Source organism: Hydractinia symbiolongicarpus, chromosome 12, assembly GCF_029227915.1.
Source record: "Hydractinia symbiolongicarpus strain clone_291-10 chromosome 12, HSymV2.1, whole genome shotgun sequence".
Classification (NCBI taxonomy): Eukaryota; Metazoa; Cnidaria; class Hydrozoa; order Anthoathecata; family Hydractiniidae; genus Hydractinia; species Hydractinia symbiolongicarpus.
Window position 1 is genome coordinate 10,928,246 of NC_079886.1, and position 144,179 is coordinate 11,072,424.

Sequence of the window (144,179 nt, forward strand, 5' to 3'; positions counted from 1 at the left end):
TAATCTATGTTGGATCCCACGAAACTCCAAAAGTTGAAAAAAATAGTCATGCTGACGTCAGCAACAGAGTTTGAATTTAATCAATCAAAATGTACAAATATAACATAGAAAGAGACTAGAGATTAGTTGTGGCGAGCTTTGAAATTAGCTGTCTTGTCTCGATATATCTTGAGCGGGAGGATTGCAGATACAGGATTACGGGATAACCCTTGACAGAATTTACCGATAGAATTATTTTAGTTAAACGTTTATGTGTTGAACATATGTAACTAGCAAATAATTTTGGTCATGTCAATTTTGGTCATGTCAATTTTGAAAAGTTTGATTGTATTTTCACTTGAGAAAACAAGCTATTTCTAGTCCTGGTTTTCCTACAGTCGTTATTTTTGTTTCACTGCATGTGAACTGGAATGTGCGGGATGGGGGGATATGGACCAAATATTAGTCTTTGATACTGCACCATCATGCCCTAAACGACCTAGCTAACTAAAGCGTTTAATTATATCGCGTGCTTGTAAAATTTATCATTTATTTGAGTACGAAGCTAAGGAAGGGCGCATTAACAATAGATCTATTCATTCTCTTTCGTACACTCACACATTCATATTGAATGACACAGCAAGTAAGATATGCTGATCTGCGATGATTGTTTAAGCTTAAAAGCACACCATGACACATCTGTAAAAAGTTCACCTACGCATAACGATATAGAAACTCATGACTGTATGTGTTGTGTTTTGTTTATTCTCGTTAAAATAAAATAAAATGAACAGGTATTTCAAAGTTTCAAAGAAATTGGTTATTTCAAAGTTGTTCTGTTTCAGGACTATCACGGTCTTTATCAGTCCTTGTTTCTTGTCCACCACTAGTCCAAGCCAGGGCGCAACATTCAAGCCAGGGCGCAGCATCCAAGCCAGGGCGCAGGATCTAAGCCAGGGCGCAGCATCCAAGCCAGGGCGCAGCATCCAAGCCAGGGCGCAGCATCCAAGCCAGGGCGCAGTAAACGGCGTTAATATTTTTAACGCGGTTTAAAATATATTGTTCGTAAGAAACAAACGTATTTAGGAAAGGCAGGACCAATTGATTGCTATTTTATGAATTTATAATATTTAAAGAATGGGAACGAAATTGTAACACATAAAAAAATTCTTGGAAGTTAGCACCATACTGTTGTCACCATATTTGGTAAAAAAGTGAATTATTTATAATTACGAGGAGTTGTACAATCATTATGACAAATAAATACAATCATTATACATAAATAAATAACATGTAATTACAAGTGCTCACTTCTCTCTGTGCATTTCAAAGAACGTTTAGACTTTGCCAAATTCGACCATAGTTGACTGTTAAGTATGTCAGAAAAAAATTATACCATTGCTACCGCACCAGCCAGCAAGGCGGATAAAAATCTTTGGGACAAGGTAGAATTTAAGAACATCTGACTAATTTTGTAAGTTGATTTACAAGTTGATGCGTGTAGGACGATTAGCTAAAAGTTCTAAACAATTGTTACAGTGCAAGAATTTCACCATTTTTACTCTTACTATTCGTGACAACAAGATGAACTCTGCCTGCATTTTGCACGCTGATAACAACTGGACTGGGATTGTCGTTGAATGTTGATCTTGACGTTTAGGATGGAGGAATAATTTACTTTAAAATTTGTCAGTCTTTTTTAACAAATGTCAAGTTTAAACAAATATAATCTTAAAAAAACTGACTAAAAATGATTTCTTCTTAAATTCATCACATTACATCACAAAGTAAAAAAATAATTTATTACTTAATTAGCTTCTGGAGAAATTCACGGGGATTCGCCCATCGCTGCTAGCAACTATCAATTTTGGCTCACAGAAAGAAAGAAACACGTACGGCAAGCATTATAATATAGGTTCTATTAAAAAAAATTTTTAACTTGAATGCCTATTCTAACACGTGTTTTAATTGGAAAATATTGCTGATATCACCAACCTCGTTCCTAGAGCATTTTGCCTATTTGCCTATTAATTTGATACCGCCACGCATAAACGGGTCAGGGTCAAAGAATTTATGGGACGAGGATTTGATATCACGTTTCCTTCCAACTTTCAAAATAACATGGCCAGCTTTATACTCTATGACAAATAAACAAGAAACATTAAGATTGTATGTTTATGTAAAAAATTTCGTTACCCTGAAATTGTTTAACTAGCACTATAAAATTAATAAGTTATTTTGAAATAATTAGTAACGCAAAAAATCAGGATACCAACTTTTTCTCTGTTCAAAAATGTTAAACGAGTAAATTACCTCCAACTCTCAAAATTCTTAAGGTATAAAAATATGTTGACCCGAACTCCTATTTATAGAAAGTGGGTTACAATATGAATTTTCATAGATCTTGGGCATGCGCAAGAAAGAAGTTCCTTCGGATAAGAAGCACGCAATAAGGTTTTTTTGTAGGTATTTTTAATAATAATTTTCTCATCAAATTTTCGAAAGACATACAATTAATTTTGGATTACCATTAAGTGTGATATAATTGTACTTTTAACCATATTTGGATTGAATGAAAAGCAATTTCAATTTCCCAAACATGCTGTTTTGAAAACTCATTTTGTTTTCATGACAAGTCATTATTTAACTAATGGAATTAAAACTTTCCATTTGTTTATAAATATCATGCACATAATATTTTTCTTCAATATTGCCAAATATTTGTTGTTTTTTAATTGTTGTTGTTATTTGTTGTTGTTTAGTTGTTGCGTTTTTTAGTTGTTGTTGTTTGTTGTTGTTGTTACTTAGAATTATTTACCCAAAATAATCATTCCACTTGCCATTGATAATGCTATCATAAAATGGTCTAACAAGTTCACAAAACCCCCAATCTATTTACGAAAATCGCCTAAGCACAACACCCCAATAGATGTTAATTTTCGGAGGATTAATGAAGCGCCTTGAAGTCGTTTTTAAAAACTTGCTCAAGAGATAAGAATCGCCCACTAGGGCGTATTTTTTACCGCCCTTTGCATCATATCGCTGTCATGATCTTCTAGTGCCCTTTTTTTCCTCACTTCTTCTTATTGGATATTATTTAAGAGTATTTCGTCTAACAAATAAGAACACGTGCCAACAATTTTTGCACATACGGCCCTAATGACAATGTGTTGTGGATGGAGCTAACCGCAAGCAATGCTAATGTTGTTTTTTTGTATCGCGACCACACAGCTATGTTTCCTACTTCACGGCATGGAAATACCTAAAACCGAAAAAAATGCAATAAAATTTATTTATGTATATAAAAAAAAATTATTAAGTGCATGTCACATTATAAATGACGCCTGAGATGGCTTCGGTTTGTTTTCAAGTTTAGCATATCCTATTGGAAACAAAGCATTCGAAAGAATAGCTCATGTCTTTAAAATGTTCAACGATTTCCTGTGGATGGATATGTTGTTGAAAAATAGCAAAACCTTACACAAAGAAACTTACTATGTATGACGCGCTTAGCATCTTGCTATTTAATCCGTGAATGAAACGTACACAAATCAAGAGGAATTTTAATCACCTCCCGCTAATTACATTTGATGGCATTTGATAGAAAATATGGCGCCTCCAAGTCTTGTAGCTTATATAATCAGCAGTAAACAAGCCGAGATAAAAGAATGCAATTAAATTGCTTTATCTATACCTATTTATATTTAAAGCTATATGTCATCACTTAATGAATATTCATTAGTTTATTTATTTATTTATTTGTTATTATTTACTGATTTATCTTTGAATCATGTTTATAAATACTTACTTTTCATGCGGATGGAGAAATGCCAAATAAGATAGAGGACAGCTTATTTAATTTGACAGCGCCAACGATCTGTTAAATTTACGCAGGTAGCAATGGACGGCGTTGTTTTCGATAATTACTTGTGAATTCAGTTCCTCATTCGAACTAAATTATAAGGAATTAAAAATCTTAAAAAAAGACCTCTTAAAAAGAAAAAAGAGAAAATCGATCGTCCATAATTCATGGACATAAAAAGGAGGACCCTTAAGAATACTGCTTCTGATTTTTATCAGGTTGGCCACTGTACTAAAAATAAAAATATAATATGACACATGGTCATTCATACTGTAATATGTAGCGTACGTGCTTCGTGGAATAGATAATACCATGAAGGATATTGTTCGACTATCAATTTTAGATTTAGATGTTAAGATAACAAAATAACTTTTCTATTGCATCAAATACAAATTATTTACAAACTTTCTGTTTTTTGCTCAATTATATCCATCCCTACTAAAATAATGTATTTTAACTCATCATGAAAGATTTTTCTCAACAAAAGACTGGACACGAAGTTCTAGTAAGGGAGTGTTTTAAATAAGTCAAGTTAGGTTTAAGCTAATGTCTGTTGGGACTTTTAAAGCAACAATAAAAAGACTTTGCTCTTGAAATATATTTTGCTTCCCTGTGATACCAACTTAACAAATAGTTTTATACATTTGAAGTTGTTGTTAAATGTCTTCTAAATGGCGGGTAGGAATCGATTTGACTTTTGAAAGAATAACTTAACTAGCAGCAACATTGTGACGTATCATGCACACTTGTGAAAGAAAGAAGGTGACAGTCACCATCCATGATTATCATAAATTTGTGTTGAAAATATTACTCATGCTACAACATTCGACAAAACAAAAAAATGGGTTGTTGTTTTGATGGTTTAAAATTATTGTTAACATGGGGAATAAAAAAAACTTGTTAAGGAGCAACTTTTCTGAATACAGTAAGTATTCGTGTTGTTATGTTCCCTACGCAAAAAGTTCTGACGTCATTGCCATAACAAAAATTATTAGGAGATTGAAGTTTATCATAGCTCATATGTGGATTCATCTCCTACTAAGAATCATTCATCCCGATCAAAACTTCGATCATATCAGACGAGCATGATCGATGTATAACCACATTGACAGCTACTTTGTACATTGCAGCATGTTAGCAATCTAAAAAAGTCGCTTCAATGTGATAAACAAAAGTTTATATTTGTTGTTTTTTTGTTATATTCATTCTTGTTCCTTTTATTTTTACAAAAGAAAGCTAAAAAACTCTGAGGAGGAGGAGTTGTCATACCCTACTTATAGTAGTTAGCCGTTTCACAATCTTAGGTATACGTAATCTTGAATACCCTCATCCACAGGGGTACAATCATTGTGAAACTTTAAAGTTTAAAAAAGCACCGATACAGATCAAAATAATTGGTTAGTGTTAAGCAACAGTGATCTGTTATAATTATATTTTTACTGAGATAATCCCATCCGTTAGCCTTAATTGTGTAATGGTGTGTAAAACTCATTATCGGTGTATAAGCTAACTTAATGAGAGGAATTAGCAAGCTTTTGTGCGCGTTGTAGAGTTGGATGAAACGGAAAATTTTGCGGTGTGTCACGGATAGTTTAGTAATTTCTAATTACAGATTTCAAATCTCATCGAAACGTACTTAGTACCAACGGCTTTCGATAATTGTGGTGCCAATTATTTTTGAGCGGAAGCAAAAAACTCTTTTTACACAGATGATTTAATATCCTTTCAGTTTTAAGGTGAAAAGTTTTTAATCAATCCTTGTTTTTAGGCCACAATTTTTTTAGGCCAAAAAATTTCTTGCTCTGTCACACTCATCTGTCAAAAATAATGGAAAACAAATGATGGAGCATATAGCTATGTTTTTGTGTACCAAGAGTCCGCGCTTCACAGATAAATATTCGTGTCGCTTGTACGATGGTAGTACAAAAAAGGTTTTGGATAGAACCAAACCCTGTATCTAACATAATAATATTAGATTCAAAAAAGTTAAAAAAGTAACAAAAGTAAGCTAAAAATAAATCCTAGTTCCAAAAATAACCCAATCATGGTTCAATCAAAATAATGCAAACGTAGTCCTGAAAATACTTCCAACAATGTTACATTGACATTCAGTTTTTAAAATATCTTAACAATGTTATATATCAAGGAAATGAAACCTCGTCCTGACAATACCCCAACGATGGTCCAATCATTTGAAATAAAATTATTTCCCCAAAACATTCACTCCCCTTATTTATTTAATTTTTCTTGTTAAGTTCAAAGTTCATCTTATGTGTTTGTTGGACCATAATTGACCGGAAACTGTAAAAAGATTAATTATAGCAAACAACGGTAGCCTGTAGTACCGATGCAATTATAATCATACACACAAAGTCGATTACTTTTATTTTTCTATTTATAGTTGATTCTTGGCGTCTTGTTTTTACAGCTTTGTGTGTTCTTTGAGGCGCGTATTTTATAGTCCAGAATGCGGAGACAAAATTTTCTTATTTTATGACAAGCGGAGAGTGAAATTGTGAAGAGATTGCGGTTTTTCGTGCAGTTATCTCACTATAAAAAAAATATTTACATCCTTGGACATTACTAAAAGAAAAATTATCCATTTCCCTGATATGTTATAAAAATATCATATGCCTGACCAAAACCCCAGTTCTGTATTTAAATTTACTAAAATGATTATAACAGGAGATTTGCATAATAAGATGATGAGTTTAATTTTTAAGCCAAGAACACAGAAAACCAAGTGACAGAAATGTATGTGAAAGCTGGTCTGGGTTTTATAAGAGCTGTGGTAGTAAATCTTGTCACCTAGCAACGAGTGCCAAGTCAGTAATTAAGGATTACCGCTAATTCATAATGTGTTGTCAGTGTTTAGTACGATAAAAAGGAAATGTGGTTTCACCTTGGTAGACAAAGTGGCGCTGATTAAAGCAGATTAGAGACAGCATCAATATTAATCAGATGAACTCGCTAACCAAACGATGTTTAACACCAGTGATTAAAAACGCATCTCTTTGAACCGTTATCATGCGAAAACGATAACTTCTTTCTTTCACGTGCCTCCATTCAGTTATATATTGTTCCCCATTTGCAAACTTGGCATGAACAGGACGCATGATGGTCAGAGATGCGTTTTTATTACCTGTGCATCAATAGCATAGAAACTAATTAGATATTTTAAGGAATATATGAAACACGTTATTCGTATGGCAGTATCTAACGGTGGGCGTGTAAACACACCTTCTGCTGTTACTATAGTTACAATTGATTATTTTGATCATTTGAAGACTGAATTTGTGAAGGGTTTAATTTTTTGTGGGGCAATGTTTGGATATCATTAGATAATCCCCTGGTAAATAAACAAAAAATAAATAAATAAACAAAAAAAGCAGGGCAAGGAAATGATAACATCTGATTTTAATCATCAAAACATATCTGCTTAGAAAGATGGTAAGAAAAAAGAACTGATTTTATCAACACAAAATCTCCACCTTCCTAAAAGATAAACAAATAATTAGACATAAGCAATGAATGAAATCCTTTTGACGTAGTTTTTGTTAAAAAAAGGTGTGATCAACATTGTCATTACTCTCCGTTCGAATGACGATGCATATTTGAAATTTTTGTGTCAACATTACCCATGACCGCTAGATATTAATTTCCATTTCTCATATATAGGAATCATTTCAAATCTTTAAGTGTAACCTTTTTTTCTAATTTTGAGAATAATGCCAAAATAATTGCTTTCCTTCGTTAGGCAGCACTGTTTGCGTCCAGTTAACTTCCATGGGAATTAATTTGCTAGCGTTTATGTTATAGACTAATTAAATGAACCTTCTTTTATAAACGTATATGTTAATCATTTATCGTTTATAGAAAGTACATTGTTGTAGCAAAGTGAACGAAGTATTACGTCGAGTTCCAATGAATTTTCTTAATATCACTTTTTTAATTTGTGCAATTCTCGATCAGTTAGCATCTTGCTTCTACTTTACGGCCCTCTCTGTGCGCGGTTCCCGTAAAAAGCGATAAAGCTATATTTCCAATACTTTCTTATATGCGTACTGGCGTTAAAGAAGTTCTTTCGCGTTAGCTACATACCAGATAACAAGAAAAAAGCCCTGCGTACGAAATTGAGTATACACACACCTATTTTTCCTCAAAAAAAGAAAATGGAAACCACCATTCCGCCTTCTCTTCCTCTTCGATCCCACCCTCCCAACCCTTTTTATAATAGAAAGTCTGTCGGAGTAAGTTGTGGTGCAAAACTGTTTCCAAATATCGAAGTCTGGGTACAAGTTTAATATTGGATTGTTTGCGCTAAGTAATTTTGACAGGTAATAAGTTAAAATAATGACCATTGATAAATCTCATTCAGCAATTGGATTATAGAATTAATTAAATAAAGAATTCAACAAAAATATATTATTCTCGTCAATCAAGTTTTTAAAGATACGGTGGACTTATTTTTGACAAGCTGTAAGATTTTGCATGTGCACAAAAAAGTCAATTAAAGTCGCACACAGGTCTGCCAGTTCTGTATTTTCAATATGGTAAAGGTACTCTCCTCCCCATACGTCAAACTTCCTCTTTATTTTTATTTTTTTTAGAATGGGCGTATACTTGTGACTCACACTCTATGACGTGATCCTAAAATTTGTTTGTGTACATCGCGTATAGCTGATAATGTCATTGCTTTTGTAGAGCAACTGAATCACTTGAGAGTATTTAGCTAGACATTTGACACCTGACCTTGTCTAACCCAACTGTACATTAATTACACCACATGAAAGTTTCTATATAATCAAGACAAAAGAGTTCTTCCCTTTTGGTCATACTTTATTCTAAAAAAAATACAACCTGTAGATACGTCTAAAGGAGACAACATAAATTTATTTATTTTTAGCAAAACAAGTGTTATTGTCAGGAACAAAATAAGATTAGGGGGAATTAAATTTGTTCTAAACTTACATTACTTTGAATTTAAAAAAACACACCTTGTTGTGAAATGATAGCTAAATTTGACTTTCATTTTCTTTGGTCAATTTGTTTCAATTTTAAAATTTAAAAAAAAATCAATTAATAAATCAATTAAACGATAAATAAATAAGGCGCCAGTCATAATGCTTACGAAAGTGTTGCACACTAAAAGCACCGTAATGAATAAACAAATCTGTTTTGTAACTTACGCTAAAAGGAACTTGAAGGTTTATATAAGGAATTTCTAACCCAACTTTTCCTATTAACATAGCAAAACACGTAAGAGAATTCTTTCTGCGTATGTAACAAGAATGAACATACATATATACGTGCATATTGTATCTTATTTTCCTTATAGGATGATGAAAAATTAAGATAACGCGCATGACGCATGCATGAAAAGTGGGATGACGATGTACACCTTAAGAAAAAAAGGCTTCATTCATTTTTGTAAACATTCAAATGTGCTTATTTTCTTGTTCTTTTTCCACAGCAAAACTATTGTAAACCCACGCGATATTGCTTAAATTCCGATGATCTCATTCCTAAATACCTCATAGAACTTATATTGTTCGAGACACGCAGTTAAGGTTTAAACAATTTTTGCTCCACATTTAAAATAGCTACAGCAATAACAACAACAACAACAAAAGGCAACAGATAAACTAAACTGTAAAGCGCGCGCAATTTATATGTAAACAAAAATCCATAATGGTAGCTGATAAATAAACTCATACTTACGGATTAGCATAAAAAACTACATGCAACTTTTTAATGAAAGTACATGTATACAGAATCTCAAAACAATTTAAATTTAAGTTAAGTTTTTGTTACCTCTCATACAACTTCAAATAGCAACGAACAAAATTGCAAGAGAATTTATGTTGAAGTAGGTCTTTCTAATTAGAAAAAGATTACACATAATTTGTTTTTTTATATAAAAATACAAGTTGTTGATTTTCGGATTTATAGCGCAAGTAATTAATACCTGGGGCTGTGATAGTTTGTTTGTAAACAGTGATTAAAAGTTGATTGATGCAGACATGAAACATGCTAAGGTGTAGTCTTGGTTCTCTTGCTATAATTATTTAAATTTGATTGATGCAGACATCAACAAACCAACGAATGCAAATGTAACTTTGAGAAGTCAATTTACCATAAGTTATTGATTTCGCCGAATTAAATTTTATATTTGTCAAAATAAATTAAAATTCGTGTAATTTGTTTTTTTGCGTTTAGCTATAAAAAATTTGGTGTTAGATTTTGGGGTGACGGCAAGGTTTTAGGGTCGGGATTGTACCAAAGACGCAAATGTTTTAAGAAATCACAAGGATATACACAACACAAGATTACCACTTTTAAACTACGGAAAAGTTAGGGCCTCTAATTTTTTTTCTAATTCTACAATACCTCACTGCTATGGGACTGGTATCGCCGTTATAAACTTTTTACGAGCAACAAGAGTGTACTGTCAAAAAAATTTAAGCTATTTCCACAATTTTAATGTATTTTTGTTATTAAACTATTTTAATATTTATTATTATAACTAATGTTTATTATTTATCAATGTAACGGACGTGTTGATAGCATATACGAAGTGCTAAAGATAATATGCTCGATAAGGGTCATTTTAAACGAACGACGTACAACCAGCTTTCAAAGCCACATATAAGTATAGAATTTTATCATCCATAAAATCGGATATACCTAATTTATTCCAAATCATTAGTACAGCCCTAAGCTCTTTGGAAAAGCTGTTTTCGCAGACATGGTTAATGTGAATTCAAATTTGTACATCCTGTTTTTAAATATTGAGTTGATTTGATTGACAGCAGCTAACAACAAACAACAACAATAACAACAAAAATAAAAAATACAATTACAAAGAAAAAAACTAGGATTATCAGCTTTTATTTATAGAAATATTATAAAATAAAAATATATTTAATGTGGTAAACGTCACTGTATTTTATTAAAAGAAATTCTTGGTTTTTTTTATTCACTTTCACTTGTGTTTCCAAGAATACGTCCGATTTTCAAAATACTATACTACAAAATACGGAAAAGGGGTCTGCGTACTAATGCGAAGGTTTCCCTTTCATTATCAGTAACCAATTGATAATTGAATTTCAGACAGTCATTTTATGCAACTTTAAATTATGACCCAATTATAAATTTGATATTTTAACATTTAGCAAATTATTTTTAATAACACCACTTTCAATAAATACAGGTACAAATTGCTTAATCTGCCTCTCCTCACATCCGCTATATTAATATATATAATTATTTTTCTCCTCTATCTCTTAATTATTATAATACCTGCTAATCTAACTTTTAAATTATTAGAAATAACATGTCACAGTCCCTCTTCGCTCTTGTGGGTAAACACAGAGTTTCCCTTTATGCTAAAGCTATTTTACTTCTTAGTATACTTTCGTTTAGGGCACAAGAAATTGTTTCTGTTTTCTTAGCTACAAAAAACTTTATTCGACGTGAGGCTGCATTAGGGAAGAGAAGGCAGACGACAATGCTAGTATACCTCATGTAAAATATAGTAGCAAACATTTCGGGTAACTACAATACAGTGCAAATTAGTTTGTGTTTTGTTGGTTACTCCCTCAAGATCCCTATAAATGCAATCCACATTTTAAGACTAGCCCTTCAGAATAAAATTTCATCGTTAAAGACGAAACTATACTAATAAATTGCTAATTACGTATGAAGCAACAATATTTAGTCTCAATCTCCATTGACTACGCACCCCACCCTTTGCTGCTTATTTCTTGTATGAATACAGGATCCGTGAAGAACAGATATGTATATAAATATATATAGCTTTCGAATGGCTATACTGTAAAAATATTCGTTTGAAATACAAAAAATAAATAAATCACTGGAGTTCAGATAAAAAAAATTCTTTGCTATGTTTGCATCTTATATTTATGCAAATCATCTAAGCTCCTTAGCAATAGGTTAAAAGTTTTTGTAAAGATATGCATGTAAGATGTTAACAATAAACAAAATGGTAGCTAGAGCAACAAGTAAAAATATTATTTAATTATTTTTGTCGTATCCTTGGTCATACACGGACGGTATTTCATTATGTCTTTTCTCCAAAAAATCTGGTAACAATTTGGAGCACGGCAACAAAATATTCTTGGAATTTAACCCATACACAAAAATCACAGTACTGGGAATATTACCAGGTGATAATATGACTCTCTCAAGGGGGATGATTTCGGCGTGGTCACAGACGGACAACATTAACACAGCCACGAATTTAAGCGCCATTTACGCCCAAATTAAATTCCAGACATTGTAATTACAATTATAAATATTTTAAATATCTGGAAATTAAATGACAGAAAAACCTATAGTTAATGGGGATGGATATACTTCCGCCACAAAAACCTAAAAAGAGGGAGTGGGGTGGGGTGGGTGGGGTGGTGTTTTTAAAACGATTTTCATTTTAGACATAGTTTTCGCTTTTCATCTTGTAGATACAACTAAAAAATGCACGAATGTAGGAATGCTATTTTTTGCGTAAAGTCACGGATGACGAAAATACTTCCTTTATAAAGACAAACTTTTTTTATAAACAAACCGCTTAGAGGCGGCGCATCGAAATTACTGAATCATCATTTTTTTTTGAAATTATACAGAAAGCAGGTAGAAAAATATCTTTTGATTTATTTTATTTTTTAAAATTAGTTTTCAAAATGTACAAAAGATTAAAAAAAAACCATCAAACATGAGCAATTTTGTGTTACTTGCGTAAGCCTTTCACTAAAGTCTTTGTTTTTTAATCAATACATCTTTACGTGGACGCAAGAATAATTAGTGAAAGTCAATTAACTATAGATTTAAAAAGCCATTGTTATGCAAATTAGGAGAGGTATTTAAAAACTAATCAACAACTCTACGGAGAACATAACTTCAGTTTATACATGATAGAATCACAGAAAGGTCACATTGTTAAATTCATATCATCGGAAAGAGAAATAAATTTGAAAGTTTATTAATATAACTGAAACAATTATTTTGTGCATTGAGAACATTTGTTTACAAATATGGTTGTTAGTACAGCAGCAACTGCGTCAGATGCGATATCAAGCGCTGCGATGACGATAAAAACCGACGCTATTCCGTCGCGTGGGTTTCCATCGCCAGCAATGAAGATACCACGGTTTGGAGGTTTCGAAGGAAAATACACGGATGCGTTTTCGGCTGGTTTGAATTTACCGTTTAACGCTATACCTCAGTTACCGCAGTTACCGTATTTACGACCAGTTTCTCCAACCAAACCAGATGATGAAAGAATTGGTGGATTTAGGTTAAAAAGCGAAGGAGGTAAGAAAAATATATTTTAATCACGTGATTTGTAAAAATTCAATTAAGTAAATAAAAGGATATTTCACGATAGGAAACGATACGATAGGAAACGATACGATAGCAAACGTGTATACCTACGTGTCTACTATAGGCTGGTATTTTTAAAGATAATAGTTGTGTGCTTGCAGACAAATAAACATTTGTTGCATTGTTTCATGAGCAATGCTAACTTAGGGTTTTCCTACAAGAGTAATTATCGAGGAATAATTATTAAGTTCAAACTTGCTGTTAATTGGCTTGTCCCATAAGAAATAAAAAAGTGTTAAAAAAATTCTGTTCAAACGATGCCGAGATTACTATTGTGCCATGTTTTTGATTTACCAAGAGGAATGAAATTTGTAAAATATTTTGTTTTGTTTCTATGATGCAAAAAAAGTAAAACTTGTTTTGTTTAATTTTAGAAGAGTCAACGATGACAAATATTGAAGATGACGATGATGATTTGAAATCCGACGAAAATAACAACAGCAAATCGAAATCTCTCGCAAATAATCGAAAGTCGCGTAAACCTAGAACGATATACAGCAGTTACCAGTTGCGCCTGCTCAATAAACGATTCGAAAGAACGCAATACCTAGCTCTTCCAGAGAGAGCAGAGCTCGCTGGTAAGAATTTTTCTATTTTGTATATATGTCCCTTCACACAAACATTAAGTTTAAAAAAACGTTATGAGTTTCTTTACCGTTAATCTTAAATGTTTTTTTTGTTACTTAGGTGAACTTGGTTTAACTCAAACCCAAGTAAAAATTTGGTTTCAAAACAAGCGTTCCAAGTTTAAGAAAATTGTCAAAGCTCATGGCGGGTCAATTCCAATCACGTCAGCAATCCATTCACCGTACACAACAGGAAACCGAGTCTCATTTCCAACTGCATGGGAAAACTTAAAATCACCGAGTACGATATCTCCAACTACAACAACGTCTAGTGGTTATCCTCCTAGCCACCCTTTAACGTCTTCAATATACGATAACATGTGGTTTCACCCAATGACTTCTAGCGGAGGACCTACTCCGTTTTCTTTTCCAAGTATGGACTTGCTTAGTCAAGCAGCAAATATGCAGGGCTATACGCCGGCTGCACATTCAGTTTTATAATATTTTCTTATTTTTTTTTAATTTACTTGTTAATACGTATTTTTTTTTGGTTGACCATCTATCGAGCATTCGCGTGTATTTCAAGTTTATGTTTTTTTTTACAACAGCAACCTTCTTTAAACTTGTTTCGTGCAGTTACTAACATTGTTCTAGCGTTCACTTCCTTTGTGTTTTTAAAGAAAAAATTTTATTTTATTTTATTTTTTTACACACGATAGCATTCTATAACCGCACACGAACATAAAAAATACTGCTTATTCATCTAAACTTCAAAATATTTGGAAGGAATAGTCGTAAACAATTTTTTTTTTCGTGTGTGCGATATATGACACGTTTTATTTTTAGTAGGATAAAGTTAGGAACAATTTATAAAAAGCACATGAGATGCTATCGAATTTATAATTAAAACAAAAGAGATTTTTTAAGCGCCTGTATATATGACTTGTACAAAATTCTAATTTTTAAGACCTGATGTTTGAGAATATTTGGATACATATAAAGCTGTTTTTTTTATTTGTTCACGTGACTGAATAAACCTAGTTTTCGATCTATTTATTCCAATGCAGGTATAGGGAGTCAACATTCGCCCAAATCATTTTCCCTCCCACGCTTTGAATACACTACATCGTTGTTGCGTGTAAAAGGACTGGGCACGATGTTGCAAAATATACAGATGCCAATTTTAATCTGCAGCGAAAGAAAATCTTTTCAAAGAATTTGAATCAGATTAATGGATATAGAGAATATAAGGATCTTTTTAAGTCTTTTATTAAGAATATATTTATCAATTTCACCCATTTTAAATGCTCTTTATCATGCATTGAGCAAAAAACATGAGAAAGTTATGTCAGCAGTCACTTGTCACAATTGATAATCCCACGCTAAAAACGTGAATGTTATTTTTTTTCAGTACATATATAGCACAAAAATAATAAACAAAACACCATTCCAACTGAATTAATAAGCAAGGCATAAATTTGGGTAAGAGAGGCAAATACGCGTGAAATTGTATTAGCTTCATTATCTTATCATTATTAGGTCGCATAAAACGAAGAAAGAGGCTGCTGTAAAGTGTACGTTACAACATTGCATTTATTTATATCTCACAAAAGGGTGTGTCTGCAAGCCCAGCCCATGTGTGAGTTTTTTTTAATAAGGATGTTCGTGTGTATAAATCTCAGTAAAAACTTTAATCAAATGAGCTAAAAAATCTTTCAATGCTCAGATTCATAATCTTGTAAATCTTATCTGATTAAAAGATGGATTATCTATTCTCCATCTTAAGTCTCTAGTTACCTAGCATCAATTTGTGACGCAAGTACATGTTTGTGACGTTAACTAATTTAGGACTGTTGAGGCAGAACAGGATGGTATCCGGAACGCGAGGACAGGACAAAAGTAGTTTGACTAATCCCACATTTATATAAAAAATATGGCATACGAACCCTCTTAGGCGGGATCCTTTTATCGTCGTAAGCGAACGAGAACCGCTGGATTACTGTCAGGTTAATATTTTGTCACATTAAGATAAAAATAATTTTTAGTGGTAACCAAGAACTTGTTGTTGTTGTGTTGCAAACCGATTTATGTGTTTCAAAATCGGATTCATTTGCGAATTAGTCATCTGGGGTTGTTGTTGTTATTGTTGTTGTATTGACGTTGAAGTTTATTTTTGGCATACCTGTTTCAAATTAATCACTTTTCATGTCTGCATGTCAGATGTAATTGTTATACAATTATAGAACAAGAAGAAGCGTGTAAAACACGGAGATAGAAAGGATAAGATGAAATTTTTTTAATAGGACCATCAAAAACTTAATAAATTTGACAGTTACTAGATAGAATCTAACTCACAATGCCCTTTTCTACGACGAATTTAAAAATAACCTACACCAGCGTGACCATTAATAAAATGAGAACAAAAGTTAGGATATTAAGGAGAATTAAGGAGGCAAATTGACATTTTTAAGGATATTTTGCTGCGAACGAGAGTTATACATAATATACAAAACATTGTGTAGCAACTTCCACTCGTATTTTGAGATAAATCGTTACGCAAAAGGAACTCGGAATCAAATTACCTAAAGTTAAACATTGCGAGAAAATCGTTCTACTTCTCAGCCGCAAAATTATATAACACCTTACCAATTGTGATTCGGAAGGAAAACTCTATCGTTATCTACAAGAAACTCCTGAAGAACTTTTATTCTAAATAAAAATAAACTTGTAAATATTTGAATTAATCTGTGACCTTCCCGTTACATTGATAGTTCAGCCTAATCCATGCATAGCCCAGTCTAATTGTCCATGCTGCTGGGAGTTCAGTATCCATTTTTTTTTTATTCAGTTCAACTTTTTCTTTTTTCTTCTTCTTTTTTCTTAACGCAGGACACAAATTAATAGCAGTATATACTTAAATACTGAATTGTAAATATCCTGGGTAAAAATTAATGAATAATAATAATAATATTAATAATAATAATAATTAAGAATTAAAATTAAGAAAAAAGGAGAAATTAAGGAGAATAGCTAAAATTTCTAAAAGTAAATTTAAGTAGTTTTAAGGAGATTTTATTTTCTAAGGTTATTTAAGGTATTTAAGGAGGAGTGGTCACCCTGTACACAATTAAAAACAAAAGAAAGGTAATTACGCCTCAAAATGCAATACCCTTTTTTATTGATTCTAAGGAAATATATGCAGTGCATGCAATTTTTATCTAATAACAACAGCTGGAACCAACGCTATTTTCTAATTATAATAAAGAGTTTTTGCAAGGTTCTAAGAATTGGACTTTAATTGGATGAAAGGAGGGAAGGTTGGGTGTGCGTCAAATTTAATCCGAAGATGTCAAAAGGAATTTGAGTTTTTAAATGGTCACACGTGTGAAAAAAAAGCATATGAAACAAGAGAACCTCATCTTCAGAAGGAGATTGGCGACATTATAGGGTTTAGGAGCCCTGATACGTTTTTCGAATTACGGGACGGGTCTAAGTAAATTTGATGTGAAAAAATAACTTGCTTATCTCCGTGAGGCAGCAACGTGGTTGTCGCTAGGGGGAGAACTTCTCCGATTCACAATACATGATACATAATTCATCACACATGAATTTATTTTACATGCTCCTAAATATCGAGATAACTTCAAGGTCAGTTATGATTATCGACTTCTGTTCATTACAAACGAAGTACTTATTAACACAACTTATAATTAAGAACGATGCTGTGATACAATCAAGTAGAATGATTGGAGCCAAGGAAAGGAAGTTCATGAACGTTTGAAATTTTTACGAGCACAATCATTTCATACATTTCGTTATCAGAATAGCTTTTTGTGTTCATTATTTACGTTTGCTCGATTGTGTCATGTAGAACATTTTGTCTCGGTTATACAAAAAGTGTTTTTAGGTGCCTTATTTCCAAAGTAAAGCCTCGCTGGCCTGAGAAGATATTGAACAAATTCACCAAATTTTGTGCACGAGAAATATTTTAGAAATTCTATTCGTGACGATTAACAGAAAGATTTTTTCCAACAAAAATTATTTTAACCTTATGGTAAAATCTTTTATGTCAAATGCACAAAAAAACAATATTTCCGTTTATAATTAACTATATACCTTCCGAGAAACTTACTGCTCGAAAAAATTGATGTTCAAATGCAAATTTTTCAGGACCCTACCTCCCTTAAATTTATTGTTTATCAAAAATAATCACATTTATTCTTTTTCTACAGGGGGGTGTATTTGGTCTCTCTTTTCTCTCTTTAACTCGAAAAGTAATTTTCTTTTTCTTGGCTTTCACGTGTAATGGAAAATTTAATAGTGCTAATTTAATTCAAGTAGTATTTAGGTATTTGTGCCAAGATTTATGTACACTATCTTAACAAAAGATTTACAGAATCTAATTACACCAAACCTCCTTAAACATCTTTGATTGCACGAAGCCCAAAAATTAAGAACAATACATTTTTTAACCAATCAGATATTAAAGGATACAAAACAGATTTAGTTAGAGAAGTTTTCCTCTTACAAATCGTAACTTCAATTTTATAAACATTAGTATACGACGCACCATAAATTAATCAACATATTTGGATAAATAATATAAAAATGAATATATACAATCTCTATGATACAAATGTAAAATTCTGAGTAATTTAATCAGAGAAACTTTTGAGTCCTTAAACTTGCAAATTTTTTTGGATAAACTTTCCTGAATCCACAAATTAATTGTGAGATCTGAAATTACAAAGTTTTAGAGATTTCGCGGCTTTTCTGATTCTGATATAGAAGACAAAGTAGTATATATTGTTAATGACAGATAACGGAAAATTAATTTTTAGGATGCATCCGTTTAAACTATCGTCGCTTTATATTTTACAAAAAATATAAATTTGTCGATGTGAAGGCATTTAAAACGCGGAATTCTTAAAAAAATTTTAGTGCATTAACTTTCGTCAATCAACGATTTCTAAAGTTTTACTGAACAAACTCTCGGAAACGGAAATGATCAAATTTTCGCAATAAGAGTGAAAAAGTTTCTGCAATCACAGAAGGCGAAACTAAAATTTTTTTCACAGCATGCACAGCTAATATTTTTACTGATTTACAAGATGGCCATGTTGTAATGTGATAGATCAGAAAGCTTCATGTTTACAAAAATCAGAGGCTGACTTTTCGTAGAATGTTATTTGGTACTATTTCAAAGGTCTCGAAAACGGTGTCGAAAACACTGATTAGTGAGTACAGCACAGTTTAGTTTATCCTGTTCATTATAAAACAAAATATCTTCATATATATATTAACATACAAATAATGCAACATTTTGAAACAATCTTTTTTAGAATTTCTATAATGGCAGAAAAATTAAAGACAAGATTGCAAACTCTCCTTTCCCACACGGTTATCAAAAAAGTCGTCTTGATTGGAATAATTTGTAACTTATGAATCCAATGGAACAATTTTTAACAAAATACCAAATTTGGAAGGTATTTCATCCCATATGATAGAATCATCTTATTTCGCACGTTTTTTATTTCATTGAAAATAAAGATGATAATAAGCGGCAGAAAACAAAAAATGTTAACACAATTCCTTTTGATTTTTACTTTCGCAATTTTTTCTTCTATTTTTCCTTGTTCAAAAAAACAAAAAAACAAAGGTGTGTAGCGATGTCCTGTATATCTGTGTTCACGTGAACACACGCTTTTTTTTAAGAAAGAGACTTTTCTTGTGTTAAAATTCATTCAAGTCTCATACGGCGACAAATGGCGGACCACATTATCCGAGTAATCAAACAGGTAAATTTATTCTTTCCAAGTAAATAGTCAACAAGCAACAGATAAACAACAGTCAAACCATTAAAATACACAAACTTAAGCAAAATCGAGCATCTGCCAAAATGTGTTTCTTATAAAAAAGTATGCACATGCGTTTAAAAAGATAGGAACACTTAACTGTGAAGACCACACAACAAAACAAGAGGTTAAACTAACAACAAAAATGACATCATCAAATAAATGTCTTTCCTGCTATTACCAACCTAGAGATTTCGCGTAGTAAAACCAAAGAAATGTTTTCTTTATTTAGCGCCCGGTGCTCTTTAACTATTTCCGTCGTTATGCTCAGCGCTAATTAGAGGAAAATGCTAGTCGTAAAACCAAATAAAACAACAAAAAACAAATAACCAATCAGTGGCCTTCTTTCGTAACAGTTTCCTTACTTCTTGCGGCATTCTTTACCATGGTAACGACTTCAGTATATCTTGGATCGTTCTTAAATGTTGGCTTGCAAACTTGCGAATGATTAGCGTCTAGAGGAATGTATCGACCATAGCCGACATTGGAAGAACTTTGTGGTACAACCATTGTTTTCATTTTCACCACAGGCAAGATCAACGGAAGTGTTTCGCCAAAGTCTACACATTTAATATTGAACTTTTCCCGAAGACAGTCAAAATCGGAATGCAATTCCTTCAATTTTGCGCTGTGTCCACTTAGCTCGTGTACTTCGACGGATGGAAATAAAATATACCTTGCTTTTTCAGATTTGGTTGCGATTGGTGATCCAAGATGGGGGACAGAGTAAAAAATAATCCCTTCCGTTAAAGATAGAATGTTGTCACATTGATTTTTCGTGAGCCCACTCCCTAATAGCAACAGCTTCTCCACAATAAGCCCACCCATTGAGTGTGCCACCCAAACAATAGGTTTATCACCCACGCCGCACTTTTTTAGATTTCTTTTTATATTTTCTGCTTGCACATCCAAGGAATATTTATCTTTTCCGATTGGACAGGACAGCAGCCAATCAGATATATACGACTCATATTGCACGCAGATAACACGCGCTTTTGGACAATCAACGCATAACCATTCTTTTGGCCAACAATATGTGTATTTCTCCTCTTTGCACGAGTCACTCTGTCGCCACGTATAAAACGTACTACCGTGTATTCCGTGAACAAATATAACATCTACGTCGGGAGTTTGATCGGTTCGACAGTCGGGATTAAGAATGTATATACCGTCAGGAGAAAGCTGGTAACTGTTAAATAATGCATCAAGGTTGTAAAGGATCCGGTTTGCAACTATTTTCAAAAACAACACATTGCTTTTTTTCCACTTCATCAACACAGGTAACAAGTCAACGTCTACTATTGCGGTACGATTATTTTCGTTACAAGCTAAATTGGCGATAATATTACCACAAGCTAGTAAAACATCGTTGTGTTCTTCAAATCGCAAAGTGATCTCCCTGACAATGCGTAATATTCGAAGTGAGAGTAACGGATTAGAAGCTACCAGCTCGTTGTTAGAATATCCTCGAAGGATCTTTAAATAAGTTCGAATGTTCTTTCGAAAGGGACAAGGATGTTCCAGTTTAGATAAATCAAGTGTATCTCTTTCAGTACAAAGGTCCACCATGGCATTGGGGAAGGGGTCATCGGGAAGCTTTTGGAAGACCAACTGTTCATAAAGCCAAGAAGAACAATCCTCATGTTCGTTTGGCACAAATGCTCTGATGTTATTCAAAATATCTTCCACGCTTTTCTTTAGTTCCAAGTCTGTTTCATCCGTGGTGACATATGATATCGCGTCATCGAAGGTACCATCTGGAAACCAATTGGATTGGATATCTTTACTTCGTGCTAAACCAATCAAAGTTGTGTAATCACATTTCTTTATGTAATCCTCCAAGACTGCATTGTCGGGAAATTGAACAGTGGATAAAAGTTTTACACCAAGTTGGTGTAAAAACATGGATTTACTGTTGGCAAGGTAAATCAAAAAAGACGTTATGTCCATTTGGTGGAACACAGGTGACACGGAGAACTGGCGACAGTATTGTATCAAGTACTCTTCGGTAAATTCGTATGCTCTTTTTGATTTCCACTGAAACCATTGCTGCACGTCTGAAATGTTTTTATTAACAACAGTTTCCATATCCGCACCAAGTGTACGTTGGTACTGGTACGTTAGATACGAAGACATGACACCAATGCCCATACTGATCAATTTGCAACTTGTTTTTAATCTTTGCAAAGCCATCTTATATTTGTTGTTACCTAGATGAAAAAGGCAATAGTAGCTAAATAGCATCAATTTTCATCATGGATTTAAATGATAGACACAAGCAAAGTAATTTTTATGTTGATAAAAGATACTCAAAATGAAACAAAAAGCAATAGTTTAGAACAAGCCCATTCAGACAAACAGGCTTATTCAGACAAACAGGTCTATTCAGACAAACAGGCCTATTCAGACAAACAGGCCTATTCAGACAAACAGGCCTATTCAGACAAACAGGCCTATTCAGACAAACAGGCCTATTCAGACAAACAGGCCTATTCAGACAAACAGGCCTATTCAGACAAACAGGCCTATTCAGACAAACAGGCCTATTCAGACAAACAGGCCTATTCAGACAAACAGGCCTATTCAGACAAACAGGCCTATTCAGACAAACAGGCCTATTCAGACAAACAGGCCTATTCAGACAAACAGGCCTATTCAGACAAACAGGCCTATTCAGACAAACAGGCCTATTCAGACAAACAGGCCTATTCAGACAAACCTATTTTTCCATCAAACCAATTTTTTCATGCGAATGCTACTAATACACTAACTAGATAGCGAAAAAAACGATGCTTACAGCCAGTCAAATCCACTTAAATATAAGATTGACAACAAATCTTAAATGGAAAATAAGAAAAAAATGAAGAACTCTGATAAAACACAGGAAAAGTTATGTTTATAACAAAACTCAGAAACATCTTTTAATGTGGTAGCACTTCCACTGAAGTTATTGAATTTTAAAGTAATTCTTTAAAAAACACTTTGTTAAGCATAATTTAAGAACAATGCATACAGCCAGTCAAATCCAAGTACATATTGTAACTTAGCTAACAACAACAACAATAACAACAACAATAACAACAACAGCAACAACAACAACAACAAAAACAACAGCAACAACAATAAATATTTTTGTCATAATTTCATTAACCTATTTTTTTATCCTCAGATTTTTAAAATATAATTACAATATTCAAAATTGAAATCTTTAAAACCACTGAAAAGATTTTTTTAACTTGAATATTATAGACTGATCAATTTTTTATTCATCCTGAAAAAAGCACTATCAAAGGAGAACTGTTGAGAAAATCATCACAAGTGGTTAAATTCATATAACTCCTGATTTTGCCAACACTTTTTACTAAAATATCTATTGCATTGCAGCTATTTTGCAGCAAAACTTCATACTTACTGTAACCTTCGGTTTTCCTAGATATGCAGATTTATAAACAAGCATGTTGAAAATACATGCTGTGATAAACAATATTTATTTTAAAAAAAAGATCTGAAAACATTACCAATATTTTAAATATAATTCTGTTGACTATTTAACCTGGGAATTACTGACATACCAAAGGAATTGCAAATATTGCCAACATTTTGTCAGTATTATATATTTAAAAACTTCTGGAAATCCTGTCGACCTTTTTTAACAACAACAACAACAACAAAAATTGAAGACTAGTCTTTAGGAAGCATAGGTCTCATACTATCACTGCTATCCCAAGCTCTTGTCTTCTCACTTTGAGCATCATTTTGGAAGACATCATTTTTAGCACCTTTGTAAAAGAACATGAAGTACATTAGAACACAAAAACATGCAGTTCCCACTAGAAGAGGTTTGGCTGATTTTTTTGGATTCGGATCATAACCAAATGTTTCATCAACTCTATGTTTTGCTGCTTTTGACGACGTATAAACAACTGCTCCATCTTTCCACTCATTTTTAGATTTACCACCAGCACAGCGTACAGTATTTCGAATTGGTGAAGACTTGATTCGTAAAATATTTAAAGACGGAATTAGTTTTCTCGCTGCAGAAAAACATCTGCAGGTGACTGTTGTCAGTGACATAATATCGTGTTTACATCTAAAATTAAAGCAAGCAGAAAATATGAAGAAAAAGATTTGTTCTGTGCAGTCCGTATCTGCCCACACTGCTCTCCACCTGAGTGTCACAACGACTAAAATTACAGCGCTGAAGTATGTTAACTTAAAAGCATAAAGTTTATAAGCATTTTTAGATTTAACATCTTAACCTATAAAAAAATGAAAACAATTGTAGTAAAGATTAACTTTATATCATTGCTTATAAAAATTTTTATATGCCTTTGTGACTAGTGCAAGTTTAAAAAAAGCTAAAAAAAAACATGTTAATTTCAAGAATAGAAATAGAGGTATTCGTATTTGCTGCCAAAAAATGTCACGTACATATTATAACAACAGCAGCAGAATTTCTTAGTATATAAGTCATGGTCTAAAGAATTTGATAACTTTTGAAAAAATAATACTTTTAAAAAAATCGCCAGAATTTATGTCATGTTAAAAAATACAGAACAGGGTGTGAAGGTTACATAATATTCTGATTATTTAGAAACTGTATAAAAAGATGTCCCGGCTTTCTCTGATTTCAGATTTTTACAGATTGTCATTGTCAGCTTTAAATTCTTATAAAAGGTTAATCTGATGCTAAAAAAAAAGGTCTCTTACCTTAAAGGTATTGCTACATTTTAAAAACTTAGGTACAAAATAAAATAAAATAGTCAAAAAACAAAAAAAAAACATCTATTTCATAAATCATCATTTTTAAACTTCCAAATTTTTACATTCATATCGTCAGAACAAGAAACTAATAAAGAGGAATCTATTGGATTCCACTTCACACAGTTTACATCTTGTATATGAGCTTGATCTAAGCTAACTACCATTTTATAACATTGTTTGTTCTTACTACTTAACTCCAAGTCCTCTTTGAATATCTTAATAGAATCGTCACCACCAGCAGATGCAATAAGACCTGAATGATGACACCAGTCAACATCATACACAGGCCTAGTGTGGTATCCTGACAATGTGCAGACACATTTCCATGTTGGATCATTGCCTGTAGTGATAATCCCATCTGGATTATTTGGGTGATAGCATTGCCATATTTTTAAATTATGGTCATCTGACGCAGAAATGATACGGTCACCTGTTTTATCAAAAGAAATAGACCAAATAGTTGATGTGTGACCAGTTAATGTATCATAACATGTCCAATCATCATCATCCTCTTTGTAAACATTTATAGTGTCATCGTAACTACATGATGCCAACACATCAACATGTGGATGCCATTTTACTTTTTTCACATCTTGAGTATGTTTATTCATAACGCTGGCACATTCAAAATCATCATCATCCACTTCCCACACCCAAACGCTTTTATCACGACTGCAGCTTGCTAAGTACGACCCTGATATACTCCATGCAACAGATTTTACTTCGTTCTCATGACCCTCTAGCGTAGCAATGCATTCAAACTCACCTTCTCGGCGGTCCCAAATAGAAATTGTAGAATCAAAGCTTGCTGCTGCTATAAAATTACCACAAGGAGACCAAGATATTGATCGAACAGTACGATTATGCTGATCTGACAATGTAGACTTACAGACCCACTTTTCTCCTTCCTTGGCCCAAATTTTTATACATCTATCACCACCACAACTTGCAAGTAAGGTACCTTTCGGGTTCCAATCTACACACCAAACACGTTCTAGATGTGCATCTAAAGTTTGTAATAGTTGTAATGACATTTTGCATTTTACGATATTTTTGAAACTGAGAATGAATACTAAAAAAAGAACAATGGTTAAAAATACACAAATCATAATCAGCATTTTTCAATAAGTACTTCAGACTGTGTGTAAGCCCTCACCTAAGTTTCTTTATTGAGAGGGCTTTTAGGCATAACAGGTATGTAATGAAATAGGGTATACCTTGGTAAACGGTCACCTGCCTACTTCTAATTTCACAAGTAAGTAGGTTTATACATAGTTAGATACGAAAGATAAAAATTCAAACTTTGCTTCATTAAAAGTCGTTTTAAGTAAAGAGATTGCATAGAAAAAAATTACACACAACAACTGTAACTGCATGTTAGGTCAGCCTGCAAAATTGCTGTTGTCGTTTTATTTTACATCAGCAACACACTGCCAAGGTTGTTCAGGTAAAAAATTTTGATGTTAATACAACATTATTGATTTGCCCCAAAACACTGTTAACAAGTTCTCAAGTAATTTTTTGTCACAAAAAGTTACATAAGACATAAAAAAATACATAAATAAAAATGTAATATCCTGAAAAATAAATATTACAAAAATAAGAACGAACAAGAAAAACATATAATTGAAATACCTAGCATATTATTTTTCCTTTTGTTTGTGCATAAAGTATGATAGATAGATAGATAGATATTTTATTTATCAATAGCAGTTATATATATACAATTAAAATTAAAAGAAAATAAATATAAAGAAAAAGAAAATAAATATCATAATTAGTCAGGGTAACAAAATTAAAATATATAATGCTATTGAAGGGAGACCATACCTAATAGCATAAAGCTAAGGCAAAGGGTATGGCCACCCTTGGACAATTACAGTAAACGATACGAGACGCACAAAACAACACACACATAAAAGTGGGTCAAATGATAAACAACCAAGCGGGAAACAAATGGCCAAGTCTGACAATTCAGGAAGGATTAGTAAGAGGAAACAAAGTACTTTTTCAGATCACTTCTAAGATTAAAATAATCAAGGGAGACAAATTTTCTAGTCATTAAAGACTGCAATTTATTCCAGGAATTAATGGCATTAAATCTAATTGAGTTTTTACCAAAAGAAATAGTATTAAAGGTAGGGAGATTGATCAAACCAATTTTCTCTGCCCGAGTGCCTTGAGCATGGGTGAAGTCAACCGCAAATGTATTAAGGATAGAAGCAGGCAATTTTTCATGAAATAGTTTATGTAAAAATAGAATATTGTGACATTTGACAATATCAGAGAATTTGAGGAGCTCAAGATTACCATACAGGTGACTGGATGATGCTCTTCGAGATTCAAAAGACATGAGTCTAATAGCAAAATTTTGCAAAACAGTAATACGATTAACATCAAGACTGTTTGGCTGACCCCAAATTTGATTACAATATTGCAAGTGTGAATGAAAAATGGCATAGTAAACTAGAATAAGAACATTTAAAGGCACAAAGTGACGAAGTTTAGCTAAAGCTCCATTGGGCCTCTTGAGCTTGGCAACAGTATCATTGATCTGAGACTTCCAGCTTAAATCAGAATCTAATAGAACACCAAGATATTTAATACAATTACTAGGTATAAGCCTTTTACCATTGATAAAAAGCCTAAAATCGTAATTAAGAGGTTTCCGTGTATGTTTAAAAACAATGTACTCAGTCTTACTAGCATTAAGAGAAATTTTATTGGCATTGAGCCAATGGCAAAGAAGCTTGAGGTCAAAATTCATTTGTTTGGCCAGTTGTTTCAAAGATTTACTGAAGTTTAAGAGATTGGTGTCATCAGCAAAGTGATGCACCAAAGAAAAATTAATTGAACAATGCAGGTCGTTAATATAAATTAAAAATAAAAGAGGTCCTAAAACAGAGCCCTGAGGGACACCATGCCTGATAAGATTACTAGTTGATATATTTCCATTGATGGATACAAACTGTTGACGTCCTGTTAAGTAAGACTTAAATAGTGAGAGTGGGGTACCACGAATTCCATAGTGAAAAAGCTTTTTAAGCAAAATTTCATGATCAACCGTATCAAAAGCCTTTTGAAGATCAATGAACACTCCACATGCATAATTTCCTTTATCAAGAGCATCCATAATTTTTTGAGAGATGTTCAGAAGTGTTTGAGAAGTCGAGTAATTTTTCCTAAAGCCAAATTGATGCTTGTAGAGGGCGTTGTTTGCTTCGAGAAAACCATACACTCGTTTGTATATGATTTTTTCATATATTTTATCAATATTTGAGAGTAAGGATATAGGTCGGTAATTTGTTAATTCTAATTTGGACCCTTTTTTATAAATAGGGATGGTCTTGGCAGTTTTTAGGTTTGTAGGAAAAATACCAGTTGTGAAAGACAAATTAATAAGTTTTGAAAGTGGTATAGATAATTCAGATTTAACAAGAGTTAAAATATGGGCAGGAATACTGAATGGCCCAGAAGATTTACCAGGGTCAAGGGAAGAAATGCAATGCAGAACTTCTAAATCATCAGTTGGTGAAAGAAACATCGAATTAGAAGTAGAATTTTTTAGAAAAGAGGAGAAATGTTTTCGAGTGAACGGGATATTCATTCTGATGTTATCTGCAATTGAAGCAAAGTAATCATTAAAAGAATTAGCAATTGTCACTGGATCAGTTACAACAGAGTTATTAATGTTCATACAGGTGGGAGAAGCAGAAACAGAAGAACGAACAGAAATAATATTTTTAACCCCTTTCCAAATATTGCCAATATTTTTTTGGTTATTGCTAAAATATTTATTGAGGAAATTACTCTTACTCATTCTACATAGAGATACAATTTTGTTGCGGTACTTTTTAAAACTCTCTAGCAAGGAAGACTTTAAAATTGGATCTTTCTCTCTTAAAAAGCATTTATGCAGATGGTCTCTTTTGATTATTGAGGTAAGGATACCATTAGTAATCCAAGGATTGGATTTTTTTTTTCTTTTTTTGTTGCATGTTTTTTTTAGAGGAGCATGATTGACCAATAGACTGTTGATACAATTGTAAAAATTGTTAAACGATAAGTTGGGATCATCTACATTCAATTGTAGGATATCATCCCAATTTTTATTGTGAAGTTCGGTGAGAAAGTCATTGTGATGAAATTTCTTCCAATCATGAACAAATATATCATCAGAGGTGTGCAAAGGATTGATTGCAGACAAGTTTTTTAAGACTAAGAACTGAGGGAAATGGTCAGATATTGAACTTATAATATTACCAGACACAGTGTCCCACTTGGCTGAACTAAAATAAATATTATCAATAATCGTGCTAGAAACTTCAGTAACTCTTGTGGGAAGAATTATATGCGGGAGTAAGTTAAATTGCGAAGTAATATCGATGTAATCGGACACTTCTTTGACTGTTTCAGACTTTAGAAGGTCAATATTAAAGTCTCCAAGGAGGAAGATAGACTTGTTATCTGAAGACGCTTTCTCAAGAAGAGGCAATAAAAAATGATTGTTGAACTCATCAACAGACATCGAGGGATGTCTGTAGATGCATCCAACAATCATGTTTCTATCTTTGGCCCGTATAATTTCAATGAATTTAGATTCAAGCTCCTTGCTTTTATATGCAAGAGTATCCAGGTCGGGACGTTCAATAAATTGCAAGTGATTAGGGATGTACAAAAGAGCACCACCCTTTTCACCTTCAGTAGGTGTGTGCGTGAAGGAATAACCCGATAGATCGCAGTTAATAGGTGGGATTTTAGTCTGGAATTTGGTCTCAGTGATACCAATAACACTGAAGTCATGCCCAAGTTGACCTAACAGAATCTTTAGTTCATCAATATGTTTAGACAGAGAGGCGATATTCATATGAAAAAGGGAGAATTTATCAGAATTAACTTGAAGGGCAGAGAATTCAATTGGATCGTAATATTTGCAGTTGACACCACCCATGGTTTCAGGATGGGGGACCTCGTTGATTTCAATAGAGTTGAGCTGGGAGAGAAACCTTTTCATTTCCATAGAGGAAAGACTCTTGTCATAAACTAAGGGGGGAGTTGTTGAGCCAAAGGGGAGAATTTTGTTGATACATTTACAACAGAACCAAAGTTCATCAGAGTTTTGGAGAGATATATAATCATCAGCATTGAGACCATTGCATTTAATATGAATCCAGAATTTACAAATATCACACTGAATAGCCTTATGATTTGAATTAACAGACTTTCCACAGACACCACACGGAAAATTTATCATTTTTAAGTGAACACACAGAACATAAAAATATCACACAAAAATTATCAACAAGCCTATAGAAACAAGATAATCACGTATGAGAGCAGACGAAAACAAGCAGGAAATGACACAACACACAAAATGACAATGGGATGTGTCAAAAGATGTGTTTAGCGTTTCAAAAGCTAGACAAGATGATAAACTATATGACTACAAAACACAGGCCAGGTCATGAGTTTTTTCTATGATGTGTGGTGCAAAACACACCTAAAATAAGCTATATCAATATCCTGCACCTAAATCTTCTTAGATGCATGATATTAGGCTTTATAATTTCAATTTTTAGCATTTTTAGTATAGCATAGTAATGGTAAATTACTAGTGACTATTGTTTATTTTTGTTGTGTACTATTTTGTTGCTTTTCTAATTTACCATTATTTGATAACGGTACATTAAAGTTCACTGCTCATATAGCTTGTTCTAAAACATACCTCCTTCCCCAAAATAGTCTTGTTTGGTGCACAAAGAAAGAAGTCTTATGTTTAATTTGTTGGCGACTGGACATTAAATAAAATAGGAGATTTGCATGGTGTATCTAATTTGACAAGGTTGATTGTGCAGCCAAACGTTATAGTAGGAGGACTGAAAGGCATAACCTGGCCTGAGACACGATAAATAAATACTTATATGCTAAATAATTTCCGTTTTTGTAACTACTTGTTATTTATCATGGTCTTATACTCAATTCGATCTACAGGTTTCAATTGAAAATACCTTTTACGAACATTTGAATATTCTTCCACTAGAGACTAACTAGAGAAAAACTATACCAACCAACATATCTTTTCTTAGCAGCTTTTAAAATACTGGAAAAAGCTCTTCATAAAGTAAGACAACGTATTATAATACCATTAAAAAAACAAATCAACTGTCAATTCTCTGTGACTGCTAATATCACATCCTCCAATAGCTTCATAGTTGATTTACAGACATTTGTATTTGATAAACAATTAACTCGTACTATATGTCCTGCGTATAAGAAATATACAAATCCCGTTTGACATGTTAATAAATATAAAAGAATAACAAAATTACTCGAATAAATGCGTAAATAAGAGCTTTATAGTTAATTTTTTTATAATCTAAAATAATTTGCTATTTATCATAGTCTTAATCAACTTCATTCGATCAGCAGGTTTGGTTTGAAAATATCTTATTTGAACTGCAGAATATCTTTCTGAAGGAGATGATACATCGCGAAATGTCCACTCCTTCCAATGAAAATTATAACCATCCAATACTTGAATCTTTTCCTTATTACTTAAAAAATCTCTAGGATATACTTTTGGAATATTTGAACAAAGAACATCTTTAAAAATTATAATACCACGAAATGCAAACCAGCCACCATATTCTGGGTGAATACTAACGCCATATATCTTTTTTTCGCCCCATGGTTGATTTAACACATCAGTTTTTTGATAATAATATGCAGCACCTGCTACATGGCCAGCTGTTTGCACCAAAACTTTTGGCCTTCTTGTTGGGTGCAAATCATAGTCATGAATTATATCAATATCATGTTGCAAAGAATCTTTCAAACAGTTCAAGGTGGACGACAAGCATTGATCTAAAGGGTCTTTTACATCATTACAGTCAATATGGTTTAAGTATGGCAAAAATCCCTTCTCAAAGAAAGATGGCAAACTGATAATGCAAAATGCAACAGTGCTTTCAGAGTATGGCAAATGAAATATATTTTTAACTTGTTCGTTATACCATCCAATACAAAAAGGATAAAATTCCAACCCTTTCTTTGCAGCTTTTGCTTTTAATGCTTCTTTGATTTCTTCAACAGTTTTTAGATCAGACATAACCTGAGTAATACAAATATCTTTTTAATGCAAACTGTAAAAAACATGAATTTAAGTTTAAATATGTTAGTGATTTATATGACTATATTTTATAAGATTTGCACAATCAATAAGACTTTTGACTACCTACTTTATCAGAATCTCTCTTTTTTCTAAGTTACTATTTTCTCTATATTTTATCATTCCTAATCCACCAGTTGTGTTTTTGTTTCGCATTTTCAACAACTCGTTTTAGAACATATAGCTAGTATGAAAGCCAGTTCATAACATAGTATGTTTCACAAAACTATTAGAAAGAGAATTATAGAAGAGATCAAGTAGTTGTAGTAAAAGCTAGCACATATAAATTTTAATTACCTATATAAAATTATCTGGTTAAGGTAGTAATAATTAAATAGAACTCAAGAAAAAAATAAATGTCTTTAGAAAACACCCACAAATTTTTCTTAATTTTTCTTGAAATGGAGAAAATTTAAACATGACCATAGCTCCAACAACCTGTATTAGTGTAAAACGCACGTGCAAAGGATGTTACGCGTGCGATACGAGCTCCAAGGTTAATCTTTGTTGCGCATTCATTGTGCGGTAGAAAAGTGGGGGACGTTTGGAATCGTGAACCCCAAACACGATGGTCGAACGTCTACGTATAGCGACTCTCTCAATCTTAACTTCCAATTTTGCATGTCCGAAATAGTATGCACGACTATACTATCATTTTCTTAAATTTATTGTTTATTTTTCAGGTCATCACAAGCAAATAGGCAAAAATATGCTTCGCTTGGGTTTCGTTTTTAAAATTGTTTGAATAAAAATAACAAAAAACTCAATTAAATTCAGACCTGCTATGGTTTTTAATTGTTTTGTCAAATTAAGAAATTATCTACAATTAAATCCATGATAAAATGTCAGTTCCGCCTGTTAGTGCAGTTTTGCAACCTTGCCCCATCTGTTCTCTGTCGGCATTCAACTCCGGGTTAGTTAAGAACCGCAAGTCTGGATTTCTTGTGTAAGACCTGGTTACCAACGGCAAAGGGGCCAGGAAAAAGAGATTTATGTCTACCTAGTTCTTGTAACTCAGTCAGGAGTCGGTGAATTAGCTCGGATGGCCAGGTTGGCTATGAATAGGCTCGCTTGTTGATTAAAAGGACCAGGACTATTCAATAATTCCGACCAAACTGAAAATGTGGTGGACATTTTGTCTGACGAGTCTGCAAAAATTATTTCGAGGGCTGCCATAGCACACTACAAAATGGATTTTAAAGGTTGATATTCAAAACTCAATATTTATTTTTCAGGTGTGCGCTTAATCACATGCCTGAAACGATTAAGGCGTGTGCCAAGGCGTGCGTGTGCACTTGCGATCACACGCCTCTCCTAAAAAGCCTGATAATAACCAAATACATGCCAACAAAACAACTATATTTAGACAGATGATTCAAATCTTCATTTCTCACTGCGAGCATATGTTCTTGAACACGCTGCTTGAATTTTCTTTTTTTTTTCACCTATATATATACTGCAGACACTGCAGCTTAGTGGTTATAACTCTCACACTACAGATGAAATATTCTTTAATCAGCCAGCTTCAGGAAAAAGAATGAGTTTTTATTTTGCCTGCTTGATAAAGTGCAACCTAAATTTGGTGGGCTATGAGAAAATAAGGTGTGGATGAGTGGCTAGTTAAGATGGTACAGTCTATGTAAAGCAATGCTAGAAGTCGGAACAGGATTAACGATTCACTTAGTGATGAATTTAGTGTAAAAGTTAGTGTACATCAAGTACTTAGTCCTTTGTTGTTTGTTTCAGCCAAAAAAGAACTGTCAATGGAGTTATTATTGTATGCAGATGATTTGGTTCTCGTAGCGGAATCAAAGAAAAAATTAATTGAGAAGTTTAAGAACTGGAAGAAAGTACTAGAACAGTAAAGGCCAGGGCAAATCGAGGCAACTTTTTGAGCAACATTACCGTCAATTTTGTTGATGAACATGTTGACTCGATTTGCTATGGTTATCAACATGTTGATGAAAAAAAAACTTCTAAAAAATGTTGATCAACATTTATTAACTTTTTTATAAATGTTGATCAACATGGTTGATGAGTTTTGTACATTGCTACGATTTGCTATAGCCATAAACATTTTTGGCAACATTTTTCAGTATTTTTAAATCAATTAATTGCAAGTTGATCCTGCAACTACCACTGCTAATAAACAAAAAATTAAATGGAAGAATGAATTAGTGGAGAAACTGATTAACCTGTATGAAGTAAAATATGTTTAAATGAGTTTTAATCCATCCTCATCATTCTAATTCACTCATAATTTCTAGTATCCTCAGCGATTAGCTCCTGGACGAGGTTAGTATAGAATCGTTCCTCTTTCCTTCTTTGAATACATTTTCTGGTTGGGCCTCGCTTTTTGATCGTCATTTATTACCAATGCCAGCAATAAACATACTGCAGCTTCCTTCTCTGCCATTTTGAAAAAAGAGAATGGTATATATCAATTAAATAACCAGGAAAAAATAAATAAATAAATAAATAAACAAAAAACAAACAATAAACAAAACAAAACAAAAACTGAAAACAAAACAACACACATTGACACACACAGAACCAACACATTGACACACAAAACACGCACACATGACCCTAGTGTAATGACAAAAGTTTTAAACAATTGGCGCAAAATAAGCAGTTTAAGAAATAAGGAACTATTGTTGGGTATAAGATTGTAAAAAAAATCAGTTGCTTTAATCTTTAAAGAATTAGATGATAAATCGAGGAAGGATAAGTTGAAATGTTGGATAAACTTGTTCCATAATTAAATGGATTGAAAGCGAATTGAATTTAAACCGTAGGATACCATTTGAACAGAAGGAACACTTATAAGACCATTACTATATCCACGAATACCATATAGTTAACAGAAAAATCAAAATCAAAAGTTTTAATGACAGAGAATGGAAGTGTGTTTAAAGTAATTTTTTTAAGAAATAGGACATTATGAAGGTGGACATAATCAGGAAATTTCAAGATTTTAAGGTGGGAGAAAAGTGGATTAGCATGAGAACGAGGATGTGAAAAAGTAATAATACGTAAGGCCTGTTTTTTAAGAGTTAAAATTGTATTAATTAAGGAAGAAATGGCCTGACCCGAAAATCTGGCAACAATATGAAAGATGGGAATGAAAAAGTGCAAAATAAACTTGACAAAGAGTAATTCTGGTGACATAATGGTGCAGTATAGATAAAGTTTAAAGTTTAGAATTAATTAAATTAATATGAGATCGCCAGGAAAGGTCAGAATCGAGTAAAATACCTAAATATTTAATCATGACACTAGAATTATAATACGTTCATAATAATACGTAATTTATTATAATAGGGGCACTTGGAAAGAATGGAGGGGGATAATTGGGTAAGAAAGTGTAGAGACTTTAGTTCCTGGGGCAAAGCTCAGAGGCAGACCGAGAAAGACTTGGCAGGAGGTTATAAGGACAGAATTGATACAGAGGAAGTTGAGTTTAGATCTAACACATCTACATCACATTGGAAGAGGGTCATTAATATATCCTGTCCAAACCATGCTAGGAAAACAGACACTAAGATGAGAATGGTGACTGGGGTTTGATTCCCCTTGACAGTGATTCAAATATGGGTGAGTGAATCTATCTCTCTTAAGTAATGAAAAATTGTGTAAGTCTTCAGCCATAAATAAGTATCAATAATAAAACACTTGGTTAAAAAACAATTTATTTTCACGAATAATCTTTTACTTGATAATGTAAATTATAGATTACGAAAAGCTTCATGAAAATAAATTTTTATTTAACCAAGTGTTATATTAATTATTGATAATGAAAAATTGCAATAGTTTTAGAAGACCGACTTTCCTTGATCTTATTCTGACATACAACATGCTATTAAATTTAAGAAAGCATGGTAACTATAGCTAGCTGCAGTAAACACAAACAGGCACCACAGAAAAGTTTAGAATAAAGTGAATTAATGTGTACTTATAGCAAAGAGATTGTATCCAATTCAGAAGACTGTCACAAAAGTCTGAGATATTTTACTCATTTCAGAAATTTTCATCTCAGAATTTGGAGTGTCTCTAAAAGTCTTTAGAAAAAGAATTGCTCTCTGAAATAAAGATTTCATTTTTGAACCCAATTATAATTGTCTCAAAATGGCACAGAATGGAGTTTTGAGAGACAGAGCAAATGCTTCAGATACACGTAAACAGAAAATTATCCTTCACAAAACAAATTGGAATGAAATTTAATTGACTCCTTCAATTGGTTAAAATTTGCTAGCTATTATCTATATTTCCAAATGTAAAACTTGTTGTTGTTGTTTTCCAGAACTAGTGGCAATAAAATGTACTTTTTGACAATAACCTTCAAGGTGTTAATTGAAAGCACGGGTAATCCTATTGGAATAGTATTTAGGCTAGTGGTTGGGTAGCTGATTTTAATATTCAAGGCATATAATTTTGTAAATATACATTATATATTCAATTTGACTCCAATATGATGGCTCTTAGCTCAGTAAAACATACAAAATTATCGCCAATTAACGTAGCTCCACCATATTTAGCATTCACCTTTGCCAAAATTTGCATTTGCAAAACTGAGCCCGATAGAAATTAACCGCTTGAGGCGGGTTCATACTTCATTCGATGTAGCGACCATTTATTTTTAGTACACTAAATCATTTTCTCTCATTCGCCAGCATTAGTGTCATAGTAGTTGGAATAAGTACAACTACCACGGTGAATTGGAATTTATTAACCAATTATAGATTTTGAAATACAATTTTAAAACAATCTTTATATAGAATTTTAAAATGAAAATAAGGTTGATGAGAAAGAAAAGTTTAACTTTTAGTGTCCCGCATTTAATGTAAACATTGAATATCTTATTAAGTATAATATTGAAAAGTGCTAAATGTGCTGCAAAATAGAGTAAAGTTACTAACTAGGTTATTTATTTCAGGTTTCGTGCACACTACAAAACTTTATATGGAATTCTTGCACAACAACTTTTGGGCACACATAACTTATCCCCAGGGGTTATTGGAATCTAAGCCATTTAACAACGGGTTGCCAGTAGACATGATCAAAGAAATCCAGTAAAACAAAGAAACTTATGTGGAAATTTCTGTAGCTAGCTATTATAGCTAGATGGATTCCTTTGTTTTTTACATTTTCAGTTGTAAGCTCTTTTGGCTTTGGTATCTGTGTAGAGCAGGAAAAAAAGATGGGACCCTAGCTAGGTGAAGCAAAGTTATTTTTAATACATTGTTAGGACTTATGAATTCAAATAAATCAGAAGGCATCAATCTATATAGCTAGCTAGCTACACTCGATAATAGTTTATATACCTTAAACGATGTTTCTATGCAAGAAGAAATCGACAGGAAAACACCTTATAGCATCTTTTTTCTGCCACGCAAATGCACGGAATCCACGGAAACTATATCCGCAAAATCGTTTGTTGTTCTAGCTAGCTATTTCTTGCAAAATTTGCAACAGCTTCAAAATAACCTAGTTACTAGCTAGCTCATAAAGACGTCAAATGCCTGCATATGGCCGTTTGTTTTAAGTATTTCAGCGTATGACTTTCAAGTATGTGCCCATTTCTGCAACGTACCGGGCAACTTTAAATGCTTCGCAAAAATTGTGCCTAAATACGAATGATTTGCATACGGGCAACACAGAAAATAAATTGAGAATTCTAGTTATAAGTTGCAGGAAGAACAGTAAACAACAAGCGGAAAAGGTCTTTTCTAGACCTGGAGGTTTCTTATTACTATAAGATGATCCGTGGTGGCATATCTGTTGCTAAACACAATGCACGTATACTATTAAACACTAACAAAACTGGTAATTACAGTTTTTTTTAATTTTCTGAGGACAGTGTAAAGTCTCACTTAATTTTATATATATAATGTAGCTTATAGGTCTCAGTGTTCCGACACATATTGTCTGGCCGACCCATGTTGTCCGAAGAACGGCAACAACCCATATTTTCTGAATCCAACCCATATTGTCGGGATAACTAAAATACACTTATCGCTTGATTATTTTTCAGAAAATTAATCTTTTGCTAATGCGGATTGTTGACACCCTGGGTAAGACCTTTCAACAAAATTTACAAGGTAACGCAAGTCATGTCCTCATCTAAACCTTTTTGGACAACATGGGCAGGCATAAAACCTTTACCCATATTGTCCTAAACCTTTTTGGACAACATGGGCACGCATATAACCTCTACCCATATTGTCCTAAACTATCTCGGACAACATGGGCAGGCATATAACCTCTCCCCATATTGTCTTAAACTATCTCGGACAACATGGGCAGGCATATACAGTACAGTCCAGATGTAAGCGTACGCGTATGCTCAAGTTTCACACCTTTTTCTCGGAGGCGGTAGTTGTTTGTCTTTTGTTCTTATTAATTATCTTGCGAGTCCTGTAAGTCATTAACTTGCGCGTAATAAACAAAAGATTATCGAAGAAAAAATAGCTTATTATAACTGCGCGTAACTATTGTTAAATAGTGTTAACATAACTATTCCCAATAGCATAATTGCAAATGTTATCAACTCTATCAATGTGACACGAAGAGCCATTGTTTAATATTTTTATTAAACAAAAGTTTGACGTGGAAACTAAATAAACTAGCGAGAAGGCATTGTTGGTTGCGTGGGTTAAATAAAGCTTTTAAGCGATAGAAATTATTATATTTTAACAAAGATTGAAACTTTCATTTTGATAGAAAAGCTTTTTTAGATCGTGTTTTAGAAGTTTAAGAACGAAAAACGGCGATAAAAATGTTTTTTAGATCGCCTTTTCAAATTAGAAATGTTTTTTTAGATTGCATTTTTAAAGTTTAAAGACGAAAAACAGCGATAGAAATGTTTTTTTAGATCGCATTTTAAAAGTTTATAAACGAAAAGCGGCGATAGAAATGTTTTTTAGATCGAATTTTAAAAGTTTATAAACGAAAAGCGGCGATAGAAATGTTTTTTGAGATCGCATTTTAAGTTATAAACGAAAAGTGGCGATAGAAATGTTTTTTTTAAAAGTTTAAGAACGAAGAACGGCGATAGGAAAGCTTCGTTAGATAGTGTTTTAAGTATTTAAAATGTTGTCAACTCTGTCGTTGTTAAAAAAAATAAAAATTCAATGGCTTTTGCGTTTAATTTATTTTCGTGCAGAGTATTGTTTTATAAACAATGTTTCTTGCTATGCTTTTGTTTTTAACACGAAGCAATTATTTTCGCGCAATTTGAAAGGAACTCACTATCCTATTGTGTTTTTTAATGAAAGCAATTATTTTTGCAAGTTGAGCGTACGCGTACGCTTACATCTGGACTGTACTATAACGTCTACCTATATTGTCCTAAGCCTTTTTAAACAACATGGGCAGGCATAAAACCTTTACCCATATTGTCCTAAACCTTTTTGGACAACATGGGCAGGCATATAACCTTTGCCCATATTGTCCTAAACTATCTCAGACAACATGGGCAGGCATATAACCTCTACCTACGTTTTCCTGAACCTTCTTGGATCATATGGGTTGGGGTGTCTGCTGAACTTCGAAACTTTGAAAACCTGCATATCAGACTTGACTTAAAAACATTAAATATCCACATTCTCCAAAAGAAAAGATAACAAATGACAAAGACAGTAAGTATTCTCAGTCTTTTTCAGGAGAGGCGTGCCATCACACCTGCACGCCTTGGCACACACCTAAATCGTTTCACGCATGTGATTAATCGCACGCCTGAAAAATAAATATTGAGTTTTCAAAATCAACCTATAAAATCCATTTTGTAGCGTGCAATGACAGCCCTCAAAATAATTTTTGGAGAGTCGTCAGACAAAACGTCCGATAGATTTCAGTCTTGTGGACACTTTTAGACTTCAGAAATTATTAAATAGTTCTGGTTCTTCTAATCCACAAACAAGCCTATTCATAGCCAACCTGACGATCCTAGCTAATTCACCGACCCCGGACTTAGTTAGAAGAACTACGTAGACATAAACCTCTTTCGCCTGGCCCCTTCGTCGTTGGTAACCAGGTCTTACACAAGAAATCCAGCCATGTGGTTCTTAACTAATGTGGAGGTGAACGCCGACGGAGCACGGATGAAGCAAGTCTGCAAAACTGCACTTACAGGAGGAATAGACATTTTATCATGGATTTAATTGTAGATAATTTCTTCATTTGACAAAATAATTGGACACCATAACAGGTCCATTTTTAATGGATTTTTTCTTTATGCCTGTAAAAACGAAACCCACGGGCAGCATAAATTTTTTTCTGTAAGAATTTTGTTGAAGTGTAGCCGAACTTTCTCAATGAGTTTTGAAGTTTTATTTAAGCCACGTGGATAAAGATTCTTTTTAATTTAAAAACAAAGCATATTTTTGCCTATATTTGCTTGTGATGACCTGAAAAATAAACAATAAATATAAAAATGACAGTATGCATACTATTTCGGACATGTAGAAAAGGAAGTTAAGATTGAGAGAGTGGCTATACCAGTAGACACTCGATCATCTTGTTTGGGGTTCACAATTTAAAACGTCCCCCACTTTTCTGCTGCAAAATAAATGCGCAACAAAAATAACCTTGGAGCCCGTATTGCAGGCGTAACATTCTTTGCACGTGCGTTTTACATCGCACAAGTTACTTGATTTACATGTGCGAATCATCGCACACCTACTCAAATATTCCTGAAAAAGACTGTATTCTTGCCGAATTTTTTTAACAAATACATGAATATAACATAAGTCAAAGAACATTTAATAAATAATTGTTAATGTTATCTCCTTGCGTGAAGTCGATGGTTTTGACTCGTTTTCCGTTAGAATATTTTTTGTCATCATAGTTGCATTCCTAGCAATCTCAGCAGCAACTTTCTCCCGTACAGTTGATCTTTTAGGGTATTCGTTTCAAATGGTGTTTCACTATGTGGATTAGGTTGATCTGCAGAAAAATTGACTGTTTAATCGTTTTCGATAAGTTCTGAAACATCTTCTTCTTCTACCCAGTCTGTTGCAAGATCCAGTTGATCCAAACCGTTTGGTTTTTGTCCAAAAACAACTTCGAACGGTGTCTTTTTAATGCTGCTAACAACCGTAGAGTTCAAAACAACTAAATATAAATATAGGACTAACATTCCATATGTTTACCAGTTTTTCTAGATTTTAGCAAGGATTCATGCAAGATACTGGTTTAAAAATCAATGAAGCAACTAAAGCAGCCAAAGTCAGGATAATTCTATTTAAATTCATTTCCTCACATTGACATAACTGGGTAATACAGTTTGTTTATGTCACAAGCGTGCACTTACACTGTATTTCAGGAAGCCATTTAGACCAGCAGGAAGTCTTTGTATCCATCTCTTTGGCACTTATCATGGTCTGGATTGTTGCGTTTCCCTGCTCAACTAAACCTGAAAAAACAGTATTCCTTACACACAGATAAGAACCCAGTAAAATTTACCACAGCCTTTAGCTGTATTAGAAAATATATGTTTTTTTCTTTTTGGTCATTGAATTGTACTTACGCTTATGCTGAGTTTAAAATATTGCAGAACCATTACTTATGCCTAAACTTTATCTACCAACAATGTAAGAAAAAATAATATGTGTACAATACATAAAACACCTAACACAATAGAAACCTTGGGACTGGGAATGACCAGGAGCACCATGAACGAATGTTGTTTTTCCTGGCCAGGATGCAGCGACATGTTCCATGACACCATTAACAAATTCTCTCCCATTGTCTGAGTGTATGATTTTTGGCAGTCCAAACACACTCAAAAACCTATCTTTAAATCTTTCGGATGTTTCTTCAGCTGTTCTTCTACCCAGGGGGAAGAGCACACAGAATTTCGAAAAATGGTCAACTATGTGACCAATATATTTGTAAATTCCATCAGGTTTTGATTGTATATCAATCAAGTCAATCTGAAATTTAAGCCAATATATAGGGAACAGTAACTATGGTACCAATTTATATCAAAAACTTCTATTTGAGCATTATTTGTAAAAGTAATTAGATACAACTAAGACAGTTTTTCTACAATGTTACCTGAATTCTTTGAAGAAAACCAGTTGAGATAATGGGCTTCAGAGGAGCCTTTTTCAGTTGGACAGATTTTAAGGCACAATGCCTTGTGTAACACTCCACAGCCCCATCTTGGAATGTTGCTGTATGTTCTACTAATCTGAAACATGTTAAGGAAGTATACAGCATCTGATTAGGATTTGACAGGCTATTAATATCAATCAATTACCGTTAATAACTTGTTTTTTTTAAACATATTTACTTTTTTATAATTTAACAACTTTATTAACTGACAATGTTTCATTGTTATCTTACGTTTATGTTTGATTTCCTAATTACACTTTCCCGTAAGGTCAAAAATAGTTATAGGCGTTAATACCTGTTCAAAAGTTTTTCTTGAACCACAATGGATGAGTTCCTTGCTATGGATTCTTTCAATTATGTCAAACATCTTGTTTCCTGTGCATACCCTCTTAAAATTTCCCAGAGTTGCGTTGCACTGAAAAAAGCATTTAGATATATATAAATATTGTGTCAAATCAACGATTATATATATATACATACTTACAAAAACATCTACTGTATATAGCCATTATAAAGAACAGAATTGATTCAGACAGGTTTCACACTTGCATTATCCTGTTAACAGGACATCCTACCAATTAGATGACTGAATCGAAAGTCAAAGTTAATAGACATATATGAAACTAAACTTACATTTTGCTAGTTTAAGTTTCCAGTCTATGAATCTTGATTTTATTATCTAAGAATTATGGTATATATACAGGAATAACAATAAAAAAAGAAAATATAAAAACCATCTCAGTTTACCACAGTAACTGAAACATAATTTAGAGGTCATGCCAAAACTGAACTTGCCAAAGAAACAATCCATGGGTATTAACTAACATGCATCTTTACTCTTCTGCTATTTGTTGTTCATATTTTGGCCTTTAGAGATGACAAATAGCTAAGCATTGTTCACAATGGAAAATGAAAAAAATTCAAACACCATAAAAAGTATAAAAAGTATATATATAATATATACCTAGGTACATGAATGTGTAATAAAATGCAGTATAATTAAACTATAAAGGAGAAAAAAATGACTTACATCAACTGTAGTGCTTGGAACACATAAAATATCCACCAACCCAAGTGTAGGGTAACTCATCAAAACATGCTTGTTTCGTCTGATACGCCTTACAGTACTTTCTGATACATCGCTCTTTTGTTTTTTCAATTATAAAACAATGTTGTGATAGGTCTCTTGGGACATTATTGTGGAGTTCTTTTTGCACGCTTCCACCTCCAACCAGGCCTGGAACTGTTTTTTATGTTCTCCCAGATCATTTTTAGGCAAAAGATTCTCCATTAAAAACTCAAATCTAAATTATCCCTGAAAAGGATAAAAAAAAACAAAGTAAAATAACAAACTTATATAAACAAACTGAGGAAAATATAGCTAGCTAGATATCCTCAATACCCACGATCCACACACAACAACCGCGCTGCACTAAATTGTCGGTTTACCCATATTGTCAGAGGGCTGCCCATATTGTCTTTTTTCCACAGTTCAAAATATCGGACAACATGGGTCGACAGACATCTTAGTCCAACGCCTATGTCCTTTGATCCAGCATTAAATGCTGGCTCAACTATAAGTGTAGGACATTAGGCTCATTTTAAACAAAAGATAGCTTTGTTCTGCCCAATCTTGGAACGTGCCCTGTCTTAAGACTGGCCAGGCCAATCTTCTGACAGTGACAAATGGGTAGCCAGTCTTAAGACTGGACTGCCCAATCTATCGACATACATCTCCAATCTTAAAACAATTGTGGAAAACAAAGAGAACAGTGAAAATTTTAGACTGTACCTCTTAAAAGGAACTTTAAATTTTCTTGGCAAATCAAAAGGTGAAAAAATTATACCATATATAAATGTGTATAAAAAAAATTGAAACTATTCAACCATAATGGCTGACTATCGCTAGCTACCTAGCTAGCTAGCTAAGCTTCTCATTCAAAATGACGTTAACAGCTAACGATTTATCTGATTCTTTATAAATAAACCTTTTTTTAAAAAAAATTGGTTGCTACGAGCTGTATATAAATGCCAAATGTATATTACGTGCTAGCTATAGCTAGCTAGCTGCTACGATTTTAACTTCGCCCAAAAACTGGCCTGGTCAATTTAAGTTTTTTGTTTTTCGTTTTTTGTTTATCATCCCTTCTTTAAAATTTAAAAGGCATCTAAAAATGGGCCTAACGGTTTCCTGCCCAATCTTGTTACGCCTTGCTAAATTAACCGGCCGGCCAGTCTTAAGACTGGGCATTTTTATGTCCAAAGATTGGAAGTGTCCATAGATTGGGCAGAACAGCCTGATGTTTAAAAAAGTGCCAATTTTTTTATCAGCTTGGACAGCAAAGTCAAACTATTAACATGGGACTCATGATTTTGTTTTCACTTTAAATTTGTTGGGATGAGTGGCCCATCTTTAATTAGTTCTGTATTTCATTGAAATACCCATATAACAACAAGCATTACAGTCTAATCGATATTCAAAACTTGGTATGTTTTGAATATATCCACTTCTGGATATAATTCTGATGTTAAACTCAGGCTCCCTCGCAATAAGCGCAGCAACGCAAGCAGCTAACCTGACATCCATCGATCAGGAAATAATGGGCAAAACAGGATAAAACATAATCAGGGAAAAAACAGGAAAATAGTTGGGTGTTCATGGTGGTTTGATATTACAAATCTGTTATACTTAATTTTCTAAAAGCGTATAAGCAAAAAAAGCGTACCTAATACGAATCCTACATTATATATGTTAAAGAAAAAACTCTTGGCTTTCAGAAAAGTATAGATAGTCTGAAACCACGGAACGAATCTTATTTGTCTGAAATACAAGTAAAGCTCGCTGTTAACCAACTTGCAAATTAATTTCTGTTTGATTGAAACAAGCTACAAACACGCGAAAAACTGAAAATAAAGCGTTTGATAATATCCTTTTTGGTGATATATTTGTAACGATTTTTAGCCAGCTTAAGAGATTATATTAGAGGAATTTGTCAGAAAAAAAAAGTTAAATATGCTTTTTTCACGAAATCTAGAATTACAGTACCGTTTAAATGTAACTTTACATGTGCACAATATTTATCACCGTCACAAGAACCTTTGGTAGCGTCAGAACTTTTGTTGTTATTGTTAACCTACTGTTAAATACATGTGAGCTATTTTGCATGTTGAAAACAATAAAGTTCATGTGTTACATGTGAACTTTAATTGGCTCATGTAAACTTTGAGTAATTCATTGTTGTATTTAATTGGTATAGCCATCAAGGGATCAATGGGAAAAAAATATAAAAATTAAACAAAGCTTTATGTTTTTATTGTTTCTACTCATGAACGGCAACATATTATCTTTTGTTTTTACATGTGATTTATTATGATACTTTGATAAAATCTCGTGTTTTGCTTTCATTTTATTGTTTTTACATAAACCTAAATGTTGTATTTTATTTAGGGACTGTCTCCACCATCGTTTTATATTTTATACGAATTGAAAGGATCATTTCTAAGATCCCGTTTTCATGATTTTTAAACCATCTACGGCGATATTTTCGCTTTCTACGGTGCTGTTTCCATCATTTTTAAACGATCTACGGTGATGCAACAAAAATGCAACGCAACAAAAATTAATAAAACTTGGGATTGACGAAAATGGCAAATTGCTTTATCTTTTTGAATCTTCGTCAAGTAAGTTTAATTTGATCAACCGAAACTAGTATTCGAAACTACTATTTTTAACAAAAGTCAAGGCAAAAGAGCTTCAAATTTTGAAAACACTGTTTTATTAAAAAACAATCTCATTAACACTTTTTAACGATAGCATGCATGTTACATGTAAGAACAAAAAGATTTATCAAATTTTATTGTTACGACTGGCGGATGATGATAACAATAGAAAGCAATTAGGTTCATGTGTATTTAATTGTCTTGGTTACTCAGTAAAAACACACTTATTAATCGAGAATATTGTATTATGGCACATTTTTGGTATACATCATATGCATGGAATGCAATTTGTAAGTTTAGGAAATGGATCGGGATACCAGGTAAGAAAATAATTGAGTAAGGCAGGACAGATAATACATGCTGCTAGTAATCATAACAAGGTAATCACACTAAAATGCTTGCCCAAGGCAAAGAGGGTAATTTCCTAAGAGTATGCACGTTTTGGTTGCCCCTCACAAGCTTATATTCTCATGGATCATAATATTGTGAATGATTTCCAAGGCATGACCCAGATCTCTTCATGCATGAATTACATTCATATCCTCTATTCACGAGGCACATTTCACAACTAATTGTACAGGTACCTATCACTTTTTATTTAATGATTAATTATTTAGTTTATTAATTATATACTTATTTAATAATTTATTCTCATGCATGAAGGATATTTGTTTCTCTTTCACTTCAAAAGTCAGTCATTAAGAGTATTGGCTTATATGCGTCAACAACATACATACATACATACATACAAAGGAGCCTGGATACACGTAAAACTTTACAATAGCTATAGAAAGCAAATAATAGTCTATAGCCAAAATAAACACAAAGTCATAATACTTGACATATATAAAATCCATATTACGACACAAATTTTTGGCCAGGAGAAGTGCTTCCTTGCCCATAGAGGCCCACTGCTCAGCTGCGCGCATGTGAGGCTCTGTTTCGAGCACAGGAGTGACAAAACACTGCTTACCAGACTGTGGTGTGGATGAACAGCATGGTTGTTCACTGGGCGTGTCGGTTGCTGGTGCTTTAGTGCCTTTTTGAAGAGGTTGCTTATTTTTAGGTGCCATAGTGTTGCTGTCAGAACCTGTTGAACAAGAGCTTCAAATCTGAGGGGATTTAATCTCCAACAACCTTAGTTCTTTATGGCATGCGAGGCAAAACAGATGCATGTTGACCTGGGGCAACTGGGACAATGCTCTAAGCAGATATAATTCAACAAGGCTACCTATTGACTGAATCAGAAGTGCCTTTTTCTTAACCTTATTTGAGGTACAGTACTAGGCCAGAGCCAGAGTGGTATCTATCATTCTACAGGACAGCTAGATGGTATACTGAAGTCACCGCAATTAACACAAGCTAAATTTTCATTTAGCTCCATATAAACAAAAGATATGCAAAAGTTCTTTATGTAGACATGAGATCGTTACACGACGTTGTGAAACTTGCGCATATGTAAAGTTACATTTAGACGGTACTGTATATCTACATTTGGATATAATTGATATATCCACTTTCGGATATCGATCAGTCTGCACTAACAGTTTGGATTAGGTACCCATCTATGTACACCACTGTTTTTCACTCTCAAACTTGTATATAAAAGTAAGTGTGAATAATGGCCAGCTTACTAAATCCAAAAGAAAAGTTTTTTTCAATAAGAGAGCATTGTACCAAAGAATGGAATAGAAATGTATTAAAACAAAACTGAACTGAGACTAGAATTGAAAAAATGTAAAAATTAGGTATAAGATGACTAAAGCAAAAGTTTTTATTAAAGTGGCGTGAAAAAGAGCTTTGTAACAAAAGAAAGAATTATTTAAACAATGGTTCCATGAGCTTGTGTATTAGACTTAGATATATTTAACCAAATTTTCTGCAAGCATTACTTTTACACTTTTTTTTAATTTGGCACTATTATTAAAACCATGGCAAAATGAATCTTGTATATAATGTTTTACATCTTAAAAACCGTAGATGCCAATTTATCTACATTGTTTTTTGGCGAAATTTGTGTGTTTTTTTGCATGAAATTTTTTACTTTTAATATCATTTGTCTCATAAGGCAACTCCAACTTAATTTTTTGTGGGTTGAATGTCAATCTACAGTTATACTAAACAAGGTGAATCAAAACGTTACTTTAGGACCATCATTTTTAAGGCCACTTGAAGTTGATTCTTTGTTCATGGTTATTTGTTGCGATAAAACTAAAATGCGTGATGCGCTAATTTTGTAATCATAAAAATAGTTACGTAGTTAAACAGAAGTTTAAATTTTTATGTGATTTGTAACAAAAATTAGCTACTTTCGATAAAATAGTTATAATACAAGTGAAAAACAAGACTGTTGTAAGATTGTCGTAACACCCTCCTTTTTTATGATTATTATAATGTGCAACTTTCGAAACAGCACAAGAATAATTCTTGCTGCATAACTTTTAAAAACAAGTTTTTGAGCATGCAAGTATTTTTATCTTTTTACCTTAAGAACTAGTTCCATTTTTTTAGTGAGACAAATTATTATTATTTTTCCTTTAAAACTAAACAATATAAACTGCATGCGTTATGCAAGAATACATAGAAAAGAATGGTTGTCGTAACACCCTCCTTCATTGTTATTTTTTACTATATTTTTGTTGTTATCGACCATACATTCTCAATAAAATTATTTTTATGTCGCCAACCGACTGACCATAAGGTACTATCGACTTTGCCTGTAGAACAACGAATTAAGTTTGAGTCCTTAGTTCGAAAGCTTATTAAAGACTCACAATTTTACGATGCATTCATATAAAGTCTAAAACAGTAGTTACAATATTTCTCATTATAATGATAATAATTTTTTTGATCATATAAAAAATTAACTTGATTGGCCATTTTAAATTATTGCCGATCACTGTGACCTCCAGGTATGTTTATTTTAACCATTAAACTAATTAAAACCAGATTTTTTTAAAAAAAGAATTGGTTGATATGTCATTCACTAAAAATATAAACTCTTTGTCTTTCACAATATACATACACAGATGTATAGGTTAGCTAAGTTGTGTAATTTTGTCTCAAAGTTAGGTTAATTTTTCCTGAAATTTAATTTCTTTAGCAACCTAATCAAAATTTTTAATTTTATAAATTTAAGAAATCTGAGACTTTTTTTATCATATTTTTCCAATCTTAATTTTTCATTTTAATTAATAATAGTGTCAAAAATTAATTTCAAAGCTTATTACTTGCTTACGATGTATGACCTTAACCTAACTTTCACTGTAGGCTGGTAGTGCTATAATTATGGATTTCAACTTTGTGAAATTTATTTTATATTTAAGGATGTGTTCTTATTTTGTGTTGTCTTTCTAAATAATTACCTACTTTGTTAAACAAATATATTTAATTTCAATTTCTTTTTATTTGTAGTTCAACGCTATGCTGCAACCACCCCAGCTGATCAGAAGCCTCAAAAAATTGAGGTTTTTGTTGATGACAAAAGAGTTTTAGTTGATCCTGGTACAACCATTATGCATGCATGTCAAATGGTTGGAGTTGAAATTCCAAGATTTTGCTATCATGATCGTTTGTCCATTGCTGGAAACTGTAGAATGTGCCTGGTGGAGGTTGAAAAATCACCAAAGGTATATGTGTAGAAAGTTTTATTTTTTAATGTCAAATCTGTGTTTCTTTTTTCTTCTTATTTTTCCTTTTTTGGGTATAGCCAGTGGCGGCATGTGCAATGCCAGTTATGAACGGCTGGAGAATTAAAACAGACTCACCAATAACAAGAAAAGCAAGAGAAGGAGTCATGGAATTCATTTTAATAAACCATCCATTAGATTGTCCTATATGTGATCAAGGGGGTGAATGTGATTTGCAAGATCAATCAATGGCCTTCGGAAATGATCGCAGTCGATTTGTTGATGTCAATTTTCAAGGAAAATCGTATGTTACTCTCAGATATTTACTAGCACTGATATTATTTACAATTGTATAAATCTGTATTACCTTTAGAGCATTTGAAGATAAAAATATTGGTCCGTTAGTAAAAACAATTATGACCAGATGTATCCAATGCACACGCTGTGTAAGGTGTGAAAAATGTTAAATCTTTTTCAAAATTTTTCTGGGCTTTTTTCAGAGAATGTCTTTTTTAAAAATGCTGTAGTAGTTAGGTATGAAAACGGAACAGACGGTGATTTTAATAAGTTCGAAAAGATTTTTAAAAGAATAAGGAATTTCACTGAACCCTTATAAAAATCACACTCTTAACTAATATTTCTTTGGGAAGATTTGGCAATGAAGTGGCTGGTGTAGAAGACTTGGGAACAACAGGACGAGGAGGTGATTTGCAAATCGGAACATATGTTGAAAAAATGTTTAAATCAGAATTGTCAGGAAACATTATTGGTAAGAACACATTTCGCAAATTTTTTACTTAAATTTTTTCCTTGTTCAGGTGAACATCAAAATTATAAATGTATAATTTCAGCATGTAAAAAATTCAAAAAACCTTTATATACAAATTGTTAGTAATTCACCTTATTAATAGTTTCGATCACAAATAACTTTATGCGAATATTTCTTAATTTTTAGACTTGTGTCCAGTAGGTGCTCTTACATCTAAACCATATGCATTCACATCAAGACCATGGGAGCTAAGGTACTGGATTTAATACCATATGGTAGTTTCCATAAAGAAACCTTAGAATTGCATGCTTGGATTGCATGTATACTTTACTCGATTCTTGTGATATTACTGTTTTAGAAAGACAGAATCAGTAGACGTTCTTGATGCAGTTGGAAGCAACATTGTTGTTGGTACACGAGGAGGAGAGGTGATGAGAATTTTACCAAGAGTAAATGAGGTATTAGTCTTTCCTATTTATTTGATTATGTGTTATTCTTTATATGTATTTAACGCAACAAAAACGTTTATTGCAGGATATCAATGAGGAATGGATATCGGACAAAACAAGGTTAGAAATAGCTAGGATGAGACTATTAGCTATTATACTTATTCTTAAGTCAAATTTTTTGGTTTCCTACCAATGTTTTGTTATACTGCTTAATTATGATGGATGATGATGATGAAAACGTTTATATGCTTCGCTATAGATTTGCTTATGACGGCCTTAAGAGACAACGTTTAACTAGTCCGTATGTGCGTGGCGAAGATGGAAACTTAAAAGCTTGTGGTTGGGAAGACGCACTAGTTGAAGTAGCTAGTCGCATGCATTCAAATTCGGGTGCTGATATGGCTGTTGTAGCTGGTGATCTGGTAGATGCGGAAACATTGATAGCTGTAAAAGATTTGTTCAATAAGTTTAACTGTGATAACTTGTTCACTGAAGAAGGATTCCCGAACAGTGGCGCAGGGTAGGTTGTTTCTTATTCACTTAAGATCTAGTGATTAACATATAATAGCCACTATGGAATAAATCACAACTAAAAATAAATTTGTAACACTTTTTTGTATTTACGTTTATTTTGTTTCTGCAGAACTGACCTTCGTTCAAATTATCTTTTCAACACAACTATAGCAGGGATTGAGGTATGTCATTTAAAATGTTTTAGCATAAAAAAGTGAAACTTTTCATATGAAATACCGAGTTAATTGTGTGAGAAGGTACGAATCTACTAGCACTTTATTAAAATTTTAATTATTTCAGACTTGTTTAGTTAAGGCAGCCTATATTTGAACTTGCTAGTATCACAAGGGATGACAATTATTTTTATCAACTTCAAAAAACGTATCAAACTGATTTTTTTTTTTTTTTTACCAAAGCGTATAAACGACCACAAAAAAGTAAGTAAATCAAAAAGTGTAGATGTCATAAGGCAGAAGAACGTAATAAAGTAATCGCCATAGAATAAAAAAGACTGAAACGTGAAAATTCTTTTGTCTTTTTAAAAAATATCCCAAAGTTAATTCTAGCGAATAAGTCATTTTTAGTAATTTCGCTCATATTTATTATTGAATATTATGAATAAATCTCGCGAAAGTTGCGAAAATTGACCATTTAAGGTTAAATTAATCCTGAATTCATATTTGGACAAATACCTATAAATGTAATGCATATATATGTACTATATCTTTCTTTTTTTGCATGACGCACAAAAAAGTCGGTCAAACATGACGAGTGCATTTTTACTATTATTACCGTAATAAAGTTTGTAAAAAACAACAATGATAAAAAAATAAGTTGAATTTTTTTTAGGAAAATTACCTTGACAAGATTTTTTTCTGATGAAAAATATCTCTTTACGCCTGTTTCTCACTTCATTTTTGCGTTTGTGTTTTCACAGGATGCAGATGCGTTACTGCTTGTTGGTACATGTCCTCGATACGAAGCACCTTTGGTGAATTCAAGAATAAGAAAAGCGTAAGATGGTATTTCTGTTAACTTAGGATTTCAGTAAATAGATCATATAAAATATCAAAATTTTTCATACTTTCTTTTTGACCTTATTTTCTGCACATATTTTTTCAGGTGGATGCATAATGAACTTAATGTTGCCATGGTTGGCACAAAAACAGATCTCACTTATGATTACGACGTAAGCGTTTTTATTATTTCGGCGAAGAGGTTCGAAAGAAATATAGATTTAGTTGCGGAAATAAGGCTTGTTAGTGAATGATGGTATGTGTTCTTGCGCATAGCAGCACGTTTTAAGACAATAGTTATTACAACTGATTGATAAAAAATAGTGCGTCAGTGCAACGCAATCAAATGCAAATTCGTTCGATGACTGAACATATTGTGGACAGTACCGCGTCTTACGACAAACGCCACTTCAATAAATCGCTATTTTCGCTTAAGGTGTAATGAAACTTATCTTTTAGCATCTTGGTGACAATGTAGGAGTACTTCAAGAGATCGCAGAAGGGAAACACCCGTATAGCAAGGTATTAATACTGAATAATATTTTGTATTCCGTGTGTTTATTGTTGGGATTTCGTAGTATTGCTATTAGTACTTCAAATCGTATACGACAAAACGTACCATGTATTTGCCCCCAAAAGACGCGTACTACGCAGGTTATCATTTAAAAATATGCGTTCTAAAAATGCCTTTAAATAAATTTTTGGGGGCGCCTTTCCAACTACAAAATGTTCTGGCGACAAATACCAGTACAGGGTTCCCATGCCTCCTCATAACCTCTAAAATATCCTCAAATTCAAAGGGTTTCCTCAATTCTCCTCCAATGTCCGCAATTTTTTTTACATTTAGGTTTTCTTTTCAAATCTCCTCAAACATTTTTTGGCATTTAGTTATGTTTTATATACTAGTAGTTAGCCCGTGGAAAATCCACGGGTTCGCCCGTCCTTTTTATACCGCATTGCGTGCTTCTCGCTATTGCGCAGCTAAACTACCATTTTGCGTGACAGACAGACAGACGTATACGGGTATTATATTATAGATGCTATTTTTTATATTATTTATTTTGAATCAACACAACTTGTGGTTGCTGTGGCTTGCAAACATTACTTTCTTTTTTATGTTTGTATTTAAAGCAAAGTTTCTTAGTTATTTTTTGTAAGAAAATATTGAGATGTCAGTCTGTGTTTTCCTTACAAGTGCAATTTATTTGTTTTCCAAATCTACTCAATCACAAATATCTCCTCGAAAGTCCTTAAATCTTTTCAAATTTTGATTCGAAAAAAGAGTGGAACCCCCTGCACTAGGTACCAGCCCTTTATGACGTCGAGTCTATAGTATCAGTGTTCGTATATTCAGGTAATATTTTACTGAGTCCAAAATCTGTCAGTTTAACATCCCAGCTCATAACACCGCTACCAAGTAAAATGTTTTCTACAAAACGTCGACATATTTTGCCTGCCGCCATCTCTTGTTCTGATACAAAAAACAATTGCGAAAGACCAGTTTGATCAGCAAGAAAGTGCAGCATGTTGTATACACACTAAGGTTGCATAATGTTCTAGAACCTACCGCTGTCAGTTTTTTACAAGTTCAGAAGTTTATAACGCTTCTACAGTCAGATTTAGGAAAGTTAAAACAACGTTAGCATTTGCAGTAGTTCTATAAGCTCTGCATTTTTAAACAATCTTTAAACTTTTAAAACGAACACTTCCAATCTATTTTACCAGGTGCTGCAAGATGCCAAGAAACCTGTGATTATCGTTGGTTCCAAACCCCTGAACACAGCGGATGGAAATGCCGTCCACGCGTTGTGTGCAAACATATCAAACAAACTGAAATCTCAAGGAAATGTTGACAGTGAATGGAGAGTGTTGAATATACTACACAAGGTAATCCTCCTAAATTAAAGGATAATTACGCTGCCGTAGTAAGTAAAAAAGTATTTTCAAAAGATTTCATTTGACTAGATTTCGTGCTGCTGAGAAGCTGTTTAGTTTATATTTGAAGCTTTATACATATTTAAAAATTATGCTTTTGTCACGAAACTCTTTGAAACAGGTTAACTTTTTTTTGTTATAATCCATAGTCGATATAAATTTTTTTCGACAGGTAGCAAGTCAAGTTGCAGCTTTAGATATTGGCTACAAACCTGGTGTTGAAAATCTGGGTTCACCAAAGCTGTTGTTTCTTCTCGGTGCTGTATGTTTATTTCCATATATTTGTTACAATCAAGCTAGTGTTCAAAGTAACAATTAGAAAGTCAACCTCGGATTGAGCCATACATCAACTAGGTTTGACATAACGGTCATTAAAGTTACTGATGACATTGGGGGCGTTAAAATATGGCTTCCTACGCAAAAAGTGTGGTTTGCGTTGTCAGAATTGATCGAAGAGTACATTTCTCCTTAAAAAAAGAAAAAATAGCACCCTGATATAAAAATTTAATGTTTAGGACAGCGGAAACATTTCGCGGTCAAATTTACCAAAAGATTGCTTGGTTGTATATCAAGGTATGTCACACGAAATGTTTGTCTTTCGTGATTGGTGTTGCATTGCTACTTGTTTTCAACCTGTTGTTGTTATATAATAGGTCACCATGGAGATAATGGTGCCAATATGGCCGATGTCATCTTTCCTGGTTCAGCATACACAGAAAAAACTGCAACTTATGTTAACATGGAAGGTCGTGCACAGGAAACGAAGTATGTTTTTTAAAGAAATGACGATTTAGCGTGTAATATAGTGTGTGATAACGTTTTCCTTTGGAACACTTATAGAGTTTTTCTTAAGTGGATTCACAAATAGCATTTTGACGACATACCTAACTGTGCGTTTTGATATTTGGCATGAAGTTTTGTTCTGTAACGCTACAAAAACTCACGAACATGTCTTTGTGATAAAGAAAAGTCACCAGCTTTAATAATTTCATAGCATTGACGTATCACGAGCTCGAAGCTAGACAGCTTTCTTTTGAAGTCATCTAATCTTGTATTTCAGGCGTGCTTTGACCCCACCAGGATTATCGCGAGATGATTGGAAAATTATTCGCGCATTATCAGAGGTAAATATTTATACGACACGATAAAGTTACCATCACGCGAGAAAGTACTGTACGTGTCTGTATAGTGCAGAATCGTACTAGAGTTAAACCAAATGAAAATTTAAATACAGTCTTTCCTCGTTAATAAACGCTTACAAAATAAAACGATACGAATAACTGGTTACCCTTTTCTTTATTTTGTTTTCATAGATCGCTGGAAAAACGTTACCGTACGATAGTTTACCCGAAGTGCGACAACGTTTAATGGATGTTTCGCCCAACCTAACAAGATTTGGAAATGTTGAGCCCGCCAATTTCTTCTCACTCGGAGCAGCTTTAAGCGAGGTCAGTCAACATGGATGCTAACTGTACTTCTTTTCCTTCATTTTCCTTTCACGAGCAAGATTTGCAGCAGCATGGGGTGATACTTTGAGTGATGCCTGCATATAAGAGTTTGACTCAAAAAGAAACAGAAAGAACAAACATACACATCCCTAAGAGTGCTCCCTTTGTTTGATTGGTTTTTGCTAAAGTTTTTTTTATTATAGATCTACTGTAATATAGTAATTTTTTTTCTTGTTTAGATTAAACTGTCTGGTGGTGCAAGTACGGTTTTGCAAGCTGATATTTCTACATTGAAGGACTTTTATATGACTAATAGTATTAGTAAAGCATCACAAACGATGGCGAAATGCGTGCATGCTGTGCAAACAATGAAATAACTTTATAATAGCTGTGAAATTATATGATTTAAAAAAACTGCTTGTGGTCACACGTGCCAGGATTTTATACCAAATGTTTTGGGTGAATATCGTCAGAGGTGAATTTAAACATGGTGCTGCGACGTTTCTATAGTGAAGGTTTTACACGAAGTTTTGGAACGTGTTTCATGCTATTATTTTAAAATCATTGTTCAATACAGAACTTCTCTTTCCAAAACATTTCCTTTTCTGTCTATCTACAGGGCACGCTACAATGTTTGATATTTTGATTTTTTACGAAACAATATGTTGTTTGACTGCGGGCTTAACCACGAAAAGCGTGCGTGTGTCGCAGCACGTGACCGCTATGATTTTCGGTTGATTTTTTATGGAAATGCCAGATAACATTGTCTTAGTTCGATGTCTCTACATTTTGTTATTTAAAATGGTACCTTATTTCGATACTTAAATTTCGTTCAATTTAAATAAATTTTTGCGTGTGCGGGTGACAAAAGAGACATTGCTCTGGTGTGATTAATTTCTTTTTGCAGCTCTATTTTCTGTAAATTTTGTGTGGTTTTATTTTGGAAAATTTTGAGATATGAAAAGTGGGTTTAATTTGGCGAAGCTTATGTTTGCGTGGATTTAATTTTGCGGACTGTTGAAAGCCTTAAAGTTGCCCGTTAAATTAAATTTTGTGATTGTGACTTAATTAATTAAACTACCTCTCTAACTACTGCTCATCAGAAATCATGTAAAATGCAATCAGTCTTTAAAAATAAAACTAATTCTTCGCGAAAATTTTGTTTCGAAAGGTTTAGCGGCTTTCTTATTTTGCGACGTTCCATGAAATATACATCATCTGTTGCTCTATTGTGTTAAGGATCCCACTCCTTTTGTATTTTTTATCGTTGACATCATTCTGACAGGGAAAAGCTTCAATCTCTTCCCTTCCTAGTGATGGAGCTTGTTGATGCAGCTTATGTGAACCAACTTCGCCCTTTATCCTTGCTTCATTCTTGCCGCATGAGATTAAAGTTAAAAAAGATAAAACAGCACGTAAAGAGATGAAATCATACGTGACATGTTTAGGGGCAAAACACCGTCGGAAAAGCATCGGTTTTTGAAGAGAAACGGGAAGAAATCAGATGCCTAAATTATTGCTTAGATAATTCTTTTTTCTCCAGAATAAAACTGACGTCTTTTTCCTCTCTTAATTCAAATTTCTAAAAAAAATGAAAATCATTAGCTTAAACTACTTCGGAATTTAGTGGATAAACTTTTTGTAAATTGAAAAATGAGCAAAATTTAACGAGATAAATTTTGCGAATGAACGACTTTAAAATGTTTAGCGAAACTTTAGCGAAAAAATCTCAAAAGTTTCTCCCATTAAAGTACTACATTTCTCGACTCGCACAGTTCTCCCTCTTGATGACTTGTAGTTTTTTTCAGATTCTATATCGCAACACATGTTCCACGTTGTTCACATAAGCCATTCTCATATGACGGTGAAATCAATTTCATATTGTTAGGACGATGTGAAAAGAACTACGCTTTACTGCCGTATTAATAAAAATCAGCCGTTTTTTTCCCTTCGATTTCGTAGGTCGACATCAAGTGTCGTATAGGTTGCCAAGTTACGAGTGTCTTTCTTTCAACGACGTACAATTTTCATCATCGTTCCGTGCGAAAAAAACCATGCCGAAATGATGATGCAATAATTACGCAAAGGACTCGTGTCACCAGAACACGAAACAAAGAATTTATTATTTTGATTATTGTCGTGATAGAATTTTCGATTTATGTAAGTGAATTATGCGATGCAATCATATATAAAGTGTTTGTCCAAAAAGAAAAGATACAACATGCAAGCTTCAGATGTGCATGCAAGAAACACTACAGTTACATAAGATGGCGTTGAACTTGAAAGATTTTGTCATTTACCAATTTCATCTAGTTTTGTTTTCAATCATCTTTATGATAGCAAAAATCTTAAGCTATGTGCCTGGGTTGAAGATATTTCTAGGGGACTGCGTGGCAAAAATGGCGGGAATTGAAAACGGTTCCTACTTTGCGGGAAAGAATCTGTTTTCTTCGCAAATGTTCTTCAATGTACTCTATCAGTTATACTTGGATGGATTTAAACAAGCAAAGTTTGGTCTTGATGCACCAGATGCAGTGCTTTATAATCAAGAAGGAAAGCAAGTTAAATTACTCGATTTCTGTGATACCGGAAGACCATTAGTTATAAATTTTGGTTCGTGTAGCTGACCAAAAATCATGGAAAGTCTGACACAATTTAGTGAATTGACAAAAATTTATTCCAGATGTGCAGACTTTCTTTTTGTTTATGTACAAGAAGCACATCCACAAGGAGGTTGGGAATTGAACGTAAGTATTATTTGGGTTGTGAAATTAAACCAACAGGCTTTTAAAGCATATTTGTTTCTCAACGATAAAGTTGACATGCGATGTGCTGACGATGCTAGTTCATCGTTAGCTCAAACAATATTTTTTCGCTCGTCAATGGCGTTGGTTTTCTGCTGCTTTTGTTGTGTGTCTACCTGGTTTGTAATTGTTTGAGAATAGCACGTGATTTTGCAGAGATCAACTTCCAAATTAAGTCATTATGTTTAAGTTTCGAAATTTGTACAAAAACGCAAACCGTGATTTTTTTTAGCTAAACAAAAACGCACGAATATAAACATGTAAATCTGTTGGATTTTAATTTGTCAATTTTTAAAATACTTTCAAAATTTCAATCTGCAAAACAAACAGTTGCTAAGCACTAATAATCCAGTATATCTTTTATGCCGTTTTGCCACGCCACACAACTTTGTTCCCATTTTTTTTATTTAACACAACAATGTGCGTAAATATTACCTGGCAACCTCGTCCCCAGCAACTGTTGTCTCTTTTCTATAACCGGGACAGCGAAACGAACATGTTCTTATCGCCGTCCGATGTTAGAAAATATACAATATGCCCTGGGGACGAGCTTAATTACCTGACTATTTACCTGAAAGTAATATAGGCACATATGAATAAAAAAGAGCGCATTTATTTAAACTCGTCCCCAGGGCTTGTCAGTACATCATAGGCGTAGCAGAACCCTGGGGACGAGCTGCGTACTGATTCAGATGTTTGTGAATTAGTATACTTTTATTGGGTTTTCGCCAAATTAAATCTGCGCTAAATTTAGCAGTTTTAAATTTGCCAATTCAATTCACGCTAAAACTCCCATTATAGCCGACTGCCAAAAAAAATAATACTGGGTTATTCCTGGCTGCTGTTGTGCTTGGGTCGTATGGATGTGTCCCGTGACGTAGCTATCAAACAAAATTCTATTCTTTCACAGGATAATGTCAGTGTTAATGAACACGCGAACATGAAAGAACGTATACAAGCCACGGATTTTCTTCACAGTCTTAACTGCCACATCATTGTTGACAATATGGAAAACTCAACCAGTCGACTATATGGCGCGTTTCCAGCACGTCTTGTTATTATCGAAGAGAAATTGATTACATATCAAGGCGGGATGGCTCCGTTTGATTATCATCTTCACGAAGTTCAAGATTATTTGCGAAGAAAGTTTGGTGCAGCAGATAGTAATGTGTAACAGGAAAAACTTCTCAAAAAAAAACAAATGAAAACAAACGAAATGGCATAGTACATTCACCACGTACGTTCGTTCTGAGAGGGGTGGTGGGAGGAGGTATCTATTAACGAAAAAACCGAACAAGAGAAGGATGTTTTTTTATTATTATTAAAATTTAAGACCTTACGATACTTTATTAGTTAATTTCGGTGTTTAGCTGTTAGCTTTAGGAGGACTGATTTCCCGTTTCTTTTGGTCATGTATTGGTTAGAAATTTAAACAAGGGGACGAAGTCTCAGGAAGTACGTAAATATGGCAAATATTTAGGCGAAAAAGCCTTTGATAATTTCTCTAATATTTGCAGCCAAACTCGAGTTGTACATAACATTGTATAAAACACGATTGTATGTAAATATTGCGCTCAACGTATATATAAGTGAACATGGACAACCTTACGGTTGGAGGAAAGGGAGGATATAAAATGTTTGATATTTATTTATGAAAACTGAAGTTAAATATTGTAGACTTAAGTTGGATAAGTTTTTTTGAAAAATAAAAACATAAATATCACATCTATTTGTGTTACGTTGGTTTCCAATTTTCCAGTCGTAACAGCGCGTTATGAAGTCAGTTGCGCCTCTGGGTTTTTTTTGTCGTAACAGCGCGTTAAACTAGCTCCAATTTTTGTTTTGACAATGCTCCCGCTTCATAGGTGCTAAAAGTCTTATCGCTGTCTCTTATCTCATCGCTAGTAACAAAAAACTAGAAAATTTTTTCAATTTTAATTATTATACAAATACTGAAGATCTATTTACAAGCCTTTTACCAGCATTGTACCGAGCTGGTATAAATAAAAAAACATGTTCCCAGGATAAGCAAATTGTTTAAATTTATTATAAAGATTTCGCAAGATTTCTCAAATACAATAGCTTCATCGTTTTCTTCCAACGTTTCCCCTCGAATAAAGGTTTTTGTAATTTCAAGAATTCAGGGTGGTTGTAGTTATTAAGATGTTGACTGTTTTGGTGGATCTATTAATTTAAGATTGATTTCAATGTCGTCCATCATTTTGTATGCCGCTTCAGGTATTCGTGTCCCTTAAAAAATGATCATTACGTGTGCAAACTCTTATTTAAATCATCGTGCAAATAATATTTACACCAAAGTAAATCGAAATTCATTTTTAGAAAATTTAAAGACGAGGTTTCCATATGATGCAACAAGACTTTACCGACTGTTTCTCTCTAAATTTCAAGGTAGTAATTCAGAATACAAAGTTTACTGGCGGCATACATACCTGGTCCAAATATACTGGTCACGCCTTTCTCGTACAAGTATTGGTGATCTTGCGGAGGAATTACACCACCGCACACAACCACGATATCTCTAGAAATAATAAAAAAACTCCGCATTAAAAACAGCTTGCGTAAAATGGTGGGGTGAAGCGTTTCACCACTCACTCTCGTCCCAGCTCTTTTAAGCATCGCACTAGCTCTGGAACTAAGGTTTTATGACCAGCAGCTTGCGTACTTGCACCAACTGCGTGTACATCGGAATCAACAGCTTGCTGCGCCACCTCACTTGGTGTCTAAAACAACAAGAAATATATACGAACACGAAATAAACGCAACTAATAGCGCAAGTCCTTGCGCAAACTGGTACCATAGTAGCGATAGCAATTTGATATCTATGTTACAGACACACGAAATACTACATATGAAGCACGGGCGAACCCGTAAATTTTTACAGGTCCTTTACATATTTCACTAAATATCATCAATAATAAAACAACATTCTACAACGATATGAAGACGATGAATTGGTACTTTAGCAAACAGGACGGGAGCGCTTGGTACGGTAACCGAGCATTACACTGAATTTAGGACACTAACCCGTCCTGATTTCACACCGTACGTGAGAAAGGAGTATCTGTCGCAGTCAAGATGGCAAAGAAAACGTGTTTTTACAATTTTCTTTTCCGAAGTTATGAAGTATAAAAGTATTGTAAAAGTAATTTTATACGAAAGTACTATTACATATATTGTTGCTGGAATCCTCCTATGGACTGAACTACAAGATGAGCTGCTTTGTTGAGAGGTTATGTTAGTACAGCCTTATTCTTATAACCCTGGTATTAGAGAAAACTGTAATGCTTAGACCAGAATAGTTTAAACAGTTTCCTTATTGAAGAACCAAAATGTTAGGTGAATCAACTGTCAGTCAGAGAACACTTTAATTTATTGTGACAAAGTTTAAAACAAAAAAAACTCAGCAGAATTAAATTACGGGCATAGAGGTTGATGATGATCTTACATCAACAGAAAAGTTTGTAAAATAGAAGAATTCAAAAAAGATGTTATTGATGCTGAAGGTTAGAAGCTCTAGAAACACTTGCAGAAACCTAAAAAAGAAGAAGGAGAAAAAGTCAAAACTAATAAGAAAATCTCGATCAACTGGTAGTAAAACTCTTGCCTAGCTAAGAGAAAAGGTTGTCAACGATCACGAACTTAAATTTATGCAAGCATAGTAGGAAGAATAAGAAAACTAGAGAATATTTTTCGAACAATTGGAACAACAACAACAAATGTTGCAGATACTTCAGATGCAACAGTAACCGATAATGGCTTTGCTTCAAAAAATGGCAAACGATTAACATTTGATTAGAACTTGTAATTTTTTTATGTTTTTGATATTATGTTATTTTTAGGCATTTGTACTTCCTTGATTTAGCACTCACACTCACACTCTAACAACAGCTCTCTCAAAATCAAGTTAATATGTACACTGATGATAAATAAATCGAGCAAATACGGTATTATTTATATTAACATGATTCTCGTTAAATCCCCTCACATTAAAAAATGCTTAATTACTTAAAGACTAAATTACTTAAAATAATTTTGCAATGAAGGCGTGTCAAACATGATGTACATTTTTCCAATCGGACTTAAACTGACCTGATTTTTTTGTCTATGAATTTAAAATAGTTTACAACATCGCTAAACACCTGTTTACAGCAATGCAAACTTAAGTCATTCCAGTGTTAAATTCTCTTTAAAGCTGTCTAAGCCTCGCTTCCTGAAATGACCTTTGTAAATGAGCACGAAGTGGGTACGCTGGATCCCTATAAATGCAAAAACATTTCCTTGTGGAGAGAGAGAGAATCTTTGCAAGCTAGTATACAATCCCGATTGTATACTGATTGACAATATTGCTCTGTCGTGTTGTTTCCTTCGAAATGTCCATGCAGTTGTGCGATCAATCCATTAGGTGCTACAACTGACTGAAATTTAGGCGAATGTATACGTTTATGCCCATTCCAAAGCACACTTTCACCAGGTCTTGCATATGGTTGTACAGTCCCGTCAATAATCCCAAACAATAAGGTTGTGGATCACGTATAATGTGTATTGCATCAGCGTACTCCTGAACTTTGCAGGAGCTAGCCATTGTTGATCCTTGTCAACAAGTGTATGTCTATGAGTGTTGTACATATTTGAAAGTATAACTGAAGTCACATTGTTGAGTTCACTAAATGACCTTTTAAAAAGTGGAATTACGTCTCTAAAGGTAAATACTTAAAGCTGCAACAGGAACAATTGTTTGTCTGTTTGAACATTTTATTAGTACCGGCAGTTGAAAACGTCAACCAATGTGTAGATATCATTTTTAAGAAAACTTAAGTATTCATTTCATTCAATATCTGACAGATTGTCACGATCAAACCGATTAAATTGCCAATGTGGGAAGTCAGGGTTATTAGAACTGTTTATATCATGAAGCAGAAGTAATTCTACATCATCCATTTGATTTTTTTCATGTGCATCTCGCACATCTCTGAACTTCGACACTTTTAATGTTCACATCTAAATGGCTACCATTTTTATATTCGGCCTCCTTTCGATTCTGAAAAACATAACCATCATCTCAAGCCGACCATGTGATGTAAAATTGCCGTCCCCAGGCCATCCGTCTTCTTTAAAGTTTATTTACGCGCATTATTTACGCGCATTATTTACTCCGGGAGGTTTCACAAGGAAGAAATTAGGGCATAAACTTTCGGCAGTTTTTATTTGCAAATTTCGCAAAAAAAACTTTTGCGAGCGCTTTTTTTTAATTAAATTGTAAAAATCTTTTGTGATTAAGAAAAACCTTAAATATTGGTGCATTTTCAGATTTTTGCGATTTTTTTCATTTTGGATGTTATATTACGTGAACTTTAGCGAGAAAAGTAGAACGTTGAGAAAATTGCTAAAGTAATAAACCTTCCTTAATATCAAGTGCTACTTTACACAAATTCGTGTGACCGTTTTATCGTCCACTTGGGACTTATTTTCGCCTGTATAATCCCTTCTGTTACTCTTTTGGTTTCGTCGAACTGAACTGTGCCAACAAGTTCCAAAACGCAAGATTTTAATTTTATATTTTCCTGTTCACAATATAAGTTATCTACTAAGCAAGAAAAATTCTCTTTCAAATACATTTTCGAAAATTCGATATATGAATATGCTAAAATTTAATTACCATTTGAAACCTTCTTATATAGGAAATTGCAGACTTAAGAAAGGAGAAAATATCAAACAAACCAAAAGTGTTTAAATGTTCCTTTTAACTTTCTCAAACTCAAACGACAAATCTCAAAATAATCAATGCGCGCTAAATACAACTTGTCTGGATTCATAAAAATTACCCCCTAAGTTTTCTAGATATAAAAATAAATTACCTGGAATAATGGACCAACATCCACATCAAAGCCGAGATCAGAAAATCCGGTAGCAATCACTTTCGCGCCACGATCGTGACCGTCCTGACCCATCTTGGCCACCATTATACGAGGTCGACGTCCAACTTGATCTTTGAACGACTGCGCAAACAAAAGTCACTTTTTAAAATCCCAACACAGTGCAATTTTATACAATATGCAAATTAAACAACGTTCAGATGATCCGACTAATCTTGAAGTTGACTAAGCCTTTCAACTTTGTTGGAAAATTCGTTGAATTTCAGTGACAATTTACTTTTTCTTTCGTTTATATAACCACCTGACGAATAAGTTTCTCCAACTTAAATTTCTTTAACTGGTTTATTCGTGTAAACTCTTCTATAAAACAATTTGACAAAGTTAAAAAATACCCGCAAACCTCGACTCTCTTAATGACATTGTCGATTTCTTTGTTCGACCCATATTCTGATTTATAAGCACCACTGACCATTCTACCAGTAGCGACATGACGTTTAAAAGCCTCCTCCATTGCATCTGATATTTCACCGACTGTACAACGAGCACGTGACGCCTATGAAAAAAAACATGGCGGTATTCTCACAAATTTGAAAAAAATGATACACACTATAGCATACCTATGATAAAAATTCGCAGATAACCTTGATTCAAAGCCTACTTTTTAAATGCATTTCAAATTAAGTTTGTCCACGTAATGAAAAACATAAACAAGCAATCAAAATGACTGGTGACCTTGTGGTAGAGCGTTCGCCTACAGTGCGGAAGGTTATTGGTTTAAACCCCAGCCGAATCATGCCAGAGACTATAAAGTAATTCTGCATAGCATGAGAATAGGATTGATATCTTAGGCGGTTGTCTAGTTAAGAGGTTGTTGTGCTTGCACGCCTTTTGTAGCTCAAATGGGATTTTTTAAATGCCAGTACCAGTAGGAACTAAGGATGCTATCCTAGGTAAACAATTTTAAATAATATTAACGTTTTGTACTCACATTTATAGTCAACGCCATCAGGTTTCCTTCACCACTAAACGCACATTCAGTTAAAGCTTTCAGTGCTTCTGTAGCCTGAAGTTAGTATGACGTGATATTATACAAAAACGAGGACACAAGCGCAACAAACAAAACTTACAAACCTTTGTGCTGTCTCTTGTGCTTTTAATTTGATTTATTTTCGCGATCTAATAGAAAGTAAGAAGGCTTACCAATTATACTGCTTCGAAACCTAACACACTATTAACGTCGAGTACAAAAAAATCTAGATTAATTACAAGTATAACTTTCACAGCAAAAATATTTTATCTTTGAAATTTTCATTCGTCATTTGGATATTTTACTGTTTTCTTTTATGTAATCAAACAACGAAAAATTCATTATCGAAGCTAAAAAACATATTTTTGTTTTTTGCATAGCATACGATAAAATAAATTCTGCAATGTTTTTTGATAAATTTTTAATATTTTTGGCTTGATTATCTGCCTCTTTGTGGTCTTATGCGCTTAAATTATAAAGCTACCTCCCATTTTATCTACGATATCGTGCGTCACTTATCATAAATGAAAATAATAAGCAACGAATATTTGCTGCCAAAACCAAAAACTCTTACTTTGCTTTGCAGTATAATTGAAAAAACAACACATTAATTCAACGCTAAAACTTCTCATAATAACGACGAATACTTTGATACACACATGATTTAGTTTTGTGTAGTTAATAGTCGCTAATCCTTCGTTCACATATGGGATACGGGTAGGTATTAGGTATTTAGTATTCATGAACATATCTTGCACAAACATTTTATGCATTTCACAATTTAACATATTTTTTGAACAGAAAAGCAACATTCAAGTAACACAATAATCTAAGCACCCTCAAACACTGAAATCTTTTACAACTTAAGGTACCCCCTCCCCAATTTCAACGACTTTTTTTCTTTCCTGACCGAGAGGGACGTTCATTAATTAGGTTGTAGCGTACCTCGCGGTCATTACTACTTTCTTTTAACTAAATATGCTGGAATATATCAAACCTCGGTCTATACACAATAAAACAATGCAACAATTTATAGTATACACAACAGTGTAACAATTATAGTATACACAACAGTGTAACAATTATAGTATACACAACAGTGTAACAATTTATAGTATACACAACAGTGTAACAATTATAGTATACACAACAGTGTAACAATTTATAGTATACACAACAGTGTAACAATTTATAGTATACACAACAGTGTAACAATTATAGTATACACAACAGTGTAACAATTATAGTATACACAACAGTGTAACAATTATAGTATACACAACAGTGTAACAATTATAGTATACACAACAGTGTAACAATTTATAGTATACACAACAGTGTAACAATTATAGTATACACAACAGTGTAACAATTATAGTGTACACATTAGTGTAACAATTATAGTATACACAACAGTGTAACGATTTATAGTATACACAACAGTGTAACAATTATAGTATACACAACAGTGTAACAATTATAGTATACACAACAGTGTAACAATTATAGTATACACAACAGTGTAACAATTATAGTATACACAACAGTGTAACAATTTATAGTATACACAACAGTGTAACAATTATAGTATACACAACAGTGTAACAATTTATAGTGTACACAACAGTGTAACAATTTATAGTATACACAACAGTGTAACAATTATAGTATACACAACAGTGTAACAATTTATAGTGTACACAACAGTGTAACAATTATAGTGTACACAACAGTGTAACAATTTATAGTGTACACAACAGTGTAACAATTTATAGTATACACAACAGTGTAACAATTTATAGTGTACACAACAGTGTAACAATTATAGTATACACAACAGTGTAACAATTATAGTATACACAACAGTGTAACAATTATAGTATACACAACAGTGTAACAATTATAGTATACACAACAGTGTAACAATTTATAGTATACACAACAGTGTAACAATTTATAGTGTACACAACAGTGTAACAATTATAGTATACACAACAGTGTAACAATTATAGTATACACAACAGTGTAACAATTATAGTGTACACAACAGTGTAACAATTATAGTATACACAACAGTGTAACAATTATAGTATACACAACAGTGTAACAATTATAGTAGAATCAAGGTTTGGATAATGTTTTAAAGTTTGATTGCTTATAGTATACTTATAGTATACACAACAGTGTAACAATTATAGTATACACAACAGTGTAACAATTTATAGTATACACAACAGTGTAACAATTATAGTATACACAACAGTGTAACAATTTATAGTATACACAACAGTGTAACAATTATAGTATACACAACAGTGTAACAATTTATAGTATACACAACAGTGTAACAATTTATAGTATACACAACAGTGTAACAATTATAGTATACACAACAGTGTAACAATTTATAGTGTACACAACAGTGTAACAATTATAGTATACACAACAGTGTAACAATTATAGTATACACAACAGTGTAACAATTATAGTATACACAACAGTGTAACAATTATAGTATACACAACAGTGTAACAATTATAGTATACACAACAGTGTAACAATTATAGTATACACAACAGTGTAACAATTATAGTATACACAACAGTGTAACAATTTATAGTATACACAACAGTGTAACAATTATAGTATACACAACAGTGTAACAATTATAGTATACACAACAGTGTAACAATTATAGTATACACAACAGTGTAACAATTATAGTATACACAACAGTGTAACAAATTAGTAATTACTCAGAACCTACTTGGCTTTCACGAACTTTGCTATTGTCAACAATCAATACATCCACTTCATCTTCTTTCAACAATTTGTATTTATTAACTCCCACAATCGTTTCTATACACACAAGATGAAAGCAAATAGTTTACGCCTTAAAAGAATACATCAACACATTTCGCAAACATTTTTTAAAATTCATGTCTACGACACAGATGGAAATCGTTGGTAAGATAAAATAAAACATAGTAAATATCTCCTCCGTGTATACACTGCACAAAAAAGTCTCTGCATTCGAAACCGGATGAACAAGCAGGGGTGACAAGTACAAAAAATAGTAACATCTACACATAATCTGCTTGCGCAAGGTACACATTATGAGAAGAAATTTTGGCGGGAAGAATTTTTTGCGAATTATTTTCAAACTTTTTCTGTGATTTTCCTGTAATTTTAAACTAGTCTTGCTTTCGAGTAACGCGTCAACAAAACAAGCAATCAAACTTTAAAACATTATCCAAACCTTGATTGGAATCTATTCTTGCTTGTCTTTTAGCAGCACTTTCTTCAATTCTCAATTTCGGCATCCCAGAAGCCACTGCCTTAGCCATACCTCCCATCTCTTCAATCTAACATAACCAAAAAAGAAACAAGCCTTTATTGAATTTCCGCGCCCGAAGGCGTAGGAAATCTTTAAAGCCGTCGTTTTTTTCTTTCCGAGCATTTTTTGAGAAAAATTGACCCTGGGATTTCACGTTAACAACAGTTAACAAAAAAAGTATGCTGAACATAATGGTGACATCATAATTTTGAAAATTGGTCCAAAAATTAAAACTACTTTATTTTTGACAAAATTTGGCACAGTTAATAAATAAGTATGCTGAAAATGATGGTCACATCAAAATGTTGATTTTTTGTCAACTAAATGCCGTTTAAGACCATAAACGTTTCAGTCGCAAGACTTTCAACCATGAATGATGGGCTGTATTTTTTGTTAGCAATTTCTTTTAAAATGTGAGTTTATTATGACACGTTTCTTTTTTTGCGTTTGTTGTAAGATATAATGTCACTTGTGTGCTTTATCTTCAGAGCTTCATGCACCAAACCTCTTCGAATGTTTGGCACGATAACACAATGAATTAGCAGGTTTTCATCAAATATTCAAATATTTTGGTAGCGAGCGGAAATTCTTAGAGCCCCCAGGGCTTCTTGTATGTATTTCAATTATAAAAAAGTGGAATAAAAAAACTTCACAGGCGAAAAAAGTCACACACCTCGTCAATTATTTTTCTGGCAGCATCGTACACTTCATCAGTTAGACTTTCCATCATATAGGAACCGCCCCACGGATCTGCAACCTACGATAACAAGACAAATATATTTGGCAAAAAATCATTAGATTCTCGTACATTATAATTAAAGTTAAAAAAAGTGTAAATTTAATAGTTTAATTACTGTAAAAACATTCACTCAGTAGTGTGACCTGTCAGACTTATTTTAAGGTAAAACTAAAATTTAAATACTCGAAGGAAGTTAATCTAACCATTCAGTATCCAACTATATATCCATCTATACTAGTAAAACGTAATATGCATAATGTAAAATGTATTAAAAACCAGAGTATGTCAAACGTAAACGTTGTTACTGCATACGTTACAAATGAAGCTTTAACATCAAATTGCCGAATTAAGGTTTGCAAATGCGACCACAAGAGGTATTTTTTAAAATAGCGAAATTAAAGATTGCGAAAAAGTAAACAGTTGCCACTCTTTACAGAATCAAATTTTCGATGAGAATTTTTAACTTTTTTTGAGAAGAATTTGAAGAGACTTTTGGAGATTTTTATATTTTTTCGAAGAAATTAAGATTATTTTAGGGGTTTTTAAAAATGATGGCATGATCAAAGAACATTTTATTTATGTACATATGTAGTAAACACTTGGCATAACGAGACAGGCGTAGCAACCCTAAGAAACGTGTTGTGTAGTTTATACTTAATGTTTATATTAAAATTTACATTGAATTTAAATAAAAATGGACCTTAGTTATTCCCGACTCTTCTTGCAAGATGATCTGCGTGTTACGTGCAATGCGTGCACTGAATTCTGATGGTAACGCAAGTGCTTCATCAAAAGAATTCGTGTGTAATGACTGCGTCCCACCAAACACTGCAGCCATGGCTTCGATCGCTGTACGTACCACATTGTTGTATGGATCCTACGAAGAAGGAAAATATTTCTTTTAATTGCTTATAACAAACAATTTTTTTAAGCTGTAATCTTGGGAAGTGTCTTATTGATGTCAATCAATGATATTGATGTCAAAAATTACCAGTTACTTAAAAGCCTAGCAGACACGTGAAAAACATAAAAGTGATAAATTCTTCATGGTCAGACATACTTGCTCAGTTAGGGACCATCCAGATGTCTGCGAGTGGGTGCGAAGTAAAAGTGATTTGGTATTCTTTGGATTAAACTTTTCTTTTATCAAGGTGGCCCAGAGTTTTCGAGCAGCACGAAATTTAGCGATCTCCATATAGAAGTTCATCCCAACACCCCAGAAGAAAGACAAACGTGGTGCAAAGTTGTCAATGTTAAGACCAGACTTTATACCTAGAATTAAAATATACAGGACTCGGTTGTAAAACAGATTTTGAGCCTTTGGGTGAGTGAAATATAAGAGAACTAAAAAACATGAGTTTAATTGAAAAACATTCTTTAGATCTTGGTTTTATTTTCAGGGTTATTGGTAAATGTTGTCCACTCAAAAAAAAAAAAAAAAACTTCGAAAGGATAATACCACGATGGTTAAGTGTATGTTTAAAGATTTTGCTTAATAATTCGTTGATTGAAGTTGTTCTTTTCCTGAAAAGAATTGTCGCTAAATTTAATGGATTGTTTTGTCATATAAAAGGACTAATTTTTATGAAACTAACAAAATTTAATAATAAAAATATTCAACATAATCTTAAAATAACTTTATTTGCTGTTGAACAAATAACCTTATGAACCGTGATTAAAATTAAACAATCATCTGCCGAGTATATCAAATTACATTAGTTTATCCTCGATTTATACAATAAAAAAATTATGGCGCTTGTTCTTGAAAAATATCGTCATATTGTTTACATGATTTTTTCGAATAAGTTTGAATTACACGAGTTTAAATGTAGTATCATTCTCATCGGAGAGAATCTGCAAATGTAAGATGGAAATTTCTAGGTGCGAACTCTTCTTAACCTGAGTACTGAAGCGCTTGCTAAACAAAAAAAAAATTCCTATGTCCTGCGGAGTGTCGGGTATATGACTTTTACTTTACCCTCTATTTAATAAACATTGTAATACCAGTGTTGCAATACTCCAAGCCATCAGCAATCGTGAAAGCTGTTTCTAACACAGCATCGGCACCAGCTTCTTGCATGTGATAACCTGATATAGATATACTGTTGTAGCGAGGCATGTTCTAAACATTTCACAATCACTCACTCATTCATGTGTTTACTTATTTTAAACGTATTACATAGAAACTGACTGGTTTTCATGTTGTACTCTGACATACAAAGCCTGACGACTGCCCATGGCCGATCTATACAAAACAAAAAATACCTGAGCTGTATATGAAAATATATCACCAATAATTTTCATGGACGGTTCTGGAGGATATATGTAGGTATTTCTCACCATAAATTCCTTTAAAATATCATTTTGTATAGTACCCGTTAATTTGTCCTGGCTGACACCCTAAAAATGTATTTAAACACAAGTTAATCTTTTCCAATAATAAGGTGTTTATTTCTTCCTGTAGTGACAGAAATATATACGACATATTGTGTGCATGAAACAGCAGAGAACTAGTTAGAAATCTATTTTTAGTAATTACAATGTTTATTCGTGTTTAATTAATAACTGCATGACGTCATACCTGTTCTTCAGCAGCAACAACATACATTGCAAGCACTGGTAACACAGCACCATTCATCGTCATGGAAACACTCATTTTGTCCAATGGTATACCATCAAATAATGCCTAATGAATTTGAATACACACAATATTGTCGATCTAACGTCTATCTATTGTTAGCTAAACATTGTACTGGTGACCAATTTTAGTGAAATACTGGTTGTCGATACTTTGTGTGTAATACCTTGCTCATGAGAATATCGTTTATATCAGGCGTAGTACTTTCTATTTCATAAAATAAGGTCTATCAAAGTCTACAAAAATTTCATGAGGTTATTATGTAGCTGCAATCCTTTTGTATTTAAAAATTTTGCTAGGTAGCTGAACATGAACAAGTGTAAACACAGCAATGTGTTAGCAAAAGGACAATTTTTTTACTGTTGTTTGAAACCGACATAGAACAATAATTTAAAGGCAGACCAAGCACCCCTTTTGCAAATACACATTCAAGAGTTAAAAAGCATTTAAAACACATTAGTCAATCATTTTCGCTTGAAAGTTAGAAAAAGCAATCATGTCGACGTCAGCAACAATTGAAACTAATTTAGACAGTTAACATAACCAAATAACCTAAGTTCCAAGTGTGCTGTGATAAGTATGGCTTAACAGGTTCAACATTCTTACTAATTAGAATGATCTTAAACAGGCCATAAAATTTTGGTGTTTGAGAAGAGCACCTTAATTTTACCTGACGGTAACAACAGTGAATAAGTTTTTGTTAACCCAATTTCGTCATTATGGTAATGATAGATGAGTTTTAATATTTACAAAGTTCGTTATATGTGCATTTAGTTTTAATTTATGGATTGTAAGGGGAAAAAATTTAAAAAGAAGTAAAAATGACTGTTAAATTACATCCCAAAAATATATTTATAAAATATAAAGACTCTGGGCTAACAAAAAATTGTTCATGCTATTTAAACGTTACGGTAACAACGGGGTAACAGAACAATCGTTACTCCCAAATTTTGTTAATTAAAATTTGAAATTTAAAATCTGCCATTTTTATTCGAATTGCTAATAACATTACAGAATTCACTAGCCAGTGCCAAGGCAGCATCAAATTTCAAGAAGTAACGAGAACAAGTTGTGACAATTTATCAGAAAGAAATAATTAATTCTCTAACAAATACCTTCATATCCTCAACAGAGTCAACTGCCACTCCAGCCATACCCACATCACCATGTACTCTAGGATTATCTGAATCATAGCTAAAAAATTAGGAATGTAATCAGGCCTATTTTCAATAAGTTTTTCTTTTCTTGTAATTAGCCGCTTAGGTAGGTAGTACTTAGATAATAAGGACAGACTTGATGCAGAAGAATTTTAGTTTAAAAGTAACACAGTCTAGATCAGATTGGAGAAAGGTTATTCTGCCCAACCCATGCTAGCACGGAAAATAGACGTTAAGCCGATAATAATGATGGTAAAGGTTCCCCCATCGTATGTATTTCAGTACTTAGATTAACATCCCTGGCATCGCTATTGTGTGCCTTTTCAACACTAGCCCTTAAAATTAGTGTCTGCAATGAGCAATAATTTTGTTAAGGAAAAAACTACTGAAGCTATTTAGGTCATTTTTTGAAGGTTAAGAAATGTTTCAAATTTTCTATGAAAAAATTAACTGTGTTTTTATTATGTTTAAAAAAATAGGATAAAGCTATAAGCAAAACAATAGCAGCATTATAATCACACCTATAATTAAAGTAATGACCCCTTTTGTTATAGTAACAAGGACGCATGAAATAGTGATGTGGGAAATATGTGCGACGAGTGACCCCCTGTAAAATTTTCCATAGACTAACTACTAGTGACAATATATTTTTTTTAACAGAGATTTAAATGATCGATGTTGAACAGAAAATTAATTTAGTCACATAATTCAATACATTTTAGCATTTTTCACAATAATTTTATTGAGCTCATATAAACATAAAGTCAAGGTTAAGTTAGGAGAGTAATCTTTAACAAAATGAGAGTAATTTAGGATGGGCAACAAATATTTCCTGAATTTCATTTTACTAAATAGAACAGTGTTCATTCATTTTATTCAGGAAATTCCCTCGAAATTCTGTGAGAATAAGTGTGAGAATAGCAGCTAAAATGAGTTTTTCTTTACTTTTTAAGCCCAAAAATAAATGGATAATCTTAACAATTTCGTTCTTGACTCACAATTTAAGTTAACTGAATATTTTTTTAGCATTGAGCTTCAAATTCTATAACACCAGTGACAAAAGAAAAGGATTAAAGAAGAAGAAATAGAAGAGAGCAAAACACAATTGGGCTTCACATGAAGTCTAATTAAGAAGTATCAAGTAAGATTTCGACATCAAGGTTAGAAATTATTGCTTATAAGCATAAATCCAAAAAAAAACAGGGTTCTTAGTTCCCTGTCCCTTAAAGCAGAACCACACAAACAGATATGCATTAAGTTAATAGCTTCATCCATATGAAAATACTTACCCACGGTGAGTGGCTAAATCAAATGCTACACTAAGACCTTGTTGTCCAGCAGCTATGTTTTTTCGATAAAACTTGTTGCTCTCTTCCACAGTGCTGAATCCTGCATACTAACAATACAAGTTAGCTTCTTATGTTATTATTCTTTTTAATAACAACAATGGTATGCATAAGATTTTTCTACATACTGCAGAGTGAAATTGTATAGAAAAATATCAACAAACCTGTCTTATGGTCCATGGACGAAATGTATACATAGTTGCATAGGGACCTCGTGTGTATGGGTATTTTCCAGGAATTTCGTCTTCAATATTTGCAGTATCTTGGCTTGTGTATAATGGTTTTATATTGATTCCCTGGACATAGTATGAGCAAAATTTTTAAATTAAGATTTGTTCAGCAACAGTAAATAATAGTTCGTCCACATCGCTAAACACATTTCAAATCCCTATCAAATGGTATAAAAATAATTTGAAAAATTGCAACTTGTAAAAAACACACCCTGGCTTTAAAAAACTATTTCTTTTACAAAACTACTTTGTTCCGAACTCTCATTCAATGTTTTTTTAGAATCGTGATAAAGTATGGAAAAACTATTTTTTTAACTACTTTCTACAGGTCCCTGTTTGGGATGTAGTAACTAGACAATATAATAAAACACTCGTTCCTGCAAAGCTTTTATAGTTTTGTTAAGGAGATTTGAAATGTAATAGATCGTATACGAAAAAATGCTACAAAAAAGCATTTTAAAGGGTTTTTTTTCAAATATCACACCTTTCAACATTCAGAAGGTCGCTCTTTGAAATTTTTCTCACAAAAGGCAAATTATACACAAGAGGATATTTTTTTTTTAAATGGCTAAAAGCAAAAAAAATACGATTTTTTAATCCAAAGAAAGGTATACCGTATCCTTTATTTGCATTGTGATATGTTTATAAAATATGATAAATCAAGATGACAAAAAAAATAAAACAATTAGTTACCTCAGGTGTTTTCCATGTCAGCTTTTCCTCTGGATCAACTCCCTTCAATTCTTTTTTAGCTTTCTCGGCCCATTCTGGATTTAGTGGATATCTATGTATCAATCTACAACTTGATGCGTAAACCTGGATAATTTTAAAATTGATTATTACAGTTGGATATATAAGACAGTGAATTATTCACTATTCAGTAACTTTATGCCAATAATTTTATCTAAAATTAAAGTATATACTTGCAAAAAAATTTTCCATACATTTGGCAATATTTTAACTGTGATTTATGTCGTTTTATATCTACAGCCCCCTGTGTTCTGGCTCCTTGATTTTATTTTTACATAATTACTTTTTTATGTACAATTTTAATATCATTCATTGGCCAAAGCAAGTATAGAATAAGGTGGTTAATGATTCGGGAGTGGTGTACAATATAATGTGAAGATTGTAAAAGTATTATCAGAAAAACATGTAGAACAAGGAAAACACAAATGAAAGAACATTACATATGATTTAATTTGATATTAAAATTTAATTCAGAAATTGGAAAGAAGTACAAATCAGCAGTGAAAATAAGTGAGTACACCAAAATTACATTCTATAAATTATTGAAATCGCAACCTTACGACATCTACCATTAACCCTTATACCCAAATGTAAACTGTACATTTAGTAATACAAACGTCGATTTCAAAAAATAAGAAAGTAAACCTTACTTGAGCTGTTGTTCTTCCAGACAACAGAGCAGCCCTTGCGGATAACATTGGTAATTATTCTAGCCTGTTTCAAATTTTTAAAAAAATAAAAAAAATAAATGTTGAGTGGAAAAATCTGACGGAAATTCAGAGTGGCCTGAACCAATTAAAATGACATGGTTTTCTAACACTCTTCACTAAAATATCAACAGAATGGCACTTTTTGGCTGTTTTACAAAGTCAATACGAAGAGTTAACTTGTGCTTTTTTTGCAGTGGGTGAGTTTCAGAGAGGTACAACACCTCATTTTTCAGCTATTATACTAAGTTGACAAACAGCATCAACTCGCCAATTCACCAGTGTAGGTTAGGTAAATAGCATTTTAGGTGTGTTAGTCGCACTTTCTAAAATGTCTGCTTTACCAAATAATCCAATACTTGTCAGAAGAAACATAGAATTTGCCAACTTGACTTAATATATTTTGTAGAGTATTTTAGTATAAAAATAGCCTAATTACTTTCTGGCGGGACAAATTTCAAAATTTGCTAACTTGTTTGTAGATGCTTGTAGGACATGAACAACACTTTTAAGTTAGACTGATTTAGTCCTAAAATGTTAAGAAAAGATATTTTTGATATCAATCCTCTATTTCTCTTTCGGTAAAACTAGAACGAAATTGTAACAAGAACTATGCCTGCTATGCCCTCTCTGCTCATGCACAAATACTTTTGGGTGTGCAGAATAAAGTTTTAGAAATTCTTTCATTATAACATGTAAACAGGCAAATATTTTATCCAAATTGAAGTAACTATTTAAATCAAGGCAAATAAGAAAAATTTTAATATTTAAATTTTTAATTTCCACATGGATGGCAACATAATGATCAGTTGTTAACCAAGAAATCGGAGGTCTGATTACTTTCCTTTGCATCAAGCTAATTCAACTTGAATAAATCGTAGATAAAAATTCTTTCCAGGTAAAACAATATTTGTATCCCTAAACCATTGAGATCACAATTAATGGCTATTGATGTAAAGTATCTGTTAGACAATTACCTGTTAGACACTTAAATGTATGTTAGAAGCCTGCTTAGAAGGCTGCTAATCAGCTTTGGTCTTACCATAAACGCCGATTAGCTGAATCGGCGTTTATGGTAAGACCAAAGAGCACCAACAAATTTCTGGATGTTTTTTTGATATTTCTGGATTATATTCTGCATAGTGTAAAGAAAAAAATTATAGTGGCTATACTTTTTCAGATTGGCGTCCAATTGAGGCTTTTAACGTACAGAATGCCAGTTAGATGTCAAGAGGGAGTCAACATGAAATTGACCTAATATTAAGCTGCAAAGCTTATGTGAAAACTTTCTAAAACTATGAAATCCACAAAAAGAGACACTGGACAAAAAAAGATGTTGAGGAGCCAAAATAGTCCTTGCAATACTCACTATGCTAATTAAATATATAGAAACATTTTTTAAAGCTAAAAATTTGCAGAGGCAAAGTACAGCATGCAAAACTGAAAAATTTGTTTACAATTGTTTATGTAAGAATGAACAGTTAAATACAGCTGTAAAATCATTCAGCTCCCAACTATTACAATTCCTGATTTCAATAAAATATCCTAGTAAAATTAACTATATATAAAAACTGGAATACCAAAAAACAATACTTTTGGCTAGTTGCAAAAAAAGGTCTCCAATTTTTCCTTACCACTTTCCAGAAAAACATTAGTCATTGGGTGTACATAGAGTATATTTCCTTCATGTAAGAACTGAAATTTTAATAAGAAACATTTAGAAATACTAAAGAAAAAAATAATGACAACCTAAGGCACATGGAAAATTAAGTCATTTTGCAATCTCCATAAAGTATTTTGTCATACATCATTTACAATAAAAGACTTTTATTGTCTAAGACTTAACAAATCATTACTCAAAAGTCTATTAGGATTTTTATTTTCTAGTTTTTCTTTCTTTTTACGTTGGTTTTCTGCTCATGCTTTACATGCTTTGAGTCAAGCATTTATTTATTAATTTCAAACATTTTAACTATTGATAAGATTAGCTGAATTACAAAGGAAAAATAGGAAATGTTTCTCTTTTCACAAACTGATTCTTAAAAACAACTGTTATAAAAATATGAAAAAAACCCACATGTGATGATTTCTACTGCAAGATTTCAAATGTTTACAGTAATCTCTTATTGATCTGATAAAACAATGAAGAAAATATATTTACAATATAATACAAAAAATAGCTAGGCGAAATACAAAAACAATTCTGTTTCTTTGCTTGCTGTAATGCTTCTTAATTGACTATACGAACATTAACAGCAGAATGCTGATATTTTAACATCCCTAAGTCCTTCAGTACCACTTTTCTGCGTTGGGACTGATATTTTGTGGGGTTGATAAAAATAAAATGATAAAAACAATGCATGGAATTTTGCAGTATTTTTCGAACAGGAACATGGATTATGGTGTGAGGTAATTTTCAACTATATTGGACATGTTTGATCTATGCAAACTTCATGATATAATACAACCACCTCCCTTTGGTTGAGGACCGTTCTGTTGTTTTTCAATTTCATCAATAATTGCATGAAAAACTTGGTGCACAAGCTAAAAATGAAAATGGGAAAAGTTAAATATACAAATATACAAATAAATATAAATACATAAAAATGGAAATTAGTCTGTATTAAAATTAAAAAAAATTTGAATCTTTTTTTTTTTTTTTTTTTTTAAGAACCATAAAATGATAAAACAAAGGTTGAACCATTCACTTTAATGGCACTTTAATCACTATTAGTCTGATTGAATGTCAGAAAAAAAGTGTTTTTTTCTGTTGTGAGTAATATTAAAAATATTTATAACCTTATTCTCTTTGGCTGATGATTCCAAAAAACCAGCTTTCCATCGTTTCGCTAAATTACTTCCTTCATCAGAAGATATAACTCTATAAAAAAATAATTTCGAATACAAAATATGCACATCAGTTTGGAGAAAAACTTGCAAGAAAATAATACCTTTCCATATGGAGATCTGTTTTGTTTCCAACAAGAAGAATTGGCAAACTAAAAGCAATAAATTAAAAATATATCAAAGCAATAATAAAAGCCAAGCAACGTATTCTGAGTGGAATCCACTGGTTCAAATAACAAACAATCTCAAGTGATAACCTTGCTCAACAAGAAACTATATTTACTGAAAAATTTTGCATTTCACAGCAGTTAAAATAAATATTTGACCACTAGCAATCATACTGCTGCAGGATATCCAAAAATGACCGGTCAAAAATGACCGTACAAATCTAATTTTTCGGCAGTCAAAAATTCTATGCTATTCCATGCGATTCCTCTAATGATTTCAATCACGAAATTTGATTCTATCAAGATATAAGAAAAATAAATAAAAAAACTGCTAACAGCGAAGCCTTGTATATGTAGTCAAAATCGCAGCATTTTAACTAGCTAACTACACAAAACAAAAGAGGAAAAATCGAAAGAACCGTGTATAAATCAATGGGAAATAAATATGAAGCAAGATATTTAGATTATTATGTATTCCTAATGGTAAATAAATAACATTTTTTTTACGAAGCAAGGAAACATTCGCTGGTCAGTCTGACGACTTGTAACATGATCCTGACGTTCAATCAACAAAATTTGGCCATTATTTTAGCCGCTGTTTCACCTGTTATAAGACAACAATTGTAGGGACACCAGAAAACGTGATCCTTTTCTCTTATAGGAAACCAAAGAAAAACTTTAACTTTTACTCCCCATAATGATATGACTTTACTAGTAGAGTACCGTAAATATTCGTTTGCACTCCCCAGGCGCTTTATTTAAAATTTTGAACTTCAAGGTGGGGCTTATTCCAGAGGGGTGGTAAATCGAGAGGGCTCTTATAAAAAAAGTTTTGAGTTTATGGTAAAGTTTTCTTTTTAGGAAATTATAGTGGTGAAAAATAAAAAACAGAAGATTATATATTATACAGTTTAATATGAGTGGACAAATGGTGTAATTTCTTCTACGTCAATGAAATAATAGCGCACTGCTTAAGCATACAAATTGACAAAACCTTTTGACACAGAATGTCGAAGAGTGTGTGTGATGTGTGACACACCTCCCTATACTCTTTTCTTCATTGAAAAGACTACATTGGATATTACTACCCTTTGTTTTTTAGACTAGGTTTGTGGTAACCTTTTGTGAACAGAGCAAAATTTTCAACAAAGGTGTATAAAGTTAATAAAATAATACCTTGTAGTTCCAGTCAAATCCAAAAGTCTATCTCGGATATCTTTCACAACCTCGAAACTAGTATAGAAGATTAACACATATTACCATGAAAAATACACTTTACAACAAACAAATTAAAGAGCAAAGATGTTTAAAAATTTGCTTTATTTCAAAATTATTTTGTCCTAAAAGCACAAACAAACTTGAAAAAAAGCAAATCAACCATAAACATACACTTTCAAAAACGCACAACATTATTTTTCATAACAAAACAAATCTCTTTTAATTCCTCTTAGCTCTATTTTAAAAGTTATCCACAATCTTGTTCAAAACACAATAAACAAAAAGTCCATTTTGCTAAAGTACTCATTGCTTAAATGTTGTGATAATTATAGTTCAAAAATAAGTATTGCTATACTGTCAGGTGATATGTTAAAGGAAAACAAAGTATCTTGAAAGAAGCATCCTTCCAATTTTTGCTTAATACAATGTAGTGCTGTTATGACTAATATACCTTTTTCTTGACGTGACAGAATAAACAAGCACATAGCCATGATTGTCAACAACGTAAGATTGGGGAATAATAGAATATTCATCCTAAAACAAAAGGTTTATGTGGTTGCAAATAAGCTAAAATTTCAACCATTAGGAAATGTTTACTTCACTGGTTAAGGTGGTGTCCGTTACAGGCAGTAAAGGCATAGTTTGTACCTAATTAACCCATACTAAAGAAATATTTTTAGATGACGTTAATAAAAAAATCAGATGATGGACTTAATCAAAGGTTACAGAAACAAAACTTAATTAGGAGTTTCAGAAAAAAAACTGGAATAGGGTTCACTGAAGACTTAAAGTTTTCTTTAATAGGTTTGTTGTTGCAAACTTTAAAACAGACAACAAGTATCGAAGAAATATTTTCAGTTTTTTTATAAATTTTTCATAAAACAATGTAGTTTTGTAGTTCCAAAAGTTTTTTGAGTTTTATTAAAGGTCATATGTCACTAAAGGTAACAGGTCAACAAGTGAATTTATTTTTTGGCCATATATATTTTTACTTAATGTGATTCTTCTCAATGGAAGTGATGCTTAATTAAAGGACAGCACTATTTTAAACATAATAAATATCATAATTTGTTAGGTTCACACATACATCTATGTTTACATGAAATAAAATTGCTTTAATATTAGAAAATAACATATCAATGCCATTTTTGTGCTTTATTCTGTTAATGAAGATCACAAACACAAATTTATTTTATCTGTTATTTCTATTTAATAATACCCATGGTGTTTGTTGGCCAAAAGTCATGCTAACCGATAAATTGTCTACTTCGCAGTCTCTGAGGCCAACATCTTACTTGAAAATTTATTTTACAAAAATATAAGCTTAGCAAATAAAATTAACGCTGCTTTCACAATAATTTACACAAGATTCTTTTTATTATTAAACAACATACAAACCTATAGAAGTGTGCACACATGCAATGATTTACAGATACCTGTATTGAAATATTTAACATACTTTTATACTTTACAGATTTTAAGCTAGAAATTTCCTGTTTAAATTGCAACCTTCAGAATATTAAAACTTGAGCATGGAGCTTGAGAGACCACAAGAGGAAAATAATTTAAGTCTTGTCTTTGGCATTTACCTTTTAAAACTGAATGAGCTCAAATGTGAAAATATTAGAAATATTAAAAAATTAAATGGATGCAATTGGAAAAATGCTAGAAAAATTGGCTTATAAAAGGCAACTGTAGCAGTCTAACAAACAAAAAACTCTTAAAGCATTACCTGACCAGCTGTGTCAACTAAATCAATTTGATAGTCATGCCCTCTATGTTTTATTTTTGCTTGAAATGCTAAAAAATAACAACAAATAATAGCCTTCTTTAGCCTCAGAAAATTATTTTTTTGAAAAAAAGAACGAAATATGTAAATTTAAAAACTACCTTTAAAAATGAATTTGCAATACGCAAATTACTGCTATTTTGTATATACATCTTTTTAAAAATAACAAAAATCACATTAGAGGTACATTCAAGTTATAAAACATATTGAATGGAATTATCTTTTCTTTAAAAATATAAAACACATTTTTAATAACAAGCTACAATTCTTACTGTTTTCTATGGTGGGATCATATGAATCAACAAACTGTCCTTCCACAAATTGAATTGAAAGGGAAGATTTTCCTAAAAAAATATCATATATACTTTAATTATGGTAGGCAAATTAATGAGTTGAAATACAAAATAAAAAAGAACCAATGGTATATGTATGTCAAAAAGTATAAGCTTTTATTAAATATTTTTAAAGTCAATGAGTCTGACTCATGTCCAACATTTGCACGACCTGTATATCAAATGGTAAAATAGTAAGCCAATATAATTTTGTAGCATAAATACTCTCGTATTGCCTATGCAAACAACCTGTTTCTTTGTTGCTGTTTTGAAGCCATGCATAAACATCCAACAATGCACAATTCACATTAATGATAACTTGTAAGCTTTTAAAAATGGAGGTTTTTGTGCAATATAGTTTATAAGATTTTTTGAGCTATTTTTTAAAAGATGACATTTTAAATTCAGTTATGCTTAATTTGTCTCTGATTTGGAAATGAAAAAAATACTGACAGACAATTTGATAGTTTGTACATATAAAAATGGTATAGGTTAAAAGTAAAAAAAATGCTTACGAACGCTATATTATATACACGTAAGGACTAAAATAGAAAAACACCAGTTTTGACAGAATGACCAGAGAACCAGCAGCGTATAAGCGGTCTATACAAAACTATATGCAGAATGTCCCTCAATTCCCGATCTTCAACTCGTCGTTGGAATCACAATTCTTTGCCAATATTTGTGCTTAAAAATTTCTTTTACTGTGATTTACTGTTTGAAAAATGTGAAAATAAAATCCTAGTGTGATTAAATCTCCCATTTAACCTACGGAAGCTGTGGAAATACAAATTGCTTATTTAGACATCTGCCTCAGATATTAACCCTACTCTCGGTTGAAAGCTGAACAGGAAGGAATATATTCAACAAAAACCTAATCAGAATGTGATTTTATGACTTTTCTCACTGAAAGCAAACGCTATACACCCTTTTATAAGAACTAGTAGTGCTTTTTCATTTGTCAAGTTTTGTTGTTAATATTAAGAAGACAAATTTAGAATTTAGCCGTGTTTATGTGAGAAAAGGGGTGTTTTGCTGCTAATCAAGCTTTATAACTACACGAACAATCGTGGCAATATGAATGCAATTGTAGGTGAGAAAAGAGACAATGGCAAACAAAAAGAATTATGAGTATATAGCTTGAGTGAGAGTTGTAAGAGAATGCATATTTAAAATGTGTATCACAAGGCCCAGTGTAGTTTGGCAGGCCAACTATTTATTTTTTATAGACTATTTTTATTCTGACATTTTTAATAACACAGATATTGATACCGAAAAGATTAGTGTCAGCGTTTTTTGCACTAGTGTCAAAATAATCCCTGCTCTTCGTCACAACGTGTTGTGCATATTTAGTGTGTGGTTGCTTTGCAATGTTTTCAGAGGTTTGGATGATTTCTGTTTGCTCCCCTTCCTCTACGTCTTTTTCTCTAATAGTAATTACTTAGACTGCTCGTTCTGTCACAATACTACTGCTTCGCTGCTGGTTCTCTTGCTGTTCTGTGAAATTTTTGCCTAACTAGAAACAGCCGTAAGTGAGGATCAAAGTCACAACTTGAGTATCAAACACAACCTTTTACACAGAGTCAGGCACAACCAACTGAGCTAACGATTCTTACTGACTGAGCTAACAATCCCTACTGATGGAAATACCAATTCTATAAGGCCTATAAATGTATAGGGATATTCTTATTGTGTTCTGATTATTGGTTTTGCATGCATTTTTCTGCCTGTCAATTTTCAAAAAGTGGTTTGTGTATAGCCAGCTAGCTAAATACCACCACATCAGAAAGAAATTTGTCCATGGGTATTAGGGGCTGTTGCCAGATCATTTTCGGCTTTTTTATCAGAATATGGCTGATTGATACTTGACTCCTATGTCATTGGCCAAAAATATATCAAAAAGTAGCGAAAAAACAGTGAAAAAACATTGTTGAGCTCTGCACTGATTGCATTCCAGTCCTGTGACTAATAAAAGTTGTTTCCAACAATTGAAATTAGTTCTTTCCATCTATTTGTAAGGTAGTTGATCAGTATATACTTTGAAAACCGTAAACGAGTTTTATGTGCTCTACTGTGTGTTATGATATTTGTCTTGTGTTTTATGTTGTGTTACAGATTAGTTCAATTTTAGCTTCTTTGAGCTAATATTAAGCTGGCTATTCACAACAATCAAAGAAGCTATATTTGATCAATAAACATCATGGAGCGCTATATAAAACCGGACGGACTGGGTGTTGATCCTAGTGCTGCGGATGCTGACAGAACTTATAAACATTGGTTTCGTACGTTTGAAAACTTTATACAATCGTTAACTGGTCCTGAGAGCATAGCATTTAATAAGCTGAACCTTTTAATAAATTATATCGATCCAAACATATACGAGTATAAATTAAAATGTATTTTGAAAAATTTTGAAAAGCTTTGTCGCTTTACACCAGCTGTTGCTCCAATTTATGACGATGATTTCTTTATCGGCGCTATTACAGCCTCAACAAACAAACCTTTTCGAGTCATGTCACCAGTTTTGATAAATGATACACATAAAGCAGAAGCATTAATTGACAGTGGATGTGCAGACATCCACAAGTTTTATTAGTGAACGATTGTGCAAAACATTGAATTTAAGAGTAACACCAGACCCTAGCATGGTTGGAATGACTTCAACCGAATTATCCACTAAATCAATAGGTTATTGCCAAGTATCGCTGGCACTTAAAAATCGTAAATATATTTCTGTGAAACTACATGTATATATTGAATGGTCTTGCAGCTGATGTTTTTCTTGGTACTGACTTCCGAGAGCAACATGAAAGTGTAACAATCAAGTATGGAGGAAATAAACCACCTTTGACCTTTGTTGCTGTTACTACGATGAAAACATCTCGTCGCTATCTTTAATTGGGTAGATGGCACACTTTATGAGACTTTGGATGTGGCAGGGAGTTGTCTGGCAGAGTGCCGAACCTACAATTGCGTTTGCGTAGCTCAAAGAGAGCATTAAATACTCAAGGACTCCCCATCAAAGCCATGGCTCCTCCTGGAAATAATAGACAGGGTATATCCTTCAATATATGCGAGGCTAAATATGCACATTTACCTATCTATCTAATGGGTGGAAAATAACTCTGAGTGTTTTTGTCTGTTTTAAAAAGATAAAAATCTTTTGTAGACAGCACCTTACTGGTTTATTTAAAATTTTCTGTGAATGATCATTCACACATCTTGAGTAATTTTACCATAAAAATTCTGAACTGGCATTATCCAAGTTTTAAACAACATGTGCACAAAAGAAATACATGAGAAAACTTGAGACGTGTAAAAACAGGTAAACAAGAAGATTAGCTACCACATACCAACAGAACGAAAGCCCATAATTGCAACTTTTCGTGATTTAGGGGGTGCCATTGCTCTGCAAAATTAAATTATTTTTCTGGGTCTACTTTCATTTCCAAACAAATTTCCTTTTTCAAATCCTTTTTTATCACCTTGTTGTACACACGGTGCGGTGTTGTTTTATTCCACTCAAAGTCGGGCGCCTGTCCAACGTTGCTTTGAAACAGGGAAAAATCGCTTTTAAAATGAATTTATCGACACATTAATATGTCTTACTTGCTCAAGTCATTATACTACTAACAAAAACATGATGTAAACATTCTTCATTTGACAAAAGTACAATCTTACATTTTCTTCCCTGCAATAAAATCTAAGCATGCCTCTTGAAGGGCGAAGTTCATCAGGGCGGAGGGCGTTTAGAATAGGACTACTCAATAAAAAAGCGCACCAGGCACCACGAAGAAGGGCGAAACCAAATCTCAGATAAGATATATAGATAAGATAAGATAATTTTATTAATCAAAAATAGCTGTTCAGTTCAAATAATTAAATAAATTGGTAATATGAAGAGAGAAAAAAAAAACTATTTTTGAAGGGAGACCTTACCTAATAGCAGAAGCAAAGACGAGGATAAGGCCACCCTTGGGCGAGTACAATAGACGGCACAGGACACAAAAGACACGAACATTTATAATCACCAGATAAATGAACCGTGTGAAAACAAAGGGAAAAATTGTTACAAATTAATAAGAGGCAAAAAAAAATACTTCTTTAGATCACTTTTAAGACCAAAGTAATCTATGGAAACAAATTTTTTAGTCATTAATGTCTGTATCTTATTCCAGGATTTAATGGTGTTAAATCTACTAGAATTTTTACCAAAACAAACGGTATTGACAGTAGGAAGATTGATCAATCCAGCCTTTTCTGCACGAGTGCTCTGGGAATGGTTGAAGTCAACCGCAAAAGTATTCTGGATAGTAGCAGTCATTTTATCATGAAAGAGCTTATGCAAAAACAGAATGTTCTGACACTGGACAATATCATAGAATTTGAGGATGTCCAGATTGCCATAGATGATACTAGATGATGCTCTTCGAGATTTAAAAGTCATTAGTGTGATAGCAAAATTTTGTAAAACTGCAATACGATTAACATCAAGACTGTTCGGTTGACCCCAAATTTGATTACAATATTGCCACATTGCAGGTGGGAATGAAAAATGACATAGTAGACTAGGATAAGGACATTTTGAGGCATAAAATGACGAAGTTTAGCTAAAGCTCCATTAGCCCTCTTGAGCTTGGAAACAGTATTATTGATCTGAGTCTTCAAGCTTAAATCAGAATCTAATAGAACACCAAGATATTTAATAGAATCACTAGGCATAAGCCTTTTACCATTGATGAGAAGCCTAAAATCATAATTAAGAGGTTTATGTGCATGTTTAAATATAATGTATTCTGTCTTCTGCTAGCATTAAGAGAAATCTTATTAGCCAACGGCAGAGAACCTTGAGGTCTAAATTCATTTGTTTGGCCAGTTGTTTCAAAGAGTCACTGAAATGCAGGAGGTTTGTATCATCAGCAAAGTGGTGTACCATAGAATAGTTAATTGCACAAATTAAGTCGTTTATATAAAATAAAAATAAAAGTGGTCCTAAAACAGAGCCTGGAGGGACACCATGTCTGGTAAGATTATTTGCTGATCTAGCTCCATTTAAAGATACAAATTGTTGACGTCCTATTAAGTAGGACCTAAATAAAGAGAGAGCATTACCACGAATTCCATAATGATGAAGCTTTGTAAGCAGAATTTCATGATCAACAGTATCAAAAGCCTTCTGGAGACCACTCCACATGCATAATTTCCTTTACCAAGAGCATCCATAATTTTGTGAGAAATATTCATTAGTGTGTGAGAGGTTGAGTAATTTTTTCTGAAACCAAATTGTTGCTTATACAGGACATTGTTAGCTTCAAGAAACCCATACACCCGTTTATATATAAGTTTTTCAAATATCTTATCAATGTTTGTAAGTAAAGATATAGTTCGATAATTTGTTAGTTCTAATTTGTATCCTTTATTATGAATAGGTATAACCCTGGCAGTTTTTAAATTAGAAGGAAAAATGCCTGAAGTAAAAGACAAATTTATAAGTTTAGAGAGTGGAACAGATAATTCAGTTTTAACAGTAGATAAAATTTGGGCAGGAATGCTAAATGGCCCAGAAGATTTACCAAGGTCCAAGGAAGAAATACAATGAAGAACTTCAATATCATCAGTTAGTGAAAGAAACATTGAATTAGGAACAGAACCTTTTAAGAAGGAAGAAAAATGTTTTGATGTGAATGGGATGCCCATTCTTATATTGTCAGCAATTGATGAAAAATAATTATTAAAAGAGCTAGCCATTGTCACTGGATCAGTGACAAGTAAGTTATCAATGTTCATACAGGTTGGAGAAGCAGAAGCAGAAGAACGAAAAGAAATTATATTTTTAACACCTTTCCAAATGTTGGCAATATTTTTTTGGTTATCACTAAAATATTTATTGAAAAAATTACTCTTGCTCAATCTACACAGAGTTACAATTTTATTGCGGTACTTTTTGAAACTCTCTAACAATAGAGACTTAAAAAATGGATCTTTTTCTCTTAAAAAACGTTTATGAAGAAGGTCTCTTTTAGTAATAAAGGTAAGAATACCATTAGTAATCCAAGAATTGGATTTTTTTCTACATTTTTTATTACATGTAGTTTTTAATGGAGCGTATTTATCCAAAAGACTGTTGAAACTGTTGTAAAAATTATCAAACGATACATTGGGATCATCTGTGCTTGGTTGAAGTATAGCATCCCAATCCGTATATTGTAGTTCAGTGCGAAGGGCATCATGACTGAATTTTTTCCAGTCACGAGCATAAATATCATTAGCTACATGAGCCGGATTGACAGCAGACAAATTTTTTAACACCGAGAACTGGGGGAAATGATCAGATATTGAATTAATAATTTTACCAGACAAAGTATCCCACTTGGCAGAGTTAAAATAAATATTACCTATAATTGTGCTGGTAGATTCAGTGACTCTTGTGGGCAAAATTATATGAAGCATTAAATTAAACTGGAAGGTAATATTAATATAATCAGAAACTTCTTCAACCGATTCGGACATTGAAAGATCAATATTAAAATCACCAAGGAGAAAGATTGGCTTATTTTTAGAAGACGCTTTCCCAAGAAGAGCCATTAAAAATTGGTTGTTGAACTCATTAACAGACATTGAGGGGTTTCATCCTACAATCATGTTTTTATCTTTAGCCTCTATAATTTCAATGAATTTAGATTCAAGTTCACTGCTTTTGTATGCAAGTGTATCAAGATCAAGACGTTCAATAAATTGCAAGTGATTAGAAACATACAACAGAGCACCACCTTTTTCACCTTCAGTAGGCGTGTGTGTGAAGGAGTAACCATGTAGGTCACAATAACTAGGAGGAACATTAATCACTTTTTGCCGACTTTTTTTTTACAGAATTGAAAAAGGATCGAAATATTAGGCAAGGATGGAACCCCCCCCCCCCCCCCCCCCCAACGAGTGTCTTCCCAACGAAGCTGTGAACTATTCAAATAATTAGTACCTTACCCCAAGAGATTTTTTTTTTTGGCTTTTTATTAGGGAACGAAAAGGAGCCCTCCCGAGAACGAGATGGAAACTCCCTATAACATTTAAACGTTGCGATTTTCCATGCCAGCCGACGCACATTAGTTGATTATGCGTGTATCAGGAAGGCGAAATTTCTTTACAATGACATTTTCACCTGACTTTGTATAAGATTTTGTGTGATACAGTCAGCATTATCTGATTAAACCTTTAATGCCGTCATTTATACCAATAATTATCTGACAAAACCGGTTTAACATATACTAATATATTAATATATAATAAATGCCTTTCAGGCGTAGTTTATTAAAGATTGAAACCTGTTAGATCTAGCATGGGCGGCTCTGACTTTTTTTTTGTAAATATACTTTGTGACTAGAAAAATTATTAAAAATTCCAAAATAATTTAACCTTTAATAGAAAAAAATATGTGCAGAAAATTTTGCGGATAGAATTTCAAAATGCTCAATTTTGCGGTATTAGTAATCTTAATCATTTGTTTTACTTCGTCTGGTTTTTCGACTTTTTTTACTTTTAATGTTGTTAAACAAGTTGAACTTTGTTTTGTTTTCAGTGTAGTGACATTTACAGCATGTATTCGCGTCTAGTGACGGTACATAAAACCATTTCATGTCTATCCATATATATATATATATATATATACAAAAAAGAAAGTCAAATAACAAAAATAGTAATTCTAGCAGAAAAACAACTTTGCATAATTTTTAGAAATAAAAGTACGAGCAATGAAAATCTTAATGGCTTAGGTACTGCAGATAATCGAAAAAATTAAAGCCAAATAAAGTACGAAGAAATAAAAACAACACTAATTATAAGTGTTATACTTCTTTTCTCTTTGAGCTCCTTCTAGTTTCAAATGACTTTCAAAATTCAGCTTTTGAAATTGGTTTTGCTTATTCTGGTCTTCAAAATATCACATTAACGCCTATAAATCACCCAAAACCTTGCAAAACTCGCAGCAAACAGAAAGACGATATGAAAAACTTTCGCTTTTCATGCATTATGTAACTTCTTGGCCGACATTTCCATCTACAATCCATGACTTATACTTTCAGATCTTCATTCAGACGTGAAAGAAAATGAGAAACGTTTATTTTAACAAGTGGAGAAATTTTATCAATATTCAGCTAGTGTTCCGAAATTTACACTACTACATTATACAGAACATATAATATAAACACTCCTTTCCCAGAACACAAGTAATAATGTAAATCTGGAAACAGGTAATTAAAAAAATAGAAAAAATCTGCTTCAATTACATTTTTATCTTTCTATACTAGATTGATGTTAAAATTAATGTGTACACTTCGCAAATATACAGTTATTAGCTAGGGTTTGGAGGAACCTCTGATAGCTATGAGGATCAAATCATCAATGGTGGTTTTCACATTATAACTTAACCAATTTAAGAACACAAGCAAGCATATGACTCGTAAGAATGACCTCACGTGGAAACCGGCTTGAGGATAACAGATAGAAATAGAGTAAAAACAGAAAAAGTATATCCAACAAGGACGCAAAACACTAAACAAAGTTGATGATCTGGTAACTAGCTTGTACCAATTTTCATCAAGCGAAGCTTCTTCAATAAGTTGTACGTGCCCACTTTACGCCATCGAACACGTCTGAAGAACACAATAATTCCATCAAGAAAATACTTGTAACAAAAACAGAAAACATCAAGTTTACTTCTACAAAAAAGTGAGATGATTTCACTTTCGAGTTGCAAGATAACTTTCACGACTTTAAAAATTTAGGGGGTTGGTAAAACTTTAGAAAATTAGCAAAGTACTCTGAATGCTCTCCCGATGAAGAGAAAGCAGATATATTTATAGTAGCATTTAACGTGAAGATGACATCGACGTATTAAGACGTATACAGAATTAAACATATTCATATATATATATATATAAAATATTGAGAAGGAAAGTCTGGAAGTATAAAACACGTCTACGCTCTAAAAAAAACTGTTTTCTGCTTATAAAAATATCACTAAAAACTAATTTTTTATTTTATTCGATACCAAACGTGCTCGTTTCTTCGATGGCATAAAGTAACTTCTCTAGTAGCGTATCATAGTTCTTGTAAGGTGGAAGATCTAACCGGTTGAAACATGTATGTGCCCTAGACGAAAGAAACAAAACTGAGTCAGCATTACAAGTATCGGACGAGGTGCTCTTACAAAATTTTCATTTTTTTTTGCATATATATATAAAGAAATTTTCACTCCTGATATTTTTTTAAAAAAATGACAAGTTATGAGTGGATGTTTTTGAATGTTCACAGATATAGTGAAACAAGGAGAACGAAAGGCGAAAAAAATGGCATAATAGGACACTGTAATGACATTGTAAATGAATGCTTCAAATAAACTCCCAAGAGTCTATTCAATGAGGCGTTTAAAAGTGGGAGCGTTTAATAATTTTTTTTGTATTCTTGTTGATAGAATACATATGCTTTTCATATCATCACCAATATCGTTATCGTCAATTCTATTAAGAGCTAATGCAGCGTGAACCATGTCTTTTTCCCATATTTCATATGTGGTATTGATGAAGATGGCTGAAACTTAACATTTTCATTAGTTGCGATTATTATCATTAAATTATCATCTGGCGTTTAATCGAGGGGCCGTCTAAAAGAAGGGGGTGTTTAATTGAAGAGTTGCAGTATTTGTGTTTTTGTTAACTTAATGGACAAAATGACAAGTGTGACGAATAATTTGGTCCGACGAAATATTCATTAGAAAACTTTAGTAAGATTTTACAGGTTTTCTGGGATTACTTTGAAGCCTGTCTTGCCATTCCCATTTTAAGATTATAAATAATTTCAATTGTTTTTCTTTTTAGATATATGCTTTCCTTCATTCAGTGCATTCCTAGGAATGCACAAAACTTAATAATAACAAGGCGAATAGGAATTCAAACAAAATTATTTTAATGAAAAAATGCTATTAAAACTTATTTTCGGATTTTTTTGACCCGACCTCTCGATTAATGGTGGAAGCAATTACGAAAATGGACAGGTGAAATGAGGTGCACACAACAATACTCTCCTAATTAAAATAGCCTTCGCTTACTAAAAAAAGGCACAGGTTGAAGCACCAACGCGTACAGGTCATTCTAACTTGTGTAACACACTAATTGTTACGGCTATCGTACTGTATCAAAAATAAACAAAAACACAATGTTTTCCGATATTTACATTTTACCTTTTTTAAAAAAACAGAAGAAAAAAACAGCAAAGTTTGGAGATTCTGATATTTCCTCGTCCTCGCTAGCCGCTTTTATGCTGATATTTTACACAGTTAAAGACAAAAACAAAAACACAAAAAAATATAAAGCAAATCTGTTCTTACCTAGGTAGCATATCAGACGTTCCATAGCAATCAATGGTGAACTTTTTTAATCCAGTGCTACCACGTAGTGCGCCGAAACCTTCATACGGAATACTCGATGTCCCAGTCACAAACTAGAAGAAGAATACGAAAACAACATTAATCACGAGAACGTATCGCATGTGTTATACATACAGATGTAGTCTAAAAATTATTTTTTAACATGATAATGGTCAAATGATTAACGGCCAGCGCGAATTTGTTTCACCATTTTATCCACGACATAGAAAGACTTTTTTTACTGGCACCACAACGACCAGTATGATCATGCAAGTTATATAAGGATTCACAGTGCCTTTATTCTTTAGGCTATTTTTCCTTTTCTAATTTTTTTTTTGGCCAAGACACACGATATTCTTTCGTAAGCTAAGTTTGTTTAGCGAATATCGTCTCGCTTGACCCACATGAGAAAAACTTTCAAACCTCTACCTTCGTTTTATCTTGAACCGATCGAATAAGGGTGAAGTATATTTTTTCTTCTTCACGTTGGTGTATACCCGCCAACTGGTTAGATTTAGGGAGAATATTTCGTAAACGGGCATATAATGTATCAGGGGCAAGGGGGGGGAGTATTTGGTATTTGTATATATATATTGTATATATATACGAAGTAACTAAATATCGTAAAACTTAAAGGTAAAATATTAAAGCGGGAAAATATATTTTAATATTATAAACTTTATCACTATTATTCAAACTATATATTTCATTAACAAAAGTCCGCCTTTTTAACGTTTGATGTACAATGCCTACAAAAAGGCGGTGTTTAATTCAAAAATAAAATTTTAAAAATTGCAGTTAATTAAAACTAAAAAGATATTTAAAAGCGTAATCTATTAAATTAAAAATTAATCTTGAACACCAGATATCAATATAAATTTTTAATAACTGATTTTCCAAATGCAGTTTCTAATTACCACTGTATGTAAACGGGTGACGCCCATAAGAGGGCGTTTGTATTAAAGGGTGGTGTTAAACCACTTAGATTTAACGAAGTAAAAACGGTATTGAAAAAAATTTTAATTTTTAAATACTTTTCATTATTTTGGAAAAACATTTCATGGACGCAGAGTATAATTTAGGGCCAGAAACAAAAAAGTTCACTTTCAACGGCGACATTCCGCTGATTTTCGCTTTTATTCAGTTACGATTTAATTTTGAGCTTTTTAATTTGCGTCAAATACTAAAATGCTAACCACCTTACACAAATAATCTAAATTCACGAAATTCGACTCCATAAAATTTCGCTTGAATAAATTTTAAAAACAGTTAAAATCCGTAGAAGGAATTTAAAAATTAGTTTTGCTACAAAATTCGCGTTGTTGTTAAAAACAACAAGATATTCGACGACAAACAGAGGTAGCAAACTCCGATAGCCATGAATACTTTTGTTTATGGCTATTTCGTGCGTTCTTATCATAGTCGATTCGGCTAACATTTAAATAGGATACCGGTATTATCATAGAGACTAAGCCCGTAAATAAATCCACAGGTTTGGCGTCCTTTATAAATCGCACTTCGTGTGTCGGTAGCACGGCTACAAGATGACGCAGAGACAGACTACGGGTATTAATATAAGAAAATAGTTGTTAGCCAATGGAAAAATCAACAAACGTTCGGCCATCGTAGCTACATATTTAGTTCATTCTTAGCACCGATTTTGGCAGCCATTTTAAAACAAATATGGGTATTAAGACATGATGAACGACAAAGACAAAAATAGGAAAATTTTAATCTATGGGAACATGCTGTATTTGATCAATTAAACAAATGTTTTTAACTTCTTACTCAGCAGAGAATTAAAATAATTATGAGAAAAAATTCTGAAAAGGTGTTTATGTGAAATTCAGTTTGGAAATAAATACAAAAATACAGCATTTCGATTGTAAAAATAGACCAAGCTATGTCATACATTTACTTCGCTTGGATTGCACAACTCTTAACGTTCACGGTTTGGGTCTATAAGAGCTTCTTCATACAAATCTAACTTGTTAATATATGGACTGCATGTTCTATAAGCTTGTCAACAGTTTCTTTGACTTTTTCTAGCACGTCATCGTCCGTCTCTGTGCGAGTATTTTGTTCTTCTTTTATAATGTCTGCGACAGAGTCAGTGTGCTTTCCTCCACATCTCTCACTAACAACATTTGGATGAATGATAATGTCATCCATATTAACCAGATCAACTCTTTCTCCAGTGAGACCGTTTGTTGAGTCTTTGGAAGTCTCGGCTAACCTCTCCAAAGCAGTGTTATTAACAATAATATGCTCGGTAATTTCAACGCCGTCCGTGTTTTTATCCTGCACTCCTTTATCCGCCATGTTGTTGGTATGAACAAATTGCGCATGCGTATTGTTGTTTGAGTTGTTGTTATTACCGTGCAATGGTTGCATTGAATTGATATACGTAGGAACAGTAAAGCTAGCAAACTCTTTAAAGTTTTGAGCATGATTATTTTGTATAATAGTTTCTTTCATTTTCTCGGGCGAAGATACAACGATGTTGGGTATAACTCTACTGCACTTCGACTCAAAGCTCGTCTCCGTGAAACGTCGAGAACGCCCTTTTCCTTTACTAAAATGCTTTGTGATGAAATACAATTTGTTCCGAAGTACTCTTCTAACAGGTCGTTGAAGGAAAATGTAAATAAAAGAATCCGAAAGAAATCCGAAACAGAATAACAAAACCCCGATTCGCCGTACTAATATTGGGTGAGGGGTTCCGGTAAAATGTATGGACACTGATAAAAACGAAGCCGTTGTGTCAAACATCAAATACGACAATACTATCAAAGATGGTAAAATAAACTTTGGCGACTTAAATGAATTGTCCGCAGAACTAGCGATAGAATTTCGTCGAGATAGTTGTCGAAAGTGACGAAACTTCGTGTATAAATATGTGTATGTGAACAGCGCATCGATAAGAAATGAAACATCAGCAGCGAAGAAGAAAAAAAACAGAAATTTCATCACATCTTCAACTGAATACACTCTGTCCATGATGGCTAAGACGCCAGCTGCAAATGACAAACTCATTATCCAGTTGAGAACGATGATATATACGGTCTTCTGTGTTGTCACCAAACGAACGTAAGACAAGTGCAGATACACTTCCAACAATCGATCAATCGATATATGGTGCATAGTAAAAATATACGATAAAGCAATAGCGATTCGAACGAACAACTCGAACCTAAAATACGAGGGATTATTCGGCATTTGCAATATCCCAGCAAGATAAATTTTGATCTGGACGCAAGAGAATATGAACTCTGTTACCAGCATGTTGGTGAGGATGCGTCTTTGGTTTACAATACGCGAACCTTTGCGACTATGATACAACAAGTAGAAACAAAGCAAAATGGCCAAAACACACAAGCCATACAGCGCAATGATGATATACGGAAATGGATCCACCATCTTTGTCTCCTGTAAATTATAAATTTATTCCAACTTCGGGGTGTTACCCACTAGCGAAAACCACCGGCCGACCAGCAGGGTGTCTAGATGACTTCTGATTTTAAATTTGTTTTTTTCTTGTTCATATCTGCTCTGAGATTAAAGGAAGCGACGAGGTCGTTAACATCAAAATCCGCAATTAATATAAGATTGATCCCGCTGAATAATTAATGTATTTTTTAGACTACAAAAGCACAATATAGTGTGGGAAATATAAGGTTGTTGACCCCCTGTTTAATAATTAGAATAGGGTTACTGGAGACGGAATTTCCATACTTCTTCTTCTTCTTCTTCGATGCTACAAAAAAATTTCTTAAGGAAAACCTTCAAAAACGTTTTACCCATGGTAAACGAAGAATCACAAAAATGGTCTCCATCTTTTGTGCCAAGCACAAAACAGAAGCAGTTTAAAAACGATCAATATTTTCGATTACGTTGAAAATTATTTTTTTCGTTTTTTTTTTTTATATTTTATCAATTTTAGACCTCGATATTCTTATTTATGATATTATCCATATATACAAGTGCTAAATAAAAAGGGTCGCACGTCAAACGTTTAGGTTATGTAATTCATTTATTGATAAGTGAGTAAAAAATATTGGTCCTTCAAAACAACATGAAAAAGAAAAATGACGCAAGTGTGCTATTGATACTAGAAGAAAAAACACTCCGAAACAAGTGTTATATCATGATAATTTCATATGCCAAGATATTTGAAAATGAAAATTAAAAGTCAAAACATCTTTAAAAGTACCCAATCATAATTAATCGCGTTTATAACGAAATAAAAAAGAATTTTAAACGAAAATAATTCATTAGGTTTTAGAACAATTTTTCTTGCGCCGGACCAACGAGACCAGGGGAGGGATGGAGTTATGGTATAGCTAAGATAGCTTCGAAAACACTTTTTCCAAACACAGTAAAACGTTAGAATTTGAATAGCGTGTTTGCCATTCTAGAGATCTTAAATTACAAAAACGTTTTTAATGAAGCCTCAACTATGATTGGGGCTCGCCTCTTCGAATTTCAAAACCATTTTGTCGGAGCTGTTGCAATGTGATTGGTTTTCTTAAAACAAAAACAAAGTAGAGAATATTTTTTTTCAAAGTAACGAGGTACACAAGTGAAATTATAAATCCAATGTGCTGGATCCAGGAGAAATAAAAACAAACATAAATTCAAATCAGAGTGAGTAAGATTGTGTTGGACGAGTCCACAAGAACGACGTGCACTGAATCACATCATGGAAATGTATGCAAAGATTACATAACATTATGAAGATGTTTTCGAGTAATGCAAATGAGAATGGCTATAGCATCGAACATTCAAGATATTAATTAGATAACCAAGCTAAAAAAGACAGGAGTACAATGTAAGGTTCACACGATTTTTTTCTAGCTATAAAAAGCAGTCCTTTGTAATCCTTTTATCAAAAAAGGACAGAAGCAGAACAGAAATAGAATTTTTTTAACCGTGTGAGGCCTAGAATGCTCGTAGCTGGTTATAATTATGCGCTTTTCAAATCTGTTGACGAAAAAAAAGTGAAAGAGGGAAGGTAGCGAGTTATTATTAATTTGGGTCAGTTCAGATACATGTTACAAAATCATTTTGAGGTAACAGAAATACTATCGGAAAAAAATTTACTGACACGGTAGTACCAATTAAAAATTACATCGCTTCATATCAAATCAGAAAACGGAAATAATAAACAGGTAATGAGATAGAGTAGGATTGTAATTAACTAACAACCCTGAACGATAACCTTGAACCTGTTGGGAAGGAAAATTTTTATTGGGCGGAAACTTAACTACTGATAAGAAGAGGTTTGATATTTTTTCAAAACATCATTCGCGCTTGAGAAAGGCATGATCTTAGGCGTGAAGAGTTACTACCATGGCGTAATAATGCAAGCTGAAATGCAATCATTTTTCCTTGTCAAGAGGCTTGTGACAGCGATGACAGCAGTGATAAGCAATGACGACATTTATATACGATGACGACAGCGGCATGCGATAACAACATGCGATATGCAATGACAACAGTGATGTAATAACAGCAGCAATGTTCGATAACAAGTGACATTCGTGCTGTCGTAACATATGTGAACACAAAAATTTACCACAATCATGCAACAAACTTCTGTGTTTGCACTCTCGAAGCAGAAAAACAAAAATCATTTGAACCAACAATCACGAAACTTTCGAACAAAGCATTTAAACAGTATTTTCCAGAAATATTCAGGATCGTTGTCAACAACAATTCTATCTAGACGAAATTGTCATCAACTTATCTCACGAAGAATACAAAAGGTGCAAATAATCCTAGTACTAAATCTTGTGTTAAGAATTAAAGGACAGGATACGAAAATTAGGTCATGGATATAAATGTTTACGAAAATGATAAAGAGGATTTATGACAGGTTGGTACGCCATTATAGCTATCTATTTGTTATGTGTGGTAGGGTCACAAAAAACCACACAATAAATCACATTGACTTATCATTTAGATCTTTTACACATTCAGAAAATATCATGTACATTGTCAATGACTTAATTTTAATAGCAAGTCTAGGGGGATTCCACCACGCTGAATTATTTTTTGCGTATTTTCGTGAATTTGATTAGAATTATATTTTATATCAACGGATTGAAAAAAACATGTTCGAACTTTTTTTTACCCACGATGTTTTAGGAGAGGCGAACTGCGCACAGCACGGCTGTTGAATAAAAGTTCATGATGCCAGTGTTGATTTTGAAAACCAGACCTGCTTCGATATAGTCTTATCTATTATTTAAATTTATGTTTTTCATAATAAAAAACGTAGCCAGGAGACCCAGTATAATTTTCCTTACCAACAGGAAATCGGAGTAGTTCAAGTGGAAAAAATTACGCTGGGTCGTAAACGAATTTCCTGCGGTCAGAATACTTACCACGCTTTTTGATTGGTTACTTCTATTGGTCTTAACTCACGTGGTCATTATCAGGAAATCTGTTGTTTTGAGCGCGAATGGTCTTACTCGCCCGAAAAAATATAATAAATTCTTGTACTACTTAAGAGGGTAAGATGTGACCACACAGGTTTTGTGCGCATTGGTCGATTTGAATATAAGGTTTGCTCTGACACATTTGCGTCTGAGTTTTGTTTACATCTTTGTGAGTGTTAGGTTTATAATTAAGTATTCACATTTGCCAAACGAGTGGCTAAATTAAAAAAAACAATGGAATATCTTTCTCCTTATTTTGATGGGCACGGGTCAATACACACAAAAAAAATAAACAAAAAAAATATTGAACATGTAACGAACATATTTTCCTTATTTTTACTACTGAACGTACTAAACAACTTTGTGAGTAAAGATAAAAAAGTAAAGATTCGTAATTAAAGCTAAAGCCACTATATTGCGCGTTCGATTGTCGAATGTTTCCGGTCCGGTTTATCAAATCTGGCGCCATCTTTAACATAAATGTGCGTATTGACCTGCCATCTTTAACATAAATGTCCTAATGCCAAACGTGAGATAATTTCTGAATAATTTCGTTTTTTATAGCAAGTCAAAATCAGGCTGGGATATGCTTATGAAAACAGAAACGACTTTACGTTGCATTGTGAGATGAGATGAAATTTCCCTGTTTTTAGCTTTAAAAGAATAGCGACAAGGCAAGTTCAGACTGTGCAGTGGTGTTAATTAAGCGCCATTTTGTATAAGGAATTAGAAAAGTCTGTCTAATTAAAATACTCATAAGAAAAGACTGGGCAATACGCTTAGCATACACTTAAAACATTTTCCCTATCTAAGCTTATGCTTATATGCGATATGCTTATAAAAAATAAGTATTTTGAAGTTTTAAAAATTTTTTTTTCCTTATAAAATATTGGACATTTTAATACGGATCAGATTTTTCACAAATTTAAATGATGTATTCAGTACACCTCTTTTTACATCATTTTTATTCGCAGGTATTAATAACTACATCTTACAGATAATGTAACATTACATTAATTACGGCATGTATGAAATTATCTAACTTTGGAATCCAAAACGTCATTTAGTCAATAAAATGGAGCACTGATGACGTCATTAAACACATGATAACGTATTGACCTGATTACATTTTTTAACATATATTTTAGGGTCGACTACTTACCTGGCAAATTTAAAGTTCTAAAATAATAGAGGGGGATGCCGCCCTCCCTTCTGTCCAGTGAAAATAGGTAAGGCACTGCTTAAAAGGAACACAGAAGTTCTCTTTATTTCAACTCTTTAAGACCTATTACTACTCGCTTATTTGATCTCTTCGTAAAATCATCAATTGCGCTCGCTTCTCGTACAAGCGCCCGTTTACACCACTAAGATTATTTATGTGCATAAATAATCACGCTCAAGAATTTAACGAATATATAATAAAAACAACACTGATTTTTGTTTGGGCGTAACAGGTGTAATGGCGTAAACATGTGTACGTAAGTTTAATCAGAATTTTTTAAAAAGTGTTAAACATAGGCAACCAAGGCCATCTTTATCATGTTGACGGACAGCTGTTTCAACCGAACCAACAAACATCCCCTCAAAGTAAAGAAGAAAATACAGAATGAACAAATAAATTTGCGAATTAAAAAGTCATTTTAAAAACCTTTAATTGAAGTTGTAAAGAAAATTTTTTCACCTTGAGAAACATATTTTTATGAGAAAATGTTTAAATTGAAACTACACAGCGTTCCATTGAATAAACAAAATAATTTGGGAAAGAAATAGTTGTAAAGGTTTTGTTTAATTTATAATAAGAATAAAAACATAGAAATAAATCAAAAAAGAAAATATAGTGAACCAAACACAGATGAAATACGAAACGTAACTAAACGAAAAAAGAAATTTTTTTTGTAGTTCGCTGGTACCAAATCGTTTTAAAATACAACACACGAACAACAAGAAGACTCAAAGATATTTGTGGTCCGCACCAGGACGGAACTCATACGCATAAATCCTGTCTGAATAGAACTCACAACGCAATGACGTCAAAAAATTATTTGCAACCGTTGACACAGGTCAACATCGCATTATTCGCATTTGATTGGCTTGTTCAAATAATTGGCATGACTTTACTGATTCAAAAATGGAGAACGAAAAGCAATCAAAAGACGATTCTTATCAGTTTGAGTTGCCACCATCTTGGATTCGCTACAGTGGGAATATACGTTCTAGCAGTCCAACTTAACGGTAGCGAAGAATCGACATATCAAGTCATGTTGGTGACATTCTTACGAGGGACATTAGGTATTGTTTATCCGATTCTGATGCATTATATTACACTGGATAGATTACTGGAGGTTTACCTTCATATGAGGTATCCAGTATTATTTACAAAACGTATCATAAACATCATCACAATAACAATATGGCTGACAAGTGTTTCGTTTGGAAGTTGTCACGCCATATTGATGCACTATTACAGTCTATACAGCCAACTACCAAGCTACTTCTTCCCTGCACTTAGCTGCTCAGTGTTAATTACGGTAACAGTTACATACACCTACCTGTACGTAAAATGGAAAGACTTTAAGCAAGTCTCACACCCAAAAATGGCTAAAAACAGATCAGTGCGTACCCACCAATTCTTACTTCCATTTTTAATCGTGCTAACGTTTATAGTTTTCGAGTTCTTAGGAAGTTTTGTAAGTGTTCTTAGAATCACTTTAAAATTGTCAACATTCGAAAAAGCTCGAATGCGGAGTTTGGAATTATCACTCTTCGCCCTTGGCGCGATATCAGATGTGGTTATATACGTTTTGCTTCAACGCACGATTAGAAGATTTTTACGCAAGAAAATTAGGACGATATCAAGCGTATTACTACGCAACGCAATCTCCAAAGAGAAACTTGATTCGTGCAGTTGTTCAACCAATCGTAGCCGTAACACTTCTTTCGTCAGTTTTTCGAAACACCGTAATTACGAGACTAGGAATAGTACCGAAACGATCGCGAAAGCGGAATATAAAAACGGTTTATTTGACACGCGACAACGCATGTCGACTTCATTGTAAAAGAAGAACAAAAAGAAGAAATAAAAACAAAGCTGGAGCTGCGCAAGCTGCAAGTAAGATACAGACCTCGTGTTAAACTTTTGAGGCTTAATGTGTTAGCATCAGTGTTAGTGACAAATGCAGGAAGAGAATATGAATTACCTGAATGAGTCTTAGACGCCGTTCGTTTGAAAACGAGTCGACGGCTTTCCAAAACCATTGTACAACGCCATGTTTATCGTGGTAACCTATACAAAATCAAAAAAAAATCAAAAAAAAAATAGTGTTTCACTTCTTGCTATCATCACAAAAGGTTTAGCTACATACGAAGAAGATATCAGTTGGAATAAAAAAGCCCTGCGGCTTAAAGATTTCCGCTATTAGCAATAATCTGAACTTTGAATAGGACTGAGTAATATAGGGGAAAAAAATCATTGAATATTCTAAAATTTTAGAATTCAAATTTTGATTATTATTGTAACTGTAAATCATAGCTAACTTAACTTACATAAACTTCATTTCTCTATAAGAACAATTTAAAAGAAAAATAATAAACCTGAAAATTGATGAACAATGAAAACAAAATAAAAACAACGGCAAGGCTGAAAATTTATCTATTATATTTTCTCTTTTTCTCTGAAAAACAGCTTGAAAAATATCTTTAAAGGTGGCCGCAAATTATTTTTTACATAATCAGTTACGAAAGGCCACTTTTCTTTTATAACACACTTGTCACGATTTTATAGCTATAATACATTATCTTTCACCAGAAATATTTAGCTCGACAATTCCTCTTTAAATTAAAACCATGAATAATTAATTAGTTCTGCTGAATATAGCTTTAGTCTACGTGCCTGCAAAATTGTTAGAAGGGAATGACGTAATTATTAAAGAGAAACGTTAATAACATCAAAGATGGCGCATTATAAGACGATCTTCATTATGCTTCACTGCACGAGCTTTAACTTTCGATAGCATATAAACTTTAAAATGAAGTATTGTTCATTGGATAATAAAACAATTTGTTGCACTGTTAGGATTCTTATTGGCTTAAAACACATTTTAGCCTTGTTCTCAGAAAAAAATCTGTCAAAACGAGGATTTAGGCTTTAGCCTGGATAAGTTTCGGGCGTCCAGCTTAGCTGCGCTGTCTCTACATATCTCTCTATCTCTCTATCTATCTCCTCAGGCGATTTTAAAGATTCCGCCTTAGCGGAAATCAAAAAGTTTTTCAGCCTGATATTTCTTAAATATAATGAATTTTTTCTAAAGGTGTATACAGCCTGGCTACTATTTTATACCCTTAAAATACTTTTCAGCCAATATTTCTTAATTCACTTATCGACCTTTTACTTTATTTCACGAGTGAGCAGTTACGAGTATCTACAGTGTTCGTCTTGTGTTTTTTTAAAAATAAAAGCGCTTAAAACATTCTTAAGCGCGACTTGTTTTATTTGTTTAACGAAGCTAAATTCATGACAGCAACTGTAGTAACTGGCTACCTACAAGTTGAAATAGAACAGCTCGTACCTGATCGATATTCAGTGTTTTTTCGCCAATCTTTAATATCAATATCAGCAGTTCCAGCTATAACCAGTTCCAATTCGCGATCATCGAAGAGAGAGATCATTTGTAAATCTAGCGCCTGTAAGATAGTGGTTTGTAAATGATAAGATACTTAACAGAGCGTTCAAAACATTACGTTTTGTTGATGTAAATAATCTTATCATTAAATAGACTAATCGTAAGCTCGTGGAAAAATGGACGAAAATGCACCCAAATTTTCAGCTACCATCTTTAGCTGATATTTATTTTAGACAAACAGCGAACATTTAGTTCTTTATTAAATCGATAAACTATTTTTTTAAATCTAAATGCAGATATAACGTCTAGCTAAAGTATTAAAACATGTAAAAGCTTAAACTATCAACACAAAAATAAAGCTTCGTAATTTTCTCTAAAAGTGTCTGGTTGAAGTATTAGAATATATGAATAAAATATATGAAGTCTTATTGTCACAAAGCCATGCTTCTTAACACCGCACGAAAGTACAAAATGTTACATCACGTGCAGATGGACGCACCTCTGAGAAGCCTTTTATCAGTTGCTCCATTTGTTCCCCCATTCCACGTTCGACTTTCCATTTCACGTTGAGGTCCACATATTCACGTTTGTTTCGCTCTGTTACTGGAATGTTTCTACCGTTCGGTTTCAATTCTCGTTCGTTTACCTAGAAAAAGGCTCGTCATTACTATCGACCAAATTTACGGTCAACTAACGGTAGGGCCGACGAATTAGTTTGGAAATGAAGTATATAGTGCTTATTGGCGCCTTTTTATGGTTGAAGTTGCATTAGAATATTATAAGACCACCAGACTGGTTAAAATGATATTCAAATTCTAAAGGTTTACTGTGTTAGAATAGGAAAAAAGTGCGTTCAGGGAAGGCGAACAAATGAAGCAATACCTCGCTATGACCGAAAACTTCTTCGTTCACAGTAAACACAAGGTCGAGAATATCAGTGATGTCGTTTTCCAGCATCCACGTCAAACTTTGGTGGTACTCCTGATCGATTGTTTCAACGTCACTCAAGTCCCATGGCCTACGAAAGCGATCAATTGGCTAAGTAACATCAAATTTACAAAAGCAGTTTCTTAAAAGCAGTGTTTCACATATAAACTTAAAGAAAACTATCTTCACTATATTTTGTGCTTAATTTTAAGCAATGTGTGTCAAGTAGTGTTTATTTTAATTTTTTTATTTTATTTCACAGCAGCAAAAAATATATTTTTTGATGTTAAATTAACTTGAAATAAACGTATTGATTAATTTGTCTTGTGATCTAAGCAAAATTTGCAACTCGTCTCAACCCTCACAAGAAAGTATTTGCTTTTACATAAGATAAAAAATCTGGTTTAGGTTGGCACGTTATCCTTAAAATTTATAGGAAATCACATAAAATCTTTTTTTATGAAATTCAATCTGTTATTATAGTCATACATTCTAAAAAAGTCTTACTCTCTTAACAAAGCTTTGTAAATAGTTCTTGTAAAAAACACATCCAGAAGATGCTGATGAATTAATGCAAGAGCAATGATTCGACCAGCAAACCGAAACCTAAATGAAAACATTTATGAGCGAGCTATAGACAACAAAAATAATCAGCATACACAATTGTGGTTGTATAAAAAATATTCTGCAACAGAAAGAAGTTTCAGCTATACATGCCAGGCGTCTCGCTCTAGGTAAAGTAGTACCATCAATTAGGTGTGTCATCGTCTTTTTGACAAGATAAGTTTCCACAAGATATATAAACAATAATGGGATACATATACAAAATCGTAACTGTTTAAGGTAAAATCAACGGCTTCGGAAGTTGCATGTTGATTAGAATGAAATTCCTACGGATTATTCCAATTTTTTAAATATTTGACTTTTGCTGACTGTAGACTATGGAAAGACAATTCACATTTGAACTTACCAGTTATTGGCGTTGTCAGCATATCTTGACGCAGGACTAACTTGCAACGTGTATGTGTCACTAGCAGAATATTCGAATAAGCCGTAATAAGGGTTAAAAAGTTCTCTTGAAATCATGAAGAAAAATTCGCGAGCTGGACCACCATAGTCGAGGCCTTCCTCGCCTGTAAATTTGATATAAAGTTTTTCTTTGTGCAAAGCCCGAGGGGACTGTTTCATGACTTGCTCAAAAGCATCTTGTAAGACATGTGTACGTCGAATTTTTAATCTAAACGACAAGGTTGATTTCAAAAATTATTACGTTACATTTTAATAGGACAAATTAAGAAAAAACTAATACCTATGTTGACACAAAAAGCCTTTTGAGGTAAACGCTATAAAACCTTTTCCTTAAATAAATGCTGTCGTCCCTCCCTCCGTTCCTCCTCCCTTCTTCCATCCTCTCAACACAATTTTTAAGATTATCTTCTATTTTTAAGAGAAAATTAGTAACTAAATAACGATCAAGCTTTTACAGCGAGAACGTGTTTTCTGTCAGAATTTCTTTACTTATCAATTATTTTTTTGATTTATTCTTGCAAATAAAAAAAAGATTTCATGTAATAACCTAATTTTTCCTGGTCCCTGACCATAACCATTTTGAACCATCTGTTTGTGAAATGTTCGAATTTTAGCTTCAAAATCACGACGATACGGAGCAGGCGTGCGACCAGATGATATAGTTCCTATAAGACAGAAAATCTTTGTAACTAAGCACCTACTGGACAATTCATCAATAACTAACTCTATTTTTTTTAAATTACTTAAATAGAAAGTATGTTTAAAAAACCGTTACCTCGTGAAGACGGTTCTCTGGGTAATGTTTGCGGCAAGGCATTCTTAGGTACGTAACTTTGAATATCTTCTTCGAACATACTAAAAGATAAACATTCAATCATTAACCAAAAGTAAAGGAAGAAATCCAGATCACAGAGGCAGACCTGTAAACTTGACAGAACAAAGTAACCGGAACAAATATACATAGGGGAACTTAACATGAAAAATAATTTAGCTTACTTTAAATTCCAGTCTTTAAATAAAATTTTAAAAATGGGCACAAAGCAAAAGTTTGCTAAAATTAAATTAAGTTTTGTTACCGATAGCGAATAAGAAATACTTGTTGAAGCAATGCAATATGTAAGAAAAAACAAGATAAAATATTTAATAACAATTTTCAACCGGACTCAACAACATTTTTATCAACTCACCTTAAAAGTATGACTAACTCCATATCATTCTGAAGACGTTTTAGACCATTAACACCATCTCGTTGGATGAACGATATTTTTCGTCTATAACAAAAAATAACGAGGATTTAGCTTCTCCAAATATACCGAATATATCACTTCAGTTTGTCTGTTTAGGGTTATTATTGAAAATTTATCATTTTATCATTTCTTTAACATAATTAGTAGGCTACGTTTTCATTCGATAAATGAGAAAACTTCCCACATACTGCAATGAAGACTTGTTTGCATATTCTGCTTCTCGATCTTTTAAGATATCTTTAATACCATCTTGCTTTAAGAAAGCAACAACTTTTTCATCATAGGCTAAGAAAATGAGAAATAACATAGAATGATATCGTTAAGAATAAATTCACTAATGCAAAAAAAGATATTTTTAGTGACATAAAATAAGCAAGATATTTTAGAGGTCATTAAATACTTTTAGGTAAGGCAGCAGGTGCTTCTGCTTCTACACTATGTGAAGGTTGTTCTGAGTAATTTGGTGGCGGTGGAGCAGTTTGTGGAGGGCGTCTTTGTCTTCGTGATGAGGAGGGTTGCTGTTCAGCTGTAGATGACGAAGCATCACCCTGTAAACACGTAGGAAGTGTAAAAAACTAATTAGAAAAAAAAGGAGCTATAAAAGTTATTAAAATGTTGTTCAGAGCGAAAACACAGTGGGTAAAAGTTCCTGGACCATTAGAAACTATTAGGAATTGGGTGGAATAAGAGTTTTGGTACTCACTTTCTTCATTATGGAAATTTAGCAATTGTTTTCCTAGTGCAGCCAGAATTTAAATAATCAAAAGTTAACAAAAAAAGAAAACAGTTGATTTTTGAAGTTCATTGTTACAACAGGTAAAATTGGAAAATAAATAGAATGATAGCAATGTCGAACAAAAGATAAACTTTGCTCTACTTCTTTCAAGCTGTGAGAAAAACACAGAATGAAACAATTCTCGCTCTTTCTTTCAAATATACACCTTTAAAATGAGGATTTATATGATGTTAAAACTAACAATTTTTATTTCAAATTTTAAGTCAGACATACCTCACGATGGCGACGAGATCTTGATGTATCTTCGATAGGCAATCTTGGGTCAATAAACGTTGTTGCTCGACGGGCATGATCAACAAAATACGACTAAAATAAAATAAAGTTATGATATATTATTGTTTACAAGGGTTTTTCTTATTAGTTAGTAGGAGTTCCTGCAAAACCATGTTATAGCTATAGTGAAAAGAATGTTAGTGATACTTTTCAGCATGTAGACATTTGCACTCTTTTTTTGTTTTTTTACCAGTTTATATAAATTTAATATTATGGTAAAACATGTTACTAAGTCAAAGTATTAATAGTTGAATTTCCGCGCCCGAAGGCGTAGGAAATTCTTTAAAACCGTCGTTTTTTTCTTTCGGAGCATTTTTTGAGAAAAAATCGACCCTGGGATTTCACGTTCATCTGAGAGGAGGATAGTATTGAACTGACTAACTAACCCTGTCCCAAATGGTCAATTGAACGTCATAGATTAAAACTTCGTACCCAAGCTCCCTAAGTACTGGGAAATCATCTAAATGATGTTTCAGGCCAAAATTGGACAAAATTTGGCACACTTAACAAAAAAGGTATGCTGAACATAATGGTGACATCATAATTTTGATTTTTGTCACCTAAATGTCATTTTAGGCCAAAATTTGTTCAAAAATTAAAACTACTTTATTTTCAACAAAATTTGGCACAGTTAACAAATATAAAGTATGCTGAACATGATAATGACATCAAAATTTTGATTTCTTGTTACCTAAATGTCATTTTAGGCGAAAATTGTTCCAAAAATTAAAACTACTTTATTTTTGACAAGAATTGACACAGTTAACAAAAAAAGTATGCTGAACATGATGGTGACATCAAAATTTTGGTTTTTTGTCACCTTAAATTTCATTTTAGGCCAATATTGGTGCAAAAATTAAAACTACTTTATTTTCAATAAAATTTGGCACAGTAAACAAACAAAGTATGCTGAACATGATGGTGACATCGAAATTTTGTTTTTTTGTCACCTTAAATGTCATTTTAGGCCAAAATTTGTCCAAAAATTAAAACTACTTTATTTTCGACAAAAATTGGCACAGTTAATAAAGAAAGTGTGCTGAAAATGTTGGTCACATCAAATTTTTGATTTTTTGTCAACTAAATGCCGTTTAAGACCATAAACGTCTCAACCGCAAGACTTTCAACCATGAATGATGGGCTGTATTTTTTGTTAGCAATTTATTTTAAAATGTGAGTTTATTATGAAACATTGCGTTTTGTTTGCGGTTGTTATAACATATAATGTCACTTGTGTGCTTTATCTTCAGAGCTTCGTGCACCAAAACTCTTCGAATGTTTGGCACGATAACACAACGAATTAGTAGGTTGTCATCAAATATTTTGGTAGCGAGCGGAAATTCTTAGAGCCCCCAGGGCTTCTTGTTAAAACTTTAGCATTGAAAGCTGTATGCATTTGTTTTGTTTTCATTTACAGTTTCTACTCTTCTTATAGATTTAAATTTAAGGAGATTTAAGGACTTTTGATGAGTATTTTCACCTTTTTGAGTTTTAAGGAGATTTTCATATTTTTCCAAAAAAAAAAGAGATTATTGCAGGAGATTTTAAAGGTGATGCCATGAGTAAAGAATTATTTATATACTAATGTAGCAAAGTGAGGAGTTTTAAGGAGACTTTTCAAAACTAAGGAGAATTATGTTATTTGTTTTACAATATCTTCAAATAGTTTCCATCATGAATATTGTTTTAAATTCTAAAGTAAACATAATTTTATCAATATCACCAAACTGAAATGTGTAGACCTAATTTAAGTTATAAGTAATCTTTGGATCACTCACCTGGCCAAACTGATCGGTTTTCATTTCCCAGCCAGGTGGGAGGGGTGCTGCATCGTTTGCGAAGAAATTCAACAGCGTTACAACATCACGGCTGTGTTGATACCTTCAAAACAAATAAAAAATATATGATATATCGAAAACAAAAATCAAATTAACTATTACAGTTGTTAGCAATCAAAAGACATTGCATTATATTAGATGTCACTTTTCATTGAAATATTTCAAATGAAGATAATCAAAACAAATAAAAAATAAAATATTATATTTACACATTTAATTTTTTTTCTTAAAATGATTAGCGAATTGCTACTTTACACACCAAATGTTACTGTCTTTCCTAAAATTTGTACATTCAGTGTTTTTTTAAAAAACACTGCACATGAATTCATTCATGTGCAAGTGTTTAACTAAGCCAATGGTCTCCGACCAGTGAATGGTGAAGCAAACAACATTTGGGCTTATTTAGAAACACATACAAACCTTTCAAACTTTGAAGGTTCAGCACGGACGCGATTAATTATCTGTTTTAAGGTGTTGTTGCGATGTAGGAATTGAGCTGCAAGCTATGGTACAAATATGCTTTGATTAGGTAAGCATATACAAAAAATGTTGAATGTCACATAGTTACATAATCTTTATAACATTGTCGAGAAATCACTGAAAATAAAGTAGTGTCATTTTTATTGTATCTTATATAGTGACTCCTTGTGAAACACAAGGTGTTTCCCATTAAATTTAACAACGTTAAAAACGAGAAAATCAAGTAAAAGAAAAAAAATATAAATGGTTTACAAGTTTATATCAAATAAACATTTTAACACCATTAACAGAGGCAATTTGTTTGTGTGTTTGCTCTTGTAAAGCTCTATTTTATTTTTGGGAAAACCTTTTCTATGTTAACTCCACCAGTAATGACATTAATTGTAGCCAGTTTCCATACATCACCATTTTATTAATCCTTCTTCAGTAGCACACAAAACACCCCTACTATCAATCAACAAACTTACAGTATGGTTATTTATAAATTGGAAAAAATCTCTTCGTCGTATGAACAAACAGCCAGGAGAGTCGGTAATAGCACGTTCTCTTGACCGTTCAACAAGTGAAGGTGTCCTGCTAACGCTACTAGCTGTTGGAGTTTGTGTGTTACTTCCTTCTGCTCCTGCAGCTGTTGCACCTTGTGAAGATTCAGATGATGCTGATGCTGTTTCTGAAGACCTTGAAGTCCCCTCTTGCACTTCGCCAGTTTTCTTGCCAGCTCTTATAGTTCTACGTAAACTTTGATATCTATATGAAAGGTGAAAGACTTGTTACACCACCACAACTTCTCAATTTACAGTACACATAAGATATACAGTACAATACCTTCGATCAAGTTGCTCAAGTTGTGTATTGACATTGTGCTCAGGTGAGGTTGGAGCTGTATCAAAATAAAAAAAAATAAAAAAATGCATAAATGAACACAAACAAAAACAATAAAGAGAAATACAGTTGTTTGTGGTAGAGTGTTCGCTTTCAGTGAAAAGTTTATGAGTTCAATCCTCAGCTAAGCCATTTAGAGACTTTACAGAGTGTAAACCAACCTTTCTGCTTTTATTTAGCATAAGAATGGATCAATATCTTAGGCGGTTTTAAGGGTATGCAAACAACATTGGACATATGGTTCCTTTAATGAAGATCTTAATTATAACAGTATTAATAGAAAAAAAGGAGTAACTATAATTAGCTATGAAATACAAGCCTGCTGCTGTAAAGTTTTGGCAACCTGTTCTATTCAACCTCGGATTATCTTATTTAAATTTGTGTATTCACTGCAGGTCGTGTCACCAAAATAGTTATGTTTTTGAAGTCTATAAGGATCAATTGGGTCCAACTGAGAGTACATAAGTGCCCCCAGACTACTTTTGCGTCCCTAGATTTTATAAAACGATAAGTTCTTTGAAAGACTTCTATGTTCAAATTGACTATTGTATCAATATTACCACCCATTTCAGGTTGTAGTGCATTCTGATCGAAGAGTGTCTATAAAAATAATAGGGAAATCAATTCACTGCATCAGCACTGAATTTGATGACATACAATTTTTAATTTTGTAACTTCATCCTTTAATTTCATTTTCCTTTTTTTGCTTTCTGTATTCATGTCTCTCAGTAAATATTGTTTTTTGATGCCCTATTGTTCACTTTACAATAAATCTGCTGGCTGCATTTCTTTTATGCAATCTGTTGAGTTATTCAGTTTATATTTGTTTCATGAAAAAAAGAGGGAAACCATTATATTTGATGATGGAACACCATTCCAAAACTTTTGTATAAATTCTTGTGCTAAATGGTTTACACATTATTTCAGTACTAAATTTCACCCACTATCAAAATTTTTGTACGAATGCACAACATTTGGTACGCATGGAAATTAGTACAAGCTAGCATAAAAAGAAGACAAAAAAGCTGAATATTGGCTGGAATGGCCATACTATCTAAAACTATAAAGTTAGGCTAAAAGATTTTTTGCTCGTTTCTTTGTTTGTTTTGAAATGCATGGATAAAATCAGCTTTCTTAATGACAAACAGTACATGCAACATTTGCAAAGTCAAAAGACAAGAAAAGCGTTTAGGACGCTTGTTATGCATGGTTGCCTTATAGAAGCATACATATCAGCGTGTCAATGAAGCAACATCAGCAACAATCGGTACTATTTTAAATTTGGGTCTAAAAATACAAATTACAAACATCCAAGAAACCACTGAAAATTTTACAAGGAATTGTTTTTCCTAAAATTTTGTTACCAAAAAATGAAAACCATTCTGGTCTTTTTTAGTGTTAGAAAACAATTGAAATATATAGGTTATTTAAGAAATTTTGCTGACTTGAAATGCTGATATAAGGGTTAAAAAATTCTACAGGAGGCCATTCCTTAAGACGAGTGCGATCGCACGCTCACTCGCCCGCACACTCGTAAAAAGATTTACGAGTGCCTTTTATTGCACTCGTGAATTTTTTCTTTTTCTAAAATAATATAAAGCGATGAAAAAGGCTATTACGCCGATTACATAACATTAATTTCTTCGTGATTGATTTGTTTAAAAAGTATAGAGAACATTAAAGTCGGCCCCTTTCCTTCATGCTGACACTCTTATGCTCAGCTGGTGCATTACACTGAGACTCGAACGAAAGACGCAAGACCATTTGGAACCATGCTACGAGTCAACACTGAGACTCGAACAAAAAACGGAAGACCATTTGGAACCATGTCACGAGTCAGTCCGACCTTCACCGTCACACAAAAAAATGCGAGAAGAGTGCCCACTCATGCAAGTTAAATATAACCAGAACATGGGAGAGGTTAGGTGTCCTATACCTTAATACAGCTTTCGGACGAATGTTCTTGTGATGTAATACCAAAGAAAAAACATGTTGAATAAAGTTTAAAAAATCTTTTTAAAAGGGGAAAGAGAAATCAAAAATACCTAGAAATATATATTTAATGCCAAAAACATATAGCGAATCTGCCAAAACATCATCGCGTTCAACGTTTTTCAACCTTGCACTTGTGGTTAATACGTTTTACCATGGTTTTACAAAATTCATTTCACCTAAAGGTTTAAAAATTTTGCTGACGTCAGCAAAGGCCCGCTGAAAGATAAAAAAATTTTCAGCAATTTGTATACCTGTTTCATTCTCGAAACGCTGATCTAGAAAATGTATAGGATTATGTATCTTTGACGAATGGTTATGGAAAAATTGAGGTTTAAATGTTTTTGATGACGTCATCAACCCGTTCACTCCAAAACGGATTTGGGGAACAAGGTTTGGGAAACTCATCCAAACTGGCCCCAGGTGGTCTCTAGTTACCCATGTGATGAAAAAAACTGACTTCACCACTTCATTTCCAAGTTATTTGGCCTCAAAGTCTTAAGTACACAAAAATGCTTCATTAATTTGATATAAGATATTGACGTTTATTTAGTGTTTTGAACGTTGTGTCATTGGGTCAGAGAATTTAACATTTGAAACATTTTTCGGCTACATTAAAGGAAAACGAACACATCCATTTTACCTGTTACAGACACACAGACCCAATCTGTGTATTATTATAGGAGATTGGTTATATCAATAACAAAAAAGGTATTTAGGAAATAAATTAAATTTTTTTTGTTACCATCATTGATTGCAATGTGGTTAAATATCAACATTTAAATGTCACCATGTTGAGCATGCTTTATTTGAACGCTGTGTTAAATTTTGTCGAAAACAAAGGAATTTTAATACTTGGACCAATTTTAGTCTAAAACACCATTTAGGTGAAAAAATTGATATTTTAGTGTCATCATTATATTTGGCATGCTTTATTTGTTCACAGTGCCAAATTTTATCAAAAAAAAAGGAATTTTCGTTTTTGGACCAATTTTAGCCTAAAACGGCATTTAGGTGAAAAAATTGATATTTTAGTGTCACCATTATATTCGGCATGCTTTACTTGTTCACAGTGCCAAATTTTATCAAAAACAAAGGAATTTTCGTTTTTGGACCAATTTTAGCCTAAAACGGAATTTAGGTGAAAAAATTGATACTTTAGTGTCACCATTATATTTGCCATGCTGTATTTGTTCACAGTGCCAAATTTTATTAAAAACAAAGGAATTTTCATTTTTGGACCAATTTTGGCCTAAAACTTATGGGACAAGAAATAAACAATTTAATATCAAAAGTTTATGGAAAACTGAAACAAACCCCAGAGTCAGTCAGACCCAGAAAACCACAAGTAAAAACGGCACTTGTGCAAACGAGGCACATGATTAAAAATGAGGCAAAAAATTAAGGAGCCTGTTGAAATAAATCATTGTCCTTCAGCTGCATGATTTAATAGAAAATGACAACGTCACATGTTTCAAAATCTTTGATTTAATTTCCCAAACTAATTGCAGGTCGTTCTTTTTAAAAAGTGAGTTGAAACAATAAAAATTAATATGAATGGCTACAAAAATTATATATTTTATCCGACCATAATTTTTGAACAATATATTTCTACTCTAAGTAATTTTTATAGTTTTCAAATTTTTATTCTTACTAGTTAAAACTTTTTTAACAATTCTCCAGTAGCCCGGCCTTAGTTCAGTCAAACAATTAACTGGTAGTTACCAAGGTGCACCTAGAGCCAGTTAAATTGCAATTGACATTTTTAGGTTGTTATGGACATAGTAATTATAAATTTTCAAGTTAACAAGCGGTAACGTAGTATTTCTTTCAGACCAGAATATATAAAAACTTATCTCTGTCTGTTAAATGCTAAAACCAGACTTCATTTGAAATGTTCTGATGTAAGCAATTCTATGATAGTTTGATAGAAAGTGAAAGCAATCGTTTCAAAGAGAATGAAAGTTAATTTTGAAAAGGGTAACGTCTATATATTACCACTTTCCATTGAAAAAGAAATTCATTTTGTTGTTCATGTAAATTCAGCTATACCGCGATGTTCATTTTGTTGTTTTATTTTGTTTATTGTTCTTAAAACAGTATGCATGGAAAATAAAAAGACGTTGATAATACATCCACTTAGAAAAAGACAGACCATAGAATTTATTCATAAAACTGAAATTTAAAAAAGCGTGAAAATATAAAATTAATTAAACTCCGTCGTTGGTTAAGCACAATCAAATTCTTCGTGTTTTACTAACAATGACATTCGCGAAAACGATTTCAAACACTTTCGGCACTCGTATTTTTTCACGTCAGAATGTGTTTGCACATGTGCGCGAAGGTTGGAACGATCTGCAAAAGCTCTTCCACAATAGGAACAAACAAAAGGTCTTTCGCCAGTATGTGTTCTTATATGCCCCTGAAGTAACCATGGGCGGCTAAATGATTTTCCGCATATGTTGCATTTGCACGGCAGCGTATGTGTTCTTATATGCATTTTCAATGCGCCCAAGCTCATGTAATCTTTGTCGCAATATTTACAAGAAAAATGGCGCGAACTTTTACTTTTCCTGGGTACCTTAGCTGCATTAGTCACATCGGCATTGTTCATTTCGTTTGAGTTACAATCCAAGTAATCAGATGGCTTTACAACAATAATGTTTTCAGTTGATGTTTTGTTTTTATCCTTTTCATAATCGACCTCTGCACTTTCTTTCTCACTTTCAGCATCCTTGACGTCAATTTGTATGGCAACCTGTTTGTTAACCGAAGAGACAGCGTCTTCGGCGCGACGTTCGATGCTAGCAACGCACGAGTCCTTCTCTAACCGATTATCAGGCGAGTAAGTACGTGGTTTGACATAAAACGGGAATCGGGTCGACCAGAAGTCATGCGAGTGATACGGAAGGTACTGTCTACGAACAGGTTGATAATATACAGGAGTTTCCATAACTACAACGTGTTCACTGGTCTGAATACTAGACTCTGACGAAAAAGGTGTTGAGAAATTTTTAGCTGCGGTTAATTCTTGTCTTTCCGCTGCCGGTGTCATTTCATCTAAAGAAAACACAAATTGTAACATTTAATTCCAAGCAAGAAAATCTTTCACAATAAGCCTGTTTAGTAAAATTTACACGCACCTGCTAAACGCTCGTGTGAATCTTCTTGCTGTCTCAAGCACTCATCCAAATGCATCTTCTTTTTAACAAGAAATGAGCGAGGCATGTTTCCAAAATTTTTGTTTATACCACTCATTAACGTTATTTTATACTTTAAGAGAGAAAAAGTTGATCGGAGGTCTTAATAATCAAGTGTGACACATATACTCGTTTTTTTGTGTGTGAAAATTTCTTTTTTTCTTATAAATAAAAGAGCAAAGAAAATCAACCTGCTTTTCATCAAGTTCTTCAGAAGTACACCTTGCAGAAGTTTTGTTTAAATTTTAATAGAAAATTCTTGAACAAAAAAAAAACTCAGCAAGTTTATTCTTTTTAAAAATGAATATTATAATAATTAACAACAAAAAAAGAGTTGAATATACAGTTGTTTTTTTTTTTGCTTTAATTTCAAAACCTCTCCGTGCCTTCTCCTCTTCAACGAACAGGTGCGCGTCGCATCAGCTTTACAACAAAATCATCAGCCTTTATGCAAATATCAAATTCTTGAAGCCGTCCTACTTATCAGGGGGTGAAAAAAACTTGTTGTTTTTTCTACTAATTTCGACAACAAGTGCATTATTATTACGCTGTCAGGAAATCATTTATTTTCTCTCAACACATAGCTCGACTGTCTTTCATAGTACCTGGTTTCCATATGCGAAGCACTTTTCCTGTTCCCAGGCGCAAATATATTTTTAATGAATGGTTTTTCAACATTGCTTCTTAGGTGAATAAATGCTGAGCTGTTGCATATCATTCGATGTATTCTCGATGCATAATGCAACTGAAAGGGTTGGGGTATAAAAATTAAAAGTCTGACTACACGAGTTAGCCTGGATAAAATTAATACGAAATTCGCTAATTATTACGAGTTTTTTCGACGTCGATTGTATTACATCTTTTCCCTTTACACGATTTCACTTAAAATTAATACTAAAGTATTTTACCCCCTGAGCACAGGTGACGCGTATAACAAATACTTTCACCCTAAAAGACGGCTCAAGTTCGTATTATGAAAGTCACGACGGAGGTCTGATTAGGAATAACTAGCTACCGCGATGTATGTTATAACAAAAAAACCTCATTTTAAGGGGAATTTTTTTTTACACAACTCCGTTGCATTTGTCGTCAACCAAGTAAAATGTCAAATTTTCTTTATGGAATCTTCAAAGAGATAAAAAAAAAGCTTGGAACTGAAGTTGTTTTTTCTCAAGGACATCTATTCTAAACTTGTTAGAGAGTGAGAACAAAGACATTGAGGTGTATCATAACAACCTGTTTTTTGTGTCAAGCAAGTGAGAAAGTAAACTTTGAAGGTGTTTTGTTTACATTGCACGTAAGAGGTTTCATGTAACAACCTCGTTGATAATCTAATCCCTTGACAAATGATGAGTCAGCAAAACAAAGCCAATTTCTTTGATTATATTTATCACTGCATTCGACAGAAAAAATGAAAAGTATGCTCAATGGAAGGATGACTTTAAAAAAAAAAACTGCCTTTATCAATGCCGCTTTTCCCTATTACAGCTGATCATTTTGTTTGTGGACTTCCTCTTTCGAGTAAAAATAGATTATTACGACGAAATGGATAATCAAGCAAAAGGCTGATTAAAACAAGCACGACCGCTGCATGCTAACATGCGTTCTTGCTAACCACAAGCAAATTAGACAGCTTTTTTATTGCACAAAACAGGTGATATGCGTGTATACGTAATGTCTTTACCGTCCACCGTCGTTTCAAAGGTTTATTGAATTAACAGAACTGATTCTCGGCGATCTTTTTAATGACATAAGTAGAGAAGCTCTGTGATGGAGGACACTTATTGAAATAAATTAAAAAACCAATGGAGCAACAACATTCCATGGTATGGTATCAATGCAAATTATGTGAACAAAAGCACCTGCTATTGTCTGTGTCAGAATCGTTGAATAAAAAAGCGATTAAAGAAAATTCACCTTGCAATTAATGACGGGGGTTGTGAATATCACTTTAAATAAGCCTAATTAAAAACAGAAGAGATGGTTTCCATTAGAGATAGTGTTAAAACTGTTAAACATACTTTCCTAAGTATGAAATATAAAATTACAAAACAAAAAGTGATTAAAAATAAAAAAAAATTGTTTATGCAGACAGTTACGTTACAACATCATTTATTTCAGTTCAAAACAAAACAAAAAAGAAGCAGCGATCAAAAAATATTACGCCAACGCAGTCAGTTTAGCCTGGTAGCCTGTTCTGCTCTTTCTGTTTCGTATGTTTAATTTATATTTTAGAAGATGTGAAACAAAAGTGTTTGACCATCCTAATTTTAAAGGGTTTAGTTAGTGACGAATTGGATGTAGTTTTTTACAAGACGTACCTACCTGAGTAGGCGAGTTTGTTCTCATTTGATAGAAACAAAGCCAAACTTTTTTTATAAGAACACTAAACTCGAAGAAAATAAATGCATGCTACTTTTTTTTAAGGCCCAAAATGTTCTTAAATTGTTCTCTAATTTTCCTAGTATTTTTGAAATTTAAAGATACATTTCAGATCTTCTTGGAATTGTCATATGTCTTAAATATTCTTATCATGCTATAACGTTTTAAAAATCTGAAGCCATATGTTCTTATATAATTTGTTCTTAAAGAAAACTGATATAAGTACTCGTATTTTGCGTGTTCGCGATGTTATAGCCGTGCTATAGACACACGAAATGTGACGGGCGAATCCGTGGGTTTATCCACGAGCTACCATGTAACATTATGTAGAAAGGTTTCTAAACCAATACCAGTTGTTGGCTTTGACACCCGAAGAGATCTATAGCTTTAGCTTGATCCTCGTAGTGTTGTGAGGAAAACTTGCTAACATCTGTACAAAGTTTAACAGATTCGCTACTTTGCATAGGTGGGTTATTACAAGCACATGTTGTGATTATTTAAGCGATAACTGAATTGACATTAATAGTAGAAGACGTCTACATTTTGGATACTGTCAAGAATGTTCAAAGATGTGCAAATGAAAAAAATTATCTTTCCAGGGTTACCACCTAATGAAAGATATCATTTTTTAAGTATTTCGTGCCAACTTGATGTTTTTCAAAAACAGTATGATCGCAACGTGTAGCAAATAAAAGCATATGACAACAAGTGAAGTACTGCGTGCATGGTAGAAAAGTATGTTGCGATTGGTTTGAGTTCTGACTAACGCTAATGTCGACAGAATTGTATTGATGAAGAAAGTTTCACTCCAAAACAGAATTTACGCCAAGAATGGTTTCAAAGTATGTTTTTACCCCACGTTTCTAGCAAAAAATAAAAGCAGGCTTTTCTCGAGCCACTCGATGCAGCTTGAATAACAAACCAGCACGTTTAAGCAATTTTCAATCTGACTCATCTGAGCAAGAAACGCAGCGTCATAGGATTAGCACACATATCTCGACTGATGTGACGCTGAGAAGAAATGTATGACTTTTAGGAGGTCAAATTATTTCAACTCCTCTACAGAATATACCACTTATAAAAGACGACGACAACATATACATTGTTGGACACGTACCGTCTATTCTTGGACGATGCCACGTGGTTGTTTTGTTATTGTGATCGATATAATACACTCTTCCATGTGAGTCGACAGCTTTTTCCCAATCTATAGTAAAAACAATTATTGTATTCAAAACTGCTCCGACGTTCTAACAAAACAAATATTCTCTTTCGATTAAAGACAATTATTTTCTAAAACATTTTCATAAGAACTATGAGACTTTAAATGGCTAAAAAAAATTTGGGGGAGGAATCAAGTGTTGCAATTTTGTGAAACTTTTGTGTACGAACAGGAGAAAAGACGAGACGTGTCCAAAATCAAAAATCAAAATAAGTACAACTTCAGGTTAAACATAAGAAACTATAAATTTACTTGTTTGTATAAATACGCGTACGAGCAAAGCATTTCGTTTTTATTATTTATACTCACAAAAAAATCAAACATGTCCCACATATATTCCACACGAAGAATTTTTATTATTCCTCCCAGCAGGTGGGACAATGTACTTTCGATGTTATTAAATTATAATAAATCGTTGGATACTTACTTGACGGCATCCGATCGTCACCACCTTGTCCTGGTTTTCTTGAAGACGTCGGTGAACGCCCAGTAGTAGCAGCGGTAAGTCGGTTCATCACTCTTGGTGTTTGTCTGGCTCTTCCTGCACCTTCTCGACTAGCAGCAGTCTTGTAGTTAGTCTGGCTATGTTCTCGATTAGTTACAGCGCTGTCAGTGTGTGTGATGCGAGCTGGTTTTGGTTTAGCTGCGCTCACGTTTGGTCTTACGGTCGGCCCAACCACTCGTCGAGGGTTAACCTCGCGAGGTGGAAGCGGAGGTGGGATATCATTGCTAACATCTAAAGCGCCCAGTATCTCTCCAGTGGGTTGAACAGTCACGTTCTCGGCAATTGGCGTTCTGGGAGGAGATGCTGTTACGCTTATGTCGATGCTTTGCCTGTTTTCATTCCTGGCTATTCGTGGTCTTGTACTCTTTTTACTACGCAAACTACGACGGCCCTCTTTGTTAATAAGAGAGGATGAAGAGAGTCCGGAAGAAGACGTGTCTGTTATTGTTATATTTGATCTCACTCGTGAAGGGGGCGCATGCGTAGAAATACGGACACCGCTTGCCAAAGGTGTCATAGACAAAGACGTATTTCCAGATTCAGTCTGAGTTGCAGAAATTGCGAAAGACAGCGCACCAGTACTTGTTGAAGAAGTGACGACAGAGGTGACTTTTGTCGCACTTGCTTGGTCAGTCTTTGCATTCACCCTATGTACAGATGTGGTCGTACTGGTCGTTTGAGTTGCAACGGTGGTTTGATGGCAAGTAAATGGTGGGAATTCACTTTCTATCAGCTGTGCTAAATTCACTTTGTTTTTACTCCCGTGTGAATTTCTTCTTCCTAAACTTCTGTTATTTAGGTCGTTACGAGAAAGTGGAACATTACGAATGTTATTTGTGTCACTCACTGGAGTAGTATGGGTTTCTGATGAAGAACCAGACACAACGTTTGTACAGGCAGTTGTATATAAGGATGTTGTACAAGTGTCGCTAGCAACAGTCGCTTTATGTGTGTCCACTTCTTTCGACGGGTGAGATTGTGAGGGTGCAATGTTTATAAATGAAGATACACCAGCATCTCTAAGTTCCTCGTTGGTTTTCAAGATAACTATATTAGCTTCTTCTTCTTCGTCCTCCTCTTCCCTGCCAACACGTTCCTGTGTGGTAGACATTAGCAGGTCAATACGTTCTGGAACAGCAGGCACATCCGTCGCATTCTTGAAAAGACCCGAATCTGATATTTTTATGATTTCTCGATTTTCTGTCAGTTCTTTTAAATCTGTCGACCCGCTCCAATTGGTTGGGTGGAAATTCTGTACCTCGCGCATCCTTTCTCCAAGCGAGTCGAGAAAAAACGGAGGGGTGGGTTTTGTGTATACTTTTTTATCACGTGGTCGTGCTCCTCCACTGTAGATCACTTTCTTATCATTCACGGTTTCACCAGAGCTCGCGCTACATCTGTCAAAAGTATCATTCGAGGTATCTTCTTGTGTTGGACGAACTAAGTCATTCTGGTCTGGTGAGTTTGAAACAGTCGAACTTTGAATAACAGTTTTGTTTTCAGTCGAAACTGACGTTGAATTGTCTCGTTCGATCAGATCTTCGTTTTGTTGTCCAGCCACTTCGTTATCACTGACGGCTTGCTGTTCCGTTATTATATCATGTTCTCTTGTACTATATGGAATGTCAAACAAGTATTCTGATGTGTTATTGTACTGGTCTTGATTAAACAAACTTTCCAGTACAGTTGATTGCTCTGTTTCTTTAAAGTTTAATTTGTTATCAGTGTTTTCTTCTTTTATATGTTCATTATTTATATTACTATTATTCTCACTTTCAAATTCAATCAAATTCATTTCGTTTTCGAACAGTGAAGCAACTGTTGTCATAGAAACAACTGTGTTATCTGCCTCACTTATTTCTCTGGCTTCACCACCTGCTGATTCAAAATTAGTAATACTAGAATCGTTTTCAATAGAACATGCGATATTCGTTTTAGAATTTGACTCATTGTGAAGGTGGACCGTACTAGAATCTGTGTGTAAAGTGTTTTCAGTTTTCGGAGCATTTATATTTACTAACTCGTAAAGATTTAACGCACTCCATTCTGTATTTTGTGTTTTTCTTTGGGACACACTCGCGGTTCTTGGTTCTAATCCATCGACAAAAAGATGTTCTGGCGCAGAAGTTTCATTTTCACTTATTTCAGCTTCCTCTAGGAGTCTTTCACAGCTATTTACGCGATACACTTCGTGTGAAGAAGAAGAAGAAAGAAAAGCACTCCGTGAGGAACAATGTTCTTCATTTTCTTCCACGTCACTGGATTCATAAGATTCTATCTCGTCGTGTGTGAATTCATGCTCCACTTCGACATAACCTTCCTCGTCGTCGGCATGCTCCTCCTCGTTTTCGTCGGGATTATCTACTTCTTTATTATCGGCATGTTCTTCCTCCTCCTCCTCATCATCAAAATGTCTTTCCTCCTCATCAGCATCAGAATGTCTTTCCTCCTCCTCTTCTCCCTCAGCGTACTCCTCATCAGCAAACGCTTGTTCTTCTCCTTCAACGTTTACTTCTTTTTCATTCTCATCAACGCTAACATGACACGTATCGTCGTCACTTGCGTTTCCACAAGCATTCCTTAAAGAATTGTTATCGTCAGACTCTTCATTATCGCCGTCGACGCCGTCATCTTGGATGTCGCTTGTTGTCATCCTCACGAAACTCTGTTCTTCCTGCTCTTCTTCTTCTTCACTTGAGCTGTTATTAGAACCGTTTAGAGCGCGATCGTCACTATAAGCGTGGTAGAAGGTGCTCCGTGGAGGAGTATGGCATTGATCACCACCATCGACTTGTAATTTGTTAATGTTATTTGAAGAGTCTACGCGAATGTCAGTCGATATGTCAGGTCTTTCCAACAAAGCAGAATCACTTCTCGATTCGCGAAAGTAATTACTTTCCTGCAACATGTTCGGTTTATAAACGACATCGTCGGTGGATGTTTTCGTTACAATACCGTTAGTTTGCGCCGTTGAGTTTTGGATAATATCGCACGTCATATTTTCTTCTTCCAAAATGGGACTTTCAACTTCAAGTTCAGCGTAAAGATGTTCTGGATCCTCAGAACATGACTTATTACGAAATGGTAGTGTTGCAGAAGACGGCTCACTACTCAGTGCTTCGTCGGAAATTTCAACGTCAGCTGTTTCTTCTTCCTGAATAGACGTACGACTTATTACGTCATCGACTTCTTCATACGATGCAGCAGAAGAAGTTCGTTGTCGGAACTTGGACGTTCCGTTCTTTTCACGCACTTGGGGGTGATACGAATGAGGACGAGGTTTTGCGACGTTTATAGTAACAGTGGATGATGAGGAAGCGGATGAGGTAGTGGGTGAGGAAGTGGGTGAGGGGGTTGGCGGCGTGGCGTCAGAAGGTCCGGAAGCAGAAATTCGTTTTGATAAGCGAGCTAAAAATAAAAATTTACAAAACATAAACTCTATTAGCAGGAAGGAAAGAAATACAACTTGGAAGAAAAAGACATAGCAGAAATAAATATCTGTAAAACGAATTTCATATGGGTGGACTGAGTAAAAATCGACGCAGAAGAAAATTACAATTATACACGTACGAAATCTATACTCTGCTTTTTTAGCGGACTTCTTGATATTCAGAGTGAAAGTGAAAGTCCCTTGAACTTTATCAGCAGTTGTTCTACCAATCAGATGCTGTGTAATTCTTCGTGAACTGCAAAACAAAATGTTAACGTATTAACCAGTGTTTTTGTAAGCCAAAACTTAAATCTAATTATGTAAACAATGCACGAAATGATCCTGTATTTATATCTAATTATGTAAACAATGCACGAAATGTTCCTGTAAACGATCTCCACATCAAAGAAAAACAATTTTAAGAACATTCAATTTCACCCACTTTGTGTTGCAAAAGTTCCCCTAAGAAGATTTGTGTCAGTTGTTACCCCTCTTACTGATTCGTAAAATTAGAAACAGTCCAAATGTGGTAACACGAAAAACATATAACACATACGTATAGCACACGCAACAAGCTACTTAGTTATAAGCACAAGTAAAAACTTCACCTAGACCTCTGTCATGCAAAATATCAGAACTTTAGGCCTTTCCTCTCCCAGTTTATCTTATCTTTTATATGGGGCGAACTTTTTTGGCTGGTTTAGCAGTGCTAGCTTAGTAGTGCTATCGATAAAAAATTGTTTCTTTAAAATAAATAAAAATTACAAAAATATATTCGTATGGAAAGCGAGTCTTGCTTTGATCTTGCTTGATTCTACCAAGATATTGATTATACAAGATAAAAAAAAAGCAGAAGCTATGAATATTATATGAATATCAAATATGAAAAAGCTATTGTATTTTATTTCTTCTCCCAGCCGTTCGAGATGTCCTTCAGGTTTATAATAAAATTCCTAATTAGCGATCTTGTTCAAAACTCTAATCTAAATATTTTCCTGATTTACCTAAAGAAACAAAAATGAATTCCACAGTTGTTAGAAAGCGGTGTATCTGAAGTTTTAACATTGATAGTGCTCTGAATCTTCTGTGAGATTCTGAACAGTACACCTATTTTTCATTCAATTGCGAAGTGTGTGAATCTCAGAAAATTTAATTTTTCACAAACTCTACTTTTGGAGGAGCTACTGTGATTTTATCATAAAGCGTAACTTTTTTTCCTACAAAAAAAAAATGAAAAATTATTTCTCCATTAAGTATCCTAAAAAATTCTGCCGAACGCGAAAAAAACACTAAATTTATTTTCCGAAATATGTGAATGTCATTGCTGTTGATTTTTGTGCAAGTTTTTTTTATTCATATATTTTTTTATTCATATTCATATAATTAATATTTATAATTTATATTATCAAATAAGAAAAAAAAAGTCTAATGCCTGTTTATTTTTTCACTTCAGCTGAGAACAGCTTGCATGATAGCAAAACCTGACAAAAAGTAAGGTTTCCTGTTTTTTTATATAAGAGCATGCAAAAGTAAACATACGAAAATATGTCATTTTATTTCTACCTCTTTATTAAACCGAGAATGTGTCATACTCCACATTCTTTTGTATCCATAAAAAAACATTTACAACTTCCGGTTCAAAACCACAGAATTTTAAAACTTGTGATTTATAACAAATCAAGAAATGAAATTTAGGTGTTTAGAGTTAGGAAATAACAAGAGAAGCTGAAATATATATACACAAAAAATAAGTAGTAGAACTGTATACGCGTACACACTGGTTTAATAAGAAACTCTTGGGAAAGAATATTTCGTAAGAATCTATGGAGACTGATCTCTGTTTTAAACACAGCAAAAGTCGTGTCAATTTACAAATTTAAGTTTTTAATTTCTTCAATAATAAACTAGTTAGCAGTTGAAAATACTTATAACCTTAGCCTTACGTTTCTTAAAAATTGTTTCTTATAAAAAAACACACCTTTGTGCTTAACACAACTATGGCCGCCATTGTGGTATAGTTTAACGTCTGTTTCGAATTAAACATTATTTAGTAGGGATGTAGTCAATTAAAAATCTAAGAGTTCTTATTTTTTCCTGATTTATTATTAATATTATAAAACAATCTACAAAAACTTACTATTTCAGTGAAAACCACAGACGCGTATCTTGTTGTGAAGAATAAGAAAGCGACAAGACAACAACTAAATGTTTGCTGACATCATCAATTAGTCAGAGTTTATCAATGCAAATGGAATGACAAATGTAAAAGTGCTTTTAAAGTTTTCATTTTGACCACATGGCAGACATATCTAATTTTTTTATCCTCAAGAATGACAATCTTTAAAAGAAAATGAAAATGTCTACAAAATGTGGTTAGTTAAACTAATCATATCATTTAAGTAGTAAACCTATATCATTCTCCAAAACTGTAAACAGATCGCAAAAAAATACAAAAATCGAAGTAATACTTTAATAGTCAATACCTTTCGCAATGTTTTTATGAAGATTTCAGGCAAAGAAGAGCGTAAGTGAGAAATTTTCTCCAAACATAAATTGATTGAGTAAACTTGAAACACACTTTTACAAAAACGTATTCAATTTTTCCAGTTTTTGTTTCCATCACTGCTTAACATTGTCAATTTACATGACACTGTTGAGGACATCAATGACATCATTGCCAAAAACGAGTTTAACAAGACTTACATTTTGCTAAGCAACAAGAAAATGTTTACAGCTGTTTGGCAACTAATCAACCAACATTAGAGAAACAACAAAAATTGCAGCCTAATAAATCTTATAACAATTACAGCCTAAAAAAGAAGTCCTCAATCAAGGGGTATAGCCTGTAACTAAAAACAATCCTCTATACATGGAAATCTATTACTGAAATTTTCCCACTTCCAATATCAAAGCACACTGGATTACTTTTTCTATTTCAGCTTTTTATACACAAAAAACATTTTATAAAAAGGTTTTATAAAAAGCAATGTAATGGTTTTATGCTTTTTTGTTTCTGATTATAATGCACTCTTATAACTCTAATCTTGTTAACAAACGTTAAACACTTTACTTAAAAACTCTAAAAATAGAAAACAAGATTACAGATGAACAATAATCACTTAAATTATGAAATTGGGTCCCTAGTAATAATATCGACGACAGTTCTCTTCACAACAATTTGTTTGGAAGATTCTTATAGCATCACACTTACTTTCAAATTCTGCATAATGTATTTTAAATATTTAAAATTTACTCTGAATATTGTAAATACTTTAAAATCCGTTTTTCATTCAATTCCTTAAAAAACTGACGTAATTACCTAACATATCAAGTTGTTAGAACTTCATTAAGTATGGACTCAAATTACACTTTTTTTAATTAGGAATATTATTTCACCGTCTGTCATCTAAAACTATTACTCAAATATGATTGTATATGAAGGTGACTGCTAGATATAACAATTTTTATTGTGTAAGTTGTTGAAAATGTTCGTTTGGATTGCATTATTTTTCCAATTTATAATTGTACAATACGACAACATAAACCTTTATTAGGACATTTCATGTAACAGTATACATCAAATTATTTCAACATGTGTATGTATATCAAAGTGTTGATATTAAAATGGCCTGGGTCACAATGCCTTTTAATTTTTCTTGTCCTTCAAAACTGACAAAAATTTTTCATGAAATAATCATTTAAAACACTCGTCTAACGTAAATTTGATGGATATAACATAAGATAAATTATTATTTACTTACGAGTTTAAACCACAAATTTCAATGATTTTTGAAACAGGAAACACAAGCTTTCCAAGGAATTTGCTAGTCGCTGGTCTACCTTTTGATTTATTACGAACTTCAATCTCAAGAAGATCAGCTGCAGTAGCCAGTATATCATGATTCTATAATAAAATAATCAGTATTTTTAATGGCTGGTCAAATTTGCATAAAGACAGTCATATAAACTTAATTAAATACCTTTTCATCCCATCTGGGATCGGTTGTGTTTGACTGTGGAAGAGTTTTTATCTGTTGACCATGGTGCTTTTGAAATGCTGCTAAATGCCTTACTCTTGGTACAATGTTAATTTTCACAGCAGGGTTTGGCTTACCAAAAAAACCCCGTTTTAAGTTACTGGCCCGTAATCCTGAAATACAAAAAATACAGTATAAGGATACAGTTTCACCATAAAGCTAAAACAACTAGTTGTCGAATACACTGTAAAACCTTTTTCAGGACATAACATACACTATCTTTCCGAATCCCCCCTATGTAATATGCCAGAACTTGTCATTAGCTATTCATGAAAACTACCACCTCTGGCAACTGGCAACGAGTAATATATAGATACAAAACAGAAAATCTTACCAGACACTTTAATTTCTAACAAATCATCTACACCAGGGATTGCCATTGGTGGAGTCATCTTTAAAAAAGAATAAAGTAAGTTGTACATTCAAAAAAAAAACATTTATAAAAAGAAATAACGGATAATTTGTGTTTGGTAGTCAGAAAAATGCCCTCAATAATAAACCACTATAAATATTAAAACATCTGCTTGTCATATACAACACTTCTCCATCAAATCTTTTAATATATTTTTAAAACTCAAATTAATTGAAGCATCTCCCCCCACTAAATACCATGTGTGTTAATATCATATCCTTAACGTCTTGTTGAAGAAAGATTTTTTACAGTGCCTCAACCTGTTGGCAAAAAAAGTTGCTTTTTGAGTTTTTAGTGGAGAGTAAAAAGTTATCATATCGAATTGCCAGTAATTTACCATTTGCAGTTCCAAGATTGTTCAATAATTGACATTAAGACGCTTTCCTGTAATTAATATTGTGTTACATATTAATACACAATCACTTATTTTTTGTAGAAATAATGCTGTGGTCATTTGAAGCAAATTTGTGGGGAAATTTTGAAAACAAGTAGCGCTAGATTCCCCAAAATTGCATTGAAATTCAATGAATGATGAAAAATTTCTTTTATAGGGGCAAAAAACCATATTGTGATTGTTTACATCCTTTTTAATAAATTTCCATTTTTATAAAAATTATTGCATGCAAGGGATAAACCACCCTTTGCCCCACTACAGCATTGTAACATAACTTACTTCAGCTGAAAGAGATGACAACGGGCAGCATATAGTAAATGCAGGACTAGTTGCAACACATTCGTTTGATTCACCACGTAGATACTTGAAAACACAAACATTGACTACTATAAAAAAATACACAGAAAATAAGAGGCCAGCAAGATAAGAGGCCAGCAAAAAAAGCTTGTCACGCTTCACAGAATTTTACTGCTAAAGCCAGACCAACGTCAGACCCATTTGCCAAAAAATCCAAAAATTACGAATGTTGCTTGATTTGACATAACTTTAAAGAATTAATGTACTCGGTGTGCATTATGGGGTTCTTTCCCGCTCTGGTTGATATGCAAGAAAACACAACCAAAACTGCTAGGCCTTCCTTAAAACATTTTTGTTTGCCATTTTCTGACCTTGGCAATTTTTTGACGCCCACAAAATTTTTGAGTCAGGTTTTTCAACATTCTTTTATTTTCCCAGTAATTTGTCCATTCTCAACCCAAAAACAGTTAAACTACCAACCTAAATTGTTTTTCTATAGAAAATAAGAAATAAATCATTTAAACCAGCAGAGTATGTTGCAACTGCACAAACTTTACTGGCTACCATATCATTTGGCTACCATATCTTTACAATGTGTATTTGTGCTGGCGTGTTTAAGTTGGAAAAGATTGCGCCAGTGTTTCCTGTGACCACTGTGAAGTACTCAGTTTTTAAAAATATATTGAAACTAGGATGTCCTAATATGCAAACCAAGCTAGAGCATAAATACATATCAAATAATGCACCATATTTCTATAAAATAAAGCATTCAAAGTATACCTTCATTGAATTTTGAATCTTTACAAATATACCATGTACATGAACCAACTGTGTTTTTCCCAATGTGTTTGTTCTTTGCATCAATAAATTTACTAGGACAATGTTCACCTAGGCAAAAAAACTCAATTATTATGTCAAAATCATATCCCTTGATTCATGTCACTTTAGATTCACCAAAATATGACTTGATATGATCGTGGATGGAGAAGCTGACAAATCACTGTGCTCCAGCATACACAACAGATTTACCACATCGATGTTCTCTGTTTTTTTGAATATGTAATGCTGTTGCGAAATATGTATTATACTTATCAAATTTTAATAAAAAAATTCATGTATTTTAACTTCTGATTTTTAGTAGTGATTTACCATGTTTTTACTCTTTCTTCATCATTGTAAAAACATCTCCAAGGCCATGGTTAATTGATAATTCAATCATTGTTAAACATGCTAAAAATTGGTTATTTTAGCATCACCTTATACCTACCACATTAAACCCCAGAAAACTGTAAGTTGCACATATAACATTCAAGTTTCAGGTTTTTAAAATGACTAAATATTTACAAATTCAACATAACATGGCCCAATATTGCAAGTCTAAACACAAAATCAACCTAACATGACTGAAATATACCAAGATTAGTATCTGTTTGAAACATAATGTGTAACAGATAAATAAATTAAGATTCCAGACTTAAAAAAGAAAATTAACCTTGATAATATAGGGCTAGCTTGTCTTTCGGTGTTGGAGACTTTGCCAGCTGCCATGTCACAATGATTTTTTCACCTAAATTGACTCGTTTACAACTTACAGATAATGTAGAATGTCTAAGATCCTCTGTTGAATGATCAAGGTTGTTTTCACTGTAAGCTCGTCGTAATGGGTTTTCAGAATTATCAGCTTCTTCTAAATTAGCAACAGATGGACAACGATCTCGTAACTTTACCATGTTTTAACATGCCATGTATATGTTTTGCTCTCATTATCACTAAAATATGGTTCAAAAGCAAGACTTTACATTAACAAGTATGCAATAGCACATACACACAAGTACACACATAAACATGTCTTGTGTATGCTATCAATAACACATGTCATAACTGCTAGATTTGATGAGAATTTGTACAAAGCACACATAAAAATTAACATGCTTTTTACTACACATCACCAAATCACCTGAAAAACCCTTGAATCAAATGTAAATGCATTTGGTTAATGTGCAAAGATTAGGAAAAAACTGCTGCAATAGGTTAACAGGCTTTTTCAAGATTACTTAGTGCAGTTATAAGCAAAAGTGACTAAAATGTGCTTTTTGGTGTGCTGCATTATCCAACTTCTTATAAAGTTTAACATTTTGCATGTCTGTCACCAATATTATTGTTTCAAGCCTGGTTGGCACTTAGTACAGACTATATCTACCAACATGTAATGTATCTTTTACATATAAACAAGTTTCTTTTTAACTTGTATATATATAAAGATTTACAACAATGACACAAGTGATTTATAAAATTAACTAAAATCAAAGGAAAAGTCATTTAGATGTATTATCAATGTACAACCATGTGCAAATATAGCAAAAAAACTTTCAATTTTAGTACATAAAAACTTTTAACAAAACAAATATTAAAAGTTATGTAATCATTGATTGATACAACTTTAAAATGTCTTCCAGCTAGTTAAATTACATCTTTAAGAGCTAAAAGGGATAAGAAATTTATTCTCTACAATCAGTAAGAAAAAATGTTGGCGCATGACCATAAACTTTAAAGATTGTTCCCACAAGTAGTAATTTCGACTGTTTCTATTTATTACATTTACACAATAACAAACTTGCCTATATTTACAGCAGACTCGAATCTTTATAATTCTGGCATGTTAGAAAGTATGAATAGCAAAATTTAAACACTGCTTAGCATACCTATGTGCAAAAGTTGCATTTTCGCAGCACCTCAGCTGCAGAGTATTAGCAAGTTAATGGTTTTTGCCAACTTCTAAAATTGCCCTAAAACTTAAACTACAGTATGCCAAATTTTTGTTAGTGCACCAATTTTAGAAGAAACGAAAAATCTTAGGTAGGCAAAAGTACACTTTACTTATGGGTAATTTAACGTGCTTTGAGATGTTCACAGAGTAAACATAAGGGAAAAACATTTTTAGAATGACACAATGCATTTTTTACTTGTGTAGTGATTTGTAATTTAAGCAATATGAGATACTAATTAAAAATTTTAGCATCTAAATTGCAAATATTTGCTTACTTTTACTGTAAAAATGTTCATAAACCTGCCTGTATATTAACAGACAATTTAGCCAAAAGGAAAAATTTTAGGAGAAAACACTAAAAAACATACAAAAATATTTTAGGAGATTTTGCCAAAATTTTAAAAGAAAATAGAGATTTATTTATATCCAAGTCTTTCCTCTTTTTTTTAATGTCAGAAAGGCTGTTAATTTTAAATTGCAGTAACTATGTTATCAGTTCTGTTTCAAAATAAATATGCTCAATTTTTTATAAAGTAAAATGAAACAACATTTTTTTGTGTCTAAATTTTAGGTTATTTAGCAGATTTTAGGAGGATCTTTTTCAGGTTATTCAGGAAATTTTAGAAGGTGCAGCTAACTTGCAAAAATGTAATAGCATATGTAATTACAAATGTTGTCATTTAGCAAAAGATAAAACAAAATATTAATGACCCTCTTCCAATCTGATCTAGACTGTGTTAGATCTAAACTCAACTTCCTCGATATCAAATACAGTTTGTATTTTACACCAGTTGCCCACAACAGTTGCCTACACCAGAGAATTACACCAGATATATTCTTGCCCAGTCAGATGAGCAGATTACACCAGCACAGAAAATCATATATTTTGCAGGACAAAAGAAGGTTGATTTGTATTTTTTGACAGAAACAAGGTTGGACTATGAAAACCAATTTTACATGATGAGGGTATGCATGCCATGTTATCCTGATTTGCTCAGACTTTAGCCGTAAAATTCAGAAGAAAGAGGGTTACGAAGACAAATTCATCATCTGGCATCATTTGGCAAATACTGTTTTTGTGACTCTGCATTACAGGATTTCCCGGACACCAATTTTCAAGTATTAATAAACGTTTTCATTTAGTTTGAGACCAGGGTCCCTCATATACGTTTAAATTTTTTCTCTTTTACCAAATTCTCATTCAATTGTAATTTGAAAACACAAAAATTCCAAGCTTGTTCTTACAGAAATCTTTCTTGTGGTTAAGGGAGAAAACACATAAAGGAAACACACATCTGTGTAAAATGATTACAGAGAACATCAATTATATCATTAGTTAGCATCGTGGTTTTTAAGGAAACATGCAGTTGTCATGATCAGCTAGTACAGAAATTATAGCCTTGTTTTCAACATGAATTTTGAGATATAGCCTTATTAACTTTCTGGTTAGTATTCATTTAACTAGCTATAGCTAGCTATATAGCATATTTTTGGGTATGAAAATACCCCAGTTGATAACGGTAGATACAATTATGACGCAACTTTATAGCTACAAACAAAATTTATTCCATTTTTAAAAAAACAGTCAACTCAGCACCACAACCTAAGAATTCTAGAATAGCTTAAACTCAAATCAAATCCATATGCCCTCTGTCCTCAACATCCGTCTGAACAGTTTGTGATGCCAGAATTGTGTATACTTTTGACGAGATTTTAAACCATGGCCCAAACACGGACATTTAAAGAACTTCTCTTCACCTTATATTTTCTTTTGAATTAAGGACGTTTAACAGGAATAAAATCCTCATGTATCAAAAGTATAGTTGAACTATAAAAAGCAGTTTTATCATTAAACTACATAAAGATTATTTTATGATGCTCTTTAAAACTCAAACAGACTATTACTTTTTAATATATAGATGTACCACGGAGGAGAGATGTTTATCAATTTTGTAGACACACGCTTGGCTATCCTTTAAAACAACTTTCGTATTTGCACACAGTTCATTCGCATATGACAAGCCAAACTTCGCGTTGAGTTTATGAAAAGTGAGGTATATATTTTATTTACTTAAATTTTGTAAATTCTAAACTTTCAGGCGTTAGCTATAAAACTAAAAAGCTTGGTATCGACTGATTTTACTAGCCATACATGTTAGTTGATCCAAAATAAAAAAACTAGCTAGCTAGCTAGCTTTAAAGAATTGGCATTCAGGAAAATTAATGTTGCAGAAATGAAAACTTGGTAATATCAGCAATAACCCTGACCTTATCCTTTTGTTGAGAAAGTTAAGTGTGTTCAAAAAGTTGGAAATAGCTTCTTTTTAATAGCTCTGCTATGCCTATGATCCTCCTTCATATTTTTGAAAACCTTGTTATACTACCATTTTTTTAAAAAAAATGTAGCTAGCTAAATATTTAGGACGTGGATATTCTGCCAGTAAATAAGTGGGGGCATTTATTCTGCCAGCAGTAACCAACAACCAGCAGAATAAAGAGAGATATTAGTCTGCCGGCACTATATACCTTCTTCAATTGGTTTTTCATCCCCCCTTTTCCAGAATATGGTAACATTATTTTAAGAATGTAATGACAAAAGAATTATTGACTTTTGTATTGTAAACCTTGGTAAAAAAAGCAAATATTCCCATCTGTGCTATTAAAACAAATGTTGTAGTATCTAATTAAGCACCTTGCACGAGAGCGTGTTTTGACAAACTCTGCTTTACATATGACGAAGGAACAACAAGAAATATACGTTAATTGTTATAATTTTTCAATATAACATGATACAATGCATTCACATAGTAATGAACAGCCTTATTTTAATACGCCATCACTCACACCTGATATTACATACCACATGCAATAAACACTAAGTCGGTTAATTTGAATAAACAAAATAAATTTGTGTTTGGTAGAAGAGATGTACTCTGATACTTTCAATAGACCAAAAAACACCTTTAATACTAAACAATGCCACATAGTCTTGTCATAATTAGAAAAATGGACATCTTCTGAAAACAACAAAATATCGTGAAGTACAGGTATGATAGGCAAGTTTTTTTGTATACCTCTCATATTGGACTTCAGCAAGATAAACTTAAATGGTTTTGTACTTGACCATTGAACAAGGTGGGTAACAAAGAGTTGTAGAGTTGATTCTTATAGTAGAAATAAAGGTGTTGACATTTTATAGCAGAATGTTTTGTATGCACGGAAACCTGAGTGACAATTTTCTAATTAACCTCATAATATGCTTCTTTTACAAGAACCCTGCACTAAATATTTACTAATTTCTCATTGCCTGTTAACAAGACAACCTGCTTATGGTTGCTGTATACAAGTATGTATACAGCAACCACAATAACCAAAAGCTGTAAAAAGAAAATGCTTCTTCGAACTGTTTAATAGCCACACTGTTCGAAGTGGGCAAGAACTGACACCACCATTCTATGTCCTTCCGTGAATCAGAATTGAACTAATGTGGTAGGATGTTCGTAGATGTTAAAAGATTAAACAGGCACCTCAAAAACATGCAACCACATTTAACAACCTTGCTGGCAAAGGACAGCGAGCCAATAAGGGACATTTTTTTCTTTGTATACTTCTTTCCACAGTTGTAAGGTATTATGTAATTCCTGAAACTTATTGTTAGGTTAAGCATATAATAAACTTCCTGGTGTCAATTTCTATTCCAAGGTATATAATGACCTGTGATGGTCTAGCAAGCGAAAGAAAACGAAGTGCTCAGAATACATCTTCAATTACTTGCAATGTTGTTAGACATGTATCTCTTGTTCTCTCCCCTGTGATAAAATTGTCTTAGTAATCCAATCCAACTGGTCTGCAAATGTATTAAAGATAAACAATGAAAACAACCTCCAAAGGGAAGAACAATATCAAAGAAATACCAGCCTTTCCATTAGTAACCCAAAAGGTTCCAGTCCTAAGGGTGAACTAGGCATAATCTTAAAGCATGATTAATATTCAACTTAGCTAAGAAACAATGCCAACCTAAACAAAGAACCATGCAGACTGCATCATCAAAAAAAAAATACAAAACTGAGTATATATTCATCTTTAGAAATCCCATCATTCACTGAACATCCCTTCAGAGATCATAAATCTAAAACAACCCTTACCATACCATCCTTTTTTTGGGGCAGCACCTAGGGGAAAGCTGTAGGCTTATGCTGCTAGTGCAGTGTGAGGCGTTGTGGTTTTATATGCAGCCATGTAGCTCCGTAGATTAGTGGTTATAGCTCTCGTACTCTTTGTGGGAGACTGGGGTTTGATTCCTCTTGACGGCGATTCAACATGGGTGAGTGAATGTTACCATAGCCACGGGTTAACGCCAGCCATGTGAGGGAAATTGGGGAGATTGGACGCTGTGTGGGTTGTTGGATGTTGCCGGGAGTTGTCTAGTAGAGCGTGGGCCCTAATTGAGTCTGTGTAGCTCAAAATGAGCATTTAATACTCTAGGACTCTCCATCTAAGCCATGCCCCTCCTTGAAATAATAGACAGGGTATATCCCTCGATATTTGTGAGGCTAGCCATGTAAAATATGCACATCTATCTCTCATTATTGATCAAGACCTGATTAATAAGTTTTTTTGCAGGCAAGTGAGACTAATCTCCCTTGCAACCTTTGCAAAGATCAGGTCTATATCACCCCCATTGTGCGAGGCTCTAAAAGACATCGTCAAGGTAAAGCTACTAACCACAAGTGCTGAAGAATTGTACCTCTGTGATCATAATTAACCTTAGCAAAACTTGCAGTTTAGCTTTTAAATTTAAATACTCTGCTATTGAGCAGAGTATTTAAATTTTATTTGCGATTTTAAATTTATTTTGCGTTTTTAATTTTTTTCATGCACATGCACTGCGAAAAGTTAAAAAAATATACAAACCAAGGGTGTAAAACTGCAGACTAGATTTTTAATATTAGTTAGGAAGACAAAGTTTCTGGTCACATGCAGGGAAGTATAAGTACAGAAGAGAAATGTCAAAATACAGAAAATAAGTGTGAGAATATAGAATAGAACTGTTTGAATCATAGAAGAGAAGTACTTTTAAATTGGAAAAGAAGTGAACCATAGGGGCAATCATACTAAGTCACAATTCCGGAATTAATTTATTGAAAAAGAGGGCCGAATTTCATAGTTCGTCCCACAAGCAGTTATAAACACTGTTCCTACAAAAGACAAAGGCATTACGAACTTGTCAAAGTTCACTTGTCAATGATCGCAAGCGGACTTAGGACTTCGAATCTTATTATTTGATTAGTTTCAAATTCTTAACCCATAAAAATTTTTGCTGACATCAGCACACCCCGTTTCCCCGAATTTTAGCACCTTAGTGAGCCGTCATGTGGATTGTTCCGAAATGCGGACATGGCAGAAACTGCCAGTAGCGCATTTTCGACGCTATTTACCTGGACTACACATCTCCCAAAGCAAAGCTTTCGCAGCCTGCCGGCTGCAGAGTTTGGCCAGTTCTATAAATAGCCAAAAATTGGCCTTTTCCAATAATATTATGTCCAGGATTGTAGTAGTTTGGCCTTCCTTTTAAGAAAAATAAAATAAGTGAATGATGAAAGAAGACAATAATAAAATATTATTATAAGCAATGATTTTCATCAGCATTGTCATTATTAGTTGTTATGCAACTTTCCATAATTTAATTTACAATACAATTCCCAGTCGTTTCCCATGCAACCTCTGTACAGTATATAGTGGAAAAGAAATTTTTTAACTCAACTCTTTTAAATTATTTTTGTAATTTCTATATTTTTAGATTACTCGCACAAATAATATATTAAAGCTTAGAAGCACGATTTATCTTGCGCATACTTCTTTCTTATTTAAGTGATGGGTTTGTTATAATACTGTTTTTTTCCAATAGATCAAAGTCAACAGATTGGCAACAATGACATTGTTATCCATTGTTCTTTTTATTTTATCGTTTGAATTTTGTTTGGGTGAGAATGTAGGTAGGTAAAACTTTATAATCAAAATTTGTTCAGTTGGTGGAATAAAGAGTAGTTTATTTTATTACGTGTGATTCAGACTTGCTAAATAAATCTACCACCAAAATAATTATTTCTTTATGATGTATATATAACTTTGCACATTAAATTCTTACCTATCAATCTTTTATAAATAAAACAAGATACTAAATTAACAGCTTTTCTGGCTGAATAATGCAAGCTCTCACATGCATTTAGCAGATATATTTTTGTTGTGCTCCAGACCTTTGTATTCAGTGCATTTTATTTAAAAGTCAATAAATAAGTCAATAAATGCTCAATATTTTATTTTTTCCACAATATGTAATTTTTTCTTCCAGTTTCCCTTTAAAAAAAAAATTTCACATCTTATAATGACTTTCATTATAAAATTTTAAAAACATATAGAATGTTTGTAAAAAAAGAGTTTGTAATTAGAAAGTTAATGATAAAAAATTAAATTTTGCAGAAAATTAATGTATAATCTTTGAGTTTTGGATTTCTCATTTCAAACAGTAAATACCCAATTAAAAAATTTATTTAAGGGTTTCTAAGAGTTTAATTTAGGATCTAAGAATTTTGCAGAATATTTTCGCAGTTTGAAAAAAGGAAAACAACAAAATTTTCCTTTGAAAAGTTAAATTATAAGTACTTACTTATGAAAGTCTACCAAAATCCTGGTTTTTTAATGCAAAAAAAAAAATAATTTTAAAAAAAAAATTCCTGAGGGAAGGAAATATTTCCTGAGGAGCTAAATTAGTTGGTCATATCCATGCCACTGAAAAATACGAGGAAATTAATTTGCAGAATTGAAATCGCCAATGTGAGCAATATATAAGCAAATATTGATTATATAATTTTGTTCTTCGTCCTATTTAATTGTTGTTTTAATCCATTATTTTAGACTTGCCAGGTATTTCTATTAAGCATGGTATGAAATTCACTGTCAATCAAAGCTTTCTCGGACAATATTATTTTAAGAAGGAAGATGTAACACTACGAACAATATTTGCATCAGTAAACATTACCTGTCGTGCAGAGAAGCGCTTTGAATTTTCATCGGAATACGAGTATGTTTTAATTTATTGCAATTTATTGCAATTTTAACATCAATCTTGTCAGAAAACAGAGGCAGCATACTTTCTTATCTTTGGTGATAGTAAAAAAATATGTTGTTTGTACAGTATAAGTACAACGCGCATAAAATTGCAGATGCAGTGAACTTTGCATTGCATTGTTGCTTCAAAACACGGTTTTTTAGCATATGAAATATGTGTATTTTCAAAAATTTCAAAAGTTCTACCATAAATTGTAATATAGTTAAGAAGCAGAAATAATTTTTTTTTAAATTTGAATATTTTTATTTTTGTAGATATGAAGATAAAGCAATTTATTTTTTATGGAAGAGGTTATTATTTTTACAAAGCAGCAGGTTCCACTTTATTTCGAAAAGAATCTCACCGTTTGAAGACTTTTATTTCAACATAAGTTTTCCAGATGGTAATAATCATACAGTACACATAACTTCTAATATTACAGGTAAATAAAAAGGGAGTAAAAATTCATATTTCCGGTGTATGTCTTTAAGTAAACATAATTTTATCAGCACTGTGTGATATAATACATTTTGTATAATGCTATAAGGCTTCAAAGAAGCATGGGCTAAAGTATAAGCACAGCCGATTTTGGATTTTTTGCATTAAAAAAAAGGTGTATCTTGGAAAAAATTTAAGAAATGTTTGTGTTTTGATGACTGATGATATTTTAAAATCAATAACTTTATGGGCAACAGTTGGTTTCCAAGAAAATTTTTGTAACATATCATCAAAACACAAACATTTCTTAAATTTTTTCCAAGATACACCTTTTTTTAATGCAAAAAATCCAAAATCGGCTATGCTTATACTTTCGCCCATGCTTCTTTGAAGCACAACATCTTTTAATTAAAATACATTTAGTTAAAGAACTAAATGTATTTTAATTAAAAGATGTTGTGATGATGTTGAAGAGATATTTGACAGAAATCGGTGAGGATGCTTGGGCTAGCAAAAAACACATTATAACTCTCCCATGCATGTACCCGAAATCCAGACGACACCTATCTGCAACACTAACTTATCTTGTCTCGACCAACTTTTCGTTATTTGTTTCTCTTTTTTTTTACAACTTCTTGTTGTTTTCTTTTTTCTCTTTTTTAAATCATAAATTTATATGCTATAGACTTGTAAGAGAGAAAAGACTCAGTGGCCTGGCTAACTGAGACAACACCCAATGTGGGTAGACAAATCACCATGCACCTGTATCGAAGTTAAAAAGTGTTTATACTACTTTACTAGCTAGCAACCCACCCATTTTACCAGCTAGCAACCCACCCATTTTACCAGCTAGCAACTGTAATTAATATGAGCTAAATTATATTCAGCTCCATAAAAAAAGATCAGATAAACCTAGACATTTTAAAGTGACATTTTATGAAATGAGATTTTCGTTGAATTGCTGAGAAAACGTTTTGAAGTTGTATGCATGAAGTTTTTCATAAAAATGTAACAATTTTTTTAGGTGTAAACAAATACCAACTTGTGATGTTCATGGTGGGATGTTTAATCTTTTTTGCTGCGAAATACCTCAGTAGGTATGAATGATTTGTGACAAAATAATGTAAAAAATTCCATTAATTCAGTATTTTAAAAAAGAGCTCGTGTCCTACAATCCAAGAGATGAGGTTGCTAACTATTAGCTAGCTACCAATATTCCGGTAGTTGATAACCATTATCATAGTAGTTTTCTCACAACTATATGCTGGACTAAATACCTGCTACAATATGGAATTATTTCATATTGTAGCAGGTCAGCAAAATGTAGCCTAGATTGGCTAGCTAGCATTTATCTGACAAAACTAGCTGATCTACAAAAGTTTTTCTGAAGCATATTCTACCTTAAAGTATAGTTATTATTTTTATTTGCATTTAGGAGTACAGTGTTTCATTATTCTTCTGGTGTTTCAATTGGTGTGCTAATGTCATGGATGATGATTCTTATCATTTTGTACCGAATCATCCCTTACAAGGTATGATTTGCTAACATGTCGTCTGGCTAGTGGTGTTTGTTAAAATGAGGACAGGCTAGGTAGATGATGCAAGTACATGTTTGTGTCGTTTAACATAAATCTTGTGTCTATAAGATATACTATACCATCTTACAGCAATTTTTACGTTGTTGTTTTAGAGGACGAAACTTTCAGCATTGCACATTATAAACGGGCTACTTCGATTTTACCTTATTTTTTTCCGTATAAAATTGTACCCTTGAAGTAAGGTTGCATATTTATTTGCCTGCCGATCTCAAGTTGGACATTATTGGGTTAAAAGATGTCATGTACATAACTTTGTTTTCTAGCGTGTCATGACAGCTTTACTGGTGTCCGGTACAACACTTGGTTTTTACTTTATGGAAAGTATCATGGAGACAACATTCTATCTGCTATCAGAATATCCATATGAACTTTTTGCAGTCACAAGTGCATTTGGTTGGTGGTTTTATAGTTGTTGCACTCTACTCTATATCGCTCAAGAAAAGTTTTTTTCAGTGGAAGTGATTTTTGTACCTTTCCCGCGCTTTGATAAATATTGAAACAACGAAACAATATTTTTGCTTTCCTATTTTAGCGATTTATTTTCGCGATTCAAAAGCTTTTCTTTATGTTGTAACCTAAAAATGATCGATTACCTTCTTCAATCTTCTAATACATCTCTTGGTGTAAGAAAATTGTTAGTTTAAGTCATAAGACAATTTTTTGAAATCTATAAAAGTAGAAAAAATGTCCACTATGCTTGTGTTATATAGCTTTTTAGTAGATTAACTGTAGTTCATACGATCAGGGATTTTAAAACTGCTCAGGTGTCTGTTAAAAATTAAATCTGATGTTCACAACTTTGACTATATACAGTAAATAGGTACAATGAGGATTGATGGTTTTCCCGTTCATCTTTCGATGCTATCATCGTTATTATGTACAAATTAATAGATGTAACAAAAGCAAACAATGAAAACTTATTTTTTTAGCTTTGATGTCAATGGCTTTAATTTATTACTTTGGTCCACCGTCTAACGATCGCAGTTTGAATTTGCTGCAATGGTTTCTGCAGGTTATTGCATGTTATTGTATTTACCAAAGCAGTTATTGTAAGGAGTTCTCAGTGACAGCGGTTGTGACAGTGGTGCTAATTTATCTGCTACAGCAGTTTGTGAATACGTACACTGTAGTTGCGAAGCTCTTTGTGTTGATGTAAGTGAAAAACGTTTTCGTTTTTTCTTAACAGACATTTATTAGGAATATTATAATGACAAGCTTAGGCCTGTCATAAATCCCATAATGTTAAGAGTTTTTTGTAAGTGGATTTCTATTTGAAATTTCCTGAGAGTGTCTTTAAAAGAATGATAGCTACAAATCATATGTCATTTTTAAGTCGGACTAGAAGTAACAGAAAAATTGAGATTATGATGTGGTTATCATTGCATAGTTGAAATTCTGCCTAAAAATCTTCATGCTCGCTTTGTCACAAACTGCAAACGATTTTATCTAAACTGCGTTAAGGCCCTTCTAACACTTTATATTTAGCATACCACGCAAATGGTTGTCATGGTACTTCCGCCCTCCAACGCGTGTTTATCTCACACAACAACAATACGACGAACAAGGCGTAATTGAAACAGAGCGTGCACTGAAAGAATTGTCAAAATATTGTTCAAGTCCAAAGTGTGATTCTTGGAAGGTCGTGTCCAGACTAAAAGACCCCAAAAAGTATGTTTTTTTATTTAATAATTAGATTAAAATTAGCGACGTTCAGTGTGAAAATAAGATCAATATTTTTTTCTGTAAAACTTGACTTTTTTCTGTAAAACTTGACTTTAATTAGAGGGTAGTGAAGCAGGCCATCTTTAAACAATCATAGCCCCATAGTGAAACGAAATTTCTGCACTGCAAATTTATTTTATTTTAGATTCGCAAATTTTTTGATGGATGGGCAACAGTTTACAGCGGAAGAAGCGGAGGCCTATGAACAATTCGATAGTAGTGATTATGATGTAGAAAATAACTTGAATTCCTCGATCAGTAGTATGCGAGAAGAAGCGGCTAATACTTGTGGTAACTGGATTAGCGAGGACGAATCAGAAGAGATATCGTTGCTGTCTTCAGATGAATAAGGCTTTTAGCAATTTCCGTGTAATTTAACATAAAGCCAGATGTTATCAAACGGATAGCAAAATTGATTCAATAAATTGCACGAAAATCTTTTAAAATTATTTATTAGATATAAATATTTACGACATAGTTATCTAGCTATTTTAAAAAAATAAAATTTTTAAACCTTGTATTCTCAAAATATTTTTTTTGTCTTTTGTGCATATATAAATATTTTGGTTCTATTTTTTTGCATTGTGTTTTTTTTATTCAACTGGCACTACCATAAACAGTGAATTCGCACCTCCTACGCCTAAATATCGTCATTTATTTTGTATTGTGTGTAGTAGATTACAGTAAAATCTGTCAATCACTTACTGGGTGGTGATATTCATTTGCATGATATTTTTTGTTATGTTCTAAGATTCTCTTTTTAGATCAAATGATCATACTCTTGATTAGAAACTATATAAATGTCATCAACCCGTTTGTAATTACCCGAGCAATGCACAAGCAGTTAGATCCTAACTCTTCGTACGTGAAAGCTTTGCTCAATGACGACGTGGTCTGGTTATGCAACTTGTTCCTCAAGAAAGGTTTTGAGATTCGTGTTGTCGGTGGAGCAGTCCGCGACATGTTGATGCAAAGAAAGGCCAAAGATATTGACTTATCTACTACAGCTACACCGAACGAAATGATCAAAGTATTTCAACAAAGCAATGTACGTTATATCGAGACAGGATTACAACATGGTACCTTAACTGCGCATATTAACAAAAATGATTTCGAAGTGACAACGTTGCGGATAGATGTTGAAACTTATGGACGCTTAGCTAAGGTTGAGTTCACACATGACTGGAGGTTGGATGCGCTCCGAAGAGATTTGACTTTCAATGCAATGAGCATGAATATAAACGCTATGTTGTATGATTATTTTGATGGTGAGACAGATTTAAAAAATGGAAAGGTTTGATTAGATTTTTTTGTTTTGCAATCTTTTATTTTGATATGCACGTACATAAAAAAGCTGAAACAAGGGTTTTATTTTATACCCTGCTTTTTAGCGATCCTACTCTAAGGCCTTACTCTGATTTATGAGGTCGTGCCAAAAGTCACCTGAGTATTGGGGAGGGTGTCCCACTCTGGTGTTTTGCGGTACGGCTAATTAGATACACACTGTTATAAGCATCCAACTATTGTGATACTAAATTATGAGTTATT

General features: G+C 33.1%; 13 protein-coding genes across 15 annotated transcripts in view; 5 read left to right on the top strand and 8 right to left on the bottom strand.

The window, feature by feature from the left end:
* Positions 1-12,747: 12,747 nt before the first annotated feature.
* Positions 12,748-14,810, top strand: LOC130622269 (homeobox protein DLX-6-like). Its single transcript, XM_057437710.1, has 3 exons — positions 12,748-13,174; positions 13,618-13,821; positions 13,931-14,810. Exons 1-3 carry the CDS (start codon positions 12,895-12,897, stop codon positions 14,308-14,310), a joined length of 864 nt encoding a protein of 287 aa, XP_057293693.1. The 5' UTR covers positions 12,748-12,894; the 3' UTR covers positions 14,311-14,810.
* Positions 14,811-18,212: 3,402 nt separating this feature from the next.
* On the bottom strand, positions 18,213-21,893 carry LOC130622488 (protein SERAC1-like). Its single transcript, XM_057437943.1, has one exon. It carries the CDS (start codon positions 21,855-21,857, stop codon positions 19,998-20,000), a length of 1,860 nt encoding a protein of 619 aa, XP_057293926.1. The 5' UTR covers positions 21,858-21,893; the 3' UTR covers positions 18,213-19,997.
* Positions 21,894-24,434: 2,541 nt separating this feature from the next.
* Positions 24,435-25,525, bottom strand: LOC130622490 (probable cytosolic iron-sulfur protein assembly protein CIAO1 homolog). The gene has a single exon (XM_057437945.1). It carries the CDS (start codon positions 25,460-25,462, stop codon positions 24,455-24,457), a length of 1,008 nt encoding a protein of 335 aa, XP_057293928.1. The 5' UTR covers positions 25,463-25,525; the 3' UTR covers positions 24,435-24,454.
* Positions 25,526-26,412: 887 nt separating this feature from the next.
* On the bottom strand, positions 26,413-29,682 carry LOC130621243 (uncharacterized). Its single transcript, XM_057436553.1, has 2 exons — positions 26,867-29,682; positions 26,413-26,785 (listed from the first exon to the last, which is right to left on the bottom strand). The coding sequence occupies exons 1-2, from the start codon at positions 29,680-29,682 to the stop codon at positions 26,413-26,415; spliced, it is 3,189 nt and encodes a 1,062-aa protein (XP_057292536.1).
* A 618-nt stretch (positions 29,683-30,300) lies between these two features.
* Positions 30,301-37,122, bottom strand: LOC130622491 (cyanocobalamin reductase / alkylcobalamin dealkylase-like). Its single transcript, XM_057437946.1, has 2 exons — positions 36,921-37,122; positions 30,301-31,539 (listed from the first exon to the last, which is right to left on the bottom strand). Exon 2 carries the CDS (start codon positions 31,534-31,536, stop codon positions 30,805-30,807), a length of 732 nt encoding a protein of 243 aa, XP_057293929.1. The 5' UTR covers positions 31,537-31,539; positions 36,921-37,122; the 3' UTR covers positions 30,301-30,804.
* A 126-nt stretch (positions 37,123-37,248) lies between these two features.
* LOC130622489 (NADH-ubiquinone oxidoreductase 75 kDa subunit, mitochondrial-like) lies at positions 37,249-55,788 on the top strand. The gene is made up of 20 exons (XM_057437944.1): positions 37,249-37,422; positions 48,850-49,064; positions 49,145-49,368; positions 49,438-49,515; positions 49,715-49,833; positions 50,020-50,086; positions 50,192-50,291; positions 50,368-50,402; positions 50,542-50,802; positions 50,926-50,977; positions 51,733-51,809; positions 51,918-51,984; positions 52,271-52,333; positions 53,537-53,698; positions 53,919-54,008; positions 54,262-54,319; positions 54,400-54,511; positions 54,807-54,870; positions 55,060-55,194; positions 55,434-55,788. The coding sequence occupies exons 1-20, from the start codon at positions 37,356-37,358 to the stop codon at positions 55,569-55,571; spliced, it is 2,184 nt and encodes a 727-aa protein (XP_057293927.1). The 5' UTR covers positions 37,249-37,355; the 3' UTR covers positions 55,572-55,788.
* A 1,673-nt stretch (positions 55,789-57,461) lies between these two features.
* On the top strand, positions 57,462-57,821 carry LOC130621244 (type I iodothyronine deiodinase-like). Its single transcript, XM_057436554.1, has one exon. It carries the CDS (start codon positions 57,462-57,464, stop codon positions 57,819-57,821), a length of 360 nt encoding a protein of 119 aa, XP_057292537.1.
* A 2,150-nt stretch (positions 57,822-59,971) lies between these two features.
* Positions 59,972-75,896, bottom strand: LOC130621587 (methylmalonyl-CoA mutase, mitochondrial-like). The gene is made up of 20 exons (XM_057436894.1): positions 75,767-75,896; positions 75,060-75,182; positions 74,301-74,432; positions 74,080-74,186; positions 72,749-72,827; positions 71,577-71,681; positions 71,261-71,395; positions 71,000-71,117; positions 70,056-70,267; positions 69,696-69,872; positions 68,930-69,013; positions 68,179-68,284; positions 67,687-67,778; positions 65,024-65,068; positions 64,881-64,955; positions 64,293-64,445; positions 63,875-64,015; positions 60,612-60,739; positions 60,449-60,537; positions 59,972-60,248 (listed from the first exon to the last, which is right to left on the bottom strand). The coding sequence occupies exons 1-20, from the start codon at positions 75,812-75,814 to the stop codon at positions 60,157-60,159; spliced, it is 2,241 nt and encodes a 746-aa protein (XP_057292877.1). The 5' UTR covers positions 75,815-75,896; the 3' UTR covers positions 59,972-60,156.
* Positions 75,897-77,196: 1,300 nt separating this feature from the next.
* Positions 77,197-85,729, bottom strand: LOC130621588 (GTP-binding protein Rheb-like). The gene is made up of 8 exons (XM_057436895.1): positions 85,530-85,729; positions 82,117-82,188; positions 81,788-81,855; positions 80,507-80,589; positions 80,014-80,070; positions 78,775-78,822; positions 78,623-78,704; positions 77,197-78,367 (listed from the first exon to the last, which is right to left on the bottom strand). Exons 1-8 carry the CDS (start codon positions 85,579-85,581, stop codon positions 78,275-78,277), a joined length of 555 nt encoding a protein of 184 aa, XP_057292878.1. The 5' UTR covers positions 85,582-85,729; the 3' UTR covers positions 77,197-78,274.
* Positions 85,730-90,285: 4,556 nt separating this feature from the next.
* LOC130621769 (E3 ubiquitin-protein ligase HECW2-like) lies at positions 90,286-130,790 on the bottom strand. 2 transcript variants are annotated; one of them, XM_057437111.1, is made up of 27 exons: positions 130,491-130,790; positions 129,779-129,886; positions 128,981-129,084; positions 128,230-128,287; positions 127,839-128,008; positions 127,620-127,762; positions 123,999-124,114; positions 120,351-123,836; positions 119,819-119,908; positions 111,071-111,125; positions 110,713-110,992; positions 110,186-110,268; positions 109,706-109,808; positions 107,868-107,960; positions 107,259-107,406; positions 107,047-107,143; positions 106,799-106,882; positions 106,387-106,466; positions 106,159-106,276; positions 105,553-105,819; positions 105,090-105,188; positions 104,538-104,673; positions 104,155-104,301; positions 103,602-103,716; positions 102,234-102,319; positions 92,555-92,667; positions 90,286-91,320 (listed from the first exon to the last, which is right to left on the bottom strand). In XM_057437111.1, the coding sequence occupies exons 1-27, from the start codon at positions 130,726-130,728 to the stop codon at positions 91,209-91,211; spliced, it is 6,729 nt and encodes a 2,242-aa protein (XP_057293094.1). In that variant the 5' UTR covers positions 130,729-130,790; the 3' UTR covers positions 90,286-91,208. The 2 variants fall into 2 exon arrangements, with proteins under 2 accessions (XP_057293094.1, XP_057293093.1); XM_057437110.1 differs by having other exon boundaries at positions 128,981-129,087.
* Positions 115,259-119,811, bottom strand: LOC130621776 (zinc finger protein SNAI2-like). The gene is made up of 2 exons (XM_057437118.1): positions 116,263-119,811; positions 115,259-116,179 (listed from the first exon to the last, which is right to left on the bottom strand). Exons 1-2 carry the CDS (start codon positions 116,375-116,377, stop codon positions 115,347-115,349), a joined length of 948 nt encoding a protein of 315 aa, XP_057293101.1. The 5' UTR covers positions 116,378-119,811; the 3' UTR covers positions 115,259-115,346.
* A 2,946-nt stretch (positions 130,791-133,736) lies between the features above and the next one.
* On the top strand, positions 133,737-143,207 carry LOC130621770 (nuclear envelope integral membrane protein 1a-like). 2 transcript variants are annotated; one of them, XM_057437112.1, is made up of 10 exons: positions 133,737-133,819; positions 137,674-137,761; positions 138,681-138,846; positions 139,149-139,315; positions 140,336-140,408; positions 140,747-140,843; positions 141,173-141,302; positions 141,839-142,061; positions 142,395-142,577; positions 142,777-143,207. In XM_057437112.1, the coding sequence occupies exons 1-10, from the start codon at positions 133,808-133,810 to the stop codon at positions 142,979-142,981; spliced, it is 1,344 nt and encodes a 447-aa protein (XP_057293095.1). In that variant the 5' UTR covers positions 133,737-133,807; the 3' UTR covers positions 142,982-143,207. The 2 variants fall into 2 exon arrangements, with proteins under 2 accessions (XP_057293095.1, XP_057293096.1); XM_057437113.1 differs by having other exon boundaries at positions 133,796-133,814.
* Positions 143,208-143,360: 153 nt separating this feature from the next.
* The window catches only part of LOC130621771 (CCA tRNA nucleotidyltransferase 1, mitochondrial-like), a 2,614-nt gene continuing 1,795 nt past the window's right edge, over positions 143,361-144,179 (top strand). The window contains exon 1 of the mRNA XM_057437114.1: positions 143,361-143,925. Coding sequence (XP_057293097.1) covers positions 143,401-143,925 — 525 coding nt within the window. The 5' untranslated portion in view covers positions 143,361-143,400. The remainder of the gene's footprint in view (positions 143,926-144,179) is intronic.

What these genes read in the sequence shown, in the direction of transcription:
- LOC130621243 (XM_057436553.1), bottom strand. Translation starts at nt 29,682, where the DNA reads ATGATAAATTTTCCGTGTGGTGTCTGTGGAAAGTCTGTTAATTCAAAT. An exon ending in GCCATTTTTCATTCACACTT is followed by an intron (nt 26,786 to 26,866) that starts GCAATATTGTAA and finishes TTTTGCTATTAG; the next exon opens with ACTCATGTCTTTTGAATCTC.
- LOC130621244 (XM_057436554.1), top strand. Translation starts at nt 57,462, where the DNA reads ATGGCGTTGAACTTGAAAGATTTTGTCATTTACCAATTTCATCTAGTT.
- LOC130621776 (XM_057437118.1), bottom strand. Translation starts at nt 116,377, where the DNA reads ATGAGTGGTATAAACAAAAATTTTGGAAACATGCCTCGCTCATTTCTT. An exon ending in TTCACACGAGCGTTTAGCAG is followed by an intron (nt 116,180 to 116,262) that starts GTGCGTGTAAAT and finishes TGTTTTCTTTAG; the next exon opens with ATGAAATGACACCGGCAGCG.
- LOC130622491 (XM_057437946.1), bottom strand. Translation starts at nt 31,536, where the DNA reads ATGTCTGATCTAAAAACTGTTGAAGAAATCAAAGAAGCATTAAAAGCA.
- LOC130622488 (XM_057437943.1), bottom strand. Translation starts at nt 21,857, where the DNA reads ATGGCTTTGCAAAGATTAAAAACAAGTTGCAAATTGATCAGTATGGGC.
- LOC130622269 (XM_057437710.1), top strand. Translation starts at nt 12,895, where the DNA reads ATGGTTGTTAGTACAGCAGCAACTGCGTCAGATGCGATATCAAGCGCT. An exon ending in TAGGTTAAAAAGCGAAGGAG is followed by an intron (nt 13,175 to 13,617) that starts GTAAGAAAAATA and finishes GTTTAATTTTAG; the next exon opens with AAGAGTCAACGATGACAAAT. An exon ending in AGAGAGAGCAGAGCTCGCTG is followed by an intron (nt 13,822 to 13,930) that starts GTAAGAATTTTT and finishes TTTGTTACTTAG; the next exon opens with GTGAACTTGGTTTAACTCAA.
- LOC130621588 (XM_057436895.1), bottom strand. Translation starts at nt 85,581, where the DNA reads ATGGCACCCCCTAAATCACGAAAAGTTGCAATTATGGGCTTTCGTTCT. An exon ending in TATGGGCTTTCGTTCTGTTG is followed by an intron (nt 82,189 to 85,529) that starts GTATGTGGTAGC and finishes ATATTTTTTTAG; the next exon opens with GAAAATCTTCCCTTTCAATT. An exon ending in GATTTGACTGGAACTACAAG is followed by an intron (nt 78,823 to 80,013) that starts GTATTATTTTAT and finishes TATTGCTTTTAG; the next exon opens with TTTGCCAATTCTTCTTGTTG.
- LOC130621587 (XM_057436894.1), bottom strand. Translation starts at nt 75,814, where the DNA reads ATGTTATCCGCAAGGGCTGCTCTGTTGTCTGGAAGAACAACAGCTCAA. An exon ending in GCACAAGAGACAGCACAAAG is followed by an intron (nt 64,956 to 65,023) that starts GTTTGTAAGTTT and finishes TACTAACTTCAG; the next exon opens with GCTACAGAAGCACTGAAAGC. An exon ending in TGATGGCGTTGACTATAAAT is followed by an intron (nt 64,446 to 64,880) that starts GTGAGTACAAAA and finishes TTTTTTTCATAG; the next exon opens with GCGTCACGTGCTCGTTGTAC.
- LOC130622489 (XM_057437944.1), top strand. Translation starts at nt 37,356, where the DNA reads ATGATCCGTGGTGGCATATCTGTTGCTAAACACAATGCACGTATACTA. An exon ending in ATTAAACACTAACAAAACTG is followed by an intron (nt 37,423 to 48,849) that starts GTAATTACAGTT and finishes TTTTATTTGTAG; the next exon opens with TTCAACGCTATGCTGCAACC. An exon ending in GTCAATTTTCAAGGAAAATC is followed by an intron (nt 49,369 to 49,437) that starts GTATGTTACTCT and finishes TATTACCTTTAG; the next exon opens with AGCATTTGAAGATAAAAATA.
- LOC130621770 (XM_057437112.1), top strand. An exon ending in ACCGAATCATCCCTTACAAG is followed by an intron (nt 140,844 to 141,172) that starts GTATGATTTGCT and finishes TTTGTTTTCTAG; the next exon opens with CGTGTCATGACAGCTTTACT. An exon ending in AGACTAAAAGACCCCAAAAA is followed by an intron (nt 142,578 to 142,776) that starts GTATGTTTTTTT and finishes ATTTTATTTTAG; the next exon opens with ATTCGCAAATTTTTTGATGG.
- LOC130621769 (XM_057437110.1), bottom strand. Translation starts at nt 130,728, where the DNA reads ATGGTAAAGTTACGAGATCGTTGTCCATCTGTTGCTAATTTAGAAGAA. An exon ending in GAAATTTGTGGTTTAAACTC is followed by an intron (nt 124,115 to 127,619) that starts GTAAGTAAATAA and finishes TTTGTTTTGCAG; the next exon opens with TTCACGAAGAATTACACAGC. An exon ending in AAGTTTTCGGTCATAGCGAG is followed by an intron (nt 104,302 to 104,537) that starts GTATTGCTTCAT and finishes GCCTTTTTCTAG; the next exon opens with GTAAACGAACGAGAATTGAA.
- LOC130622490 (XM_057437945.1), bottom strand. Translation starts at nt 25,462, where the DNA reads ATGTCATTACAACTATTACAAACTTTAGATGCACATCTAGAACGTGTT.